The 118,123-nt window shown below is 38.3% G+C and overlaps 1 long non-coding RNA gene across 4 annotated transcripts; it reads right to left on the minus strand.

The window, feature by feature from the left end:
- Nucleotides 1–44,503: 44,503 nt before the first annotated feature.
- Nucleotides 44,504–102,882, minus strand: LOC149236644 (uncharacterized). Of its 4 annotated transcripts, XR_016246235.1 has the most exons (19): nt 102,616–102,882; nt 86,854–86,943; nt 86,664–86,744; nt 86,356–86,470; nt 86,176–86,259; nt 86,025–86,066; nt 85,811–85,887; nt 85,461–85,546; nt 85,213–85,303; nt 85,039–85,118; nt 67,950–68,171; nt 67,512–67,813; nt 67,152–67,393; nt 66,763–66,972; nt 66,575–66,661; nt 65,528–65,660; nt 64,488–64,902; nt 45,371–45,647; nt 44,504–45,262 (listed from the first exon to the last, which is right to left on the minus strand). It is a non-coding gene; the product is annotated as an uncharacterized LOC149236644 (long non-coding RNA). The 4 variants fall into 4 exon arrangements; XR_016246237.1 differs by lacking the exon at nt 86,176–86,259; XR_016246236.1 differs by lacking the exon at nt 86,176–86,259 and having other exon boundaries at nt 86,580–86,744.
- Between the last annotated feature and the right edge of the window lie 15,241 nt (nt 102,883–118,123).

Here is a 118,123-nt window from a genome sequence, read left to right on the forward strand (position 1 = left end):
AGATTACTTACAAATTTTATTTGGCCTGATATTCCAAATTGATGACCCTTACAATTTACCAAAGGTTTACAGCCTTGGTTGTTCCAAACCAGCTCTCTCTACTCCTCTCCTATTCTCAATCCTATTTATACAATTTTAAAAATAATCTAATTTAATGCTTTATCCCTTCAATTCCTCAACAAAACCTTAAATCTCTCAACATCCCTAAAAGATAGATTCTCATCCCTAAAACTTAGAAACTAATTCCCACTTAGGCTCCCTCATTAATTCTAAATAATCTAGAAACTAATTTCTCTCAAACAATTAATTAATCACTCAAAATAATATTAATATTTACCTGGAATTTTAATATTTCTTCAAAACATGAAACCCCCTAGCTTAGGTAAAATACAAGGTGTTTTTCGGAGATGATGCTCCTGCATCAATATACAAGTAGATACTAAATATTTATGAGACATTTATTGATAAATAAATTCAAATATTTTTTAAAAATGATGATTATGGTTAATATTTATAATAAAAACAAGATAATCACATTAATCTTTAGTGAAAGGTTGAATATACATAAATAAATATTTAATACTGCAACATTTATTAGGAAATATTATTAAATATTTGTTTATTGATAAATATTTTTTAAGATGATCAAGTATCACATCCACTTGCCAGAGATTGAGCTTTCAAAATCTTACTTGAAGTTGAATTTGTCATAGTAAGTAGCGCCACTTAGCCCATATTTTTTTGTTAAAGTCTAGCGACTACTTAGATGCCACTTGGCACACACCCCTTGGCTAATATCTAGCCAATGCGAACGTAGTTATGTAGATGGGAAAACCTACAATGTATACTTTCCATAATAAGAAACATTGATATAATTACCAAGATTTGAAGGGTTTGAATTTAGGACAAAGATGTTTGGTGATTAAAATGATCACATAAATAGTATGTAAATAGAGTTGTGCAAACTTTCGAGATATATTTATTTATATCAAATTTATTTGGTATTTACAATGCCTTATGGACAAATTTCTACAAACGTTGTTGATTACAAGGAAGAGGTGATATTTCGCCAAAATTTCCATTTAATGTATTTAGAAATGTGATATTTGTAAATCAATAAACTTAACTTGACATTATATGCATTTGATTAAATATCGACCTCTTATGCTATTATTTATACAGTTATTACCCTACACTCATTCACCTTGGTAAGGACTCCACTAAAACATAGCCTTGTTTAAATTAATCAAAGAATTAGTTTTATTTGTGAAAATATGTTTTAAATCTGGTTGCTAATAAGATCTTTCGAATATTAAATCAAAATATATGTAATATTAGAATAACTTTTCAAAATTAGCTAGAGGAATGTTGATGTATACTATTAATGTCAAAACTATTTGAATAGTTTTCTCAAAGAAAAGCATGTTGAAAACTATTTAAATAGTTATCTCAAAGAAACAAGAAAAGCATATTAGTTTTTAGTGAAAATCATTAGCTCTTTGAATTGAAAGGATGAATATACAAGCAAATACTAAATATCTAATGAGAAATTTATTAATAAATGTTATTAGATATTTTTTTTAAAGATGATGATTATGAATAATATTTATAATAAAAGCAAGAAAATACATTAAAAAGGTAAATTGAGTTGATGACATCATCTTTTCCCAATATTATTAAATATTTGTATATTAATAAATATTTTTTAAAATGATTGGGTCAGTGATCGAAAATTGACCCTTGAGGACATGCCACTTGGGAAAGATTAGTCCATTGAAATCTAACCCGAGGTTAAGCCATCACATTGAGGCGCACATCCATTGACTGAAGTTTGGCGATTGCACACACTCGTTTGTTGATGTCTAACAAAAGAAAACATGGTCATGTAGATGGGAAAACTTGCAATGTATACTTACAATAATAATAAAAACCTTAATAACATTGATATTAAGGTTTGAAGAATTTGAATCAATGACAAAGATGTTTGGTGATTAAAATTATCAAATAAACAATATATAAATAGAGTTGTGCAAATTTTGGAAATATATTTATTATATTAAATTTATTTGATATATAAAAATGTATTGTAGACATATTTCTACAAACCTTATGATTACAAGGAAGAAATGATATTTCATTGAACTTTTCATTTAACTTATTTAGAAATGTATGTGATATTTTTAAATCAATAAACTAAATTTAACTTCATATGCATTTGATTAACTATGGACTTTTCAGCTATTATTTGTATGGTTAATAACTTACACCCATCCACTTTGGTAAAGGTTCTATTATAAATAGCCTTGTTTAAATTAATCAAAATATTTCTTTTAATAGGTTTTAAATTTTATTACTTGGTATTAATTAAGATCTTTCTACTATTAAATCAAAATATATTTAAATTAAATAACTTTTCAAAATTAGTAAGAGGAATGTTAATATGTATTATAAATGTTGAAAATTATCATTAACTGAGGTAAAAAGTTAAAAAGGTAAATTGAATTGATGATATCATCGTTTTTTTAGAGTGAAAGGTAAATAATTCAAAAGGGGAAGCTTATATATTAAATATTATAGTCGTATAGGCTTAACCCTTTTGAACAAAGTAAGTCGTATAGTGTTTTATAAGTCATGAAATTGGATTTAAATGAATTTTGAGCCTAAAACCATGAAATTATGTAATTAAAAAATTGCATGTATATAATGTTTTGATAGTTGTTATATATATGTGCGCGACTGGAAAACGAACCGGAACAAACTCCTTTATTTCAATTACTGTGATGCCGGCGCCTTCTATCATTTCTGGTCATGGTTCAGGGTAAGAATATTTGTAGGCGCCCGCTGTTAAGTGGTTGCTTTAGAGACCCGCCATAATTGAGCAGGATGAATAAATTACCACGAAAAAAAGGATAACTTTATAATATTACAGTTATACTACTAGAATTACTCTATATTTACGGATCCATGCAGCGCCCGTAAATTGCATCTACCAAATAACTGAAGCGCAACGATGAAATGAACCTGACGATATATCCCACATGACAACCACCGTTAGATTAACCAAATTTTATAATGCCGGTATGTTAGAAATTCGAGAATCATAAAATGTCGTTTTGCACAATTATGGCGGGGCGCCACTTGTCAAAATCAACGGCCAAAAATGTGAGAGCGACTAGCAGAAATCTAGTTGACCAGATGTGGTGCTGCAAAGGCGCCATGTGGCGGAGTTATAGGGCGTCCCTCTTGGCAGCGATCTTATGGGCCAGATCGGAGGGACGTGATTCTGCCACGTGGCAGCTATCTATTGGTCATATCCGAGGGACAAGAGGGTGCCACTTGGCAGGTATCTATGGGCCGGAACCGATAGACAACACCCACTTGGGAGCGATTTATGGGCCAGATCGGAGAGACGAGATATCGCCACTTGGAAGCGATCTATGGGCCAGGTCGGAGGGACGAGAGGCCGCCACTTGATAGCTATCTATGGGTCAGATCTGACGGACAGGACGCTACCACTTGGCAGCGATCTATTGGGTAGATCGGGCGGACAAGAGGCCGCCACTTGGCAGCTATCTATTGGTTAGATCTGATGGACACGACACCACCACTTGGCAACTATCTATGGGCCAGATCGGACGGACAAAAGGCCAACACTTGGCAGCTATCTATGGGCCAGATCTGACGGATGAGAGGCCGCCACTTGCCAGTGATCTATGGGCCAGATCAGAGGGACGGGAGAGCACCACTTGGCAGCGATCTGAGGGCCAGATCGAAGGGACGGGAAGCAACCACTTGGCAGTGATCTACGGGCCAAATCGAAGGGACGGGAAGCAGCCACTTAGCAGCGATCTATGGGCCAGATCTGGGTGACGAGAGGCAACCACGGTCATTTAGAAGGAAGTCTAACTATGTCTGTTTGATTGGGTTGGTTGAGTTAGCTAGGGAGAATAGCTCTTGTGGATCTACTGCAGAACGCTGATGCATTAATGGCTAAATCTACGATCTACGGGCTGGATCAGAGGGACGAAACGCAGCCACTCGGTAGTGATCTGAGGGCCAGATCGAAGGGACGGGAGGCAGCCACTTGGCAGCGATCTACGGGCCAGATCTGGGTGACGAGAGGCAGCCACTTGGCAGCGATCTACGGGCCCGATTGGAGGGATGAAATGCAGCCACTTGGCAGCAATCTAAGGGCCAAATCGGATGGACAGGAGACCGCCACTTGGCAGCGATTTATGGGCTAGATCGGAGAGACGAGATATCACCACTTGGAAGCGATCTATGGGCCAGATCGGAGGGACCTGATTCTGCCACTTGGCAGCTATCTATTGGTCTTATCCGAGGGACACGAGGGCGTCACTTGGCAGGTATCTATGGGCCAGAACCGACGGACGAGAGACCGCCACTTGGCAGCGATTTTATGGGCCAGATCGAGAGACGAGATATCGCCACTTGGAAGCGATCTATGGGCCAGATCGGAGGGACGAGAGGCCGCCACGTGGCAGAGATATGAGTGCCAGATCAATGGACATAATTCTCCCACATGGCAGATATCTGCAGTCTGATCTGACGGACGTCGTTCTGCCACGTGGCGGAGATCTAACGGTCTAATGAGAGGGACGTGATGCAGCCTCCTGGCAGTGATCTGGCGGTCTGATCTGAGGGATGTGATTCTGCCACGTGGCTAAATCTGAGTCTGATCAGAAAGACGGATTCGTCCATGCGACAACAATCTGACGGTTTCATCTGACACACTCGAAGCTGCCACGTGGCAGCGATGTGATGGTCTGATCTGACGGACACAAGAGCCTCACTTGGTAGCGATCTGAGGGTCTGATCTGAGGGACAGGAGGGCGACACTTGGTAGCGATCTCCGGGTCTGATCCGAGGGACAGGAGAGCGACACTTGGCAGCGATCTCAAGGTTTGATCCGACGGACATTATACTGCCACGTGGCAGCGATCTCAAGGTCTGGTCCGATGGACACTGTACTGCCACCTGGCAGCGATCTGAGAGCCAGATCCGACGGAGGTTATACTGCCACCTAGCGGCGATAGGATGGCCAGATCCGACGGACATGAGGCTGCCACGTGGCGGCGAACTAAGGGCCAGACCCAACGGAGTTGGTGGTGCCACGTGGCAGCGATGTGATGGTCTGATCTGATGACATTATACTGCAACGTGGCAACGATTTGAGAGCCAGATTCGATGGATGTTGTACTGCCACGTGGCGGAGATATGAGGGCCAGATCCGACGGAGATGATACCGCCACCTGGCGGCTACATGATGGCCAGATCCAACGGACATGAGGCTGCCACGTGGCGGCGAAAATGAGGGCCAGATCTTACGGACATGATGCTGCCATTTGGCAGTGATCTAAGGGGCCAGATCTAACGGGCGAGAGGTTGCCACTTGGAAGTTATTTATGTGCCAGATCTGAGGAACAGGGAGTCGACACTTGGCAGCGATCTAAGAGTTTAATCGGATGGACCTGATCCTGCAACATGGTAGACATCCGAGGGCCAGATCCGACGGACATGGTACTGCCACGTGGCAGCGATCGGTGGGCCAGATCCGACGGACCTGATCCTGCTACGTGGCAGTGATCTGAGGGCCAGATCTGACAAACTTTGTGATGCCACTCGGCATAAATCTGACGGACATGATTCTGCCACCTGGCATAGTTCTGAGGGCCAGATATGACTGACGTCATTCTGCAACGTGGCAGTGATCTGAGTACCAGATCCAGCGGACGTGATGCTACCAGATCTGAGGGGCGGGAGGTCACCAGTTCGCAACGTTCCGACGGGTGAGCGTTCGCCACTTGGCATCAATTTGAGGGCCAGAGCAAACTGACAATCAGACTGTACTGCAGCTAGCGCGAAACTTGGAAGGAGCACGGCTGGATCCCTCATCTCATCTGAGGGTCGCCACATGGCATAGAATTTATAGCCGTATCCCACGTCTGAGATTCTGGCCAGATCCGGAGTCTGCAGTGCACCGCAGAACCGGAGGCTGCAAATGCAACGTTGGGCAGAGATCGGACTGGTAGATCCGGAGTCTGTAGTGCGTCACTTGGTAGCTGACAGCCAGATTGCCGGCGGATCATCCCCGACATTTGAATATTCGCCATGGCTGACTTCATTGCATATATGTACCTTGATTTGTTTATAGTTTGATACTAAGAGAAGTATGTACTTCAGTATGTAGTTCAGTTGCTTTCCCCAATCTTAAAAATTCTTTTGGTATCTTTTGATAATTAAATTAAATTATATATCATATTCTTATTCACATATACCATGCTTCTTTGGAAAGTTTTTTGATATTTTGAATAAATTATGTATCATACTGATATCTATTTTAATTTTATATCATACTCTTAATATCTATTTATAGTTTGTTTTTCATCAATTTTCATATCTACTTATAGTTTGTTTTTCATCAATTTTTCACAAGTGTCTTTTTAAGCTACTTATATTTCTCATCAATCTTCCACAATTCTAGAATAGTTCTCAACTAATCTAACAAATTCTAAAATAGTCCTCTCTTAATCTGTTTTTAATCAATTTTTCACAAGTATCTTTTTAAGCTACTTATATTTCTCATCAATCTTTCGCAATTCTAAAATAGTTCTCTTAATCTAACAAATTCTAAAATAGTCCTCTCTTAATCTTTATCTTTATGATATGTTTCTCATCAATTTTCCATAAATCTTATAAAATAATCCAATATCTTTTTTCACAAATTACTTTCTTCCACAAATTCCAAAATAGTCCTCTATCAAAATTTTGAAGCAAGAAAAAGGTTTCCACTCTGTTTTGATTTATACAGGTCTATTTGATTAGAGTTTGTTTTTCCGTCCATCTTTCACAAAATTTAATCAATATGTGTGGACTTTATTTAATCAATATGTGTGAACTTTTATAATAAATTTAAAGGGTTTTATTAGCAATTGGATATCTATCCAAGGCATTCAGAGTGCAATATTAAGTATATAGTGTAATAATTTCTACAAACCTTAAATATCTTTTCATATACATATACATATACATATTCATCATTTATCTTCTCATGCATATTCTTATTTATCTATCATATTTATTCACCCTTTGATGGAAAGGAAGAACTTAATTAGGATTTTATTATGCATATTTGTATATATCTATCATATTCATTTACCATTTGATAGAAAGGAAGAACTTAATTAGGATTTTATTTGGATGGCTTGGACCTCCAAATTCAGGTATATTAATCATCATTTGATAGAAATCAAAGAACAATCATAGGATCTCAATTCATTTCTCTAAATAGTGGTAATTCTATCAAAGAACAATTACAAAATCTCAATTTATTTCTCTAAATATTAGGAATGGGAATTCTATCGAAGAGCAATCATAGAACCTCAATTTATTTCTCTAAATATTGGGAATTTTGTCCAGAACCTCGCGGAATTCTGTCTAGGAACTTAAAATTCTTTTGTCATGGAGATTGTCCAAGAGAAATTATAGAGCAACCTCAAAATTATGAAGCGGCTTGCTTCAGAGGTTGCCGATTGTGATTGCCTTAAAAAATGGCTTCAATTTTGCCAATCACCTAATCTGTCCTAACTCCATTTCCATTCCATTGGAAAATGAATAGATACAAATGTCCTGAACTCCATGAACAAATGAATAGAAACATAAATAATGATATAAATGCAATTCCAGCGGCAATACTAGCATGGTTATTGATAATAATTTTTTTGCCAATCACCTAATCTGTCGTAACTCTATTTCCATTGACAAATGAATAGATACAGATGTCCTGAACTCCATGAACAAAAACAGAAATAATGATATAAATGCAATTCTAGCAGCCATACTGGCATGCTTATTGATAATACATTAATTGATATTGTATTGTTGTAGATATGGATAATGAAATTTTTATTACTTGTCCAGTAAGACCTATTTTGCTCATTTGCTATTTCTAACCAAAGTTTCCATTGTTCCCATTATTGTGACAAACATCAGAACACTGCACACAAGCTATTTAGAGGGAAGGTCAAGTTGTTCCACAATACTCTGTCCTCATTCTGAAACACGCAATAAATTCACAAGTCAGGATACAAAATTGCAATTAGGAAAGTACATTGATTAAACAAAAAAAACATTCTAGATACAAATATGGGTACAAAAACTAACTATGTCACGTTCTTTTCAAGTAAAAACATTCATCGCATGTTCCAACCACAACCATTCAAATCGAAGTTCTGGGCTATGTTCCTTGGAGGTTGACAGACCAGAATGTATAATCAAATCTCTCTGTACTACAATATCATCATCCAAAATCAATAAAGGATTTTATACTACAATATCATCATCCAAAATCAAAAAAGAATTTTGTCCTACAATATCATCATCCAGTTCTTTTTGAGGTTGATAGACCAGAGTGTAGTCAAATCTCTCTGTACTACATTATCATCATCCAAAATAAAATAAAAAAGGTATCCATCATCAATATTATTAGGTTTTCGAAAAGATATTAAAACAGGTATTCATCATCAATATCATCCTCCAGTTCTTTTTAAGTAAAAAGATTCATCCCATATACCCAACCACAAGCATTCGGATCGAAGTTCTGGGCTACATGAGGATTAGGAAAGTCCAGATATTTGTCAAAGCGATGGAAACTCTCACCGCCACTTCACCATTTAAATTTCGAGATATTTTGTCAAAGTGATGGAAACTCTCACCACCACTTCACCATTTAAATTTCCTTAGAGGTTGACAGACTGGAGTGTAGTCAAATCCCTATGTACTACAATATCATCCTCCAAAATCCAAAAAAAAAAAATTGTACTACAATATCATCATCCAAAAAGAGGATAAATAAAAGTGAAAATAATTTAACATAGATAATTATTTTGAGTTTCGATACTGCAAATTGGAAGCGTGCTGCTAAATTAGTTAGAGGATCTAGCTTAAAATAATATTCCTTCACACAGATTGGAAGCCTACTGCCAAATTAGTTGGATGATCTCCTTAAAATAATATTCCTTCGCTGCTACAAATTGGAAGTTTGTTGCCAAATTAGTTGGCTGATCTACTTTAAAATAATATTCCTTATTCCTTCATTGGATTCAAGACAAGACAATAATCTTTGTGTGGAGGGTTTTCTAAAAACTACATCTTCATAGCCCCAAAATTCAATCCATCCATTAGAAGATGAAAAACGTGCTTTTCAGGTTCCTGAAAGAAACAAAGGAATACGCTTAATGAGAACCAGAAAAACGACAGATTACCAAAATAAAACAGTGTGACACTGAAATCAGGTTCATACCTTGGCATTCAGTATGGCTGAATTAATCACGACAAAGGTAGCTAGCACATTGTTAGAAAATTATCACTATCATAATGATAGACACTGGGGTCATCCAACTTCTCCTTGTTAGGATATTGAAGCTTTTCAGGTGCAAGCATGTCGTAATAAATTGTCAACCGCATTGACATAGTACATGCCTTTGGAACAGTCTTTGCTGCCGAGTGCCAACTAACTTGAAAATGTGCTTTGCATTTTTAGTTTCTTACCTGTTCATCTCCAGATTGAAGCATGGCTTGCAACTTTTTGGTTGAAATGGTGTAATTGCTCTTTTCTCTGGTTGTGGGCAGAAGCAGTAGAAATAAAGTTTCGATACTTCAAATTGGAAGCATGCTGCCAAATTAGTTCGATGATCTACCTTAAAATAATATTCCTTCACTGCGTGTAATTTCTCTTTTCTTTGGTTGTGGACAGAAGCAGTAAAAATAAAGTTTCGATACTTCAAATTGGAAGCCTGCTGCCAAATTAGTTCGATGATTTACCTTAAAATAATATTCCTTCACTGCGTGTAATTTCTCTTTTCTATGGTTATGGACAGAAAAGTAAAAATAAACTTTCGATACTTCAAATTAGAAGCCTGCTACAGAATTAGTTTGATGATCTTCCTTAAAATAATATTCCTTCACTGCTACAGATTTTAAATATGAAGCCTCCTTAAAATAGTATTCCTTGACTGCTACAGATTTTTTAAATGTGAAGCCTGCTGCCAAATTAGTTGGACGATGTACTTTAAAATGATATTCCTTCATTTCTATAGATTCAAGCTGCCAAAGAACTAGACAATAGGAAGAATTTAGCCATTTGAAATCATCCACTGTAACTTTTCCTGGAGGGTTTTCTAAAAACCACATCTTCATAGCCCCAAAATTCAATCTATTCGTTAGAAGATGAAAATATGCTTTTCAGGTTCATGAAAGAAACAAAGGAATATGCTGAATGAGAACAAAAAAAAATGACTAATTACCAAAATAAAACAGTGACACTGAAATCAGGTTCATACCTTGGCATTCAGTATGGTTGAATTAATCACGACAGAGCTAGCTAGCACATTGTCAACAAATAATGCATAATGATAGACGTTGGGTCCTCCAACTTCTCCTTATTAGGAAATTCAAGCTTTCATGTGCAAGCATGTCGTAATCAATAGTGAACCGCATTGACATAGTAATGTCCTTTGGAACAATCTTTGCTACCCAGTGCCAACTGACTTAAAAACGTGTTACGGGTTCATCTCCAAATTGAAGCATGGCTCGAATCTTTTTGGTTACAAAGGTACAACCATGTAATAGTTCTCAAGATTTTCAAGTGCAAGCATGTCGTAATTAGTAGTCAACTGCATTGACATAGTAATTCCCTTTGGAACAGTCTTTGCTAACCAGTACCAACTGACTTAAAAACTTGTTACTCGTTCATCTCCAGATTGAACCATGGCTCACAGCTTTTTGGTTACAATGGTACAACCATGTAATAGTTCTCTTCTCTAGCTGTGAACAGAGGCAATGAAAATAATTTAACATAGATAATTACTATTTTGAGTTTGGATGCTTCAAATTGGAAGCTTGCTGCGAAATTAGTTAGATGATCTACCTTATACTAATATTCCTTCACTGCTACCGATTGGAAGCCTGCTGCCAAATTAGTTGGATGATCTAATTTATAATAATATTCCTTCATTACTACAGATTCAAGCTGCCAAAGAACCGGACAATAGGAAGAATTTAGCCACTTGAAATCGACTATAGCTTTGCCTGGAGGGTTTTCTAAAAACCACTTCATAGCCCCAAAATTCAATCTATCCGTTCGAAGATGAAAAACATTATTTTCAGGTTCCTGAAATAAATAAAGGAATATGTTGAATGAGAATTAAAAAAAAATGACTGATTACCAAAATAAAATAGTGACACTGAAATTAGGTCCATACCTTGGCATTCAGTATGGTTGAAATTTGAATTAATCACGACAGAGGTAGCTAGCACATTGTCAAAAAATAATGCATAATGATAAACGTTGGGGTCCTCCAACTTCTCCTTGTTAGGAAATTCAAGCTTTTCAGGTGCAAGCATGTCGTAATCAATTGTCAACCGCATTGACAGAGTACATGCCCTTTAGAACAGTCTTTGCTACCCAGTGCCAACTGACTTAAAAAGGTGTTCTGCCTTTTTAGTGTTCTTACATGTTCATCTCAAGATTGAAGCATGGCTCACAACTTTTTGGTTACAATGGTACAACCATGTAATTGTTCTCCTTTGGTTGTGGATAGAAGCCGACCCATTGACTTGATTTTTTCTAGGGCACTGAAAGTGGGGAAAATTTTCCTTTATCCTCAATATTTAAAACTTGATAACTTGATGCCCCAAAGATGCATAAATATATATATATATATATATATAAACTTCTCTTGTATATTAGACTTTAGTAGGTGTATAATTCTATAATTACCTGTGATGTATGTCGGAATCTAGACTAGCTTTACCCAATACACGTTGGCTTTCTTTCGTATGCAGCATCAAGTAATTGTATATATCAAGTCGATTCCTAGATCGCACAATGCTTGCATACAGTCTTCCCATAATAACTTGATCTCGAATCAATTTTATAGTGGAGTCTGATTTATCGCTCTCAAATTGACGTCTCCAAATACTGTATTTGTGTAGCATTGATGGACCTACCAATTTAGATCTCATAATAACTGTTGCATTTTCAAGGTTTATCGTTTCTTTGCCATCTTGTTGGAGCACCTCTGACGACCGCTTTTCCCTTCTTCGTTGTCTCAATTTCTCCCTTCTTCATTGTCTCAATTGCTTCGACAGAACGAACTAAAAACTTAAAACAACATCTATAACAAAGTTCATTGTACTCAAATTCAAACTAGCTCAATGAACTCAACCCTGCAATTTCCAAAGTTCAAATAGCTCAAAGATCCACACTTGCACTTTTGGGTACACCCTATAAGTACCATATGTAAAAAAACGGTGATCAGTTTTTAATCCTTGTTAATATGGATTCATCACCATATAAAATATTTGATAGAGAAACAACAGGGAAAAAACTTAGCCTCCATTGAATTTTTGTTGGACTTTCTTCAATTTGTGAGTAATCTGCACTCACAAGTCATTATCAATTAAGGCCCTACTCACACACCATACAATAAGAGTTGATGTTTGACAACTTTATAAAATAAACGACTCTCAGTCCAATACAAGTAAGAACTTCAAAATGGTGAACCAAACTTACCAATAAGAACATTTGCCGTAACACCTTTGTCTTTAGCTCCTCCGAAGACTCCTTTCAAGCTTGTCACCAGCGTTTCAGTATTTGAAGCATTACCCTGCTAAAGTGATTTCAATCTAACGTCCCTGGAATTTTTCTCGATTCCTCAAAGGAGATACCAATTTTTATTCAAAGCTAATTTGTATTGAAAGATTAGCTTGTTAATCACTCTTTGTTTTTTGTCTCTGCCACTGGAAAATGTCTATAGCAAATGCCTACAAGCAGAATATTGCTTCTCTCAACATTAGTCTAGATACACATTGGAACAGAGGCTCCTTTCAACAATACTAGAAGGAACAACAAACAAATAGAGCGCAAAATCACATGACTCGGCCTTGACGACGACTTGTCTCGAAAATGAATATTAACTGCTACCTAACCATATTGACAAGTTGATTCAAGGCGGGAAAAGAGGGGAAGAGGTGTGTTAAGGCACCCACTTCCTATTTGGAATTTTCAAAACATTCCTAATGTAAGCCCTGGAGGAAATAATGGAAAATGGATGTCGTGGTTGTGCAGTGTACTGGATGTCGTGTTAAGGCAGTGTACATGAAAGGATTTAAAGGAGAACAATTTAAGCCATGTACTGTATAATTCATTTGAAATGGATAACTGTTACAGCTTGTGAACTTCACAAGTGATGCTTTGCAAAATAGTCTGTTACAAAGCACTTGGAAATTCTTACAAATTGTTCGAATTACATAGCATTATCCAAGAACTTGTAAAAAAGAGGATGGACTTCAACTATACCACAAGCTCTGGCAATCATTGATGTATGGCAACTTGAGCCATTTAGGATTACAAAGCACTTGGAAATTCTTACAAACTGTTCAAATTACATAGCATTATCCAAATACCTGTAAAAAAGAGGATGGACTTCAACTATACCACAAGTTCTGGCAATCATTGATGTATGACAACTTGAGCCATTTTGCTTCCTAAATAAGTATAGACATCCTAGTACTGGATGAATTCATTAGGGTTAGCGGTAGGCTCCAATGCCCAACCTTCCTGCATTAGTTGAAGGTGGCTCACTTTATCAGGATCAAGAGCAGCTCCAAAGGAGAATATAGTTCAAAGGAAATCATATATTTCTGTAAGAGTCTTAATCAGGAGTCTGGAATTAAGAGTCACTTTATTGGGATCAAGAGTAGCTCCAAAGGAGAATATACCTCAAAGGAAATCATATTTCTATAAGAGTCTTAATCAGGAGCCTAGGATTAAGAGTGGGATTAAGAGGGAGCTGATAGTCCCATACAATCCCGAAAAAAAATGGAGTTGCAAAATGAAAGAATTGATCTATCAAAAAAAGTGTAAAATGTTACATGATCAAGATTTTGCCAAAATTTCTGTGGGGCGAAAAGTAACAATCGAAGTCCTCACATATCACTAGACAACATGACTCCTGAAGAAGTATTCACTAGGAAGAAACCAAGCATGGACCATCTCTGAATATTTGGTTGTCTTGCCTATACTCACATATGGAAGTATAAGAGAAAGAAGTTGGATCCTACAAGGATGAAGGGAACATTTGTTGGCTATAGTAATACTTAAAAGGCATATATGATCTATATGAAGAACATGGAATAGACGTTAGCCTATATAGAGCAGTCCTTGGGATTTGAAGTCAAAGATAGATAAACTTATGTTTGTAGGTTAAAGAAGGCATTTTATGGCCTTAAGCAAGCACCAAGGGCATGGTATGCAAGGATGGATGCATACCTACAAAGATTGGGCTTCTCGAAGAGTTCTGCTGATCTGAATCTCTATATCAAGATTGTGAAGGATGAGCCTGTAATCATTCTTCTATATGTGGATGATCTTCTCATGACAGGTGTGGAAGGTCGTATCCAAGAATGCAAGAAACAACTAGCAGCAAAATTTGACATGAAGGATCTAGGGATGATGCACTATTATTTGGGACTCAATGTTTAGCAGGGACCTGATGAGATTTATCTAGGTCAAGGAAACTATGTGATCAAGATGCTTAAGAGGTTTGACATGATGGCTTGCAAACCTATGACAACTCCCATGATCACAAACTTGAAGAGGCTAAGAAGTTCCAAGTCAAGCACTGTGGATCCAACTAGGTATAGACAATTGATTAGCCCACTAATGTACCTAGTGAATACTCGACCAAACATATGTTTTGCAGTGAATGTTCTCAGTCAATTCCAAGTAGAACCCAAGCATGATCATTGGATAGCAGCCAAGCATATACCAAGATATCTGCAAGAAACAATCCACTGTTGCCTAAAGTATGACAAGAGGAATGATGTCCACTTGATTGGATATACAAATTCCGACTAGGAAGACAAGAGGAACGATGTTCTCTTGATTGGATATACAAATTCCGACTAGGAAGACAGTGAGCAAGATGGAAGAAGCACTACTGGAGGATGGTCTCCTAGATGAGAAGAAAGCAAGAATCGATTGCTTTGAGTAGTGTTAAGGCTAAATATATTGCATCCTATGAAGCAAAGAAGTGGTTGTTGGGAATCACGATTGTCGTTATACCAAAACCTGCAAGTGTTAGTCTTATCACATCGCCCGAGATAAGGATCCACAGGAGGCAGTTAGTCATGTCATGAAACACACAGGGAGCATTGGTTTATCCAATGTCCAACAATCTCCCCCCCAACGTGGACCGAGTGTGTATCAAACTCGTGACATACGCTTGGATACCACTTGTTAGGAATCAAAATTGTTGTTATACCAAAACCTGCAAGTGTTAGTCAACGATCGCATCACCAGAGATAAGGATCCACAAGAGGCGATTAGTCCATGTCGTGAACACACGGGGAGCGTTGGTTTATCTGATGTCCAACAATCCTCCCCCCCCAATGTGGGTCGAGTGTGTATTGAACTTGTGACCTATGCTTCGATACCATTTGTTGGGAATCACGATTGTCGTTATACCTAAACTTGCAGGTGTTAGTCAACGATCGCATCGCCAGAGATAAGGATCCACAAGAGGCGGTTAGTCCATGTTACGACACACAAGGAGCGTTGCTTTATCTAATGTCCAACAATGGTCTGGTTGAGGAAGTTGTTTTCCGATTTGTTTGAAGGACCAATGGATCCTATAGTGATACATTATGACAACACCAGTTGTATAAGGTTGTCTAAAGACCCAGTGTTTCATGGAAAGACAAAGCACATAAATAACAAGTATCACTACATTCAAAAGTTGGTGCAGGATGGAGTGTTGCAACTACGGTATATCTCCACTGATGAACAGGTAGTTGGTAGCTTGACAAAATCTATTCCTAACAAGAAGCTTATGTATTTGAGAGACAAGCTTGGACTGGTTGATATATCCTCCCAAGTTGAGAGGGAGAGATAGACATATCATTCTTGTCTTCTCTTTGGGAAGAAATAATAGAGGATTGGGTAAGCATCTGACATCTAATACTCTTTGAGGATGAGGTAGGGAATCCAAGATAAGAGTAGTCGTAGGGGACCAATATTCTTTAAGGGTTGGGAATCCAAGATAAGAGTAGTCGTAGGGGACCAATATTCTTTAAGGGTTGGGAATCCACGATAAGAATAGCCCTGGAAGGACATACCCTGTGAACACTTGGGTGGGGTATACTTCCAAACTTCCAAACTCCTTTCCATACTTCCAAACCGAGGAAGTAGTGTTGGGTGTGGAACCTGAATAATGCCATCCATTTTTCGCCGTCAGGGAGGTCCATGGGGGCTTGTAAAATATTGTAATTTTGTATTCAATCTGATATGTTCATTAGGTGGATGATCTAATGGTAGAAGTTATGTTTAATTAAGGGTTTTTTTCCGTAGGAGGCAACCCCTCGCTATATATGAAGGAATTGTATTGCGGATGTGTACATGTGTATTCTGAGCGAGAAAGAGTGAGGAGACTGTGTGAGAGTGAAGAGGAAATTACAATGAATCTGTTGTAGGTTGTATCTCTTCATTTTACTAGATAATATAACGGAAGGACTGGTTGTTTCTTCATGTACATAGCCCAAATTGGGTGAACTACGTATATTTGTGCGTCTCTTGTTTTATGTGTTTTATGTGTTTTCTGTGTTTGTGTTTATGCAATATTTTATGTGTTCCATTTCTTTGTTACATATAATTTTCTAACAACTTGTATCAGAGTTGAAGGTCTATTTGGTTGATAAACCCGCAGGAGAGAAGGGTTCCTGGTTCGAGTGGGAGCAATGGTGGAAGATGGTAGGTTTTGGTTGATGTATCATAAATATTTGTACCTAGCATTGAGCGGAAAGAAAAAAAAATTCGTCGAATATGATAGACACAAAATGGGAGATTTCTTCAGAAAGGCACTTGGAACAATACGAATCTGCCTAGCGGCATCAATAGCCTTTAATATTTCAAAGGAAATGATAACATAGGGCTTAATGATGGCATTATCCAAACTATATGAAAATCCCTCGACCTCAAACAAGTTATTTCTTATGAAGCGTTTATTTAATATGAAGATGTCAGAAGGTGGGTTTGTTGTTGATAATTTAAATGAATTTAATACGGTTACTAGTCTGTTAAGTTCTGTAGGGGTAAATTTTGATGATGAAATTAAGGATCTGTTAATTTTGTGCTCATTACTAGAAATCTGGAATGGTTTAATTATGGCCATTAGTAACTTTATCTTTGGATCTAGTACTTTAAAGTTTGATGATGTTGTTGGTGCCATCCTTAGCAAGTAAATGCGATAGAAAAGCTCTGGTGAGACATCAGGGAATGCTTTGAGTATAGAGATTAGGGGAAGAAAAATGGAAAGAGGAAAGAGCCCAGGATATCATAGTAATTCAAGGAAAGGCAGATCCAAGTCTAGATCATGGATAGTGTGCTAGAAATGTGGGAAGAAAGGACACTTGAAGAAAGACTGTAAGTCTCGGAAGGAAAAAGAAGGAGACGCGCAGTAAGAAAACAATCATGAAGTGAATGTGACAGGTGATGCGTTACAAGATTCTTTCATTCTTTCATTATAAAATATTATTGATGCCTGGGTGGTAGATTCAGGATCTTCATTCCATGCCACACCTGATAGGAAACATTTTCATGATTATGTTCAAGGAGATTTTGGATAGGTTCGTTTGGCTGATGATAAACCCTATAAAATCATTGGAATGCCGGTAGAGTTTTCATAAAATATCATAATGGAAATCAATGGCTATTGAAAGAGGAAATGAATGTTCTAGATCTGAAGAAAAATCTGATTTCAAAAGGGCAGTTGGGAGGTGAAGGTTGTCTAATTAATTTTACAGATAAAACCTGGAAGGTCACTAAAGGAACCCTAGTAATAGCAAAAGGGAAAAAAGGTTGGTACATTGTATTTATACAATGATATTTCTAATTTTGTTAATGCTTTAACCTCCATGGGAGAAGATACAACATTGTGGCATCATAGGCTCAGGCAAATGAGTGAGAAAGGGATGCAGATTCTTCACTCAAGAAATTTGTTGCCATGTTTGAAGCATGTTGATTTGGATTTCCGTGCGAATTATGTTTACGGAAAACAAAAGAGAGTCAGATTTCTCAGAGTTGGGAAAGAAAAGAAGAGTGAAAAATTAGAGCTTGTGCATACAGATGTACGGGGACCTACTCAGGTATCATATCTCGGTGGCTTTTGCTATTATGTTACTTTTATTGATGATGCAACCAAGAAAACTTGGATTTATTGTATTAGAAATATATCTGATGTATTTGATACTTTCAAGAAATGGAAATATTTGGTTGAGTATGAGACATGAAAGAAGTTGAAGTGTCTCACGTCAGACAATGGAGGTGAATATTGCAGCAAACAATTTTATAAGTAATGTTCAGAGCATGGAATTCATAGAGAGAAGACAGTTCTAGGAACACCATAGGAAAATTTTGTGTCAGAAAGGATGAACAGGACAATCATGGAACGTGCAAGGTGCATGAGATTGCATGCAGAATTGCCTTTACAATTTTGGGCAGATTTTGTAGATATTATTGTTTATCTAATAAACTGAGGGCCTTCAAGTTCCTTGGATGGTGGTATTCCAGAGGCATGGATAGGTAAAGAGGTAAACTACTCTTTTTTAAAGACTTTCGATTGGGAAGCCTTTATCCACATTAAAAAAGAAAATAGAACAAAGCTTGAGGAAAAATCAAAGAAATGTACCTTTATTGGATATGGTGTTAATGGTTTTGGTTATCGCTTATATGATTATGGAAATCACAAAATAATTAGGAGTAGAGATGTCATATTCATTGAAAGGATCTTGTATAAGGACCAGATGCATGAAAAGAAACAAGAAAAAGAAAACGGAGAATATACAGTGCTCGATGAGATCACATAAAAAGTAAAGGTGTCTGGAAATCATAATGATCAACATCCACAACAACAACAGCAACCACAACAGCAACAGGCACCTCAAACACTTGAAAGTGGTGTTATAAAATCTACCAGGATAAGTAGACCCCCTAAACGATATTGTCCTTCATTATATTATGTATTGTTGACTGATTCTAGTGAACCAGAATGTTATGAAGAGGCAACGCAGGTAGAAACCAGGAAGAAGTGGGAGCTAGCCATGAAAGAAGTGGACTCCTTGGTACATAACCAGACTTTGTACTTAGTCAGGTTGCCTGCAAGTAATACAATATTGTAGAATAAATGGGTTTGCAGGCTGAAGGAAGAAGATGGAGGTAGAAAAAGGTATAAATCTATACTTGTGGTGAAGGGGTTTACTCAGAAGAAAGGTATAGACTTTGATGAAATATTTTCTCATGTTGTTAAAATGACTTCAATCAGAACTATTTTAAGTCCAGTAGCAGCAAAATATTTGCATATAGAGAGCAGTTAGATGTAAAGACGACCTTTCTCCATGGGGATTTTGAGGAAGAGATCTATATGCAACAACCACAAGGATATGAGTTCAAAGGGAAGGAAAAACTAATGTGCAGGTTGAAGAAGAGTTTGTATGGCCTAAAACAGGATCCAAGACAGTGGTATCTAAAATTTGACTGGTTTATGTCTGAACAAGGTTATACTAGATGTCACTTTGATCATTGTGTTTATCTCAAAAGGAAAAATGATGGCATCTATATTATATTGTTATTGTATGTAGATGACATGCTTTTTGCAGGGTCTAACATGCTGGAAATAAATGTGCTCAAAGGAAAATTGGCAAATTCATTTGCAATGAAGGATTTGGGTGCTGCAAAACAAATCCTTGGTATGAAAATAACTAGAGACAGGAAAATCGCAAATTAACATTGTCTCAAACTAAGTACACAGAAAAGGTGTTGGAAAGATTTAATATGCACAATGAAAAACCAGTTAGTACACCTTTGGCTAGTCATTTCAAACTAAGTAAGATGTGTCCCAAGACCTAGGAAGAGATGGAATATATGTCTAAAGTTCCATATGCATCAGTATTTGGAAGCTTAATGTATGAAATGGTTTGCACAAGGCCTGATATTGCACATGCAGTGGGAGTTGTAAGTGGGTACATGAAAAATCCAGAAAAATAACATTGGATGACAATGAAGTGGATTCTCAGGTATTTGAGAGGTACCAAAGATCAAAAATTATGCTTTGGTGGTTCAAACATTACTTTACAGGGATATGTTGATGCGGATATGGAAGGTGATAGAGATAATAGGAGGAGCACCACAAGGTATGTGTTTACTGTAGGTTGAACAATTGTCATATGGGTTTCAAATATGTAGTGTTATTGCACTTTCGGCCATGGAAGAAGAGTATGTCGCTGCTACAGAGGCTAGTAAAGAAATGATTTGGTTACAAAGGTTTATGGATGAATTGGGTAAGAAGTGGGAGATGGGAAAGTTATATAGTGGCAGCCAGAGTGCCATTTGTCTTGTAAAGAACTCAACATTTCATTCCAAGACTAAACATATACATCTCAAGTACCATTTCATACGGTCAGTGTTGGAATATGGACAGTTGAAGCTGGAAAAAATACACATTAGCAAGAATCCTGTAAATATGTTAACAAAAGTTGTAACCAAGGAGAAACTGAGATTCTGGTCAATTTCAATGTGTCTTCAAGTATGATGATGAAGATGAGAAACATCCAGGTCCAAAGTAGAAGCATTGTCCAACAAATGAAGTAGCGGTGGAGTTGCAATAATTAATCTCCAAGTGGGAGATTATTGGGTGTGGAGCCTAATTATCTTCTTTATTCATAGGTATTGTCGTGTTGGACCCCAGTTCCTAATGGGGCAGAAATTCCGCCCATTTAATCACTGTCAGGGGGTTCTAGGGGGTTTCCTTGTAAGATATTGTAATTTCATAGTCAGTCCGAGTCATTCATTAGGCGAATGATATGATGGTAGAAGTTATGTTTAATTAAGGGGTTTTTTTTCCTAGAAGGAAACCCCTCGCTATATATGAGGGAATTGTATTGCGGCTATGTATATTTTTATTTTGAGCGAAAAAGAGAGAGGAAACTGTGTGAGAGTGAAGAGAAAATTACAGTGGACGTAGCCCAAATTGGGTGAACCACGTATATATGTGTCTCTCTCTTGTTTTATGTGCTTTCTATGTTTGTGTTTCTGCAATATTTTATGCGTTCCATTGCTCTGTAATATATAATTTTCTAACAAGTAGTGCATGAGTCCCATGTCTTTCATTTCAAATTATCTTGCAAGGTCCTCTTTACGAGATCTGATCAACTTCTCATCACCAGTTAAAATTAAAGCATCAACATATAAGACAATAATCAATCATTTACCTTCTACCACAATATGATAAAGGTTTCCCTATGCTTCAATTTTGGTGAAGCCCAACCTGGTGAGATAGTTGTTGACCCTGGTCTACCAAGCATGGGGTGCTTGCTTGAGTCCATACAACACTCACTTGATCTGCACACATGTGACTCTCGACCAAAGGTCTCAAAACCTTATGGTTGCTCAATGTACACCTCCTCCTCAATAAATCCATTGATGAATGTTGTCTTTACACCCATCTAGTGGATCTTCCACCCCATATGTGCATCCAGTGCTAGAATTGATCTAATGGATGAGTACCTTGCTATTGGACCAAAGGTATCCTCATAGTCAATTCCCTCAACTTGAGAGAATCCCTTTTCCACAAATCTGGCCCTGTACTTCTCTATGCTTATGTATGTTGCATGCTTTACCTTGAAGATCCATCTCGAACCCACCACTTATTTATCTGTTGGTCTTGGGACCACTTCCCAAACATTTCTTTTGACAATGGAATCATATTCCTCTACCATTGCATCAACCCATACAGGATTCTCTACTGCTTCCTCGAAATAGGATGGCTCAATCTCTACAAGCTTAGTCATCAGAGCCATGTAGTCAATGTACCAATCAGGTGACCCCTGCACTGTGAAGTGGGTGCTCCCACATTCTCTCTAACATCATGCAATAATATCTCATCTTCCCTGGTTATTTTCCTTCCTTATCTATATGTTTCTACTTGAGTGGTTGTCTCCACTCTCTGCTCCTCAACTTTTGGTTGCTCCACAACTTCCTGAGGTTCTTATTTTGGACCCAAAATCTCTTAATATGGTTGCAATTGAAGCTCCCTCTCAAGAGAACGTCTCATTTCCTTCTCCTCATCAAATTTTACATCCCTTCGTACAGTTTCCATTTCGAGGGATGGAAAGTACACACGGTAGTTGTGAGGAGTTTCTGTGTACCCCACAAATACCCCCAACTTTATTATCGAATCTTGCTTCTTCCTTGATCCTTTGGAGACATGGTAGTAAACTGATGCTCCAAAAATCCTGAACTGCAACACATCTAGCTTCCTTCCCGAGAAATATTCCTCCGGTGTACTCATGCCAAGAATCCAATGACGACTCTTGTTCTACAAATGGACCATGTTGTTTCATGCTTTAGCCCATAATTGCAGAGGTAGGCCTTGGTCATGCAACATCACCCTTGCTTCTCCTACAGTACTACAGTTCTTCCTCTCAACCACCCCATTATGTTATGGGTTATGGGATGTTGTCAAACCCCATTGAATTCCTTCCTTTGAACACAAATTTTTAAACTCATTCAACACGTACTCACCTCCATTGTCGCTCCTAAGAGCCTTCACCTTCTTGTCACTTTCCTTCTCAACCAATTCCTTGAATTCAACAAACTTGGAGAATGTCTCATATTTATTCTGCATGAAGAATATCCAGCACTTCTGTGAGAAATCATCTACAAAGATAACATGATATTTGTGCCTGATAGTGAAGGCTATCGAGAAAGGTCCACAGACATCAAAGTGGATGCTTTCAAGGATTTCATGTGCATTGTTTTCCCAATCATGGAAAGTGGCTTTTGTGTACTTCTCCCTTAACTAGATTCTGCTTTGGATTGGAATATCTTCCCTTTTCCCTTCTTTTCCTTTCCAGCCAAGGCACAATTTTCTTCATCTTCACATTTGGATGAAGTCTCATCTCTGGTATTCTGTCTTATTTCCTCATGTACCAAATTGGACCATAGGGGTTCCCAATTTGGTAGTTTCTCCCTCCCATTCACCAAATATTGGTAGTTGTGCTAGCACTTGGGAGGGCCTATAAGGGCTAGGCTTACCAGATCATCTTCTACAATAGTAACACCAACACTACCAAATTCATCATGACATTGTGTGAACCTGCTTAGGTACTATGGAATGGTGTCGTTCTTCTGCATCTTGATATTTCAAAGTTTATCCTTGAGTGCCAACTTCTTGTGGTCACTATTGTTCTGGAACAAATCTGTCATTGCTTGCCACATTACATACATAGTCTCTTTCTCGTGGATATTTGAGACAATATGATCTCATACTCCCTTCAATATGATTCTCATCGTCTTGGCTACAAACTTCTTCCATTCTGCTAGAGTCTGAGTCTCAGTTGTTGTTGGTTTCAGGATGTCATTATCAACAAATTCCTTCAACCCATTATCTTCCAACACTACCTCCATGCAGTCCTTCCAAGCAACATAATTTGAGCTTCCCTCAAGGGCATACTCGAGTCTTAGTCCATAGAAATCCATCCTTCTAGCTTTGAAGAATTGATCCTACAAATTTGATCCTCCTGCAATAACAACTTCAAAATTTCTGCTCTACTATGAATCTTGCTCTGATACCATGTAGAAATTATTGTGTAGATCTGAAATTTCTCATGAAATTTACTAAAACACAAGACTCAAATCTACTCTACTCATCTGCAAAATTAAATTCACGATCGAGAACACAAATCATAAACATGTAAGAATAATTATCACACATACACAAATATTTATCTAGCGGAAAGCAATTGCTCAAAACCCCTTCCTATATGTACTGCATTAATCAAAGAATAGATATGAAATACATATGCTACTCAAGCATGAGCACAACTTTCAAGTGTATAGTCTATCCCTCTACATGTCTGAATAACTCTGGCCAACACTTAGCCAATTTTCAAGCCCTCCAAGCTCATATTTACTTGTGTTGTTCCTTGAGTAATTAAGCCCCTATTTATTAGGAAATCCCCTCAATTGGATTTTGCAATTCCTTTAGGCTCATCCTCTGACTGCATGCACCACTTGTACACTTCAAAATAGTCTAGAAATGATAGTACAATGCCTTGGAATCTCCATCTCAATTAGGTAAATTGAATTCTCTGCATGCATCAATTATTTCGGGTTGATTGATTAGTTACTTGGTTGATCATTGAGCATGACTGAAGTCATACTACGCAACTTGACCTTCCACTAGTTCCTCCAATAGTTAGAACTAGTTTAACTGACCATAACTCACTTTAATTGAAATAGATTGCTACAAATTAGAAATCAATCATATTGAACTGAACTCAAGTTTCCCCAACTTGAATTAACCGAATTAACTGAGTGACAAGTGCCATGTCACCTCAGTTAACTACCTCCAAGATTTATGTTGATGTCAAAATTTGAATTTTCTCTAGTTTAACCAAGGTAAAGTCAAACTGAGATTTTGTTGTTGCATTTTCAACATAGTCAACCATATACAGAAAGAAACTAGAAGCCAAAAGTATGGAAATCGCAAAAATTAAGCAATCGGGACCATCTACCCTTGTGAGGGAAACCAGACTTCCTCTTGAGAAGTTTGTCAACACAAAAAGAATTAAAGCATAAAATTAAAATGAGGGAAAAATCCCTAGAGTGGCCTAAAGCATATGAGAGGCTTGAGCAATACGAAGGACTACTTACTGGATTTATCCACATCATGCTTGAGCTCTAATGAGTCTTCCCAAACCACGGGCATTAGACGATAGTAATCATCGTGTCCAACAAAGGTTTCTTGATTGGTGAAGGATGCATAGTCATCTTATTGTGTGTTTCTAACTCATGGTGCTTAGTTAGCTGAGGGGTCTAGGTGGCTTGTGGCACAGATTTGGTGGGGAGATCTCCATGGAAAATTGATGCATAATTGGCTAAGAATGGGTGACGCTTCCTTGGCCTCTGGTCTTTTCATCCTTGCAACCTGATGCTCCAGGATCCGTTGGGGTGCTTTCCATTGTTTTGCATTACTCTTGAGGCCTGAAGGAGGAGCAGCACTCAATGCTTTGAGTGTGTTCATGATGGGTTGTGAGAAGATGAGTTGGTGGAGGATGAAGTGTTATGGAGTTGGAGGTCTAGGGTACTCACAATGCCTTGCAAGGAAACGAACGCATGTCAAAGGTGAAAATTAAAATCCCACACACATAACTCCTACAAAACAGTGGAATATTCCTGGTCATGAAGGAGGAGACCTAGAATATTGTGATGAGCCTATGCACTGTCAATAGTGATGCACATCTCTTTGGATTCCATGTCTACTACTCGGTAGTAGTAACAACTGGGGATATTCTCATTGAATTGCTTTATTCCCTGACTATACCAAGGGGGGAGAGGTGGTTGGCCTCTGCCTTTGCAACCCTTGCAAGGCCTTCCATGTTCCTTTACCATTGTTGCTACAAAGGAATGTTGTGACCAATTATTTTGATTTCTGCTACCTTCGACTATTAACAACTGGCACTTCTATCAGTTGATATCCCTACTACTAGTGCCCTTAACATTCTTTGTGTGTGAGCCATAATCCAATAATATTATGAGTATACAACGGCCTGAAGGGAAATAAATGCTTGGACGAGAGGGTTCCATCGTAGTGTACGCTGGAGTGATAGATAGGCCAGGGGGGGAGCCTAAGGTGTTTTCATTCCCTTGGATTGAATGGAACGAGTACGTAGACCATTAAGGTTGTAAATGCTTCCCTCTGCTGACGTGACACCTAGATATGGGGCAAATGTTGATGTGTACTAAACATGAATGTTCAAAATTATTTCAACAGTTTTTTTTAAGAAATAAGAAAAGCACAAACCTTTAGTGAAAATCATCCTCTCTTTAAATTGAAAGGATGAATATACACATGTATACTAAATATTTAATGATAATTTATTAATAAATGCTATTATATATATATTTTTAAAGATGATGATTATGGTTAATATTTATAGTAGAAACAAGAAAAAAACATTAGCCTTAAGTGAGGATGAATATACATATATAAATATTGAATAATGCAACATTTATTAAGAAACATTATTAAATATTGGTTTATTAATAAATATTGTTTTAAGAAGATTGAGTGGTGCATCCACTTGGTAGAGATCAGGCAATCGAAATTTGGACCGAGGTTGAAGTCATCACATTAAGCAACACCACTTGGTTCACATCCATTGGTTGAAATATGGCAATTGATTAGCTGCCACTTGGCACACACATGTTGGATGATGTTTGGCCAATGCACACATAGTGATGTCAATGGGAAAATCAGAAATGTATACTTGCCAAAATCAAAAACATTGATATTACCAAGGTTTGAAGGGTTTGAATTTATGACAAAGATGTTTGGTGATTTAAATTATCACATAAACCGTCTGTAAAGAGAGTTGTGCAAACTTTTGAGATATATCTATTTATATCAAATATATTTGGTATTTAAAAATGTCTTTTAGATAAATTTCTACAATCCTTATTGATTACAAGAAAGAGATGATATTTTATTAAAATTTTCACTTAATATATTTGGAAATGTGATGTTTTTAAATCAATAAACTTAACTTAACTTTATATTTTTAACTACTAACCTTTCATGCTATTATTTATATGGTTATTAACCTACACCCATCCACCTTGGTAAGGACTCCACTGTAACATAGATTTGTTTAAATTAATCCAAAAATTGTTTTTATTTTTGAGAATATGTTTTAAATCTCATTGCTATATAGTTAGTGCTTGGTATTGATGAAGATCTTTTGAATATTAAATCAAAGTATATTTAATATTAGAATAAATTTTCAAATTCAACAAGAGAAATGTTGATGTGTACTATGAATGTTGAAAACTATTTCAACAATTTTCAAATAACAAGAAAAGCAGATTAACCTTCAAGGAAAATAATCCTCTCTTTAAATTGAAAGGATGAATATACAAGCAGATACTAAATATTTAATGAGACATTTATTAATAAAGGTTATTAAATATTTGTAAAGGTGATGATTATGGTTAGTATTTATAATAGAAACTAGAAAAACACATTAATCTTTAGTGAAAAAGGTAAATTGAGTCATGATATCATCCTTTCCTTAAAGTGAATGGTTGAATATACATAAATAAGTATTAAATAATGCAACGGCTATTAATAAATATTGGCAAAGATCGGTCGGTTGAAATTTGACCCCTAAGGTCGTGTCACTTCATAGAGATCGATCGATCAAAATCTGGCCTAAGGTTGATGTCGTCACTCTGAGCAATGCCACTTAGGGCACATCCATTCGTCGAAGTCTGGCCACTAACTAGCTGCCACTTGGCACACACTCGTTGGTTGATGTCTGGCAATGCAAATGTAGTGACTTAAATGGGAAATCATGCAATGTATACTTGCCATAATCATAAACATTGATATTATCAACGTTTGAAGGATTTAAAGTTATGAGAAATATGTTTGGTGAATAAAATTATCACATAAATAGTATGTAAATTTAGAGTTGTGCAAATTTTTGAGATATATTTAGTTATAACAAATCTATTTGGTATTTAAAAATGTTTTATAGAAAGATTTCTACAAACCTTATTGATTACAAGGAATAGACAATCTTTCACTAAATTTTTATTTATTGTATTTAGAAATGCGATATTTTTAAAACAATAAACTATACTTAACTTCAGATACATGTCATTAACTACCAACCTTTCATGCTATTCTTATATGGTTTATTAACATACACCCATCCACCTTGGTAAAGACTCCAACATAACTTAACCTTGTTAAAATTAATCAAAGCATAGTTTTTATTTGTGAAAATATGTTTTAAATCTCATTGTTGCATAGTTAGTACTTGGTCAGATGAATGTATGTTTTATTGTTACATAGTTAGTACTTAATATGTTTTAAATCTCATTGTTATATGTAATTTAGTCTCATTGTTACATGTATTTAATGTCATTGTTTTATGTATTTAATATTAAAATAACTTTTCAAAATCAATAAGATGAATGTTGATGTGTACTATAAATGTTGAAAAATATTTCAACAATTTTCTAAAGGAACATGAAAAGCACATTAACTTTTAGTGGAAAAAGTAAATTGAGTTGATGACATCCTCCTTTCCTTAAAATGAAAAGTTGAAAATACTTAAATAAATATTGAATAATACAACATTTTTTAATAATATTTTTTAAGATCATGATTATGATTAATATTTATAATATGTAATTTTATATTAAAAAAAAATTGTTATTTTATTTTAAAAATAATTAATTGTATATATTTTTTAACTAGAGGATTCTACGTAAATAAATATGGAATAATACAACATTTATTAATAAATATTTTTTAAGACTATGCTTATGATTAATATTTATAATATGAATTTTTATATAAAATATTTTTATTTTATTTTAAAAATAATTAAATGTATATATAATTTTTCTTTCTTCTTTTTAATGAGAGGATTTTACAAATAACTTGTGTGATATAAAGTCGATTTCACTATAACTCCTAGTGCAACTATTGTAACTATTAAGTGCTTATGTATGCTTCTTTGGCAGACATAAGTGGATCACAAGGATTTGAATTTTGAACTTTTTTATACATAACACTTCATTTTTAAACCAATCAAGCTACCAAGACTAAATGTATATAAATATTATTGTTATGTGTTTATTAAATTTAAATATGCATTTTGTTATAATCATAATTGTAATTATTAAAAAAAAATCACAACTATACATTTTACATCAAAATAATAATACAAAAATAAAAAATAAAAAATTATGATTGTTACAACTTTTAAATAATTTGAAGTTTAGCCAAATTCTTACAACTTTATAAATAACTATAATGAGAGACACAAACAAGAAACAACAATATACACTTATGGTTTGAAACCTATCTAAATCTTGCATGGCCTCAAGTTATAAGTACAAAACCATATGATTTGTGAAATATTCTTTTAAGAAAATTTAGCCCATAGGGAAAAATAAAAGACAAAATAAGTAGTATAGTGTTTTATAAGTCATGAAATTGGATTTAAATGATTTTTAAGTCTAGAGCCATGAAATTATGTGATTGAAAAAATTATGTTTTATATATGTTAAGCGTTGATATTTGAATGAAAATAAATGACCATCTCTATAATTAATTGAGTTGTTTATTATTTTTAATAAAATGTATATTTAAACTGGTTCTAGGGACAATAATGTGTGCCTTTCACCCTTGTAAACCCAATACTGAATTGGTATGCATACTAGAAATATTTAAAGGTCGCCCACTAGTAAATGGTTGCTTTAAACAACCCGCCATAATGGAGCAGGTTGAATAATTACCGGGACAAGAAAAAAGGATAACTTAATAATATAGCGGTTATATGAGTAGTATTTTATGGGTGTTTACTCTCTAGATTGGTTATATCTTTTCATAGGGCATATTACTCACCTGATAGTTGCACAACGTCTAATAAAGGTTTCATGGCTTCTCATCTTCCAACCATTCCAAGTTTTAGAACCTCCAAAGCAGGAGATACAAGTAGATCAAAAATATGAATTAAAGATAGAGAGAAAGAAAGCCGAGGGAGCGAGTGAAGGTAGAAGTTGGGATGGTGGTCTGTGAATCGCATTATATGGCATGACATTATGCCAAATTCATGGGGCTTTCGCTCGCGTATAGACCGCACCATTTACACAATGGTACATCAAACTCTTGTATATATATATAGTGTCAGTAAATTGCATTAAGTGATAAGTTAATAGATAGTAACTTGAGCACAACATGAAATTTACATGAGGAAATATCCCACATGACAACCATCGCTCACTTACCAACCCTTTATAAATCTAGCGGGTCAGAATTTTGACAGTTGTAAAATGTCGCTGGAAAAATCAAACGGAAAATTGCAGAGCCACTTGGTAGCCATCCATTGGCTGAAATATGGCCATTGAGGACATGCCACTTGGCAGAAAATCATTGGCTGAAATATGGCCATTGAGGATGTGCCACTTGGCACAAATCTGTTGGTTGAAATTGGGCCACGAAGGAAATGTCGCTTGGCGCTCATCTGTTGGCTAAAGTCTAGCCACTGAGGAGCGCCACTTGGCAAATAATCGTTGGGTGACTCTCAGCCACTAAGGAGGCACCACTTGGTAGATAGTCGTTGGTTGAATGTCTGCCACTAAGGACGTTGCCTGATTTTTATTGGAAAAAACTCTGACAAGATGTTGCAAAACATATTAGATCTTGCATTGCCTATGCCATCGCCAAGACAACCATTAGGAAGCAAGGTATGTGCACTCCTCTGCCTACTCCTAATGAGCCTTGGGAATCCATCTCCATGGACTATATGTCTGGCCTTCATTTTATCAAGCATGGTAACGACTATGTATTTCCGGTCATTGATAGATTTTCTAAGATGGCTATATTGACTGCTTGTAAGAAGAGTATCATAGCAAAAGACACTTCTGCATTGTTCTTCGAACGAGTGTGGGTACATTTTGGGATTCCATAGAATGTTATATCAGTTTGACATAGCAGGTACCTGAGTGCATTCTGGTCAAGCCTCTAGTCATTATTGGACACTAAGATCAGCAAGTCAACTCTATTCCATCCTTAGAATGATGGCTAAATAGAGGGTATCAATAGGATGATATTGCACATACTACACATGTACAACTCCAAGAATCCATGATCATGGGTGTAGAAATTTTGAATAATATGACACATATTCACAGAGATTATCCTGATCATACAATTATAAGCGGAACATGTATAATACATAATCTCCTCTACGTTGATCATCAATTTACAGAATCAGAAACATTCACAGGCACACATAGAAGCATCAATCAAACTCATAAACACAGTATGTATCCCGGGGAAAGCATCTCGCTAAAAACCCCACACTATCTGTATATTATATTGATTGAGAACATGTAACATTACAAAGTACAATGCTTATCACAAGCAATCCAGTACCAGCTCCACCTGTTACACACAATACAGCTCAGATCTGATCTCCAAATCTACCCCGCTGCTTGCCTGCCTCCACAGCTCAATACCTGCTCAAGAACTGATGAGAATGGCTTCCCAAACTCGTATTTCACCTCAAAATAATCACTCACACTTTGTTGGACGTGAGCAAAGGCTACAATACTGGGCAAACACGTGAGCAAACTCATTGGCATACTCAATCCCTTGATTGTGCAAGATCTGGTGCACAACTATAGTCACAACTGATAGCAATCTGATTCTCTAACACCTGTCCCTGCTAAACTGAACATGCACTGACATGCAACTGAGTTAACTAATGTATTCTATAGTTGTATTATGAGTTAATAACTTGTGAATTAAGTAATAACTAATTCACCCAGCTCATCTCTAGTCTATTGATCAGTTAGACTAAATACAACCAGTTTAACAAAGCTAAACTGAACACAACTCCATCAACTGCACCTCCAGTCCACTAAACTCAACTCACTTGAGTTCTAACTGAAGTCCTGCATGCAAATATTAGTCATCCCATAGGTAACCACGTATTTCCCTCTGGGATCTGCATGTACCACATCCGTAGCTCATCCTGAAGTGCTCCAAGAGAATAAGATCAAGTTTATAGTCCAAATATTATTATGAGACAATAATATTTGACTTTTCTATTTTTGACAGCCAGTCAAAAAATAGACTTTGATCACTCACACTTTGATCAAAAATAGAAGTCCATCTATTTTTCCCAACTTGACCAATCATCCATAAACAGCAACCTGCAATCCATAGACATGATCCATATGTCTAAAAATAGACATAGTCTAAAAATAGATTTGCGCCAAAAATATCCTGCGGGCCCACTTAGTGAAGGCAACTCTTTTCACTAAGCTCCATCATCTTGTTGCACTCTCAACAAGCATTTCTTGTTGCACACTTTTCAACAATGGGATGAGAGTCTTCCCTATGTGCAACACCTCTATAACGGAGCTCTCCATAGCTCAACTATCAAGTGGCCCTGTGATTTCAACCATTGTGTTGCATTGATGTTGTAATGGCTGTTGCGACCACATAGGCAAAATTTGTGTATGTTCAGTGCGAAGCCAATAAAGCCACCACGTTTTTTGAATGCATTCAGCACATTTGTCAACAAGTTCATGATATCCTAGATAAATCTAATGCCAGGTACAAACAAGTTCATGATCAACATCATATGCTACATAAGTTTCAAGTAGGAAACAAAGTTTGGTTGCATTTGTAGAATGAATGTCTTACCGGAGCCCATCAAAAGCTTCAACCACTCTAACATGGGCCTTACACCATCACCAAGGTTGTGGGTGACAATGCTTTCGAGCTAAGTATTCCCCCATTCCCTGGCTTGCACCCGGTATTCAATATGGACTCTCTTCAACCATAGTTTCCACCATTTTTGAACATATCAGACATTGCTAAGAAGGTAACCCCAACAGAGCTCAAACCAGATTGTAATGAACAGGCCTCAACTGATCAGATCATGGACACACAATCTAATAACACTCTCCAACTGTATCGAGTTGTCAAAGCTTACCAGCTCCTGCACCAAGGAAAGTGGTTCACCAAGGACCAAGTTCAGCAGAAGTTTCCCCATCTCATGGAGGCGCTCAACATAATGGGGACCATTGCTTCCTAAGAGGGGAGGACTGATCCAGGTGCATATTGGTGGCCACCTTCCTATTATGTTTGAACCCCCAACACTTTTTCCTTTCATTTTATTAATTTCCAGCATAATTTCTTATTTCAGCAGTTTTATATTTCTGGTAGTTTTCGGGTCCTAAACTTCTAGAGAAGTTTTGAGGCCCTAAACGACATTTTTTTGAGGAACGGGTGAATCGGAGGTAAATATCCCTGTTGTTTGCAATCAAAGTTGTATCCCCCTTAAAACAATGATATATTAAATTTTAATTATAAAAAGTAAAATTATTTTTAAATAATCTAAAAATAATCAAAAAAATAGTTTTAATATTTTATCAATATAAATTAAAAAAATTATCATAAAAAATTATTTTAGTGTTCTTTAGATAGGAACTTGTATCCTAGAAGCTTGTCTGACAAGTGGTTACTAGTAAACTTTTCACATGTAGCTACTAGTAAACTTATGGGGCTTTACTGCCTACCTTCCTCTCCTAAATTGGATCACAATAGGGGGATTTGAATCTTGGATCTCTCAATTTTGACAAGTAGCTACTAGTAAACAGCTAAAATGTAGCTACTAGTAAACTTATGGGAATTTGGGATCTCTCAATTTGCACATTAATTCGATCACCAATTGAACTACCCCTAAAACAACAATATATTAAATTTTAATTATAAAAAGTAAAATTCTTTAAAAAACAATCTAAAAATAATCAAAAATTTAATTTTAATATTTTATCAATATAAATTAGAAAAAACTATCATAAAATTTTATTTTCTTGTTCTCCATATAGTAACTCATATCCCACTGTAAACTTATGGGGCTCTACGACCTATCTTCCTCTCCTAAACTTCCTCTCCTAAATCTGGTCACAACTAGGGGATTTGAACCTTGGATCTCTTAGTTTTCAGAGATTTCACATTAATTAGATCACCAATTGAAATGCCCCCTAAAACAACAATATATTAAATTTTAATCATAAAAAATAAAATTCTTTTAAAAAATAATCAAAACTTTAAATTTAAAAAATAATCAAAATTTCAATTTTACTATTTTATCAATATAAATTAGAAAAAATTATCAAAAATATATAAATTACTATGATAATTCTCAACCCTAAAAAATATTTTATTATTCTCAAACCTTTGAAATTTACAGCAAATAACAGAGACATGCATAAGGAAAGGACAACAATAAACAAACTCCAATGGTATCAGAGCATGATCTTGGACCACTATGGGGAAGCTAGCAAGATCATAAAGATGTAGGCATGCATGCATAGTGATGGGTGAAAGTATGGACATTCCAATGACACAAGAACGATGGAGTACACAGAGGCTTAGGGAGGAAATCAATAGAAACAATGAGAAACTAATAGAATTAAAAAAAATTGTGGGCCCAGTCGTGTAGTAGTACGGGAATAAACCCAGACTAGCAGATGAGAGGTAATCAAAAAAATGAAGAGGTAGAATTGAAAGTAGTGAAATAAATCACATACTAACAGATGAGTGCCACTTGGCAGATGAGCTATCATCAGATGAGCTATCATTCAATAGCTTATCGGTCGTACGCCATTGAAGAGTACTTTTCTGCTGGAAACCATAAACGCAAGTTCGATTCCTGGGGGAAGAATCAAGCAAGGAGGTTTACCTGCTTGTCCGCACCGGGCAAGGTGCGAAGCCGCTTGCTTGACCAAAGCCCCGTAAGGAATCGATAAGTACTTCGGCAAGGAACGTAGTGCTTGCTTGACGTTAGGAAAGCAAGGTCCCGGAGGGGCTTGCGCTTCCTAGTGCAAGGAACTGACTGAACCTAAACTACCACATGCTCATATATAACTAACTACCACCATGCCCAGGGAAGAGGATAAAAGTAAGGACCCGGAGGGGCTTGCGCTTCCTAGTGCAAGGACCCGACAGGGGGCTCGACTGATAAGGAGAGGAATTTCTTACTTGTCCCGCACCGGGCAAGGTAAGGTGCTGTTTGAGGATGGCATGCTCGTAAGTAATATGCTAGGGTAAGCATTCCATGGAATTTGAACGCTCTGCCAATCCTGGACGAGCCATCAAATATAAACACGTTGTTTGCTATTTTCAAAACGCTCCTGACTGCCAGCATTTCAATGCATTCATCACACAGGGATTGCCGGAACTCAGCAAAATTGGGGTATCAGGGAGCCTGCGGGTCGGCCTGCTCAGACGATTTAGGACAGCAATTGGGCTGCCATGGCTGCAAGCAGCTCCCGCTATATTCGAAGGATGAATTTGGAAATAATAAAATGACTGGGGTGACTCCGAGTTTGGACAGAAGATAATGACAGAGCGTGAGCAAAAGATCGCAGAAAGCAAGAGAGGCAATTTTTGAGACACTTGCTCAGGATTTTCCGGACGAAGAGCATAATTGCATCTGTATTCCACTTTGTCCATTGGGTGCGACTGGCGAGGCATTGATTTCATTGGGTGCAGAGGAACACATATTCTCCCAAAGAAAAACATGGCATCAAATTGGGATCGAGTGAAATCTCCACATTCTCCATGTTTGCAAAAACAAGATAAAAAGATTTCATGGGTATTTGACAAGAACCAAATTATTATCCACCTTACCCATGGCTCAATCTCAATCAACATTAGTTACCTTTGACATTAAATTATACACTTAAATGTAAATATATAACCATAAGGAAAATGTAATCCCCGGACTCGTTTGAAACAGAAAATAATATGAAAATTTTACCATTCCTGTATTTAGTATTAGTTGCCAAGCAAACAATAATGGAGGCCTGCCTTACCTATCCATAGCTGAGAATTGGCACATAGGCAGATAAATTGCCGGGATGGAATCTGTCTTTTTGTTCGTTGTTTGTTTGGCATGAAACAAACAACAAACAGAAAAAATTAAGGTGAACGAAAATATTTCACATTGAATTTAAACGGTGATAGTGGTGGTGATGGATTTTTAATTGTTTATTATGTAAAGTTTGGGTTGGAATTTTCTGTTTAATGGGGAAACTAATTTAAATCTGGATTTCTCCACAGGTTTGATCCAGCTTAGAGAGACTTTTTGAGATAGCTTAATTTATTTTGTCTGGAGAGATAGTTCTTAGATGTTTTTCTTTTTATTTTATTTTTATAGGAGTTGGATTTGAAATCCAATAAAAATTAAATCCCACCTGCATTAATTAATTTTTATTTCATAAATATATATAATTTATTAAATAAATTAAATAAATATTTTTAAATATTTATAATTTTGATAAAATTTTATTATTTATAATTTAATAATCATTAATTATAATTTATAAATAAATTATAATTAAAAATAAATATATTTTATGTAAATGTGTTTTTGATAATAAAATGCGTAAAAAAAAGTTATTATAAAAAATGGTTATTATAAAATCTTTAAATATACAAAAACATATAATAAAATCAATTCTTAACTAAAATCTTGTTAATATTGTTAATAATACATGTGATTGTATAAATGTAGCATGAAAATATAATTTCACAACATGACTCTTTCCACACAAACCATTGAACATAAATATAAAAACCAATTTATGTTTAGTGAATAGTTTATACATTGTAAAAAGAGTTAATACAATTGGACATTTATTATGTATGAGGTAATTTGGATGATGGATAGTCACAATAAATAACCAACTTGTAATGGAGCTTTAAATTTAAACCATTAAAGTTTAATTATATTTATATTTTCACATAATATATAATATTCTATTAATATTTATATGTTTAAGCAATATATAATATTTTATTATTTTTTTACAAAATATATGCAATATTATATTTATATGGATATTTTTGCACCATAGTGTTACTTTATAATTTTATTATTATCATTCATCAATGTAAATTATTAATATAAATTTGCAGAGCCGCCCAACCATAGTTCGACACTTGGCACATACTCGTTGGCTAAAACCTGGCCACGGAGGATGTGACACTTGGCAGATACCCATTGGATAAAATTGGGCCATTGAGGACATGCCACTTGGCACAGGGCCATTGGCTGAAACAAGGCCATCCAAGGCATGCTAATTGACACATATCCATTGGATGAAATGGGGCCACTAATTGGCGGTTGCGAGGCGCCATTTGGTACACATCTCGCAGCTGAAATCAAGTGGCTGCAAGCGCAAAGAGGAGATACAACGATGAGTGCCCTATCGGGGAAGTTGAGAAGTAGTGCCCTAGCGGGGGAGATGACTAGCAATCAAAGGAAATGACGCAAAAGAAACGCTAAGCCAGCCACGAAACAATACCTCTAGGTAGGTATGAGTAGCGATCCTATGGCACATGTTTGGCTCATTGTGATGAGGGTCGAGTAGTAGGAGTGGAGTGGAGTCTCAACTCTTTTAAAATCGTAAATTTTTGGTATGTCTAGTTTACTCATTGTTGGATATTAGTCTTGGTGTTGGCCATTTGGTACACATCTCGCGGCTAAAATCAAGGGAATGCAGGGGCGGAGAGGAGATCCACCAATGAGTGCATTATCGGGGACGCTGAGAACCAGTGCCCTAGCAGGGGAGATGACTAGCAATCAAAGGAAATGACGCAAAAGCAACATTGCCACACTGTTATCACTCGACCTACCAACGACTGTTATCGCTAACCTCACTGTTATTTTCGCAACCTCACAAGCTACGGGAACTATTGAAATGAAACTCTTAAATAAACTATGTCGGTTGGTTGGGACCACGAAAAATGAGCCAAACGAGAAGAAACAATGTGTCTCGCTAGGTTGTGACTGAATGAATGCCCAGTTGGTTCACTGATTGATGACGTTGTTGGAGCTACAAATCATCTTCGTCATTGCCCCTCATTCATTCGTTCATTCCAGGTCAAATTTGAAGTATTCAAAAGAAAGTCAACATGGGGCCTTCAAAGGTCTAGCATTCAAGTTATACAAAGTGAATTCAATGCGTGGGCAGAGCATTCCAATCTTTGTTGTTTCGGGAGATGATTGTACATTGTTGGCCAAAGATTAAATTTGCATTTTAAAAATACTTACATAATAAAACTTGTTATAATATCTTATACATAAGTGTGATAAGAAAGGAGAGAGTTATGAAACATGATATAATATTCTCTTTGAGTTATTATTATAATAAATTGATCGTAAAGAATGTAATATAAGTTATTATCATACAATATTAAACAATATGGATATTAAATACCATTTTAAAAAAATGTTATAAAAGTTTGATTGATATGACAATTTGAAAATAGTATTTAAGGTTTCAAAAAGAAAAACAAATGAACTTAATTTCCACCTCTGCGGACTCCCATACTATATATGCTTTGATGGGAAGTTCTCCCTTGGTTAAATGAATGAAAAAGGAAATACTACACACACTCTCTTGAGGAGGTTGAAGATTCTTAGTACCACAGATAAGAAGGGAATGAACCTAATTGCCATCTCTGCAAGCTCCTACACTATGTATGCTTTTATAGGAAGTTCTCCCTTGGTTAAATGGGTGAAAAAGGAAATACTACACACATTCTCTTGAGGAGGTTGAAGATTCCTAGCAACAAGAACAAATGTGAGTCCAATCCTATTTGCAAAAACAACAAAATAATTCATGGATGCAACCCACCAAATGAAAGTTCATTAATGCATCATAAATGATTGCACATTTGAAAATGAATCAATAGAATGGACATAGCTCATTGCATGCTCTTTGGAACAATTCTGCAAACTGAGAATCCACTTTATTTTTATTTTTGAAAAATATCACGCCCATATCTATTTATATTTTAAAAATATCACACCTTTATATATATATATATATATATATATATATATATATATATATATATATATATTACTTTGGTTTGTTTTCATCAATTTAAAATACTTTGATTTGCCTTCAACAAAAGTTTAGTTATCTAATTAAAGTACTTTGCTTTGTTGTCATTAAAACTTTGTTTAATGGTTAACCAAAATAAAGTACATAGTTTGATACTAAGATAACCATATACTTCAGTTTGTTTATAGTTTGATACTAAGAGAACTATATAATTCGGTTTGTTTTATTCAATCTTCTACATATACCATGTTTTCCTAAATTATTATTTTGAATTTTTTTTATAATTTGAATAAATTATGCATAATACTCTTACTCAAATATATCATGTGTTCCTTAAAATGATTTTTTTATCATACTCGTATTCAAATATATCATATTTTCTTATTCTTTTTTTTTCTAAGTAAGGTCTACTTCTATATTAAGAAAAAGGAAAATATGTACATGGTTTACATCAGCCGAGGGGGCCGTGGCCAGCCCTCTAACTATAACACCTGAAACATACTATCTATCCACTGCGACCGAATTACAAAAATTTGTCCATTTGAGGACCCTGGACAACAGACTTTTTGAGGACCCTGGACAACAGACAAACTACAAATTTTGTGAGTCCCATTGACTCTAACCCGTGACACATTTACTGGATTGACAAAAAACAAGATGCCATGAGGAGGCTGAGAAGTATTACTGACAATGCCCAAAAAGCCAATCGACAAAGACATGGATCATATGAGCCAGAACCTTGAAGTGAGCTTCCGAGGAGACTTTAGGAAGGGTGGCTGGGCGACGCCGGAGGCGAGTCAAGCCATATAACCATTTCCTCGTCAAGTTGAAGCTGCGCATCCCGATCAGGTTGAATTGAGTCACGACCACCAGCTCTGTCCTGAGGGCAATTAAACGGAGGCAGAACTTCCTGCACGGACTCGGCTTGGGCCAAATTTTCCTGGAGCGGAGCGTGCTGAGGCTGAAGAATTTGCTCCTCAGCAGCGAGATGACAGGGCATGCGATAAACTCTGCCTTCCATGTCCCCGAGAAGAATATCACTACTCTGAATGCTTGCAGAGACAGGGGAAGACGAGGAGTGATCTTCAGGAGTCGCCTCTGAGAGATAAACCGAAAAATTAACAATTACATCAGATTGCATGAGCCTTCCAGGAATTCTGAGGCGGAATATCTGGTATGAGTCCTGCATCACTAGAAACTCCTGCTCAGAGCTGGAGGAAGAGGGTGGCATAGCAGCCATTGGAGCGACAGGATGCGGCTCCGCCCTTTCATTTTCAATTCGAATGCCAGATCTGCCACCTCGACGAGGTACCCATCTGCTGCGCCTCATAATCCCTAACTCAAGGGCTCTGAAGCTCTTCTCCAACACCCTGCAGCAAGCCTCCGGAGAAATCTCAATCCCAATACCAACCTCGAAGGGCAAATGCTGGTCCTGGCAAATCTGGGCCATCCAACTAAATAGCAAATTCACCGTATGCATCTCTGACTGAGTACAAGGATCCCTCATCCCTGCGCATTTCAAGACCTGAGGCGGCTTGCTTGGCTTGAATGCGCCGTCCTCACCACACTGCAACCGATTAATGGTTTCTGCCATGGGAATTAATTGTAATCCTTCCTTCCTTACCGTGAAATACAGACCCGTCCCCTCAGATCTCGTCACAGGTGTTGAGACGAGTGCCTATCTTAATGGCACGTTAGATCACCCGCATCCGGTATATCATATTTTCTTATTCAAATATACCATTTTTTTTAATATTTCACATATACCATATTCTCCTTGAAAGTTTTTTGATATTTTGAATTTTTCTTTAAAAGTTTTTTTGATATTTTGTTTTTTGATATTTTCAATAAATTATGTATCATGTTCGTATCTACTTATATAATTTTGTATCATACTTTTATTTACTTATTTATATATACCATGCTTTTTTTATAATTTTGTATCATACTTTTATCTACTTATTTTTATATATCATGCTTTTTTATCCTTGAAATTTTTTTTAATACTCTTATTCACATATACCATGCTTTCCTTAAAATATTTTTTCCTTTAAAATATTAAAAAATATTTTGAATAAATTAAGTATCATACTGGTATTCTACTTATTCATATATACCATGCTTTTTTATCCTTAAAAGAATTTTTTAATATTTTTTAATACTCTTATTCACATATACCATGCTTTCCTTAAAATATATTTTGATATTTTGAATAAATTAGGTATCATACTCTTATCTACTTATAGTTTGTTTTTATCATTCTTTCACAAATGTCTTTTTAAACTACTTATAGTTACTTATATTTCTCATCAATCTTCTAGCTTATAGTTTGCTTTCATCATTCTTTGACAAGTGTCCTTTTAAATTATTTATAATTACTTATATTTCTCATCAATCTTCCACAAATTCTAGAATAAGCCTCTTAATTTAATTTAAATTCTAGAATAGTCCTCTTAATTTTTATGATATGTTTCTCATCAATATTCCACAAAATCTAAATTCTAAATTAGTCCTCTTAATGTTTCTCATCAATCTTCCACAAAATCTAAATCCTAGAATAGTTCTCTTAATCTCTTAAATCTAAATTCTAGAATAGCCATTTTTTTTATGATATGCTTCTCATCAATCTTCCACAAAATCTAAATTCTAAATTAGTCCTCTTAATTTTTATGATATGTTTCTCATCAATCTTCCACAAAATCTAAATTCTAGAATAGTCCTCTCTTAATCTCTTAATTTTTATGATATGTTTCTCATCAATCTTTCACCAAATCTAAATTCTAAATTAGTCATCTTATTTTTTATGATATGTTTGTCATCAATCTTCCACAAAATCTAAATTCTAGAATAGTCCCCTCTTAATCTCTTAAATCTAAATTCTAGAATAGTCCTCTCTTAATCTCTTAATTTTTATGATATGTTTCTCATCAATCTTTCACCAAATCTAAATTCTAAATTAGTCATCTTATTTTTTATGATATGTTTCTTATCAATCTTCCACAAAATCTAAATTCTAGAATAGTCCTCTTTTTAATCTCTTAAATCTAAATTCTAGAATAGTTTTCTATTAATCTTAATTTATTAATTTATTTTTATGATAAATTTCTCATCAATCTTTCACAAATCTTATCTTATGTGATTCTTATGATCTATCTTATTTTATGTGATTCTTAATAAAATGTTTCTCATCAATCTTTCACAAATCTTATCTTATGATGTAATTCTTATAATATGTTTCTCATCAATCTTCCACAATATATTTTGATTTATAGTTCCATTTTCTATTTTCTTACCGTTTATTTTTACACCAAATTTAATTAATACACATCTAATCTTTTATAAAAAAATTAAATCATACATGCGAACTATTAAAATAAAAATAAATAGGAGTTTTAATTCATACATACCAACTATTAAAATAAAAATAAATAGGGTTTGAATTCATACATACGAACTATTAAAATAAAAATAAATAGGGTTTTAGGGTTTCAATGTAATAAATTTTTACCAACTTTAAATATCCTCTCTTCACTTGGTTTTGCCGCTAAGGGGAGGCATTTCCATTAAGGTGAAGACCCTTGTGAGAATACAAGTGTACATAGATAAGGCATTTCCATTAAGGTGAAAACCCTTGTGAGAAAACAAGTGTACATAGGTAAGGCATTTCCATTAAGGTGAAGACCCTTGTGTCATTTTGATGGAAAAGACTTTTTATAACCAATTTAATTCATACATCTTCTCATATTCATAAAAATATTCATAATTTATCCTCATATTCATACATTTATCATTTTTATTTTTCAATTTTTTCATAATTTATCCTCTATGCATATTCATTTATCATTTATGCATATTCATTTATCATTTTCATTTATTATTTAGATGGAAAGAAAGAACTTACTTAACAATTTATCTCTATCTATCCAAAGCAGTGAAAGAAAACCTTAGTCGATTTTGATAGAAAAGATTTTTTATAACCAATGTAATTCATACATCCTCTCATATTCGTACATATATTCATAATTTATCCTCTGAATATTCATTTATCATTTTTATCCTCTATGCATATTCATTTATCACGAACTTAATTAACATTTTATCAGGATCCATGTAATTCATACATCCTTTCATATTCATACACATTATTCATACATCCTTTCATATTCATACACATTCATAATTTATCCTCTATCAATATTCATTTATCATTTTTATCCTCCATGTATATTCATTTATCACGAACTTAATTAACATTTATCCTCTCATATTTATACACATTCATAATTTATCCTCGATTTATCATTTTTCTTCTATGCATATTCATTTATCACGAACTTTATTAACATTTTATTGGGATCTATGCAAAGTAGTCAAGGAAGAACTTAATTCATTAATTCATTTATCATTTTCATGGAAAGGAAGAACTTAATTAACATTTGATGGAAAAGAACTTAATTAGCATTTTATGTGGATCTATGCAAAGCAGTCCAGGAAGAACTCAAGGAAAAACTTAATTAACATTTTATGTGGATCTATGCAAAGCAGTCTAAGGAAGAACTTAATGAAAAACTTAATTAACATTTTATGTGGATCTATGCAAAGCAGTCTAAGGAAAAACTTAATTAGCATTTTATCGGGATCTATGCAAAGCAGTCATCTCAATCTATGCAAAGCAGTCAGTGTAATAACAAATGACATTTTGAAAAGAAAAAGAAACTTTCAGAGATATTCATATTCATTATTTATAGAAAAGACAAATGCAAAGCAGTAAGTGTAATAAAAAATAACATCTGGAAAAAAAACTCGGGGATATTCATATTCATTATTTATAGAAAGGACAAATTCAGGCATATTATTTGATAAAAATAAAATAAAAAATCATAAAATCTCAATTTATTATATAACAGCCACAAAATTATGAAGCAGCTTTAGAGGTTACCGATTGTGAATGCCTTCCAGAATTAAAAAGAAAAATTGCTTCAATCCTAAATCCTAGTTCCATTTCCATTGACAAAGGGATAGAAACGGAAATAATGATATAAATGCAATTTCAGCGTTCAATTAATTGATATTGTATTGTAGATATCTCATCCTGAACTCCATGGATGAATCAAAATCAATAGAAACGAAAATAATCATATAAATGCAATTCCAGCGATCAATTGATTGATAATTGATATTGTATTGTTGTAGATATGTCAGGATACAAAATTGCAATTAGGAAAGCTCATTAAAATGAGATTTTTTTAATTAAAAAACATTCCATATCACACCAATGAGATACAAAGATTGGTACAGTACTAACTCACTTTGCGACTTGTGGTAAATCCTGGTTAGTTATATCAGATTCTTAGTTTTCGTTTTTTTAAGAAAAACATTCATCCACATACCCAACCACAAGAATTCGGATCGAAGTTCTGGGCTATGTGAGGATTAGAAAAGTCCAGATATTTGTCGAAGCGATGGAAACTCTCGCCACCACTGCACCATTTAAATTTCCTTGCACCATTTAAATTTCCTTGGAAGTTGACAGACCAAAGTGCAGCCAAATCTCAAATCTCTTTGTAATACCATATCATCATCCAAAATCCAAAAAGAAGAAATTGTACTACAATATCATCATCCAAAAAGAGTATCTTGTCCATCCAAAAAAGGATCTTGTCTTTGTAATACCATATCATCATCCAAAATCCAAAAAGAAGAAATTGTACTACAATATCATCATCCAAAAAGAGTATCTTGTCCATCCAAAAAAGATCTTGTCCAGCTTAAGGTAAACTTGAGGTAAATACAAGTGAAAATAATTTAACGGAGAATTATTTTGAGTTCTGATACCTCAAATTGCAATCCAATTTGGATGATCTATTTTTAAATAATAATATTCCAATAATATTCCTTCACGGCTACAGATTTGAAGCCTGCGGTCAAATTAGTTGCATGATCTACCTTAAAATAATATTCCTTCACGGCTACATATTGGAAGCCTGCAAGCCTGCTGCCAAATTAGTTGGATGATCTACCTTAAAATAATATTCTTTCACGGCTACAGATTGGAAGCATAGATGATTTGCCTTAAAATAATAATCCTTCACTGCTATAGATTGGAAGCCTGCTGCCAACTAGGATGATCTACTTTAAAATAATATTCCTTCATTGCTACAGATTCAAGCTGCCAAAGAACTAGACAATAGGAAGAATTTAGGCATTTGAAATCATATTCTTTCACGGCTACAGATTGGAAGCATGGATGATTTGCCTTAAAATAATAATCCTTCGCTGCTATAGATTGGAAGCCTGCTGCCAACTAAGATGATCTACTTTAAAATAATATTCCTTCATTGCTACAGATTCAAGCCGCCAAAGAACTGGACAATATGAAGAAGAAATCATCGACTGTAGCTTTGCCAAAATTCTTCAATCTATTTGTCAAAATTCTTCAATCTATTTGTTAGAGATGAAAAACATGAGGAACAGTATTCCTTCATTGCTGCAGATTCAAGCTGCCAAAGCACTGGACAATAGATTCAAACTGCCAAAGCACTGGACAATTGGAAGAATGTAGCCATTTGAAATCATGCCTGGAGGGTTTTCTAAAAACCACATCTTCATGGTCCCAAAATTCGTTTTCTAAAAACGACATCTTCATGGCCCCAAAATCATTCAATCTATCTGTTAGAAGATGAAAAACATGAGGAATATGTTGAAAACTAATTGATATAAATTATATATCAATGGAAAACAAAAAATGCAACAAGTTACTACAATCGAAAGAAATACCTATTAGACCAATAGATGGCTGTTACATGGAGGATTCTTTTTGCCAATCCAGCTCCAACTAAACTATACATGGTTTTATTGTCATAAGCTTCATTGAAAGCCCAAAACTGTAATACCTTTTGCAAACGAGATTGGTTTGCATCATTTTGAGGATTGCGATAGATCTTCGCAAGCATGGATCCCAACAGAGGTAACACCGTACGAGCCTCAAGGTGATAAAGGAGATAAAGCAAGAACCTCGTTGTCTAGCTCCTTTGGATTGATGCGGTGCAAATCACTGGCGAAATAGAACACAGTTAATGTTAATATTGGAACTGTGCTTTATCATAAACAGAATAGAGCCATATACAGACCACCAAGTATTAATCTGAAGCAAAGCAAAATAGAGCAAAATACAAACCCCCAAGTGTTATTCCAACGCCAAGCTAAATAGTCAGTGCACCTATTAATGCACGTCAGCCTAACCATCATATCCTATTAATAAGGAAAACAACATCTTTGGCAAACACCCAAAATTTTGCAGCAATTTCGAAGTGCAGCCATCCCCCTTCTTCAGTATATATCATCGATAGTCAAGCCAACGATTTATTGGTTCACTCGTGTGCCACCCAAAATTTTGCAGCAATTTCGAAGTGCAGCCATCCCCCTTCTTCAGTATATATCATCGATAGTCAAGCCAACGATTTATTGGTTCACTCGTGAGATTGATCAAGATGTAACATGTTGTGACAACAATATAAAGAAGGGAGGCTTGCACAAGTGGTCACTGGAAGCTGTCATAGGTCCACCATGGTAAATAAATGTGGTCACTTGACCTCAATCCAACATGATCGAGGGGAAGGACCATGCACTTTCATGATATGAAGGTTATAGTAACCCCAAGAGAAGGATCAGAAGCAGGCTGTTCCCCCTACCATTATTAAATCACATTGTGGTGTAGGGGAGCCGGATGGAAGATCACATTACCATTATTAAATCACATTGTGGTGTAGGGGAGCCGGATGGAAGAATCGTAGCAAGTGCATGTGGATAAGGTGTTGAGAACGGGGATAAGCAATAACTTCGCTCTTATCATGCATTTGTTGGTTTGGTTGCCTGCTTTAATCTCCTCGTTGTATCTCCTCGTTGTCTAGTTAAACTCTATTAAGTTTTAGTTGGTTTGTGTTGCTACGTTTTTGCTCATAGATATCGATGTTAATGCCAGCGTCCAGGGTAACAAGAACCTTATAAACAAGGAGGCTTGCACGAGTGGCTTCCAAAAGTGGTCACCCGTCATTGTATAATAGGGAAAATATGTGTGGGAACACCACACCAAACTAGCATGACGGAACAAGGTTAACGAGCATGCACCCTCATGATATATGATATGACAAGGATAGAACTTAACCCCAAGAGAAGGATCTGAAACAAATTGTTTCACCCTCTGCCAGAAATGAAGGCTAGAAATCACATTATTGAATACGGTAGCAGGATAGAAGAATCATACCCAGTGCAAGTAAATAAGGTGTTAGAATAGAGATAAAGCTATGGCTTCAATCTTCTAAAATATTTGTTTCTTTTGAGGCTCACTTTCATCTCCTCCCTATCTACTTAGAGGCCCTCTCTGGTTTTAGGCTTTAGTTGGTTTACGTTACCCAGTGTCTCTCAGGCTTAGTTGGTTTACGTTACCTAGTGACTCCAAACATCAAACCAGCTATGGCCTACCCTAATAGGCCTCCCTTAGCTTCATCGGAACCAGTGAGGTTAAGCCAGCTATCTACTTAGAGGCCCTCTCTGGTTTTAGGCTTTAGTTGGTTTACGTTACCCAGTGTCTCTCGGGCTTAGTTGGTTTACGTTACCTAGTGACTCCAAACATCAAACCAGCTATGGCCTACCCTAATAGGCCTCCCTTAGCTTCATCGGAACCAGTGAGGTTAAGCCAGCTAGTTCTAGGCTATGGCCTACCCTAATAGGCCTCCCTTAGCCTTCACGGTTGCTACAGCAACACTAACCAGCCTCCTTTTCAACTCAGCCTGCCTTATTAGCTGTGGCCTGCATCAACCTGAGTCTTCAGCCTCCTTTTCAACTCGGCCTGCCTTATCAGCTGTGGCCTGCATCAACCTCAGTCTTGGCCTCCTTCCTAAACACTCAGCCCTTCCTGCGGCCTTCTTTCACAGTTTTTAGCCCTCGGTTCTAGGTCTGCGGCCCTCTTCTTGCTGTCCAGGCCAAGAACAAAGCATGGCTCTCTTGATCAGACTTTGGCCTGCCTCAGATATGATATATCAGCCCTCAAACTAGGAAAGCATAATTACGGCAGAAATGCGCAATTACATATATAATTCATAACAGACCGGACACACATATCTCATTCATGATTGGATCATTCAGGAAATCGTCATTACATATCTCATTCATTCACCGTAATTACATATATAATGAATGAATGGCCGCATTTTCGGCATTTGAAGGGATTTCTCGCTCATCCATCATATGGTGAGGGTGGATCGGTCCGCCTGATCTAGATAGAACAAACCTCGAATCACTTGCTCCCACTGTGGCCTACTCCTTCACTAACCAAAACACAAACTCGGCCTTCTCCTATGCTTGTTGCTTCTTCTCTAGGGCTACCTATGGCTCCTTTGCTTGCCTGGGCCAAGTCCTTCTAGCTTCCTCTCTTACAAGTGAAATCCTTCTCACTTGTGATACTAAGCCTCTCCATTGGCTTATATTTATATTTTTCCCATAGGTGACTTACGAGCCCTCTTTGTCCTTCAAGAGATCCCACTTCACCACTCAACAACAAATTAGAATATAAAATTACTTTTCATGGGTTCCAAGCCCATTCCTTTGGGTCAAAACCCCAAACTTTGGGTGTCTTTCCCACAAGCATTATTTTTGTGGGTTTTCTCTACTTAGAAATACCTTCCAAGCTACCCAAACTTCAACACTCTTATTGTGGGTTTTCTCTACTCAAAAATACCTTCCAAGCTACCCAAATTTCAACACTCCCTCTTAGTGAGGAAAGTGTTTCCACCACTAGCTAGAAGTGGCCTTGCCTTTGAATCTAATCCGTAACCACGTTCTTCTAGAAGACCAAAATCTTCGAAGATACCATACTCCTAGAAATCTCCAACTCCATGACTTTTCCTTGCATGGCCATGACTTTCCTTATATGTGCCACGTCTTCTCTTTGCATGATCACATACTCCTAGAAATCTCCAACTCCATGACTTTTCCTTGCATGGCCATGACTTTCCTTACATGTGCCACGTCTTCTCTTTGCATGATCATGACTTTCCTTACATGGTTCATGACTATCCTTGCATGTACCATGACTTTCCTTGCATGCACCATGACTATCCTTGCATGGTCTACGACTTTCCTTTGCACGTACCACAATTGTCCTTGCATGGTTCGTGACTTTCCTTGCATGACCTAGAAGACTCTACTCTCTTGCTTGAACTTGAAGGTTAGACTTCCACTGGGTGGCCAACTCTCCTTTGTCGTCTCCCTCTGAAGCCAAACTCCCTTTGAGCCTACACAATCGTCCCTTGGCACACATTGCTTTCCCTCCCAGGAAGTGTTGCAACTGAACTTGTGTCCTTTCAAGGTCAATCCTGAGCTACAATTGAACACTAGGCCTAGTCTACTCTAGGTCAACGCAACTCAACTTTGCAAGTGTCCTCATCATCATGGGTCAAACACCTGATATGCACATGGCTCTATTGTTGGATGTGCAACTTTGCAACCCAATGAAGAAATCATCTTGCCATCCACATGAATCTATCTCGTCCAAGCCAAAGCACATGAATTGTCTCAACATACTTTGACAAGTCAACAGAAGTCCATCACCAGCAACCTGCCACACAACATATTGTTGTGCACCGAGTACTCCACCAATCCACCAACCTGCCACACAACAGTATGTTGTGCACCGAGTACTCCACCAATCCACCAACCTGCCACACAACATACTGTTGTCACCGAGTACTCCACCAATCCACCAACCTGCCACACAACAGTATGTTGTGCACCGAGTACTCCACCAATCCAGCAACCTGCCACACAACATACTGTTGTGCACCGAGTACTCCACCAGAACTTGTTGAATTTCCACGACACTCAAGAATCTTGTTTAGGTCTTAAAATATCTAACACAAACACACTCAAATGCACAACACTTATACTTTGTAGAGCGGAATATACAACATCAATGAATCAACTAGTGCACATGAAATTTTTAACTTTTTCAAACCCACTACTTGTCATATTACAATCTAGAATGCAACAGTATTAGGGCTCTCATAAAGGATCATGGCCCTTACATACGGCCCTAATACAAGGATACAACTAGGGCTTGGTGTCGGTCACTTTGACACCCAATTTACACTGAAAAAGAAAACACTTGACCTACTTGCTAATGGAGGCCACGCTCAGCCCTATTATTCCACATGTCCTGAGCACATTTGGCAGGTCCTCTTGCCTCCCAATTGTTGATCACTCCATCCAGCCACTATCAATGAATGCAACCCCTTTTGTGTCATTGAACTTTGGCTCATGGATTTGGCCACTAGTAGCTCTACTGCTCCATTAGGATGACTGCTCATTGGATCTTCTGGAACTGCCCTTACTTCACTAAAGTTTGTCCATCTACAACTTCTGAACTAGGGCTCATAGATCTGCCTCCTAACAGCGCATTGACTCCTTTCATGAACGTGTACTTGAGGTCTGCATCCTGCACTGTTTCCTACACTATATCCTGCACTGTTCACAACTTCGTTTGTGAACAGTGCTCACTCTTCCAAATTTGCCCACTTGTCAACCTTCTTGTCACCTTAGAGTGTTGATCCTAGGACCTACACATCTCTGCCCTATATTTGTGACAAATTGGCCTCTTCTGTCACTGTTTAGGGCCAATAAACTGCCCACACACAATCACTCCTTGATTGATCTAGGGCTACAAATACTTTTCCTTCAATTCTGCAATTTGTTCCTCAAATTGCATAGATCGACTATTGCTCATGATTTATGAGCAGGCTTCCATAAATCCTTATTTCCACTCAATCCATCAACCCTCTTCTTTGTTCCTTCTCCTCTGCTTTAGTTCACCCTTAAAATGTTTCGACCTCACAAAGGACAAGCACATACACAAGACTTTTGTATACACCAGCGACCCTGATCTTAGGAATACACCAGCAAAACTAGCTTCTCCTTTAGGGTCTCAGCCCTTCCCTCCAAATCTAAACTAAGGCTTCACAAACTCAAACTACTTGATAGAGAAACATGGTTGTGACATCACTGGAATAGACCCAATCTAAGACCTGCAAATTTTTTCCTAAACTCTTTAGGACAACCCTCCATCACTTGGCATTGGATCAATCACGGGAGCCAAATCAACGATACCTTTCCTAAGACGCCTTGTTGTACCATCTTAGAGTCATTGTGTTATGCATTTCTCTGATTTTTCCAGCCTCTTTTAGGGCACCTATTCCAGCTACAGGTGTGCCCCAAACTTGGCCTCTAATACTGTTTGTACCAGTGCCAAAACCCCTCTCACAAACCCCTTTTATCTTTGTGTTGATGTCTTTACTTGTGCAACCCTACTCCTGCATTAGATCAGCTATCTCGGCCTTCTCTGCAGCCAAATCTATGAGGATTTTGTACCAACATATGTAAAGATCTACACTTCCAATTTCGACCTACAAATCTCCTAACTCGTTCAAATCAGATCTTGGAAGAAGAACTCCAACCTTGGCCTCCTTCAGCTTCCAACTGACTCTTTGGTTTGCGGCTCTTCAGACTTGGCCCCCTCCTCATCATCGAATGCCCTTGATGTACAAACTCAGCGTTACTTGCAGCGCATGCTTAGCCTTCAACTTGGCCTTTCCTTAGACTACATCTCTCCTAGCCTCATGATCAAATGAGCTCCTCCCACTTGATTCTCTAGCCTTCCCTTAGGCCTCTGTAAATAGCTCTTCCTTAGGCCTCTTAAGAGCCCTCTAGGTCTTGGGGTTTTGTCCACTTAGACCTTGGGAAATATTAATTTTCCTTTTAATTTCTTTTTAGATTTTAAACCTCCCCCTCTACTTGGGTTCTTTGCCCACAAAGCCTTTTGTGACCAAACTTCTCACAAACCCAACTCCTAGGCTTGTGGAGTACCTCCCAAGCTACACAATTCAACAGAATTCCCATCCTGCCTCGTCACCAAACTAGTCAAGACCACATCTCCATGTTATTTGTTGAACCTTTTGTTCCATGTCTAGCCAACTCACTTGGCAACACTGCTGCTTTTTGCAAGTCTCACAACTCCCTCCTAGAGCTGACACTTGTGCACACTTTGATCTAGCTGCCCTTCAAAGTAGCTCTCATACCATGTTGGAATTTCCATGCACCCTAGGTCTGGTCTATGCCCTAGCTAGGAACACAAACACACTAGTAGCTCCCAACATTAAACGACTTTTCACAACAGAATATAATAGTAAACATATCAATAACAATACACAATATTTATGGCCCAAAGCACATTCCTTATGAGTCTTTTAATAAGAAAACCTTAGGGCTCATGTACCAAGAATCATGACCCTTTACAAACCCCGGTGTAAAGCTAATATACACAGTCAATCCTTTGACCAATCCAACTAGGGTTGAGGCCTAGTCCATCAGACTCTCATTTGCCCAACAAATAAATACAATCAGTTGTCCTTCGCCTACAAAAATACAACCAGCAAGAACTTGACTCGCCTTGGCTTGTTCCTTTAGCCCACAGTCATCATACAAGCCTTGTTGTACCTTTTTCCAGCCCTAACAATCCTTCGGTAAGCCTCCAACCTCTATCAACTCTCCTTTGTTGCTTAAGCCAAACCTAAACCTGCTGTGAGTGCCCTTCTTCAACAACGGCTTGTTCCTTTAGGCCTTAGCCTTGCCCTAACTAGGTTGCAGCCAGCTCTAACACCACTTGTAGCCTTCCACAACAACCATGGCCTCCTTTGTTTTGTCCTAAGCCTACACCACTTGTAGCCTTCCACAACAGCCATGGCCTCCTTTGTTTTGTCCCAAGCCTAAGGTTCTAAGCTGCAACCCTACCCTAAAAGACCTCCCTTAGCCCTCACTGTTGCTACAACAACACTAACCAGCTTCCTTTTCAACTTGGCCTACCCTTATTAGTTATGGTCTGCATCAACCTCAGTCTCGGCCTCCTTCCTAGACACTCGGCGCTTCCTTCAACCTTTTCTCAGTCTTTAGCCCTCAGTTCTAGGTCTACAACGCTCTTCTTTCTATCCAGACCAACAACAAAACTCGACTCTCTTGATCAGACTTTGGCCCTCCTTAGATTTGTTATACCAACCCTCAAACTAGGGCACGATCCTCCTAATCTAGCTAGAACAAACTTCAAATCACTTGCTCCAACTACGGCCTACTCCTTTACTAACCAGAACACAAACTCGGCCTCCTTTTATGCTTGTTACTTCTTCTCTAGGGTTGCTTACAACTCCTTTGCTTGCCTAGGCTAAGTCCTTCTAGCGTCCTCTCTTACAAGTGAAGTCCTCCTCACTTGTGATACTAAGTCTCTCCATTGGCTTATATTTATACTCTTTCCATAGGTGACTTAGGAGCCCTCTTTGTCATTCTAGAGACCACACTTCACCACTCAACAACAAAAATTAAAATATAAAATTACTTTCCATGGGTTCTAAGCCCATTCCTTTGGTCAAAATCCCAAACTTTGGGTGTCTTGCCCACAAGCTTTCTTTTTGTGGGTTCTCTCCACTCAAAACCTTTCGAGCTTACCCAAATTTCAACGCTCCCTCTTAGTGAGGAAGGAATTTCGACCACTGCATAGAAGTGGCCCTACCGCTAAATCTAATATGCAACCACGTCCTTCTTCTAGAAGACCTGGATCTTCGAAGATACCATACTCCTAGAAATCTCCATCTTCATGACTTTTCCTTGCATGTGCCACGACTTCTCTTTGCATGATCATGAATTTCCTTGCATAATTCATGACTATCCTTGCATGTACCATGATTTTCCTTGTGTGCACCATGACCGTCTTTGCATGGTCTATGACTTTCCTTGCATGTAGCACAATTGTCCTTACATGGGTCATGACTTTCCTTGCATAACCTGGAAGACTCCACTCTCTCGCTTGAATCTTAAGGTTAGACTTCCACTGGGCGGCTGACTCTCCTTTGCAGTCTCCCTCTGAAACCAGACTCCCTCCGAGCCTACACAAATTCCCCTTGGCTCACTTTGCTTTCCCTCCCAGAAAGTGTTGCCACTGAACTTGTGTCCCTTCAAGGTCAATTCCGAGTTGTGGTTGAACACTATGCCTAGTCTACTTTAGACCACTGCAACTCAACTCTACGAGTGTCTTCATCCTCCTGCGTCAAACACCTCATATGCACATGGCTCCACTATTCGATGTGCAACTCTACAACCCAATGAAGAAATTATCTCGCCATCCACACGAAGCTATCTCGTCCAAGCCATAGCACTGCTTACCAAGGCACTTGAACTATCTCAACATACTTTGACATATCAGCGACCTGCCACACAACATACTACTGTACATCGAGTTCTCCACCGATCCACGAGACTTGGCATCTTGCCTCATCACCAAAGTAGTAAATACCACATCTCCATGTTCTCTATTGAACCTTTTGTTCCATGTCTAGCTAACTCACTTGGCAACATTGTTGCTTTCTGCAACAGTCTCACAGCGCCCTCCTAGAGCTAACACCTGTGCACACTCTAATCTAGTTGCCCTTCAAAGTAGCTCTAATACCATGTTGGAATTTCCACGCACCCTAAGGTTTGGTCTATGCCCTAACTAGGAACACAAACACACTAGAAGTGCCCAACAATAGCAACTTTGCATAGCAGAATATAATAGCAAACAGATCAATGATAGTACATGATATTTATAGCCCAAAACGCGTTCATTATTAATCCTTCAATAAGAAAACATTAGAGCTCCCATACCAGGGATCATGGCCCTTTGACAAACCCCAATAAAAAGCTAATATACACAGTCAACCCTTTGACCAATCTAACTAGGGTTGAGGCTTAGTCCATCCCAACAAATAAATACAATCAATTGTCCTTCGCCTACAAAAATACAAGCAGTAAGAACTTGAGTCACCTACAGTTGTTCCTTTAACACATAGTCATCATAAAAGCCTTGTTGTACCTTTCTATCAGCCCTACCAGTCCTTTGGTAGGCCTCCAACCTCTGTCAGCCCTATCCAGATCTCTGTCAGCTCTATCCAGACTTCTGTCAACTCTCATTTCCTGTTCTAGACAACCCTAAACCTACTACAAGTGCCCTTCTTCAACAACGGCTCGTTCCTTTAGGCTTCGGCCTTTCCCTAACCAAGTTGCAACTAGTTCTAACACCACTTGCATCCTTCTACAACAACCTTGGCCTCCTTTGTTTTGTTCTCGACTTAGGGTTCTAGGTTGCAACCTTTCCTAACAAGCCTCCCTTAACCCTCACTGCTGCCACAACAACACTAACTAGCCTCCTTTTCAACTTGTCCTGCCCTTATTTGCTACGACCTGCATCAACCTTAGTCTCAGCCTCATTCCTAGACACTCGCCCCTTCATGTAGCCTTCTTTCGCAATCTTCAGCCCTTGGTTCTAGGTTTGCGTCCCTCTTCTTGCTATCCATACCAACAACAAAACTCGACTCTCTTGATCAGACTTCGGCCCTCCTCAGATTTACTATACAGGCACTCAAACTAGGGCTTGATCCTCCTTATCTAGCTAGAACAAACCTCTGATCACTTGCTCCAGCTGCGGCCTACTCCTTTACTAACCATAACACAAACTCGGCCTCCTATGCTTGTTGTTGCTTCTCTAGGGTTGCTTGCCTAGGCTAAGTCCTTCTAGCCTCCTCTCTTACAAGTGAAGTCCTCCTCACTTGTGATACTAAACCTATCCATTGGCTTATATTTATAATTTTCCCCTAGGTGACTTAGGAACCCTCTTTGTCCTTCAAGAGAACCCACTTCACCACTCAACAACAAATTAGAATATAAAATTACCTTCCATGGGTTCCAAGCACATTCCTTTGGATCAAAACCCCAAACTTTGGGTGTCTTGCCCACAAGCTCTTTTTTTGTCCATCCCTTTGGATCAAAACCCCAAACTTTGGGTGTCTTGCCCACAAGCTCTCTTTTTGTGTGTTTTCTCCACTCGGAAAGGTTTTTTTTTGTGAGTTTTCTCCACTCAGAAATACCTTTCGAGCAACCCAAGGGGTTATGACAGGATATGAAGCAAAGATGACTAAAAATGTGGGAGAAGCTAGGCACTCGTGGTGGAAGGCAACTTAGAAGATAGATGACCCTTATCTAGATCTTCCTAAATTCCGGTTTGGAAACTTGCTAAAGATTTGGAACTACAATGTCATTTGGGATGTTAATGGCCGCAATATGTGTTACTAACCTTAAACATAGCATTGTTTCTCTTGGAGCATGAAAATGAATTATGTTGGACGAGGAATGTCACTATAGGGGTTATGACCGCAAAGTTAGGATATGAAGCGAAGATGAGTGAAAATGTGGCAAAAGCTAGCCACTGGTTGTGGAAGGCAGAAGATAGAAAGCCCTTATCTAGACTTTCCTATGGATGACATTGACAAATAAAATTATGATGTGAGATAATGATTAAAAATGAAGTTGGAATGGAAGTCGAGTGTGCTTCTGTAAAAATGACATTGTATTATGAGACCCTATACCACCTCTTTCTTCAATGTTATTTGGCAGAGGTTGTTTAAAAAGAGGTGCTCCAACCCTTCAAAGTACAAGGTCAGTGGTCTCAATCTACATTTTTGGAGAGAATTGAAGATTGAATAGTGGATGAAGCTACATCTTTCATAAGGGAGAGTTTATGTCGAGTGTGGTCTCAATCTACATTTTTGGAGAGAATTGAAGATTGAATAGTGGATGAAGCTACATCTTTCATAAGGGAGAGTTTATGTCGAGTGTGGTCTACATTTATTTTTGGAGAGAATTGAAGATTGAATAGTGGATGAAGCTACATCTTTCATAAGGGAGAGTTTATGTCGAGTGTGGTCTACATTTTTGGAGAGAATTGAAGATTGAATAGTGGATGAACACATCTTTCATAAGGGAGAGTTTATGTTGAGTGTGGTCTCAGTCTACATTTTTGGAGAGAATTGAATATTGAAAAGTGGATGAAGCTACATCTTTCATAAGGGAGAGTTGATGTCAAGTGTGCTTCTGTAAAAATGACAATGAATTATGAGACCATATACCACCTCTTTCTTCAATGTTATTTTGCAAAGGTTATTTAAAAAGAGGTGCTCCAACCCTTCAAAGTAGTAAAAATGACAATGAATTATGAGACCATATACCACCTCTTTCTTCAATGTTATTTTGCAAAGGTTATTTAAAAAGAGGTGCTCCAACCCTTCAAAGTACAAGGTCAGTGGTCTCAATCTACATTTTTGGAAAGAATTGAAGATTGAATAGTGGATGAAGCTACATATTTCATAAGGGAGAGTTTATGACATCCAGGGTATTTGGTTGAACTCGAAATAAGACTATTTTTTATGATAAAGTAGATGGTATTGAACGCCTCACCCCCAGTCAAAATTTCCTTTAAGGGAAGGAAGAAATGCATCTTTCATAAGGGAGAGTTTATGATATCTAGGGTATTTGGTTGAACTCGAAATAAGACTATTTTTTATGAGAAAGTGGATGGTATTGAACGTCTCACCCCAGGTCAAAATTTCCTTATGGGAAGGAAGAAATCCCTGAAAACGTAGGAGGAATCTCCAAGTGCCCAAAATAGATCTTACCAACCCATGAGGTTATCTTGACAAAGTCTGCCAAGGTACTGCAGTACAAGCGAGTGCAGATTGAAAGCTCTTTGTTTTCTCAAGAATACGTGTTCTCTCTAAAATATGGAGCATGTTAGTTTCTGTAGCATCGGATGTGTTCTAGTCACGAAACTTGGTGGAGAGGCTAGAATACATGAGATCTCCATAACCCATAAATCATTTCTGAAAATGAGATGGCTTAATCAGATTATTAACTTACTTTTTAATGTTTCCTAAGTCCTAGCCTTAGGAAAAATGGTTAATTAATCTGAATTAATTAAGTCAAGGTCAAAGTCTGCCAAGGTACTGCAGTACAAGCGAGTGCAGATTGAAAGCTCTTTGTTTTCTCAAGAATACGTGTTCTCTCTAAAATATGGAGCATGTTAGTTTCTGTAGCATCGGATGTGTTTTAGTCACGAAACTTGGTGGAGAGGCTAGAATACATGAGATCTCCATAACCCATAAATCATTTCTGAAAATGAGATGGCTTAATCATATTATTAACTTACTTTTTAATGTTTCCTAAGTCCTAGCCTTAGGAAAAATGGTTAATTAATATGAATTAATTAATTCAAGGTGAGAATTCTCTAGAAACTCACGCAGATCGATCCAGAAATGATCTAAGTCATTGATTAAGATATAATCTTGGTCGTTGGAGTCCCAACAGGAAGATATAAGAAGGGATCCATGTGGTGATGGAGAGGAGACACTTGAGCAGTAGTTCCTAATGCAGATCGAGCTAGCAGTGGTAGAGTTCAAGCCAGAGAAGGACGCAGTGTCAGTGAGGGGCAGGGACACTGATCCAGAGGAAGATTTCCAGATCCGGAGAGGCAGTAGCAAGAGGTCGAGTTATCTAGGAACGTGTGAGTGTGTAGGAACGCACGTGCAGGAACGCGCGAGTGCAGGAAGCAAGAGTGCAAGGGTTGCTTAGGGAATGTCTTTTCTAGATTTTCTTGTTGTGGATTGCCAATTTTCAGCATCCAGATTATACTCAGAATTTCATTGTTGCATAATAATAAAAACCCTCACTATTGCACCGGTTTTCCCACATTCGGTTTTCCCCAGGGACATTGTCCAAAAATAACTATGTAAAATTTATGTGTGCGCTAGATTTTCTCAGTTTCCAACGCTATTTTCTTTCGCAGTTTATTTGTGAAATCAGTGTGAATTATTTGGTATTTGCCATAGATGACAACAGATAAATTGTTAAATAAATTAACAATTAGAAAGATAATTTTCAGTTGCTATGATAGATGAAATTTTCACATGGTATCAGAGTGTGAGTGATCAGTCGAGAAGCTCAAAAGCGAAGGAGGTAATTTCGTTGTTCAGTGGGAGCAATAGGCCGAAATTCTCAGAAGTTGCGCAATACCTAGGCAGGCAGGCCAAATTACTGGGGCTAGAGTTCGATTTTCAGTTGTAGGTTTGCAGAAAAGTTGAGTTACCCAGGATAGTGATTCCAGCAATCAGAGGGAGCAGCAACAGCTCAAATTTTCACTTACTGGGGCTAGGGTTCGATTTTCAGTTGCAGGTTTGCAGAAAAGTTGAGTTGCCCGGGATAGTGATTCCAGCGATCAGAGGGAGCAGCAACAGCTCAGATTTTCACTGAGCAAATTTCTGCTAGGATACAAAGGGTTTTGCAACAGTTTGCAGTTGCAAAATCAGCATCAGGTGGAAGAGAAAAGCACACACAGCAGAGGTAAGATTTCTCTTAGGGAACTTCAAGTTTCAGAAGATTGATTTTCCCAGTTACAGATTGGCAGTAGCTGTGAGCAGATATTCTCACTCCAGAAGGAAGTGCGAGTCGCAGATTCAACAACCAAGCAAAGGAAGAGAGATATTTCCAAATCCAGCCTCTAGTTTTGAGTTTCCAGATTTTGTAGCTCTGCAGGGATGGTCATACGAGATTGCCAAAGGAGGCTGCACAACCAAAATGCAGATATGGGGAGCAGATCGACTTCCAGTTGTCGGAGGCAGGCAGATGCCAGAGGAAGTGCAAGTTGCAAAGAAAGGAAGGGTCCCAGCCAGGGACTAGGCTTGAAAGGAGATATTGGGGCACCAGATCCAGGAGGAGTATAAGACTCCAGTGTGCCATAATGGGCAGGGTCCAACGCAGTTGCAACAAGGATAAGGAGATCAGTGAGATCAATTCTGGATTGTTGCAGTGGGACCATCACCTTTGCTACAGAAGCCCACAATATCATAGTAGCAAGTTCAGTGTCAGCAAATGCAATCTGTCATTAGACAGTTGCAAATCTAGTCGCAGTCAGTACCTGGAAGACAGTTGCAGAGCTAGATGCAGTGACAAAGGCAGTGTGAATTGCCTAGTTGCAGTATGTAGGTGCAGTTCCAGCCATAAGGTTCACAGTGTAGAACTTCGCAGTCCAGTTTCTAGTGCGAGTTGCCAAGACGGAGCAGGGAGATGGAGACTCATAGGGAGTCTAGTTTCAGAAGGAGAAACCCTATGGAAGCTAGTACTTCAGGATCTGGGGAGATCAAACTTATTATTGCAATAGTTGCAACAGCAGTGTGGAAGCAGCAGCAGAGCAGTAGCAGCAACAATATGAATAGATCAATTTTTTCCATGATGGAAGCCATATCTCCAGGAGTGAGGTGGGGCGACATCAATGTTTTTAAAACCGGACCGGTCCACCTAATGAACTGGTTTACCAACTGGAACCAGTCTAACCGGCACTGGTTTGGTCTAAACGAACCGGTTTTAGAAAAATACATTAAATAATTAATTTTTAATGAAAAAAACTATTTTTAAGATTTAAAACCATGATTCCAAGCCAATAGAAACAAAATATGCAAAGATTGCTCATTTATATACCATGTAAAGGTGAATATATCAAAATTGCACCGAGCGCAATACATATCATCGACAAAATGCATAAGAAATGAGGCTCTAAATGGCCTCTAGAGTGCAAAAACAAAGCCTACAAACTATGGGGCCAGTGGCCTACTACAAGACTCAAGTCTACATATATGATAATAGTGATCAACATTATCACTTGAAACTTCTCATGAGTCATCATGATCAAACTCAGTTGGTTGAGTCTCGACTCCCAAACTTTACAATCACAAACTTCTCTATTGGTTCAGTGACTTGAGTCTCAAACTTCTGAAGGTATTCCGCCCTAATATGCCCTATTATTTCATTTGGTGCTCCACATGGCTTTACATGGCCTCCTATCCCAGCCAAGTGTTGCTTGAACCTGTTAATACCCCCTCCTTCAATGGATTTTTGACAATATTTGCAGATCATTTTGCCATCAATCATATCACAATGAGCCCATGCAATATATTTGCCTTTTGGAGGCATGATGACTACTACTTAGCTTAATCTCTATTGTTCCACTACTCCAGCAAAAACTCAACACCCTCTAAGATCCCAAGCAAACTCACAAACACTCCAAATGAGAAGTGTGAGACAAATGAGAGGGAGAAGGGCCTCTTAAAGGCTTGGAGAGGGTGTTTTTGGAGGGAAAGGACCCTTACTTTCCCTCCAAAAACCCTAAACCACCTTGGATAAGCTGTTGTGTGGGTCCTCCACGAGCATGGCAGGTAACCGGCCAGTTTGACCACAAACTGGCCGGTTAGGACCGGTTAGGGCCCATTTCTCGCCATCCATCCTCCTAAACTGAGTTTTTGCTCTGGTTCCAACTGGTGGGCCTGCTAACCGGCCGGTTTTTAAAACTATGGGCAACATGGAGTTGTAGTCTAGAACTGCAAAGATTGGGCAGTATCCATGAGGTGTCCTCCTCATGGATCATTACCTTGCTAAGAGGGCCCACAGTATTCAGTAGCAAGATGGATCAGTGTCAGTGATGAAGCCAGATTCCTAGTGACAGTTGCAGACTAATGGCAGTCAGATTCTGAGGAGCGCAGTGCAGTGCTGACAATAGAGCAGGTGTCTCAGTGCAGAGTTGGCAACATCATAGATTCTTCAGTGACAGTGCAGAGGCTAGTAGTAGTCATGACTCGGAAGACAGATGTATCATACTAAACACAGTTGATTCAGTATTTTGGATGCTTCTCAGTTACAGTAGTTGCAGTTGCAACAACAACAAATGAGAGGAAGTTGCAGTGCAGATGCAGGGTTGGCAGCTGTATGGCAGTGTCAACAGCTGCACAGATGCAACATCCATTGCGCAGTAGTTGGTGTGCAATATGGCCAGACATCAGCAGTGTGACAAGAGATGGTACAGAGACAGGGTGTTGTGGCAAGATGTGCAACACTAGAACACAGTCCTCACTAAGAGGGAGTGTTAGTTTTTGTAGCATTGGATGTGTTCTAGTCACGAAACTTGGTTGAGAGGCTAGAATACATGAAATCTCCATAACCCAGAAATCGTTTCTGGAAATTCCACCTAAAGATGGCTTAACTAGATTATTAAACTACTTTTAATGTTTCATGAGTCTAAACTTAGGAAAACTAGTTAATTAATCATTATTAATTAAGTCAAGTTGACAATTCTCTAAAAACTCACACCACATCGATCCATAAATGATCTAAGCCATCGTTTAAGATTTAATCTTAGCCATTGGAGTCCCAACAGGATGATATAAGAAGGGATCGATGAGGTGATGGAGAGGAGACACTTGAGCAACGGTTGCTTGTGCAAATCGAGCTAGCAACAGTAGAGTTCGAGCCAGAGAGGGATGCAGTGTTAATGAGGGGCAGGGACAGTGATCCGAAAGAAGATTTCCAAATTTGGGAAGGCAACAGCAAGAGGCTGAGTTATTCCTAGGGATGCGAGTACAGGAACGCGAGTGCAGGCAGTGCGAGTGTCGGGGTTGCTTAGGGAATATCTTTGCCAGATTTTCTTGTTGTGGATTGTCAATTTTTGGCATCCAGAATTTCACTGTTGCATAATAATAAAAACCCTCACTGTTGCACCAATTTCCCCACATTGGGTTTTCCGAGGACATTTGTCCAAAAATAAATGTGTAAAATTTGTGCGCTAGATTTTCTTTGTGTCCAACACTATTTTCATCCACAGTTTATTTGTGAAAATCAGTGTGAACTATTTGGTATTTGCCATAGCCATCACAGACAACAGATAAATTGTTAAATAAATTAACAATTAAAAAAAGAATTTCCAGTTGCGGTGATAAATGAAATTTTCATAGAGCAAGGATCAGAATGAATAACTAAAACAAAATTTTATGCTTTATGGCTTTTGTTAACTAAAACAAAATTTTATGCTTTATGGCTTTTGTTAAAAGCAGTAGCAAACCATAAGGAGTGAAAAGGCTTCAGATACTTGGAGACTCCAAAATTATTTTAGAGTGGGGTAAGTAGCAGACATAACCTTCAAAATTTGTGTCCAAGTCCCACCATGAGCAGAATTCATTTTTTGAAAAGTAATTTGAATGAAATCTTTATTCGTATATATAGGGAATTCAGCCAAAATGTTGATATTTTATGAAAAGGCTTCACTTGGAACTCCAAAATTATTTTAGAGTGGGGTAAGTGGCAGACATAACCTTCAAAATTTGTGTCCAAGTCCCACCATGAGTAGAATTCATTGTTTGAAAAGTAATTTGAATGAAATCCTCATTCGTATATATAGGGAATTCAGCCAAAATGTTGATATTTTATCAAAAGAGAATTCAATGTTTGAAAAGTAATCTGGATGAAATGTTCATTCGTATATATAAGGAATTCAGCCAAAAGGTTGATATTTTATCTAAAGAGGCTATCTCAATTCAAGAAGGAACATTTATCAAACAAGAGATAAAGGACAACATTCCCTTGCCTTGCTAGGGATACATAAAATTCTCTTTTGATGTTCTCTTAGGTTTAGTTTGCTTAAGGTCATTCAAGGATGAAAACTAGAATGTTTTTATGTTAGATCTATTTGGAGTAGTCGAAAGTTAAGCAATAATTCTTTTTTGATGTTCTCTTAGGTTTAGTTTGCTTAAGGTCATTCAAGGATGAAAACTAGAATGTTTTTATGTTAGCTCTATTTGGAGTAGTCAAAAGTTAAGCAATAGCATGGTCAAAAATTGGGTTTTAAAAGGGTAAGATTGTTTTGAATGGAGTAGTTGAGTGATACATAAAATTCTCTTTTGATGTTCTCTTAGGTTTAGTTTGCTTAAGGTCATTCAAGGATGAGAACTAGAATGTTTTTATGTTAGATCTATTTGGAGTAGTCGAAAGTTAAGCAATAATTCTCTTTTGATGTTCTCTTAGGTTTAGTTTGCTTATGGTCATTCAAGGATGAAAACTAGAATGTTTTTATGTTAGCTCTATTTGGAGTAGTCGAAAGTTAAGCAATAGCATGGTCGAAAATTGCGTTTTAAAAGGGTAAGATTGTTTTGAATGGGGTAGTTGAGTGGAACATAGGTGAATAGCTAGTCGAAGTACAGAAAATTCTCTTTTGATGTTATTTTATGTTTAGGCTGCTTAAGGTCATTCAAGGATGAAAACTAGAATATGCTTAAGTTCATTCAAGGATGAAAACTAGAATATTATTGTATCAGCTCAATTTGGACTAGTCAGTAGTTAAGCAATGGTGTGGTTGAAAATTTGGTTTAAAAAGGGTGAGATTGTAAATTCTCCTAATGGGGGTAATTGAGTGGAACATGGGATGAAAAGCTAGTCTAAGTGTATTTGATTTCTTCTCTGAAATATTAATAAAATTATTTATTTGCAGAAAGGTGGTTAAAAATTTTGGTTTAAAAAGGGTGAGATTGTAAAATCTCTTTATGGGGGTAATTGAGTGGAACATGGGACGAAAAGCTAGTCGAAGTGTATTTGATTTCTTCTCTGAAATATTAATAAAATTATTTATTTGCAGAAAGGAAATGATTTTTTTGCAGAAAGGATAAGAAAAGAAATAGGGTTAGAAATTTTAGTTTAATCATCCATATCGACGAACTCTACTCAATTCTAGGCAATTTTTGTTAATGCATAGAGATTCCAATTATTATCTTTTACCCACATTGCCTCTAAATTTAAACAAACACACATGATATAATATATTGGTATAGACAGTGACAGTCAGTAGATGAGGAGACAAAAATACTTTTTTTTGGGATTTTTGACAGGATGATCGACAGAACAGCATTTTTTTGGACTGTTTTGGGCTGAAAGTTTTGATCTTTCTCAGCCCAGTTTTTTAACCTTATTATGTTATGATGCTATATGTATTGAAATGCTTAAATGCATATACTTATATAACTTTTTATATATCTGTTCGAGAAAATAATTATCAAACAATTAAAATGACATGGAACCATAAAATCATGTAACAGAAAATGAGTAAATTCTCCGTACATACCTCCTTCACCTTCGGTGTGTTTTTAGCACTAAACCCAAAATCTGGGTAGTTAAGGCCCACCTCCTTCACCTTCTCCTTCGCCTTCTGTGTGCTTTTAGCACTAAACCCAAAATATAGGTAGTTAAGGCCCACCTTAGTTTTGTCACCAACGGAACCCAAAACAAAAACTATTCCCAAAGATAAGAAAAAATTTCAGAAAAAATAAATAAATAAATACTAAACCACAAATTAGCATGGCCATGCTCACAAATACAAAAAGACACCAAGAAACAATAAAAAGAACACCAATGGTAAAAAATACGAACAACAGTAACAAAAAACAACAAAAATAACAAAAAGAAAATGAACAAATAGAAATAACAGATAGACCCTGCTCTTCAACCCTAAAAAGGGTCCATCGCCAACCAAGATCACCCTGCACATCAAAATAGATAAAGTATTAAATAGAGACTAAAATATTTGATAAGAGATCTTAGATATATACAATCTTATGCAAGTACATCCTACGCCAACAATAAAAACCATAAATCGTAAGAGAGAACCATTATATTTTAAACCAAGATTATTTCATAGCAGATCATAAATTTATTTTGCACAAAAATATAGCTCACCTTTGCCACTTCCTATGTAAATAACAAAAATAAGAACCATTATATTTTAAACAAAGATTATTTCATAGCAGATCATAAATTGTTTTTGCACAAAATTATAGCTCACCTTTGCCACATCCTATGCAAACAACAAAAATCATAAGAGGAAGCAGAACGATTATATTTTTCTATGCAAACAACAAAAATCATAAGAGGAAGCAGAACGATTATATTTTTCCTATTTAAACAACAAAAATCAGAACCATTATATTTTAAACAAAGATTATTTCATAGCATATCATAAATTGTTTTTGCACAAAAATATAGCTCACCTTTGCCACATCCTATGCAAACAACAAAAATTATAAGAGGAAGCAGAACGATTATATTTTAAATGGAAAATATTTTATAGCAGACCATAAATTGATTTTGGACGAAAATATAACTCACCTTTGCCTCTACCTCTACATAATAGATTTTAGCAGTGAACCACCACATAATATTGAAATTTACCAAACACACATGCAACGATGTATACACTTCTGCTTTTGCCCTCACCCACTTAATGGCTCTGCATTAAACCCTATATCCACAAAATATGACTCATTAGGACAAGCCTTAATTTCAACAACCATTCGATTCAGCAAAATCAAAGCATATAACATTAAATAGATACCACCAGCCTAGATCCATCTTAACTCCGGATCTGCAGATCTACCAAGCGCTGAGAGGGATAGATCCATCTTAACTCCGGATCTACGAATCTACCAAGCGCTGAGAGGGATCAAATCTCTTGTTCACTCTAAAAGAGGTTTGCATCTCAAGAAATAAATTTGATCCCTCTTGGCGCTGGGTAGATCCAGAGTTGTGCTTAGTAGATTTGAAGTTAAGATGGATCTAGACTGGTTTAATTTCCTCCTTTAAATAGATTATATTCCATATGAATTGCATGGGTTCTCATAAACCCAGAGCTCAAAAACCACGGGTAACTTGACGAGTCAAGTTACCGTTATTATTTTAGTTTAAAATTATTTCTATTTTAACATAGGTTTTTTTAATTTATTTTAAAAAAGTAAAAATGTTTAACATAGGTTTATTTTTATTTTTATTTGGCTGAGTAAAAATGTTTACAAGATATTACATTATGTTACAACATCTCTACCATATTAGGTTGGAGAGCGCCTTTCGACGCAAAAATATATAATGAGAAGTCTTAAAAACGCCAAAAATATCACGAGAAATATCCAAAAAAACAAATATCATGAGAAATATCCAAAAATCTTATCCAAAATCAAGGAAAATCAATATCACGAGAAATATCCAAAAAACAAATATCATGAGAAATATCCAAAAATCTTATCCAAAATCAAGGAAAATCTATTGCGAAGGCTAAAAATCACAAATCCTAAAAAGAAAAGGAGGTAGAAGCATTTTATTTGAATCGAAGAATATTTATTCGCATAACATACATTGGTTTTGAAGCAAAACAGAACTCACCATTTTCCTTTACGTCTACTCACTAGCCCACATCTCTCTCACACAAAGAGATTTCAATGGTTTCATCAGCAATCCACCTTCCTTTACCTGCAATACATTTCCTTAAAAATTTAAGGAAGCAAATGATATAATAATGTAACAACGAATGAGTTAAGTTCAACTAACATGAAACCATGCATGCAACATACCTCCTACTCCTTATCCTTCTCGCTCATTGTACCTGTAAAATATGCTTCATTCCTAAACCCACAATATGAGTCCTTGTCAATAAATGTAGAACTCGCCCTCGACCTGAACTTTGCTGCATTGCCCCATATCCCTCTCAAACAAGGATATTTGAGCAATGCCATCAATGTTTTTCCATCTACCTTTACCACCCTATTGCACTAATAAGATGTCTTCACCGCATAAACCCAACAAAAATGAAAACAAAAAAAAAAAATATTAAATAAAGATTAGAAAATAATATGAGAAATATTAAAAAAAACTAAAAGATATTATGAGAAATTCTAAACAAAAAACTTTTGAATAATAATATGTAAAAGTACATCATATGTAGAGATCAAAGTTCACAAACCAGGTATAGTTAAGAAGGGAGGAGAACCATTGTATTTAAACAAATACAATGGAGGATTTCATGGACGAACACACATGGTGCAAGTAAATACAATGGAGGATTTCATGGACGAACACGGACGGGCCTTGCACCAGAGCATAACTCATCCTCTGCCTTTGCATTTGCTTTAGAGCGCCATATCTTTCTCAGACAAAAATATTCAGTGCTTTCATCAACGCTCCACCTCCCTTTACCTGCAATCACTGTAAATTTAAACAAACACAAAAAATATAGTTATGATATAACAAACATGTAACAAACAGGTAAATTTTGTAACCATAACATTATGTTGTAACAAACAGTTAAATTCCCCATACATACTTTGTCCGCCGTTTTTCCCTTCTTCGTTGTCTCAATTGCTGAGATAGAACAGAGACTTTAAAACTAGCTCAATGAACTCAACCCTGCAATGTCCAAATCCCAAATAGCTCGAAGATCCACACTTGCACTTTTGGGTACACCCTTTAAGTATCATTTCCATATTCAAAAAATGGTGATCAGTTTTAAATTCTTGTTAATATGGATTCATTTCTACCATGTAACAAATGTGATAGAAAAACAGCAGGGGAAAAAAGGTACTCTCCGTTGAATTTTTGCTGGACTTTCTTCAATCTGTGAACGATCTGCATTCACATGTAATTCTCACTTATGGCCCAGCTCATACACCATACAATAAGAGTTGATGTTTGACAAATTTATAGAATAAATGAATCCCGGTCCAATACAAGTAAGAACTTCAAAATGGTGAATCAAACTTACAAGCAAGAACATATTCGCCTCAACATCTTTGTGTTCAGCTCCTCCTCCTACTCCTTTCAAGCCTGTCACCAGTGTTTCATTATTTGAAGCATTACCCTGCTGAAGTGACTTCAATCTAACATCCTTGGAATTTCATCCTTAAAATTTTGCTTGAGATCCTCAAAGGAGATGCCAATTTGTCTTGGAGGATTAGCTTGTTGAGCACTCTTTTGTTCTTCATCTCTGCTATTGGCAAATGCCCACAGACAAAATATTGCTTCTGTCAGCATCAATCCCTCACACAAGTGCTAAGGTGCTAATTTGCTAGATAAGCATTGGAACAAAGGATTCTTTCCACAATACTACAATTTCCCAAAATATCCAAATGCCAAAATCCTATCAGTCACTCAAAAAATCACCGAGAGATTTAAAGGAAACCAAAAAAAAAAAAAATCAAAGCAAAACCACATGGAGAGTCTCGACAATGACTTGGCAACTCCAAAATGGAGAGTCTTCTCCGTGACTTGGCTTAAAAACTGGGAAGCCAGGGTACATAATTCACTGAAACATGCAAACTTCTTGACCAAAATCGAGTCTGGCCAATTTTGGTTCAAACAATGTTTTGATTCCAATAGCTAGTTCAGAAAACAAAGTTGTAAAAAGTCATGATTTTCTGGAATAACGTTCAGAAAAACTTATGAAAACAGCGTCCCAGAGAGCTAGAGATATAGAATCTTTATCTTTAAAAATCTATAGGGGAAATACCAACTGCATGAATATTAACTGCTACCCAACCATATTGACAAGTTGAATCAAGGTGGGAAAAGAGGGGAAGAGGGGTGTTAAGGCACCCACTTCCTATTTGGAATTTTCAAAACATTCCTAATGTAACCCCTGGACGAAACAATGGACAATGGATGTCGTGGTTGTGCAGTGTACTTAATAGCTGAAAGGGTTGGAGTCTAGACTCTATACAGATACATGAAAGGGCTTAATGAGGAACAATTTAAGAAATTTACTGTATAATGCCATCTGAAATGAATAATTGTTACAGTTTTGTGAACTTCACAAGTGATGCTTTGCGAAATAGTCTGTTGCAAAGCACTTGGAAATTCTTACAAACTGTTCGAATTACATAGCATTATCAAGTACCTGTAGAAAAGAGGATGGACTTCAATTATCCCACATAAGCTATGGCAATCATTGATGTATGACAGCTTAAGCCATTTTGCTTATGTATAGATATCCTAGTACTGGTTGACTTCATTCAGGTTAGCCATAGCTCCACTGCCCAACCTTCCTGCATTAGTTAATCCTGGATCATTTTATCGGGATCAAGAGTAGCTCCAATGCCCATCTTTGTTGAATCTCTGGCACTCATTGATATATTATAGCTTAATATGCTTTTCTTTGTAATATGTATGAAGTATAACTTCATAATAGTCGCAAACTTCACTAGCATCAATATTAAGCTCCAATGCTAACCTTCCCGCATTAGTCGATCTTGGATTCCGTATGGATTTGTCCCAGTTTCTACATCACAATTTGCATATTAGGAAAAGGGGAGTGGAATACAATCACGCCTATATGACTTGTTTGGCTCCCTTTCATCATCTTGTTGTGTGGCTTTCTAAAGGTTTAACTTTGAAAAACTTTGTAGCCCTTGCAAGCATATATAAAAGTAGAGGAATCACTAAAGGATATCCGGATTCCGGAGGACTCAAAAGGGGAAATGCCACCCTCTTCCTATTTGCATTCAACAAAACATTCTTATTATAATCCCACTGGGAAAAAATGGATATGATGCTAACACCGGATAGATGTGGTGGTTGAGTCCGCCACTAAGATGTCATTCAATTAATTTGAAGTGTGTACTCAACGCCAAAGATTTGTGTTGTTGTAACAATAATACAGGCTGGCTCCCTTTCATCGTCTTGTTGTTGGCTCTCTAAATGTTGAACTTCGGAAAACTTTGTAACTCTTCCGGGCAAATATAAAAGTAGAGGTATTACTATAGGATATCCAGAGGACTCCAAAAGGGTATGCCACCCGCTTCCTATTTGCATTCAGGAAAACATTCTTGTTATAATCCCTAGTGGCAAAATGGATATGAATGCTAACAAGGGATAGATGCGGCCATTGAGCAGTCCACTGATCAGTTAGGTGGATTAGTAGGCATTGATAAATGGAAACATTGAGAAATTGATGAATACCGCATACAAGGATACCACATTGGCCGCAAAGGACTAAGATGTCATTCAATTGATCTGAAGTGTGTACTCAACACCAAAGATTTGTGTTGTTGTAACAATCATCTTGTTGCCTGGCAGTCCACTTATCAGTTAGGTGGATTAGTAGGCATTGATAAATGGAAACATTGAGAAATTGATGAATACCGCATACAAGGATACCACATTGGCCGCAAAGGACTAAGATGTCATTCAATTGATCTGAAGTGTGTACTCAACACCAAAGATTTGTGTTGTTGTAACAATCATCTTGTTGCCTGGCACAAGAAGGGATTAACTTTGCAAAACTTTGGAAGAGTAACTTTGTAACTCTTCCAAGCATATATAAAAGTAGAGGAATCAGAAGTGGGTATGACACCCGCTTCTTATTTGCATTCAACAAAACATTCTTATTATAATTCCTAGTGGAAAACATGGTTATGAATGCTAACAGGGGATAGATGTGGCAGTTCAGCAGTCCATTGAACAGCTAGATGGGTCAGAGTAGGCATTGATAAAGGGAAACACTAAGAAATTGTTGAATACCGCATACAAGGATACCGCATTGGCTGCAAAGGACTGAGATGTCATTCAAGTGATCTGAATTATGTACTCAACACCAAAGATTTCTGTTGTTGTAACTTGTAACAGCCCTTCCATCATCTTGCTTCCTGGCTCTCTAAAGATTTAACTTTGAAAAACTTTGTAACTCTTCCAGGCATATATGAAAGTAGAGGAATCACAGTATCACTATAGGATATCCAAAGGGCTCAAATGGGAATAAGCCACCCACTTCCTATTTGAATTCAGGAAAACATTCCTATTATAAGCCCTAGTGGAAAAAATGGATATGAGTGCTACATGGGATAGATATGGTGATTGAGTAGTCCATTGAGCAGCTAGATGAGTCAGAATAGGCACTGATAAATGAAAACAGTGAGAAATTGATAAATACCACATACAGGGATACGACTTTGGCTGCATAGGGATAAGATGTTATTCAATTGACTTGAACTGTGTACTCAACACCAAAGATTTGTGTTGTTGTTACTGCACTTTGCTGATGACTAGGAGTTTCTTTGTGAAACTAAGAACCATTGAGGAGGTTCCTGCGTATATGATTATGAAATTTATGAACGAGGCAAACTTACATGTACAATTATACACAAATGGAAACCAAATAAGGCAACAAGCTGCTACAGTCAAAAGAAGTAACTATTCTACCAATAGATTTGTGCTACAAAAACTTGAGTTGTCATTGAACTATGTATTCAACACCAAAAAAATTTGCTTTGTGTATTAAAAAGGTTTTTAAGTAAAAGCTTCTCGAATTCCCAAACCAGAGGCAAGCTTAGTGTACAATTGTATATCAATGGAAAACAAAAAATGCTACAAGTTGCTGCAATCAAAAGAAGTACCTATTACACCAATAGATGGCTGTTACGCAGAGGATTCTTTTTGCCAATCCAGCTCCAGCTAAACTATACATAGTTTCATTGTCCTAAACTTCCTGGAAATCCCAAAACTGTAATATCTTTTGCAAACGAGATTGGTTTGCAACTTTTTTAGGATTGTGGTAGATCTTCTCAAACATGGATCCCAACAGAGATACAAGCCTCAAAGTGATAAAGGAGATAAAGCAAGAGCCTCACTGTCTAGTTCCTTTGGATTGATGCGAAGGAGCAAACCACTGGCGAAATAGAACAGTTAAAGTTAATAATGAAACTGTGCTTTATCATGAACATAATAGAGCTATATACAGACCCCCAAGTATTTATCTGAAGCAAAGCAAAATAGAACAAAATACAAACCCCCAAGTGCTAATCCAAAGCAAAGCTAAATATTCAGTCCACCTATTAATGCATGTCACCCTAACCATCAAATCCTATTAATAAGGAAAACAACATCATTGGCAAACACCCAAAAATTTGCAGCAATTTTGAAGTGCAGCCATCCCTCTTCAGAATATATCATGGATAGACAAGCCAACGATGCATTGGTTCACTCATGAGGTTGATCAAAAGGCCATCCCTTCTTCAGAATATATCATGAATAGAAAAGCCAATGAGGCATTAGTTCACTCATGAGTTTGATCAAGAGTAACAGGTCCCATCCCTGCTATGTTCTGCCCTGGTCGAATGGCATGTGTTTTAGGAGATCGTAGCAAGTGCATGTGGATAAGGTGTTGAGAATGGAGATAAAGCAATAACTTCACTATTTAGCTGGTTTGTGTTGCTACGCTTTTGTTCATAAATATCGATGTTAATGCCAACCTCCAGGGGCAACGAGAACTTCATAAACAAGGAGGCTTGCACAAGTGGCTGCTAGAAGTGGTCACCCGTCATTGGAATAGTATAGCAAATATGTGGAGGAACTCCACTCCAAACTAGCATGACCGAACAAGGTTAACAAACATGCACCCTCATGATATGACAAGGATGGTTTCTGGAACTTAACCCCAAGAGAAGGATATGAAACAAAGTGTTTCACCCTTTGCCGAAAATGAAGGCTAGAACTCACATTATTGCATGGGGTAGCAGGATGGAAGAATCATACACAGTGCAAGTAAATGAGGCGTTGGAATGGAAATAGTTGGAATGGAAATAAAGCTATGGCTTCAATCTTCTAAACATTTCTTTCTTTTGAGGCTCCCTTGCATCTCCTTCTTATCTACTTAGAGGCACTCTCTGGTTTTAGGCTTTAGTTGGTTTACTTACCCAGTGTCTCTCAGGCTTAGTTACAAAACAAGCACCTACTTAGAATCATTAACTTCAATGCTGTAAAGTGTAGGCATTGCATTTGCCATCCTCCCTACCCAAGGGGGGTTGTTAGCTCTATGTGTAAGATGTTTGTTCACCCTGAATAGCTAAAAGACTGGACTCAAATTGTTTTCAACCATTTAGTGCATTTCTTTGTTATTTGAATGCTTTATTAGCCTACATTCTTGATTTAAGCTCCCTATGGCACCTAGACTATAACAAGGTAAAGGAGCATTTGGGAGGATGAGAAGAATGACAAAAGGTAGTTGATCGCTACAATATGCACATTCAGGCCCGAATAAAGTAAGTAATGTTGAAGTCTAACCCTATCCAAAACCTCTGCATACTAGTAACTAGAGTGGGAATGCACTCTTTCCCAACCTTTCATGAAGGCCAAATTTTTCTACTCATTGCTATATTGCCTTGCTAGAGCAAGTCAATGTCAGTCATGCATTCCTCCATCAATGAGGCACTTTATAATATAGTGATGAAAGGAGTCCGTGGTGCTTTTGGCTCCTTCATGCAAGATGTAGAGGTGAAATTTGACACAAAGAATTGTATCCAAGGGCTTAAGAAGAATTTAGACAACATGAAATCCATGGAGCAGGTTATGGAGTTGAAAGGCCAAATATGTCACTCCAAGGGCTAAAGAAGAATTTAGGTAACATAAAATCCATGGAGCAGGTTGTATACATTATGAAGTTGAAAGGCCAAATTTGTCACTCCGGAGAAAATGTGGGACTGAATAACACAAGTGATAAGCCCACAACATCCCGTGGCATGAAGAACTTAGTGCCCCTCCCAATCACAAATGAAGACCAAGCTTGAAAATTATCCCAGTCTAGTTGATGCTCTTGTAACCTGGGTTGAATCTTAAGTCTATAACTGGATAATTGAACGTTTGAAGTTTGCTAACTTTACAGTTTTGATAAATGGGTCACCTTCTAAAATTTTTATGTCTTCCCAGGGCCTCAAGCAAGGCTTCCCCTTGTCACCTTTTCTGTTTCTTTTTGTTGCAATAGCCCTAAGCAAATAGATTCTAGAGCCAAGGAGGGTTGGGCAATTCAATGGAATCAATTTAGCAGGTACAGTTGTTTTCTTGTTTCTTTTAGTTGCAATAGCCCTAAGCAGATTGACTATAGAGGTAAAGAGCGTTGGGCAATTCAATGGAATCAGTTTAGCAGGCAGAGTTGTAACTCATTTGTTGTTCGTGGATGACATTCTCCTCTTTGGAGAGGTACCTTGTGAGAATTGAATTGTCTTGAGATCATCTTGGAAACCTTTTGCAAGACTACGGGAATGGAAGTTGAATGGGATAAGTGAAAACTTGAAGGAGAGGTTAGGCCAGCTAGTTCCAATGAAGCTTGAGCTTCTTAGTAAAGAAAGTATCTCGGGGATAACTTAAAACCTAATAATTTCGGTTATGGCTAGTTGGGAAGACTGAAGGACGAATCAATAGTTGGTGTCATCATTGAGTATTGAGGGGAGGGGGAAGGTTGATTATTGTTAAGTTGGTTCTTGAGAGCACACTTGTTTACTGGTTATCTATAGAGAATGTCCCAAAATCAATCTTGGAAAATGTTAGAAATAAGTGATCAAGCTTCCTATGGTCAAGTAGGAAGGAAATGGAGGGTTTTCTCCTTCCCAAGTGGGCAAGGATTGCAAATAAAAAAGGAAAAGGTGGCTGAAGGTTAAAAAACTTGCAACTGTTTGGACAAGCTTTGGCTGCAAAGAATCTTTGAAGGTGTTTGTTTAAACAGGGTCTTTGAGGGAAGGTAACGAGGGTCAAGTATTTGGAAAACAGGGCTCCGAAGTAGTGTATTAGGCTTGAGCCTAAATATTCAAAAGGTGCCTCTAACATGTGGAGAGGTTTATTCAAAGCTTTTGAAATCTTAAATCCATGGGTTGTTTGAAAAGTTAGTAATAGATCCATCATCCAATGTGAAGGTGGGAGGACTCGTGGATCAGATGTCAAAGGAACTTTTTTCTTTTAGATCCCCTAAGGAGGCAGCTTCACAATAGGAGGGAAACTTCTTTTCAAGATGGTTCAAGGGCTGGAATGCCTAGTACATGAATTCAGGTTTGGATATTTGCGGAAGATTTGGAACTACAACGTCATTTGGGATGTGAATGGTCCCAATATGTGTCATTGACCTTAAACATAGCACTTTTCTCTAATGGAGCAAGAAAATGAATCATGTTGGACGAGGAATGTCACTATAGGGGTAATGACAACAAAGTTAGGATATGAATGGAGCAAGAAAATGACTCATGTTGGACGAGGAATGTCACTATGGGGGTAATGACAACAAAGTTAGGCTATGAAGAGAAGATGAGTGAAAATGTGGCAGAAGCTAGGCACTAGTGGTGGAAGGCAACTTAGAAGATAGATGGCCTTTACGTTTAGAAACTTGCTAAAGATTTGAAACTACATCAAGACACTACAATTGTAGTCACTCACTACACAATAATATTATATATGAGATCAAAATTGCAAGCATACCCTCTGAACATCATCTCTTTTGCAATGTGCTCTATTCTGCTAAAAAAAAAAGGGACTAAATAAGGTTAAAATACACACACGGTTAGTAATGATAAGCTTATTTCAAAACTAATAATTATTCATAATAGGAAACACACCTCCCCAAGAGATTTTCTTTGTTCGTGCTCATCAAAACAAGTCATCTATGTTGATTTGGGGTAGCTAAAAAAAAGGAGGGACTAAACAAGGTTAAAATATACACACAGTTAGTATTGATAAGCTTATTTCAAAACTAATAACTATTCATAATAGGAAACACACCTCCCCAAGAGTTGTTTTTGTTTGTGCTAATCAAAACAAGTCATCTATGTTGATTTGGGGTAGCATTTGGGGTAGCGTCGGATGTGCTCTAGGCCTCAAATTTTGAGGGGAGGCTTCGGCACATGTATTCCAAAGAACCCAGAAAACGTTTTGGGAAATTCCACCTGGAGACAATTTTATTAAAATAATTAATATTTTTTAATGGGATCCTAAGTCTAAACTTAGAAATTAAAAATATTAATGGGTATTAATCTAATTGTGGGTGTAACTTCTAAAAAAAGACAAGAATCAAGCTAAAATAATCTTAGCCATTGATTAACTTTTAATCTGGGCCATTGAATGTCAACGAGAAGATTATTTAAGGAAGCTTGAGGGTCATTTAGAAAATACAACGAGAGATCAAGAGATCGAATTTCTAAAGTGAGAAGTTATCCGGAGGAAATTTTGATTGAGTAGATTTCTTGCAATTGAGGGGCAGAGATAACATCCAGAGAGAGAGATTTTCTCATAGCCGGAGAATCATCAGCAGAGAGAGGCAGAGAGTGATCCAGCAGCTCTCACGCAGGCATTGATGCAGGGCCACGCAGAGGTAGCGCAGAGGGTGAGAGAGAGTTTGAAATTTTTGCAGCAAAGTCAGTTTCAGAAGCCAGGTGCCGAGGTGTGAGACCGAGAGGCTGAGAGCAGTGACTGCGAGCAATAAATTGATCCGTTGGTTGGGTGACACAATGCCTAGAGGGGCTGACGCAGGGATTGCGTGAGGACTGCACAGAGGCAGTGCAAGGCCTACCAGAGGCACCTCATCTAGTGTCACGGAGACAGTTGCAGTGGCTAGGAGCGCCAAAGACTGAACAACGCAGAGCAGAGTTGGCAGCAGTGCAGATGGCACAAAGCAGAGGTCAGCAGCAGCGCAGTGGATTCATAGGGTCAATGCAAAGACTAGCAACAGTCAGGCTCCAGCATTCATGTGGTATCATACTGAACACAGTTAGTTCAGTAATTTTGGATGTTTTTTCGTTGCTGATAGAGTAGCAGTAACAGTTTGCAGTGCAGTGGCAGTTGGCAGTATCAATGCTAGCAGCAGCACAGATGCAACACTTGAGAGGGAGTTGTAGTACGGATGCAGTGTTAACAATGGCAGTGTCAACAGCGATACAGTTGCAGCAGCAGCGCAATAGTTGGTGGACAACATGTCAGACATCAACAGCGCAAAGGACGATGCTTCAAAGTCAAAGCAGTATGCAACAGCGTATATTGCTAGAGCACATTCCTCGCTAAGTGAGAGTGTTTATTTGGTGTAGCATCGGATGTGCTCTAAGCCTCAAATTTTGCAAGGAGATTTGGGCACATGCATTCCAAAGAACCCAAAAAGCATTTTGGGAAATTCCACCCAGAGACAATTTTATTTAAAAAAACTAATATTTTTAATGGGACCCTAAGTCTAAACTAAAGAAATTAAAAATATTAATGGGTATTAATCTAATTGTGGGTGTAACTTCTAGAAGAAGACGAGGATCAAGCTAAAATAATCTTAGCCATTGATTAGCTTTTAATCTAGGTCGTTGAATGTTAACGAGAAGATTATTTAAGGAAGCTTGAGGGTCATTTGGAAAATACACCGAGAGATCAAGAGATTGAATTTCTAAAGTGAGAAGTTCTCAGGAGGAAATTTTGATCGAGTAGATTTCTTGCAGTTGAGGGGTAGAGATAGCATCCGGAGAGAGATTTTCTCAGTCAGAGAATCATTAGCATCATAAGTAGAGAGAGGCAGAGAGTGATCCACCATCTCTCACGTAGAGGCTGACGCAGGGCCACGCAAAGGCAGCGCAAAGGGTGAGAGATAGTCCGAAATTTTTGTAGCAAAGTCTGTTTCAGAAGTCGAGCAAGGGTGTGAGACCGAGAGGCTAAGAGCAATGACTGCAGGCAACAAATCGATCAGCTGGCTAGGTGACGTAGTGCCTATAGGGGTTGACGCAGGGAATGCATGAGTACTGCGCAGAGGCAGCACAAGCCCTGTTAGAAGCACCTCATCTAGTGTTTGGATCAACTGGAATTTTTCTCAGTGATTGTGTGAGGTAATATCACAAATCTTTCTGCCAGTATTTCTCTCTATAATTGAACAACCCGTGAGGTATTCAGAGATGTATTCAAAATTTGCTACTACTTAATAATAATAAACCCTCAGATCTGTTGCACCAGTTTTCCCGCATTGGGTTTTTCCAAGGACATTTGTCCAAAAATAATGGTGCTATTATGTTGTATTTTCTTTCTTGCTCAGTCTCTTGTTTCCACATATAAATTAATTAAGTGAACACTGCAGTGTATGTATTTCAATATTTGTCGTAGGAAACTGCAAATAACTTGTTCGTGTAAATCTAACAAGTAGGAGAAATATCATTAGTTATTGCAGTAGGAATTCCGTTTTAGGATTTTTCAGAATCTACAGATACAAAATAATATTAAATAAGATATTAACAAAGTTGAATGCAACAATTAATCGTAATAAGAAACACACCTTGCTTGTTATATAAGAGGGGGGGGGGGGGGTGGGGTTCCATTTTGTATTTCATGTGTGGAACGCAATAATTAATTCTAATAAAAAACACACCTTATTTGTTATATAAAATTGGAGTCTATTTTGTATTTCATGTAATAAAAAACACACCTTGTGTTAAAATTGGCAACTAGGGCCAAACTCCATATGGGTCATCTTATTTACGGTAGTTGATATTTTTCTTGGATTCCTCACATCGAGAGGTATAGGATTGATCTAAAGATCATCCGATTCTGACATGTATTCATGGAGATATCAATTTATTGGTGTTATGGGACAATTCGTCAAGGTCGGCCAGCAACCAAATTGCCCCCACTTGTGCTCAATGTTTTAGTATAAAAAGAGGTGGCTTGCTAGTCATTTGGACACACACTCTTCTTGTGATCTTTTCCTCTCCACTTGTCTTTGGGTTTTGGTGGGAGGAGAGATCCTAAGTATATACGTTGCCCTAGAAGCTACCATGGGAAAGAAGGATCTACGTTGCTCTAAAGAAGATGCCCTAGCCCCTAAAGTTGGCATGGAGATAAAGGCTTAACGCAATCAGGAAGATGGGCTTCTAATGTTGTTCTAACGCTACCCTAATGAATCCCTAGCGTTGCCCTAATAAAGAAGCCTTAATGATGCCCTAACAAGAAGACCTAGCCGCAGCCAAGTAGAAGGTTTCTATTCCTAGCAAGCTGCAGTCCTAATGGGAGGACTACAGTATTACCCTAGCCGCAGTAAATCACAAGATTTGGCTGCAGTCCTAGGGGATCTCTAGAGCTACAATACGCTGCCTGAATGGTTCCTAATCTACAGTCTCAAGTCTGCCCTAGCCGCAGTAAAAAGAGAAGGTTGTAGTCACCAAAATAGAGGACTATAGCAGTTGTCCATTTGTGCTTCTAACCACAGTCAATGTAGGGCTAGTCTCAGCCCTCAAGGAGGTCATCATGGCTGCAGTTGGAGATGACCCTATCAGCCAAATGATGAAGGAGACGTTGTAAGGAAAGTCAGCTATCATATCACATTCTGGAGGATATGTCCTTATGCCACTTTGTGGTAGGTGACAGCATAGCTCATTTACGAGCATTGAAGAAGGGAGACCGTAGCCTTGGGATGGATGTTGCAGCTGATGTGTGAAGTTTGGTAGGACTTCATTGATGCCCTAACCAGTCAATGACCACATTGTGAAGGTTGTCTGAATTGTTGTTTGAGTCCAACAATGCAGCAAACAACAACATGATATGATATGATGTGACAACATTGTAATAAGGTGCAGCATGATGATGGGCATAGTGATGAAGTGTATCATAGCATGATGAGTGCAACACAATGATGATGAATGTTGCAATGAGGTGCAGCAGTATGATGTATTGCAGCAGCAGAATTGTGATATACTGCAATATGCATTGAGTGCATAAAGAGTACAACATAGTGCAGCATGAAGGATGCAACAGAATGTTGATGAAGTACAACATGATGGGCATAGCATGATGATTGGGCGCAACTAAGTGATGAGAGCAGCATAGTTATGAAGAGCAGCTCAGTGATTGGGTGCAGCACAGTGGCGGGTGCAACATGATGATGAGGTGCAGCACAGTGTTGCATGGTGATAGAGTCACCTTGGAGGAGAGTTGAAGCAGTATGTCTTCACCTGAGTTCAGATCAGCTACCTCATGTGCCATCTTCTTAGAGAAGATCTCTGCTCTTATTTAGATAAGTCAAAATGTTGACTTCTAATGTATATGTACTATCTCTCTCTACTGAACTATTAAAGGACATAAGAAGAATTGATCAAGAGTTTCTCCACATTGAGGTTTGTCCCTAGCTGGCACCACATCTTGTGTCCCCTTGTCTTGGCTTGTTTTTTGCGATTTATGTTTATGTTCTATCTGCATTTTACTATCATGCTAAATGTGATTGCTAATCTGGAATTGATATTGAGCTAATATGGAAAATTGATGTAAATTTTCTCTCAGCATAGAACATACCTAAAATTAACATGGTATCAGAGTTGAGGTGAAGAGAAAGCCCAAGAAAGAGTGAAAGACCAATCACCGAAGACAGTTGGAAAGGACAAAAAGGCTCAATGGGTTCCTCATCCCTCTTCAAATTCACCAAGGGTGAAGTCGAAGCAGAGAATATTATCCGAGTAGTGTAGCGGAAGCATCTGATGGCCTACCTAAAGATCACTTCAATGGGAAGTCTGAATCTAAGGGTAGAAGGACATATGCCTTGCTTGCAATAAGTTCGACCATTATGCGAAGGAGTGTCTGAATGGTAGGGACACATCACTTGATGATGATAACAATCATTCCAGGGACATCTTCAATGATCGAAGGAATGACAGGTAACACAAGTCATCAAGGAAATGGCCGACTCCTCAAAGAATGCAAGGAACTCCAGGCATGAAGAATCAAATGTTGTTTCTGATAAGCTAAAGAAGTATTATCTTATATTGGCCCTCTCCACTACTCCTCCAGACTCTTTCGGAATCTGGCTTATTGATAGTAGTGCTTCAAGGCACTTCATCAGATAGAAGGAAGCTCTCTCGAATTTGATAGATAAGGAGACAATCGTGGAGATTTTTCTTGGAGATAATGCCACCCATCCCGGAAAGGGTGTAGGGAATGTTACACCTGAATTGAATGAGGGTAACACGATTCATTTAAAAGAAGTTCTTTATGTACCTGATCTCAAGAAGAACCCGGTGTCCATTTCGGCAATGGAAGTCAAAGGTTTCAAGGTGGCATTCATCGATGGAAAGGTACATGTTTGAAAATAGAATTTTTAAGATGCTTTTACTCATGGGTTCAGGAATTGGCAATTTGTATCAAGTTGCAGGAAGTCCATTGGGGACCATGTTGTGTGACACATCTCTTCAATGGCACCGGAGGTTTGCCCATCTTCATTATAACTTATAAGGCCCTACCCGATGTGAGTCAGATGGTAAAAGGGATGCTTGAATTCAAGAAGAGCATGTAGGTACATGTACGAGATGTACCGAAGGAAATATTACAAGGGGACCATTCCACTCATGTAATAACAAGACCTCAGATGTGGAACAACCTGAGGGGTTTGAGATTCATGATTGGGAATCTCAAGTATGCAGGTGGAAGAAAGCTCTCTATGTTTTAGAGCAAACACCCCGGGCTTGATATGAGAAGATTGATAGCTAGCTGATGAAGTTGAGATTCACTAGGAGTGAAGCCGATCCAAACCAGTGCTTGAAAGTTGTGGATGATAGACCTCTTATACTGGCACCTTATGAGGACGACCTCTTTCTGACAGGTGCAGACCCTCTCATTTGCAAAAGTAAGAGGGAATTGGATTCTGGATTTGGAATAGTGAACTACAAGCCCGTGACTACCTCGATGGAGCTTAACATTCAGAAGTTATGTGGTAGTGATGCCGAACCTGATTTGGGAAATGCCTCTGAGTTTCATAAACTCATTCGCATTGATGTTCTTGGTGAACTTCGTTCCAAATATATGTTTTGCAGTTAGCATGTTGGGCTCATATATGGTTGAGCCTCATTGGATTGGCGCAGAGAATCATTTGAGATATCTTCACGGCACAATCTCTCATGGATTGAGATACGCTGCTGGAAATGTGAAGTTGCATGATTATTCTAATGTTGATTAGGTAGGCAATGTGGAGGATCGCAAGAACACTTCTAGGTGTTGGTTCTCTTTGGGTTCTGCTTCGATATCCTGGATGAGCAGGAAGCAGAAGTCGGTTGCTTTGAGCACCGCTGAGTCCGAGTACATAGCTGCGAGTATAGCCTCGTGTGACGTTGTCTGGTTGTGGAAGCTCTTCAGTGAGTTGTTTGGACACGTGTTGGATACCATCGTGATTTTCTGTGACAACCAGAGGGGGATTCGATTGTTAAGGAATCCCATGTTCTATGATCGCTCCAAGCATATAGACATCAAGTACCACTTTATCTGGGATATGGTACATCGAGGAGCAAGAAGGCTCCATCGCATTGGGACTGATGTGCAGGTCGCCGATATTCTGTCGAAGCCCTTGGGAAAGGTCAAATTCTTGACTTTCTAAGAATGACTAGGAGTTGTGGAGAGGCTCTCTCCTACGGGTCCTGTATGATATGGACATTGAGCTCTAGGAGTTCCGAGGGGCTTGGGGTTACATTTGGAGCGATGAGCAACCATAGTGTGAGTGGTTTAGCCTTCCCCTAGTGGTCTGCTATGTAGGCAGGATGAGTGGTTCATCCTTCTCCTATCGAGACACAGTCATAGGGTGAGTGGTTCAGCCTTCCCCTAATGATTTGTGGTGTACAGGGTGAGTGGTTAAACCTTCCCCTAGGATACCCCTGGAAACATGTAAGTAGGATGAGTGGTTCATCCTTCTCCTGCTGAGACATCCTACCCATGCAGTCTGGGACTCATGGACAGTACCTCTCATCTGGCCAATGACTAGGCAAATGAGGATAGGGACCATAGTAGTACCAATGGATGCATCGTGTTACTACCGTACTCCCTATGCTAGGATGATATTGATCTGGGACCAATTGGAACTGACTTCGGGTCAGTAAGAGTGATATAACTCACTCTCTTTTTGGAACTGATTTCGGATTAGTAAGAGTGGTATGACACACTCTCTTTATTGGAACTGACTTCGGGTCAGTAAAAGTGGTATGAGACACTCTTTTATATGGGACTGACTTTGGGTCAGTAGAGGATGGTATGATACATTCTCGATCACTTCTTCTTCTTAGTTCAGCAGAGTAGAGCAGTGCAGGGCACTGATGGCAGAGATAGTACAACCTGGCAAATGGATTAGGAGATGGAGTTCTCCCTAGTTGAGAGGGAGTGTTAAAATTGGCAACTAGGGCCAAACTCCATATGGGTCATCTTATTTATGGCAGTGATATTTTTCTTAGATTCCTCGCATCGAGAGGTGTAGGATTGATCTAAAGATCATCTGATTCCGACATGTATTCTTGGAGATATGAATTTATTTGTGTTATGGGACAATTCGTCAAGGTCGGCCAGCAACCGAATTGCCCTCACTTGTGCTCAATGTTTTAGTATAAAAAGAGGTGGCTTGCTAGTCATTTGGACACACACTCTTCTTGTGATCTCTTCCTCTCCACTTGTCTTTGGGTTTTGGTGGGAGGAGAGATCCTAAGAATATAAGCTGCCCTAGAAGCTGCCATGGGAAAGAAGGATCTATGCTGCCCTAAAGAAGATGCCCTAGCCCCTAACGATGGCATGGAAATAAAGGCTTAACGCAGTCATGAAGATGGGCTTCTAATGTTGTTCTAGCATTTCCCTAATGAAGCCCTAGTGTTGCCCTAATAAAGAAGCCTTAACGTTGCCCTAACAGGAAGACCTAGCCGCAGTCAAGTAGAAGGTTTATATGCCCAACAAGCCACAGTCCTAATGGGAGGACTACAGTCTTACCCTAGCCGCAGTAAATCACAAGATTTGGCCGCAGTCCTAGGGGATCTCTAGAGCTACAATACGCTGTCTGAATGGTTCCTAATCTACAGTCTCAATTTTTCCCTAGCCGTAGTAAAAAGAGAAGGTTACGGTCACCAAAGAAGAGGACTATAGCAGTTGTCCATTTGTGCTTCTAACTGCAGTCAAAGGAGGGCTAGTCTCAGCCCTCAAGGAGGTCATCATGGCTGCAGTTGGAGACGACCCTATCAGCCAAATGATGAAGGAGATGATGTAAGGAAAGTCAACTATCATATCACATTCTGGAGGATATGTCCTTATGCCACTTTGTTGTAGGTGATAGCGTGGCTCATTTAGGAGTGTTGAAGAAGGGTGGTCGTAGCCTTGGGAGGGATGTTGCAGCTGATGTGTGAAGGTTGGTAGGACTTCATTGATGCCCTAACCAGTCCATGACCACATTGTGAAGGCTGTCTAAATTGTTGTTTAAGTCCAGCGATGCAGCAAACAGCAGCATGATATGATATGATGTGACAACATTGTAATAAGGTGCAGCATGATGATGAATGTTGTAGCTTGATGATGAATGTTGCAGCATGTTGATGGGCATAGTGATGAAGTGTATCATAGCATGATGAGTGCAGCACAAATGTAACAAAGTGCAGCACAGTGATGATGAATGTTGCAATGAGGTGCAGCAGTAGAATTGTGATATACTGCAGTATGCATTGAGTGCAAAAGGGGTACAACATAGTGTAGCATGAAGGATGCAGCAGAATGTTGATGAAGTACAACATGATGGGCACAGCATGATGATTGGGTGCAGCTCAGTGATGAAGAGCAGCTCAATCATTGGGTGCAGCACAGTGACAAGTGCAGCATGATGATGAGGTGCAGCACAGTGCTGCATGGTGATGGAGTCACCTTGGAGGATCAGTGGAAGCAGTATGCCTTCCCCTGAGTTTAGATCAGCGACCTCATGTGCCATCTTCTTAGAGAAGATCTTTGCTCTTATTTAGATAAGTCAAAATGTTGACTTCTAATGTATATGTACTATCTCTCTCTCTGCTGAACTATTGAAGAACATAAGAAGAATTGATCAAGGGTGTCTAATATTATAGCAGTGCCAATCATGAACGATAAGCCATGCCATGATTTTTGTTGGTTGTACAATTGTAGTTGTTCACTATATAAATAAAATCAATATAGTTGATTATGGAGCAAGAAAGCATATCAATCTAAACATACCATTTGACGTATATGTCAAACTGCTAATTGAGTGGTATTACCCGAGAACCATGCTAGAAGGAGAAAATATCTAGCAAACGAATAATAATAACACTATTTTGTTGGAAAACAACATGACTCACCCATTTTCTGCACTGCATCTACCTTGCCTAAGGTATCTTCTCCACTCAACCCTCCCAGAGACAACAATTGTAGTCACTCACTGTACAAAGTAATATATATGATATTAGAAATAAATCACGAGTGCTTAAATAACAAAACAAATATACTGAGCAATGAATTAATCATCCACAAACCTGCCCTCCCTTGGCTAATATTATAGCAGTGGCAATCATGAACGATAAGCCATGCCATGAATTTTGTTGGTTGTACAATTGTAGTCGTTCACTATATAAATAAAATCAACATAGTTGATTATGAGAGCATAGATAAAACATATAATAAATTGAATAGAGAGCATAGATAAAACATATAATAAATTGAATAGCAAACGAATTAGCAAAAGATACTTTTAAGTGCATTGCATATAGGTATGTTAACTCACCTTCATTTCTAGAAAATAACTTCCATTTTCTTTGCTTGCTTCCTTGATTTCCTTTTCCACACTCAAAAAAGGAAACCAAGACCAAACTACAAAAAAAGAGAAAATAAAAAATAAATAAAAATAAAAAATAAAAAAACGAGTACAACAAAAAGCATGGCCATGATCAAACTCGAAAACAAAGCATGCATATAGGAACAAAGAAAAAATTGCAAACAACCCCTTTGCACATCATCTCTCCTGCAATGTGCTTTCCACTGGAAAAAATGCAGGTTGAATAAGGTTAAAATACACACAATTAATAATAGTAAACATATTTCAAAACCAATAATTATTCAAAATAGGAAACCCACCTCGCCTAGAGTTTGTTTTATAATGGTGGACATTATCTTTTGCATTCCACTTGCTCGTGCTCATTAGAACAAGCCACCTGCAACAGATACAAAATAAGATATTAGAATCATTATATAAGTTAAACTAGAGAGTTGAATGCAATAAATAATTGTAATAAAAAACACTTTTTTTGAGATTGTTATATAAAAGGGGAGAGTCTATTTTGTATTTCACATATTCATGCTCTCTGGAACAAGCCATCTCAGCCATCTCCACCTACAGCAGATACAAAATAAGATATCAGAATCATTCTATAAGTTATACTAAAGAGTTGAATGCAATAATTAATCGTAATAAAAAAACACACCTTTCTTTTCTTACACACCTTTCTTTGAAATTGTTATATAAAAGGGGAGAGTCCATTTTGTATCACATATTCATGCTCTATAGAACAAGCCATCTCAGCCATCTCCACCAACAGCAGATAAAAAATAAGATATTATAATCATTCTATAAGTTATACTAAAGAGTTGATTGCAATAATTAATTGTAATAAAAAACACACCTTTCTTTGAAATTGTTATATAAATGGGGAGAGTCCATTTTGTATCACATATCATGCTCTCTAGAACCAGCCATCTCAGCCATCTCCACCTACAGCACATCTCATCCATCTCCACCTACAGCAGATACAAAATAAAATATTAGAATCATTCTATAAGTTATACTAGAGAGTTGAATGCGATACTTAATCGTAATAAAAAAACTCGCCTTTTTTTTCTTACACACCTTTCTTTGAGATTGTTGTATAAAAGGGGAGAGTCCATTGTGTATCACATTTTCATGCTCTCTGGAACAAGCCATCTCACACACCTTTCTTTGAAATTGTTATTTAAAAGGGGAGAGTCCATTTTGTATCACATATTCATGCTCTCTAGAACAAGCCATCTCCACCTACAGATGGTACAAAATAAGATATCAGAATCATTCTATAAGTTATACTAGAGAGTTGAATGCGATAATTAATTGTAATAAAAAAACACGCCTTTTTTTTCTTACACACCTTTCTTTGAGATTGTTATATAAAAGGGGAGAGTCCATCTTGTATCACATATTCATGCTCTCTGGAACAAGCCATCTCAGCTATCTCCACCTACAGCAGATACAAAATAAGATCTTAGAATCATTTTATAAGTTATATTAGAGATTTGAATGCGATAACACACCTTTTTTTCTTACAAACGTTTCTTTGAGATTGTTATATGAAAGGGGGGAGTCCATTTTATATCACATATTCATGCTCTCTAGAACAAGCCATATCCAATAGATACACAATAAAATATTTAGATTAGATACACAATAAAATATTAGATTTCTAATAAAAGTTGAACTAGATGTTGATTTGGGGTAGCATCGGATGTGATCTAGCCATGAAAATTGGTGGAGAGGCTAAAGCACATGAGATCTCCAAGACCCAGAAATGGTTTGGGCAGATTTTAACCGGTTTGGGAGATATTAAAATAATTAATATATTTAGTGGAGTTCCTAATTCTAAACTTAGGAAAAATAAAATATTATTGAGTATTAATATAAAACTGAGTTAGAAGGTTTCAAAAATCATGGATCAAGCCAAATCTAACCTTAGCCGTTGACTAGAGATTTAATTTCGGTCGTTGAAGGACCAACAGGAAAAGAATAAGAAGAGGCTTGAGGGTCAGTTGGAGAACAAATTGAGGGAGACCAGTCAGTTCGATTTCTGGAGCGGGGTTAGCTGAGAAATTCGAACTAGTGGTCTGGAGAGTAGCAAGAGGCAACAAGTACGGAACAGAGAGTCGGGAACAGCACCAGGGGAACAACGCAGAGGTTGGAGAGGCAGACGCAGAGCCTCTCAAGCAGACACAAAGGCTGCAGACTGTGCAATCACTGGAGGGCTTGCGTGGGTGACGCAGAGAGGCAGGGGCTGACACAGAGGGTCTGGGAGCTACACAAAGGTCAGCCAGGCTAACGCTGAGACTGGGGGAAGTGCTGAAGAATTTTCTCTCTATTGGGTAAGCTAGTTTGGCACCCAGTTGTACTGAAGAATTGTTGAATAATAAAATCCTCCCTTGCTACACCGGTTTTCCCACATTGGGTTTTTCCGAGGACTGATTGTCCAAAATATTTGTGTCAATGTGTTAAATCTTGTGCATGTGTTTGTTTCTGTATTATGATGTGATATCTGCAGCAAAATTTGTTTTAATGTTTACTGAAGGATTTTCATAAATAACTTATCGGGAAATAAGTAGGCAAAATAAATAAGTTGTTGCAGTGATAGAATTTTCACATGGTACCAGAGCAAGTAATCAGAGACAAGAAGGGAAAATCAATTATGGGTCGAGACCATGATGTAGAGGCATCTACATCGGGAGACTCGCATAGATTTTCAGAAAATTGCACAAGAGAACGTGATTTCGATTTCTCTATGTTGGCTTCCAGGCTAAAAGAAGAAGTGGCTTGTGTGACTAGCTCTGCATCATCAGAGGTATGGTATATAGACAGTGGGGCCTCTTGGCATATGACGGGAATCCGGGAATGTTTCTCAGATTATCGGGAGGAGAAGATGAACTTTCAGATCACCATGGGGAACAAGGAAAAATGTACTCCAGTAGGGAGGGGTACCATAGTTTTTCAAACAGAAACGGGAGAGCAGTTCCGTGCTACCAATGTGCTGCATGTACCAGGATTGGGGATGAACTTACTTTCCGTGTCGCAACTTCAAGGCAAAGGCTATGACGTTTTCTTGATCAAGGAGAAAGTTTATGTCAAACACCCGAGCTGGAAAAAGAAAGTGTAGGTCGGGATCAAAAGTAATAGGTTCTACAAACTACAACTAGAATCACCAATGGCACTAATAGGCAATCATGGAGACAAGGATTTGAATGAACTATGGCACAGAAGAATGGGACATTTGCACCATGGGGCTCTGAGAATTCTCAAGAGCACTGTAACAGGAGTTCCGGATCTTAGTACGGAACGAGATGATGTATGCAGAGGATGTGCTCTAGGAAAGTATGCCAAGGCAACATTTCCTAGAAGTAAAAACAGGGCCAAGAGTGTACTAGGATTGATACACTCAAATATCTGCAGACCCATGTCCACTAAAGCTCTTAGTGGTGTCGAGTACTTCCTTACCTTCATTGATGAACACTCAAGGAAAACTTGGATTTATTTTCTGAAAACCAAGGACGAGGTTTTCTATCGATTCAAAGAGTTCAAGGCTCTGGTGGAGAATCTAATTGGGAAGAAACTAAAAGTTTTGCGCTCAGATAATGGTGGAGAGTATGTCAATAAGAACTTCACTGATTTTTGCGCTAAGGAGGGCATTAGAAGAGAGTGGACAACTCCTTACAATCCGGAGCAGAATGGAGTAGCAAAGAGAAAGAACAGGACTATTGTAGAAGCAACTAGGGCCATGATGTATGATCAGGATATGCCAAAATTCCAATGGGCAGAAGCATGCAACACAGCAGTCTATGTTCAGAATAGAACTCCTCATCGGGCATTAGGAAAGATTACTCCAGAGAAAGTCTTCACAGGGAAGACGCCTGAAGTTAGTCATTTCAGGATATTTTGGAAGCTTAGCATATTGTCACATACCCGAGGAAAAGAGGAAGAAGCTGGATAAAATTGCAGAGAAAAGATATCTAGTGGGATATAGCGAAAACGCTAAGGCATACAGAATCTCTCTTCCAAGGAGCAGGAATGTAGTAGTTCGACAAGATGTGAAGTTCATGGAAGACAGGGCTTTCAGAAAATCTCAAGAAATGCCACCCGAGGAGTAGTGAAAAGAAGAACCGTTGGTCAAACCTCTTCAACCAATGGAAGAAAATAATTCTTCCTCGAGTCAGGAAGAATCACAAGATGAGGAGGAGCTAACAGAAGCACCTGTTGGCAGAGGAAGAACGAGCAGGGAACTTCGTCAGATTCTACGAGATGCAGAGGACTTCATCGATGCGCCAAGGAACAATAAGAGGGAGCGAAAACAACGAGATAGATATCAAGCATTAGTAGCTCAGGATGGGGAGCCTGCCAGTTTTCAGGAGGCAGCTCAACATCAGGTTTAGCGGGATGCGATGGTAGAGGAGTACAACTCCATAATGGTGAACGATGTCTGGGAGGTAGTGCCAAGGCCTCAAGACAGATCAGTGGTAGGTTCGAGATGGATCTACAAGATTAAATACGCTGCAGACAATAGTGTTGAGAAATACAAAGCTAGGTTTGTGGATAAGGGGTATGCTCAGAAGGAAGGAATTGACTACGAAAAGACCTTCACCCGATAGCCAAGTATACATCTATTAGAACCGTGATATCTCTTGCAGCACAGATGGGGTGGGAGATTCATCAGATGGATGTCAAAACGGCATTTCTAAATGGTGTGATAGAAGAAGAGGTATACATTGAGCAACCAGAGGGCTTTGAGACACATGAGAAGAAGTCTCATGTATGCAGATTGAAGAAAGCCTTGTATGGGCTGAACTAGACACCTAGAGCGTGGTATGGGTGAATCGATGGCTACTTGCAGAAAATGGGATTTGTCAAGAGTGACGCAGATCCAAATCTCTACTATTTGGTTGTAGAGAATGAGCCTCTAATCTTGGTATTATATGTCGATGATCTCTTCCTGACAAGATCATCCAGGCTCATAGGGGACTGCAAGAAGAATCTAGCCATAGAGTTCGACATGAAGGATTTGGGACGAATGCATTATTTCCTAGGGTTGGAAGTTTGGCAGCAAAAGGGGGATATCTTCCTTGGGCAAGGGAGATATGCTACAATAATCCTGAAGAGATTCAGGATGGAGGATAGTTGACCCATGGCAACTCCAATGATAACCAACAAGAAGAAGATTGATGCATCAGAAGACAAAGATGTTGATCCCACCTTATACAGGCAGCTCATAGGGTCCCTGATGTATCTGGTCTGTTGTCGCACAGATTGTCACGACAACGCTTAGACCAGGGGCTGTCACTCTGATCCCCGATCTCTCCGTTTAAGCCTGTCTCCCGCGGCTAAGGGGGGTAGACCCTATGGGAAAATGAATGACCAACTGTGAAACAGTTGGGTTGGGAGACACGAGGAAATAAGCACTAAAATGATTTTACTAAGTAAATAGACCAGTGCCTTATAGAGTTGATGACTGAATAATTAAATGAACCATGTAAAACAAACATTTATCATCAAATAGCCCGAGCAATGCAAGATATCCAGTAAATTCACAATGCCTTAATAGTGATCCAGCGATTAAAACTCAATAACAATATTCCAGCGATTAAAAAATTTCGAAAGATAAAGTGCTTTTAAATAACCACGTAATTTTAAACCTAACCAGATATCCATTCATGATCATTCAAGCATGTTAAATCATTAATTCCACATCAAAAATTTAGCCTCAGCAGAGGAGATAAGAAGTGATAAATCCCTGAGCTAATACTGAATCTGGCAAAAATTTCCAGAATATTTTTTATATTTTTTTAAACAAAAATTAAAACTAAATGAAACTTAAAAATCTAAATAAATCTACACTTTTAAAAGAAAAGAAAATCTCCCATTGTCAAAGATAACCACTTTGCAGAATAGGTCGATTCAAATGGAAAGAGCACAAACGCAAAACTTCCAACCTCGAAATAATAATAACAGAAATAACAATTTGCAAAAGAAGGGTCAGTCTAGTGAGCAAAGACCTCCTAATCCGATAACTAATTTGGTTGATAATGCTCCTCCTTACTGTCGGGTTTGCGATGCTCTTCATGAAGAGGCCACTTGTCCCATCGTTAGAAGAATTTTAGATAATGGAATGTTTGGAACAGGTGATCAAATAAATGTAGTATGTAGCAAGTTTCCTTTGTCTATGGATGATTGGATAGAGGTCAAGGAAAAGAGTCATGACATTATGAATTCTTCATCAGCGTTTAGTATAAATAACCTTGAAAATGAATATGACATTTTGGCTAGGTTATATGGTGAAAAACCCTCTCCCGAGCAAATCTTGGAAATTGCTAGAGATAAGGGTTTGACCTATCAGAGAAGGGATAAAGATCAAAGCGGGAATCAAATTCCCCCTCGAACTTTTAACCCTAGATTAGATGTCGATTTGGGAAGTTGGTTTAACAATGCAAAAATCTGGGTTCCTGTCTCCAAGATTGCTAAAATCCCTTCCCAAAGAGACAAGTTACTAAAAGCTATTCAAGGTCCTCAAGTAAATACTTCTCAACAGAAGACTCGGGAAGTTGACTATCATGATGCTCCCATATATTTGCAAAGCTTAGATGCTGATAACAAAGATCACTAGCCTTTCTTTATCACCTTGTTAGTTATTTGATATAAATTGAATAATTGCATGTTGGATTCTGGTGCGTCATCTTGTGTAATGACTAAAAGGGTCATGGAACAGCTTAACTTAAGAGTTTCTAGACCCTACTATAACATATGCGCCATGGATTCTAAGAAAATCGAAGTGCATGGTTTAATCAAAGATTTGCAAGTTCATCTATCAGTTTACCCAGACATCATGATTGTCATGGATATTTTTGTTGTGGATGTGCCTGATGCCTGGGGTATGCTGTTATCCAGAAAGTGGGCCTCTGATCTAGGAGGAAGTATTCAAATGAATTGGTCATATGCTATGATTCCTTCTCCTAGGGGTGATGGTTTTGTAAGATTAAATAGGGAGCCCGAAAGAAAATTTCATGTCGAAAATCCTAAGAGACCTCACAACGAGATAATCAAAGAGCAATCTGACATTGGGAACTATGCCATCATGTCTAATTTCATAATTCCTCCCAATGACAAGATTAAGGATCTCAAGGATAAAGTTTGGTATATGTACTTCGATGGTGCATCGTCTAGGCATGGTAAAGGTGCTGGAATAGTGCTTAAATCTCCCCTTGATCACATTTTTAAGTTTGCCTATCGATTAGAATTTGAAGCAACCAACAATGTCACTGAATATGAGGCTATATTGTTGGGGTTTGAATTGGCAAAATCTTTGAAGGTTAAGTTGCTTAGCATTAGGGGGGATTCTGATTTAGTTATCATGCAGCTTAAAAATAAATTCACATGAAAAAATCAAAGACTAAGGAATTATCGAAATGTTGTGTGGGATACTATGGAGCACTTTGATGCTCTTGACCTCAAAGCTATCCCAAGAAAGAAAAATAGTTTGGCAGATGAACTTGTCGTCGCGGCTACTACTTTCCAGTTATCTGATGAGCTAATTAATGATAAGATCAAAATGGAAGTAATATTTAGACCATCTGTTCCAGATAACTCAGAGCATTGGCAGGTCTTCAATGATGAAAAACAGGTCATCCGTTTTCTTAATAGTCTGGATGAGTTTGAAGATTTCCGGATAGATTCTCAGGAGGACGGATCTTTAAATTATGAGCATATCATAAATCCTACTCCCAGAAATGTGGTTGCCTTAGAGCAACATTTTGATTGGCATGATGCCACGAAGTTGAGAGAAGAAAATAAGATGGACCCAGGCGAATATCTCGAGATAAACATTGGTACTTTTGAAAACCCAAAGATTGTTAAAATTGGTAGAGGTACTAGTGTGGAGGAAAGAAAAAAGTTAACTGATTTACTTTGCGAATATCAAGATGTTTTAGCTTTTTCTTATGATGAATTAAAGGGCTCTAGGGAAGATGTCATGGAACATACTATCCCCTTAAAAGATGAAAATGCTAAACCCTTTCGCCAGAAACTTAGGCAAATTAATCCTAAATTAGCCCCGTTAGTTCAGAAAGAACTTGCGAAAATGCTTGCAGCAAGAATTATCGCTCAAACAAGGCATTCAACATGGTGTTCAAATCTGGTGATTGTTGGGAAAAAGAATGGTACGATAAGGCTTTGTGTCGATTTTCGAAACCTTAATCTAGCATGCAAGAAAGATAATTACCCTTTGCCAAACATGGAGACTTTGTTGCAAAGAGTAACCGGTTCTGGAATGATGTCGTTGCTAGATGGTTTTCTGAGTACAATCAGGTATGGGTCAAAAAGGAAGATCGTCATAAAACCACATTCACCACACCATGGGGAACCTTTGAATACATAAGAATGTCGTTTGGGTTAAAAAACGTTGGGGCTACATTCCAAAGGGCTATGGATTATGCTTTCAAAGGGTTGATCGGGAAATTTATTGAAATTTACCAAGATGATCTTACTGTTTTCTCTAAAGATGGTATCAGTCATGTAAATCATCTTAGGCAGGTTTTCGATAGATGTAGAGAATACGGAATTTCTTTGAATCCAGCTAAGTCTGTTTTTGGAGTAACAGAGGGGAAATTACTTGGCGATATCATTTCTAAGGAAGGAATCAAGATTGATCCTGAAAGAATTGAAGCAATCCAAAAGATTCCTCTCCCTCATAATCTTGAATCCCTTCAGTCTTTCGTTGGAAAGATAGCTTTTATTAGAAGGTTTATTCCAAATTATGCAGAAATAGCTAAGCCTATTCAAAGTCTTCTAAAGAAAGATGCAAAATTTGTTTGGCAAGAAGACAGCAAAAAGGATTTCCAAGAAATGAAATGTGCTATTGCAAGAGCTCCTGTCTTAGCTAGTCCCGATTATTCCAAGGATTTCATGATTTTTTCTTTCGCTTCCGAAGATACCAGTGCTGGTGTCTTGCTACAAAATAATAAAGATGTTCACGAGCAGCCTATTGCTTTCATGAGTAAGGCACTTCAAAATTCCGAATTGAAGTACAATACAATGGAAAAGCAGGCTTATGCCTTGGTCAAGTCTCTTAAGCACTTCAAAACTTATGTGGGTTATTCTAAAATCATTGCTTTCGTCCCACATTCTGCTGTTAAAGATATATTAACTCAAACCGATTGCTTAGGGACTCGTGCTAGGTGGGTTACTAAAATACAAGAATATGATTTAGAGATCAGACCCACCAAGCTAGTCAAAGGCCAAGGTTTGGCTCAAATGTTGATTGAAGGTAACAAAAAGACTCTTGGTTTGTTTTGTCTTAGCGATCTATCTTCGTCGGAGTTGCAAAGATTAGGAGAGCATGAGTGGTACAAGGACATAATTTATTACTTGATGAATCTTGCATGTCCTAACCATTTAGTCGCTCATAAGAGAAGGGCTCTTAGACTAAAAGCCACTAAGTATTGCCTTATGAAGGATGGCCTTGGGTGCAGAAATCCTGGGGGCATAGTGCTTAGGTGTGTTGATGACGTTGAGTCCAAGAAATTAATCTCTAAGTTTCATTCAGGATTTTGTGGTGGTCATTATGCTGCTAAAACTACCACCCACAAAATCCTGAGAGTTGGCTATTATTGGCCTTCAATTTTTCCTGATGTGCACAAGTTTGTTAGAGCTTGTCAAGCTTGTCAACTATTCACTGGGAAACAGAAGCTTGCTGCCCTGCCCCTACAACCTGTCATTGTAGAGGCACCTTTTCAGCATTGGGGTCTAGACATCATAGGGAAGTTCCATGAAAATTCTAGCAATGGCTACTCTTGGATTTTGACTGCTACGGATTATTTCACTAAATGGGTTGAAGCCATTCCTGCTAAGAATGCCACTGAAAAGGTTATTATGGATTTCATTGAAAATAATATCATTACTAGATTTGGTGTCCCTGCTAAAATTACTACTGACAATGCTAAAGCTTTTAGTTCTTCAGAGTTTTCATCTTTTTGTTTCAAATATGGCATTGTCTTATCTCATTCGTCAAATTAATATCCTCAAGGTAATGGTCTGGCTGAATCAAGTAACAAGAATCTCATAACCATTATCAAGAAGATAGTAGGAGATAATAAGAGATCATGGGATAGCAAAATCAAGTATGCTTTATGGGCAGATAGAATCACTAAGAAGAAAGCTACTGGTAAATCTCCCTTTGAATTAGTTTATGGCTTGGATGTGACTTTACCTGTGCACCTAAAATTGCCAGCTTATCAGCTCCTACAGAATTTTTCTACTAATAAAGATGTTGTTCAGAATAGAATAGATCAGATTGTAGAGTTAGATGAAGCTCGTAGGACAGCTTTTGATGCTATATGTAAAAATCAATCTAACATTAAGAAAAGCTTTGATAAATTCTCTCGATCTAGATCTTTGCAGGTGGGAGATATGGTACTTCTTTGGGATCGCAAGAATGAGAAACCAGGAAAACATAAGAAGTTTGGCAGTTTGTGGCTAAGATCGTACATCATTCGAGACATAGCTAGATCAAACTCATTCCACTTGAGCAGATTGGATGGTGAACCACTTGATCTACCAACGAATGGCCAAATGCTCAAGTTGTTCTTCAAAGATGATATCTGATGCCATGGGGCATCCTTTGTATTGTATTTCTATCCTTACTCCTTGTCATTTCAGCATTTCATTTCTATTTTAGGATTAGATTTACTTTTCATGTTACTAGATAGTTAATAAATGAAGAGCTTTTATCTTTCCTGTGCTTAATGTTATATGATGATTTTTGGATGGACGCTACTTATTTTTTATTGTGTGTTGCGTGGATGCAGATTCTGGATTCTCACATTCCTACAGTGCAGCAATGTGTCCCCAAGTAGAGCCAGATGTTGACCACTACCGGTCAACTACCCATAGCAGTACACCCCCTTTTCTTCGCAAAAAAGGGGTAGCGCTTGATCGACGCATCCGCGCCATTCGACAGTCATTGTCGACTTGATCATATTATGTTGTAAACCCAGTCTGCATGTGTAAATTGTAAATAATCTTAGCATATATGAGTCATGTATGTAAATTGCCTAGGTGGACCTAATTTTCTAGTGATAATCTACGTTCCGGAAGGTTTTTTGTCTCACCGATCCATGATCGGCAGAGTTTTCCTTCAGCCTAACCCCAAAGCCGGAATGAATTTTGTCATTAGAATCTTAGAGGAATCCTAGTGTGTTGATATGCTAGATTATTGTTGGTCGTAGAACTGGGTGGTCTATGAGGGTCTATGTCAAATGGGTTTTCCTCTTTGAGATGTAAAATTGTTAAAGTCATGATGTAAAGTGTCTTGAGGGTTAGGAAGTGTTTTAAATCTCCTCATAAGTCCTAAGTCCTAGGTCCTAAGGAATTTTTTTCAAAGGCTAAGTTCGAGGATCCATTTAAAAAAAAAAAATTGAAAGATAAAAAAAATAATAATAATAAAATAAAAATAATAATAATAAAAAAAATAAAAAATAAAAACTTAAAAATAATAAAATAATAATATTTTGAGTAAATAAATGCAGAATTTCAATTTTTTAATGCATTAAAAATTCGACGGATGAGATTAAGAGATATCTTGATCCTCATCGACGGTCGAGATAAGTTTGACATGGATCACTCAAACTAGCTGTTGGGGATTTTTCCTTTAAATAGGGTGCTAGGGGTCATTTGAGATCAGATTCGATCTGTGAGTCTTGTGCTAAAGAAAGCTCTCTTGTAGTCATTTTTTTTGTGCAATAAAGAAGACTTTGGGGTTAAAAATCCTGCTGGTGTTACTCTTCTGAAAATGTTGTAAGATTGTTTTATTTTTCTGCATATTTTATTTTCAGCCATTGAGGATAGCTTAATGAAGATTGATCTAGGCACAGGTATCTTGTCTGATCTTTGGGGTTTGAATGATAGTTTAGATTCTGAAAAATAGTGCCAGGTATCTCCATTTGATCTGAGTTTTACTATTGTTTTCTCCCTCTATGTTAATGGTTGATTTTAAGCTGTGTAGGAAATCCTTTTTTTCAGATTACCGGGCGTTAGGGGAAGTTCTAGGCTAAACCAGCCAACTCCCGGATTGTGTTTTCTGAAAGAGCCTAGCCCGTGCTTGATCCCGGGCTTATCATTTGAAATTTTTTATGAATGCGTGCAGGGTTTTCTGAAGCACCTCACATTAAGTTTGAAATTCTGAAAATGTAACTGTGGATTATTGACAAATCTGGCTGCTAAAGAGCCTTAGATCTGTAAATACTGTAAATTTTTAGCTAGGTTTAGGGTTTTCAGTTCCGTTTCTTGCACATTATTTTTGGGTTTTCGGTTTTGTCATTGCAGGTTGCAGGTACAGGCTTTAAGAGATTTTCAGGGTTTCATCAGGCAGTTTGGAGCAAGAAAGATTTAAATTTCTGATCAGGCTTCTGGACTGCAGGTTTGCAAACTGCGTTTTCATTTTTCATTGCTGCCTGGGGTTTTACTGCTACAGAAAAATTTCGAATTTTTTTTTAAGGGATCGTAGTTTTTGCTGCTACCCTGCACACGCAACTCTCTTGTTTACACGGCCTCCTTCCATTTTCCGCCTCAGCCTCCTTTCTGTTCATATATAGCCCTCCTTATACCTCTGCGTCTCCATTTAGGCTGCCTTACATCGGCTCCTCTCTCCATCATCGGGCCTACATGTTCATTCCTCAAAACTCACGTTCTTCCTGCGTCTGTCCAGCTTCCTCATTGAATCTACTAAACCTGCATGCTGAGAAAATCATGTGCTCATCCCATCTGCAAACATTTGAATTTCTTCTTTCCTTCCGCCGTCAAAATCCGTGGGCCTACACTGGATTAACGCAGAAACCATTGAGGCTTTACGTGGGTAACGATTCAGGCTTTTTTTTGAAGAGCTGGTTAAAGTTTTCAGACCCTCGCTGCTGCGTCCTCATTCACCGTGGCCCTCACGCATACATTTTTTCTCTGCGGTCATCTCAGCAACGCTGCTACACGCAATATTCCCAAACGTTGTCGCTCTTTCCCTCGTTCCTGCTGAGCCAGCTGTGGAGCTTTCTTCCTCCCGTGCGTGGTTCAATCCGTCGGCGCTGTTTTCCTGTGCACAAGCCTGCAGCCGCATAACCAGTTCGAATTTTTTATGAGTCGTAAGTTTTGGGTTCAGAAGTTTAGCGTTAATTCTCTTGCCGCTTTAGTTTAAGTCACGTTTTTTGCTTACTTAGATTTCAATTTAAATTTTCACGTTCTAGGATTTGATAAAGTTCAGAAAGGAAAAGTCGATAATCGATTTTATTTTATGGTTTTGTTTTATTTTAGAATTTCATTAGAGTTTTGAATTAGTATTATTTCTTAAATAGATTTAAAGCTTTCATTTATTTTTATAGTTTAGTCTTTAGATTAGATTTTATTTAAAGTTTTGTTTTATTTTATTTAAAAAATAATAATAATAATAATAATTTTTTTAGAACTTTATTTAAGTTTTGAGTTTATTTCATTTAGTCTTAGATTCGGTTAAATTTTATTTTCATTTTTTTTAGTTTTAAGTTTGAAGCTTTATAAAAAAAAGAAAAAAAAATTAATTTTAAAATCATAAAAGGAGTTTCTTTTCTTTTAAAGTGTAGATTTAGATTTTTAAGTTTCATCTAGTTTTAATTTTTGTTTTAAATTTTTGTCTGAAAAATATAAAAATATTTTGGAAATTTTTTTTTTCAGATTCAGTCTTGGCTCAGGGATTTACCACATTTTATCTTTTCTGCTGAGATTAAAATTTTGATGTGGAATTAATGTTTAACATTTTTATGTGGTTTAGCATGCTTGAATGATTATGAATGTGATATCTGGTTAGCATTTAAAATTACGTGGTTGTGTATCGAACTTTATCTTTCGAAGTTTTGAATTGCTGGAGTATCATTTAAGCATTTTCTCGCATTTAATAAAAATTAATCTTTGTTTGAGTTATTTGATGATAAATGATTACTCTACATGGTTTATATTTCTACATCATCTGATAATTAATCGTTTAAACATTAACTCCACACGGCACTAGTCTGTTAACTCAATAAAATCAATTTAGTACTGGTTTCCTTTCATGTCTCCCAAACCAACTGATTCACAGTTGGTCATCCTTTTCCTATAGGGTCTACCCCCCTTAGCCGTGGGAGACAGGCTTAAATGGAGAGATCGGGGATCAGGGTGACAGCCCCTGGTCTGAACGTTGTCGTGACAATCTGTGCGACAACATGGTCAATACCAGACCAGACATTTGCTACGCTGTCAATACCCTCAGTCAGTTCATGGTGGAGCCAAAGAGGGCACATTGGGCCGCAGCCAAACATGTTCTCAGGTATTTATAGGGAACAATCGATTATGGACTCTTGTACACCAGGGGTAAGGATATCAGATTGAGTGGGTTTACTAATGCAGATTGGGCAGGAAGTTCAGTGGATCGGAAAAGTACCTCTGGGTATTGTTTCAACATTGGATCAGGAATGACCTCCTGGTGCAGTAGGAAACAAAAATCTGTGGCTCTGAGCTCAGCTGAGGCAGAATATATGGTCGCAAGAATAGCTTCGTGAGAGGCCATATGGCTTAGAAAACAGTTGGTGAACCTATTCAAAAGAAATATGGAGGTGACCAGGATCATGTGTGATAATCAGAGTTGCATCAAGCTCTCTGAAAATCCAGTGTTTCACGATCGATCAAAGCATATTGATATCCGGTGTCACTTTGTTAGAGATTGTGTCCAACGAGGAGATGTACAGTTGAGCTACTCTTCCAGGAGAACAGGTGGCAGACATCCTTACCAAGGCCCTTGGAAAAACCAAGTTTGATTATTTCAGGGAGAAGATGGGGATGATAAAGAATCCATTTCAGTAGCAGAAATGGGTATGATGTTGCAGTGCAGTAGCAGTCAGCAGTAGCACGATGCAACATGATGAGTTTTGCAGATGCAATGTTGGGAAGAAGGACCAGCAGCAGCACGGATGTAGAGGGAGTTGTAGTGCAGATGCAGTGTTGGGAAGATGGACCAGCAACAGCGCAAATGCAAAGGGAGCTGCAGTACAGATGTAGCAATGGCAGTGATAGAGCCATGGGCAGCGGTACAGGATGCAGCAGTACAGAGGATGTTGGGCAGGGAGACCTAGCATCAGCACAGGGACTGGTGCCAAATAATCAGGGTTATGCTTAGTGTGGAGTATTACTAGAGCAGAGTCCTCGCTAATAGGGAGTGTTGATTTGGGGTAGCATCGGATGTGCTCTAGCCATGAAAAATGGTGGAGAGGCTAAAGCACATGAGATCTCCAAGACCCAAAAATGGTTTGGGCAGATTCTAACGGTTTGGGAGATATTAAAATAATTAATATTTTAATGGAGTTCCTAAGTCTAAACTTAGGAAAAATAAAATATTGATGGGTATTAATATAAAACCGGGTTAGAAGGTTCCAAAAGTCATGGATCAAGCCAAATCTAATCTTAGTTGTTGATTAGAGATTTAATCTCGGTCATTGAAGGACCAACAAGAAAAGTATAAGAAGAGGCTTGAAGGTCAGTTAGAGAACACACTGAGGGAGACCAGTCAGTTCGATTTCTGGAGCAGGGTTAGCTGAGAAATTCGAACTAGTGGTCTGGAGAGCAGCGGGAGGCAGCAAGTACGGAATAGAGTCAGGAACAGCGCAAAGCTTGGAGAGGTAGACACAGAGCCTCTCAAGCAGACACAGAGGCTGCAGACTGTGCAGTCACTGGAGGGCCTGCGTGGGTGACGCAAAGAGGCCCAATGCTAACGCAGAGGGTCTGGGAGCTACGCAGAGGTCAGCCAAGCTGACGCTGAGACTGGGGGAAGTGCTGAAGAATTTTCTCTTTGTTGGGTAAGCCAGTTTGGCACCCAGTTGTACTGAAGAATTGCTGAATAATAAAATCCTCCCTTACTACACCGGTTTTCCCACATTGGGTTTTTCCGGGGACTGATTGTCCAAAATATTTGTGTCGATGTGTTAAATTTTGTGCACGTGTTTGTTTCTGTATTATGATGTCATATTTGCAGCAACATTTATTTTAATGTTTACTGAAGGATTTTCATAAATAACTTATCGAGAAATAAGTAGGCAAAATAAATCAGTCGTTGCAGTGACAAAATTTTCACACTAGAGAGTTTGAAGGCATGAACTTGTTATGAAACTTAGTTTGAGTCCATTTATATTCCATGCTATATCTCAAAAAAATATAAATTCATCCCATCTCCAATAGATACACAATAAAATATTAGATTTCTAATAAAAGTTAAACTAGAGAGTTTGAAACTTTGAAAGCATGAACTTGTTACGAAACTTAGTTTGAGTCCATTTATATTCCATGCTATATCTCAAAAAAATATAAATTTTCTAAACTCGTTGTACTTCTCCTAGGAATAATAAAAGCATTGCTTTCATAAGAAGTATATTGTTTTCATAAGAGGTATTTTCTTTTAGAAAATGAATCTAAGCATATCTAAACATATTGAACACTGAAAATCCTAGAGTCCACAAGGTGATAGTGTTGTATGTTAGCACAACAGTTGATTGGTTAAAGGGTCGGCATGTTTGCTTGCTCAACTTTACCCACCTCCTCTATAGGGCGGGTTGTGTGGGAGTGTGTGTGTGATGTGCAGCGAGAAAACATAACATGTTCAACTTTACCCACCTCCTCTATAGGGCACACATTGTGTGGGAGTGTGTGTATGATGTGCAACGAGAAAACATAACATGTTCAACTTTACCCACCTCCTCTATAGGGCACACAGTGTGTGGGAGTGTGTGATGTGGAGCAAGAAAACATACAAATTTATAGATACCATTTGATGTATATGTCAAACAACTAATTGAGTATTATGTGGGAGTGTGGGAGTGTGTGTGAGATGTGGAGCAAGAAAACATAACATGCTCAACTTTATCCACCTCCTCTATAGGGCACACATTGTGTGGGAGTGTGTGTGTGATGTGGAGCAAGAAAACATACAAATTTAAAGATACCATTTGATGTATATGTCAAACAACTAATTGAGTAGTACTGCCCAAGAACTATACTAGAAGGAGAAATAGTTATGCAAACAAATAATAATAATCATACTTTGCTGAAAAACCACATGACTCACCCATTCTTTATGTTGCATTTGTATTGCCTGAGGTATCTTCTCCACTCGACCATCCCAGACTACAACTATTGTCACTCGCTAAACAAAGTAATATTATATATAAGATCACGTATAAACCACAAGAGAAATTGAATAACAAATATACAAGGCGATAAATTTATCATACACATACCTGCTTTCCCTTGACCCATTAAGGGATCATACTACCCTAAAGCCATAAATATGAGACCACATATAAAACATATAATAAATTGAATAGAAAGCAAATGGAGTCACATACCTTCCACATCCTCTTCTCTAGGGCATGTTTCCTTCATTTCCTCTTCCACACCCAACAAAGCAAACCAAGACCAAACTACAAAAAAACATGAAAAAAAAACAAAACAACGAAAAAATAGTACAACACACCCAACAAACAAAACCAAGACCAAACTACAAAATACGAGCGAAAAATTAAAAAAAAAAGAAAAAGAATACAACAGAAAGCATGGCCATGCTCGAACTCAACAAAACAAAACATGTAGACAAAAATAAAGAAAAAATTGCAAACATCCCCTCTGTTCATCATCTCTCCTGCAATGTGCTCTCCTTCATGCTCTCTCGAACAAGCCATCAACATGCTCTCTGGAACAAGCCATCTACAATAGATACACAATAAAATATTAGATTTCTAATAAAAATTAATCATAAAAAGAAACACACATTTCTTTGAAATTATTATATTAAAGGGAAGAGTCCACTTTGTATTTCACATATTCATGCTCTCTCGAATAAGCCATCTATATGCTCTCCTTCATGCTCTCTCGAACAAGCCATCTACAATAGATACACAATAAAATATTAGATTTCTAATCAAAATTAATCATAAAAAGAAACATACATTTCTTTGAAATTATTATATAAAAGGGAAGAGTCCATTTTGTATTTCACATATTCATGCTCTCTCGAACAAGCCATCTATATGCTCTCTGGAACAAGCCATCTACAATAGATACACAATAAAATATCAGATTTCTAATCAAAGTTAAACCATAGAGTTTAAAAGCATGAACTTGTTATGCAACTTAGTCTCAGTCGATTTATATTCCATGCTATATAACCAAAAGAAAAACAAACAAAAAAATTCTAAACTAGAGGTACTTCTACTAGGAATAATAGAATCTAGGCATATATAAACATATTGAACACCCAAAATCCTACGATCCACAATGCAATAGTGTTGACACTATTGTATCTTATCAGGATGGTTGATTAGTTGAAGGGTCAACAGGGCACGTTGTGTGGGGGTGTGTGTGCGATGTGGAGCAAAAAAACACACATTTAAAGATACAATTTGATGTATATGTCAAACCACTCATTGAGTAGTACTACCCTAGAACCATGCTAGAAGGACAAATACTCATGCAAACAAAGAATAATAATGCTATTATGCTATAAAACCACATGACTCACCAATTTATCATCCAAAACACAACTATAGTCACCCACTGCACAAAGTAATATTGTATATCAGATCATGAATAAACCACGAGAGAAATTAAATAACAAATATACAAAGCAATAAATTAATCATACACATACTTACTTGCCATTGACCCATTAACAAGATCATACTACCCTGAAAGCATTACAAACTGATAAATTGTTGCGCAAACAACAAATATTTCAGTGGATTAAAGCACAATATTATTATGTAGGAAAAAAATATGGCTCACCGACCATCTGTGTTGCGTTTGTAGAATGTCTAGGGCATATTCATCTGTGCTACGTTTGTAGAATGTCTGTCATATTCACCACTTGACATTCATAGACTATACAACTATAGTCACTTAGTACACAAAGTAGATCAATATAGATGAGTATGAGGCCACATACAAAACATATAATAAATTAAATAGCAAGCAAATGAAGTCACAAAGTCACGAATTAGAAGAAGATAATTTTGAGTGAAGTGCATTGCTTATAATTAAGGTGATTCACCTTCATTTATGAATGATTACTTCCATCTCATCCCTTTCATTTTCTCTCCTTGTTGCCTTCCTTTCCTTTCCTTTTGCACACCTAAAGGACAAAACCAAACACAAACTAAAAAAATGAGAAAGAAATGAAAAACAAAGAAAAATGAGCACAACACAAAACATTGCCATGCTCAAATTCAACAAAAACAAAACATGTAAACAACAACAAACTCGGCCTAAAGATCACTCAAATCGCAGAAGGAGAAGTGTGTTTGAATTAAAGCCCGCACATGCAAATTGTCAAGGTCAACTTCAACATCATGTAGACTCATGAAACCCAAACGACATGTCTATTCACCCTCATCGATTCATATAAATACAAGAGACCTTCATCCTCATTTGGCATCATCTCAACACACACAATCTTCTCTCCTCTAATTGGTTCGTACAGCTCACTGGGCATATCTTTTCTCTCACACATGTGGCAAGAAGGACGAATTTCAGCACAAATTACAGGGACGAAAATTTCATACTTTTGTTGTAGGTTTGACAAGCATTGACTATGCACTTTGACCAATAGTTTGACTGCGATTTTTGGATAAAAATTTTGGTTTTGGAAGGCCGCATTGATTGGCACAAGAACTGAGGAATTCTAGGCACATTGATCGAGGTTGACCACAGACTTTAAGTTTAGAATTTGACCGAGTTTGACCGTTGATTTAGTGATTGTTTTGGCTGACTTTGACCCTCATTCAAGGCCGCATTTGACTACCTTTGACCAAACTGTTGAAGAGTTGTTTTGACCATGGAAAGTTGACTAGTTGAGGCACATACTGTTGTTGTTCACTGTTGTTGACTAGGACAGATTTACACTTGAGTCGACTCTTGTTGACTCTCTCTCTTTTGTCTCTGATTTGGATCGCTGATTTGGATAGTTGAACGGATATTGGATATTGAAATTGATATTGGATGATGTACTCTCTCTCTGTTGAACATTTGAAGACAATCTAATAAGAAGAAGATTTGCAAGGGTTTTCCCCATAGTGGGTTTTGCCCTGGTCATTGACCAAATTTTGGCGTCTCTTGTCTCTTGGTTGTTTTTCATTGTGCATTTGTTTAATTGTTCTATCTACTATTGCTCTACTGTCATTGGATAATTTGAAGAAGTGAAATTGTTAAATTGGATGCTATTGGATATTGTTGAAGTGATAGTTGCAGCATAGAACAAAGTGATGAAAATTAACATGGTATCATAGTTGAGGCGAAGACAAGCCCAAAAGACATAGACCAAGAGCATCCACCTTCTAAGTAACTGATTAAAAGGGGAAAATCTTTTGGTAAAAATGTCTACCTCTTATTTCAAGGATAATGAAAAGCTAGCTAACTCATCTGGCTTTGCAGCATGGAAGACCAAAATCAACGTCACCTTAGATGAGTATGATGTCTTGGAGTATGTGGAAGGAAAGATCTCACCACCACCAGAAAATGCTTCTCAAGCTATCAAGTCCAAGTATAAGAAAGGTGAGATTAAAGCTAAGAAAATCATTATTGATTCCTTAAGAGATCATTTACTTGTCTATATTTCATCCTTGAAGACTTCCAAAGAAATGTACAATAAGATTGTTGGCATGTATGAGGTAAACAATTTGAGTCATATAATGGAATTGAAAAATCAACTCAAGGAGTCTAAGTTGCATAAGGGAGAAACTGTACAATCCTTCTTCACAAGAATCACTGGGATCAGGGACAAACTCGAGACTGCTCAAGAAATCATACCTGATAGGGAATTGGTGATGATTGCCCTTAATAGCCTTCCTTCATCATGGGATATGTTCATTACTTCTATCAGAAACAAGGAAAAGATCCCTTCTTTTGATGAGCTACTTGCTCTATGCAATCAAGAGGAAAGATTAATGATATCTAGAGGAAAAATTCAAAGGCCAAATGAAGGAGACCCCACTGCTTTCACGGGTCAATGGAAGAAGAAGAACGTAAAGAAAGGAAAGGGAAAGCCATTCAAATCAAGAAGACCTCCTCAACCCAATCAAGATTCCAAGGACTCGAGAAGACGAAATAGAGATGTTGAATGCTACAATTGTCATCAAAAGGGTCATTATGCTCAAGATTGTCCCGAAAAGAGAGATGCTCCAAAAGGAAATTCTTCAAGGTCCTACAACAATAACCGTGGCTTCAACAACAATAGGTCATATGAAGGAAGAGGCAATAGAAGAAGGAATGAAAGAAGAGTCTCCCCCGATGATCGTGAAGATAGCTTTCATCCTCCAAAGAGGTCAAAGAACTCTAGGTATGAAGGCAATGCTACTAATCAATCTGAATATATTCTTATTTCTACTTTATCAAGTTCATCTCCTCCGGATTCTTGGCACAGTTGGCTGGTTGATAGTGGAGCCTCTCACCATTTTTCTGGATATAAGGTGGTTCTCTCTAATTTGGTAGAGAGGGAAACCAATCTGAACATTATTCTTGGTGACAATACCACTCATCCCGTAAAGGGCTTTGGGTCTGTCAAATTTCATTTGAACTCTGGGAAATCTGTCTTGCTTCATGATGTATTATATATGTCGGGATTGAAGAAGAATTTGGTTTCGATATCTACTCCGAAGGATAAAGGAATGAGGGTTGCATTCATTAAAGGAAAAGTACTTACATGGTCTGTTGAATCCTACATGAGAAATGCCTTCACATTGAGATCTAGGGTTGAAGGACTCTATAGAGTCATTGGAAGACCTCTTCTAGCTATGGTCCATAATACAAATCTTCAAAGCGAGCTGTGGCACCAAAGGTTGGCCCATCTACACTATGATGCACTTCCAAAATTGAAGAAGTTGGTCTCTGGAATCCCTGATGTTCAAGCTCAACAAAATGGAGTATGCCCTGGGTGTGCAAGTGGAAAGAAGACAAGGGGACCATTCCCCTCCAACCAAAACAAGACGAAAGACATCCTTCATCTTATTCTTTCTGATATATGTGGTCCAATGCCCGTGCATTCACTTGGGGGTCATCTTTATTACATCACCTTCATCGACGATTTCTCGATGAAGACATGGATATACTATTTGAAGCACAAGGATGAGGCATTCGAACTATTCAAGGAGTTCAAAGCTTTTGTTGAAAATCATACAGGAAAGAAAATAAAGAGCTTCAATTTTGACATCGGCGAGGAATACATATCAAATGAATTTATAGACTTTCGCAAGAATGAAGGAATTAAGAAGGAGACCAATGTGCCCTACACCCCCGAGCAAAAATGGAGTGGCTGAGAGAAAGAACAGGTCCATTATAGAAGTTTCCCGAGCCATGCTCCATGATCAAAAGATGCCAAAGTTTCTTTGGGCTGAAGCAACAAACACAACGACATATGTTCAAAACAGATTTCCCCATCAAGCTTTGGACAATGAAACTCCAGAGGGAGTATTCACGGGTGTCAAGCCTGATATTGTTCATCTCCGGATTTTTCGCTGCCCCATATACTTCCATGTTCCGAAGGACAAAAGAAACAAGCTAGAAGCTATAGGAAGGAAAGGTATGTTTGTTGGATATAGTGAAGATTCTAAAGCATTTAGAATATATATTTCTAGGTAAAGGAAGGTTGACATTAGCAGGGATGTAACATTCGATAAAGATGTTTCCCTTAGAAAAGCAAAGGACCTCCCTTCGCCTCCTACTCTTGAAGAGAAAAGTGATGATATGGATATCCTAGAAGGTCCTTCTTTGCCTAAATCCAAGAAGGACATCGTTGATGACCCTATGGAGCCTATGGACCCTTTGGATCCTCCTCCAAGTGATCCTCCTACCAGGAAAAGACCACTTTGGCTCAAAGACACACTACAGGATTCCAAGAAACATGTTGTTGCTCGTGGAACTTTCAGGGAAAGCAAGAAGCCATGCAGGTATCAAGCATATGTTGCAGCTATGAGCAATATGATTCAAGTTGAACCTAATACCTTTGAAGAAGTCGTGAAGGAACAAGTCTGGAAGGATGCAATGGCTGAAGAATATGAGTCTATTATGAAAAATGATGTATGGGATATTGTGTCGAGACCAAAGGGAAGATATGTGGTAACCTCCAAATGGCTCTATAAGATCAAGCATGGGGCTGATGGAAGTATTGAAAATAAAAGGCAAGGTTCGTAGCCTGTGGATTCTCTCAAAAAGAGGGAGAAGATTACGATGATATATTTGCTCATGTGGCCTGATATACAACCATCTGTTCGATAGTAGCCCTTGCTGCAAGTCAGGGATGGACGCTTCATCAAATGGATGTGAAGATCGCATTCTTACATGGTTCCCTGCAAAAATAAGTGTGCGTTGAACAACCTCCAGGATTTGAAGTTCATGACAAGAAGACTCATGTATGTCGATTGAGGAAAGCTCTCTATGGATTGAAGCAAGCCCCCTGTGCTTGGTATGCTCGTATTGACAGTTACTTGACAAAGCTATGATTCACAGGGAGCAATGCTGATCCAAAACAATCCAAGGTATGCCTCTCATTTTGGTATATATGTCGATGACTTATTCATGACAGGTGCAGACCCTCTCATTCTAGAATATAAAAGGAAGTTGGCTTCCGAATTCGAGATGAAAGACCTTGATTTGATGCACTATTTCCTAGGACTAGAAGTATGGCAAAAGTAGGGGGATATTTTCCTTTCACAAAGAAAAATATGTCGAGATTTCGCGTGGTTGAGTGCAAGTCCTTGCCTACACCTATGGAGATGAATTTCAAGAAGTTGTGTGGAGAATTTGTTGGACCAGACCTAGCAAACCCTTCTGATGTTCTCGTGAATACTCGCCCTGACATATGTTTTTGTTAAGTTTAGGTATGTTCTATGCTAGAGCAATTTATTTAAATTTTCACAGTTAGCAATCACATCAGCATTACGATAAACTGCAGATAGAACATAAATATAAAACGCAGAAGACAAGCCAAGACAAGAGGACACAAGATATGGCGCAAGCCAGGGACAAACCCCACAATGTGTGGGGAAACCCTTTGATCAAAACTTCTTTTATCTTCAAAGTTCAGCAGAGAAAGAGAGAGAGAGGGAGTACAGTTACAACAGAAGTCAACACTTTGACTTGTCTAGATCTAAGCATAGATCATCTTCTATAACGATGAGATCAGTTGAAGACATTCTGCTTCAACTGATCCTCCAAGGTGACTCCTTCACCTATCATCATTCTGCATCTCGTCCATTTGCTGCACCTGACTGTGTAGCACCATCATGTTGTATCATCATGCTGCTCATGATCACTGTGCTGTCTGCACATCATGTTGTCCATGACCTCATACATCATGCTGCCCATGTGTTGTGCTACTGCATGATTCTATCATGCTGCCCATTCATTATGTAGTGTTGCTTCCAGAAATTATTGAGTTGTTCTCAATCATCATGGATCTGCACCTCAATGACTGTAATGTTGCTCTCATTATACAGCATCACATTGCTACCCCAAAACAACAAGAATGACAGATCTGGTCTTTTCATTGTAATATACTCCTTGTGGAGATTCATATCTTCTTTGCTGTTTGTGCATCATCACGCGGCAACACTATAATACTATCATCAGCCTTAGCTGCTTGCTATGGCTTGCAGCCTAGCAAAGCATCTAGGCTATAGATGTAGTCTCAAACTACACAATCAAGTTGTCATCTGCAGTAATGTGAAAGCTGTGCATGTATATATTGACTGCGTGTATATATATTACCTGAGTGACTTCGAGTTGCTGAGTGACTGCGTGCATATATATATCCATTGAGCTGCATATCCACCTATATATTACAACGTTCCATATATTACAACGTTATATATTACAGCGTACCATATATTACAGCGTTCCATACCACTCTTCCACCTATATCCACCTATATATTACAGCATACCATATATTACAGTGTTCCATACCAGTCAGATTATCATTATACAGCGTACCATATATTACAGCATTCCATACCAGTCAGATTATACAGCGTACCATATATTACAACGTTCCATTCCAGTCAGATTATACAGCGTACCATATATTACAGCATTCCATACCAGTCAGATTATACAGCGTACCATATATTACAGCGTTCCATTCCAGTCAGATTATACAGCGTATAAATCATGAACAGCATAATATGTCCAGCGTATAACATGAACCATGAACAGCGTTAAGATTGCTAGGGTTTACTGCGGCTAGATCTATATTACATGACTGTGTTCCTTTGCTTCATCACTGCGTATAGAATGACTGCATTCCTTTGCTTCATCACTGCGTATAGACTGCGTTCCTTTGCTTCATCACTGCGGTGCTTTTATATGACAACGAAACAGATACGTTGGATGCCTTGTGGAATGACTGTCTCCATAACCTATTAGCGTATGACTTGTCTCCATGACCAGCGTTTTACCATGACTGCGATGTACTGCGGCTAGGGCATTTTCATAAGGCCAACATATCACTCTTGGTGTATCACTCCTTCTCCAAAAACCCAAGACGTGGAGAGGAGGAGATCACTCAAGAATATATGTTTTAAATGACATAAAATCCTCATCTATTTATACTGAAAATGCAGAGGTTGAATAGACACGTTGGCTGGGCTTCTAGAGCCTACATAAGAGCTGGTCGGCTTGACTATAATTACATAAACAAAATAAATTCATATCTCCATAAATACTTATCGGAATCGGATGATCTTTGGATCAATCCTACACCTCTCGACGAGAGGGATCCAATAAAAATATCAGCTGCCATAAATAAGCCGACCCACATGGAGTTTGGCCCTAGTTGCCAATTTAACAGTTTTGCAGTTAACACCTTGAGCCAGTTTATGACCGAGCCTCACCATGTACATTGCGTCACTGCCAAGCATGTATTGAGATATCTACATGCAACTATTAACAATAACCTTGGACTGAGATATGTCGCTAGAGACATAGACTACATGGATATACAAATACAGATTGGGTTGGAAATGTTGTAGACAGGAAGAGTACTTTCAAATGTTGTTTTAGTCTGGGATCCGCCATGATATCATGGATGAGCAAGAAGCAGAAATCCATAGCCCTTCGCACAGTTGACGTCGAGAATATTGCAACTAGCTGTTGATTTGGGGTAGCATCGGATGTGCTCTAGCCACGAAAATTGGTGGAGAGGCTAAGGCACATGAGATCTCCAATACCCAGAAAGGGTTTGGGTAAATGCTAAACAGTTTGGGAGATATTAAAATATTTAATATTTTTAATGGAGTCCCCAAGTCTAAACTTAGGGAAAAATAAAATATTAATGTGTATTAATATAAAATTGTGTTAAAATGGTCCAAAAGACATGGATCAAGCCAGATCTAATCTTAACCATTGATTAGGGACTTAATCTCGGTCGTTGATTTGTCAACGAGAAAAGTATAAGAGGAGGCTTGAGGGTCACTTGGAGAACACACAAGATTGATCAGTGATTCTATCTAGAGCGGGGTTTGCTAAGAGAGATAGAATTAGTGATCAGTTGCAGCGAGGGGCAGTGAGTACGAGGCAGAGAGGCAGGGACAGTGCCGAGAGACCAGCGCAGAAGCAGAGAGAGGCAGACGCAGAGCCAGAGGGAGCCACGCAGAGGCAGCAGAGACTGCGCAGAGCCAGAAGGGCCTGCGTCATCCACGCAGAGGCTGCAGGAGTGACGCAGAGAGCCAGAGAGGCTATGCAGAGCCTCAGTAGGTTGACGTAGAGGGTTTCAGGCTGATGCAGAGGCCAGCAGGGCTAACGTTGAGCTTTGTGCTGGAGAGGGATTTCGTGGAGCAGGCTTTCCGAATACCTGTTTCCGAAGAGAGGTATTGCTGCCAGATTTTTTATCTCTATCGAATTAGCCAGTTTGGCACCCAGTGTACTCAGAAAAGAACCGCTTAATAATAAAACCCTCAAATAGCTGCACCGGTTTTCCCACATTGGGTTTTTCCGGAGACATTAGTCCAAAAATAACAGTGTCATTTGTGTGCTTGTTTTTGTTTCCTTCAGTTGATGATCTATAATGTGTTGAACATGCACTTCTATTTATTTTCAGTATTCACATGGTAAATAAATTGTTAATTAACGAAACAACTAGGTAGGAATAAATCAATAAAGTGCATGGAGGGTTTCTAACTGGTAGACTTAGAAACTTCAACATGGTATCAGAGCCAAGTTGCAGATCACAGGAGAACTGAGGACATCAACAGAGCAAAGCAGAAGCGACGAAAACAGTTGTCCCGAGTGATAGACGTTGTTCCTATCAGCAAAGCAGCAAGGAAGGGGTGACGTAGTACGTGCGTCATCAAGTTCGAGCCAAGAAGAGGTTGCGCAGAGGCTGAAGGAGGCAAAGACAGGCTCACGCAGAGGCCAAGAGGGTTGACGCAGTTGGCTAAGGGAGCTAGTTTGTCGGTGTCGAGACTGCGCAGAGCCTAGGAGCTCTCACCTTTAGGTTGCTGGGGTTTAAGAGGCTGTGGGTAAGTTGCAGAGTGGCGCTAGTGGGGTACTGTAGTCAGAATAGTACCTAACAGGGCAAGGCCAAGGAGGAGGGAGTTGCTACCGAGGGTTTTTAGCCGAGAAATCTGGATCAATGATGCAGTTGCACAGACGATCAGAGTCGGGGGCATCTTCACATTGGCAAAAGGGTTTCCAGGAAGGAAATCAAGGCTCAGAGGGAGTCACATTGAGAACTTCCAGGAGGGAAGTAGAAGAGCAGCATGGCACTACACAGAGTAAGAGACCAGGACAGACTGGACGGAGCCTCAAACTTCGCAATCTGGAAGGCCAGAATCTTATCCGTACTTGACAGAAATCATGTCAAGCACTTCGCCTTGAGGACAATAGTGATCCCAGTTGACCCAGCTGATAACAACAAGTACGAGGAGGCAATGGCGAGGGCCAAGAGCATCATCCTTGACGAGGTCAAGGACCATGTAGTACCACACATTACCGAGAAGGAAACGACAAATGAGATGTGGGAGGCCCTAAAGAAATTGTACCAGCATACTTCTGTGCAGAGAAGGATGTTACTAGAAAATCAGTTGAGATCATACCAGATGAAGAAGGGAGAACCGATCGACACCTTCTTTGGTCGACTGAATGAGATCCGGGATTAGCTGACTTCCATACGGGCCACGCCGGATCAAGAATTGATGGTGAGAACAACCTTGAACGTAGTCTCAGAAGACTGGGAGGTATTTGTCCAGAGTATACTTAGCAGAGCGGCCCTTCCACATTGGGAGGAAATGTGGGTATCCAAGAAGAGATCAGAAGGCTAAGCAAGGCGGGAAGCAGCGGCAAGGGGATCAGAGTCAAGGAGGAGGAGGAGGAGGAGGACGTTGCCCTAGCATCTAAGGGAAAGCAAGAGAAACGGAAGAAGAAGGACCTCTCCAAGATCAAATGCTTCCATTGTGGGGAGCTGGGTCATTATGCGACCCAGTGTCCAAGGAAGAAGAACAAGGGAGAGGCCTCTGAGACCAAGGCAGTGCCAGCAAGGGCAGAGAAGGAAGTGGAGACAGACAATGACTGTGCCATGAGTGCACACATGCCACTTGAGCGGAAGTGGGGAGACATCGAGCTATAGTCAGACGGACTACAGGCGATGAGGGGCAAGATTCTCGAGGTACCCAGCCTCTTGGATTAGACCATGCTACGGGAGCCCCGAAGAGGAGTAGCAGCACTGGCAGATGTGGGTAGAGACGAATGCGGATGAAGCAGCAGAGAGAGCTATAGTGCAGAATTCCCAAGACAGCGCAAGGCTAGCAGGCTGCAATAGTGCGAGAGGCACGGGAGTGTTGCACCAGTGCAGGATGGCACAGAGAGGTGTGCAACAGTGCAAGATGCAGGGAGTTGTTGCAGCAGTGCAGAGGTCAGAGAGGGAGCACTTGTCAGCGGCAGAGGGAGCTTCAACATCAGGAGTACTCTAGCCTGACAAAGAAGTCATAGTTGGGAGATCAATTACTTACATCTCAGTAACTGAGTTGCAGTGCAATAGTTAGCAGTGGTAGTGCTATGGGCAGCACGATGCAGCATGATGAGAGGAGATGCAGTGCAGACGCAACAGTGGCAGTGGCAGGGCCATGGGCAGCAGCACGGATGCAGAGGGAGCTATCGTACAGATGCAGCAATGGCAGTGGCAGAGCTATGGGCAGCAAGCCTAGCATCAGCACAGGGACCGATGCTAGATGATCAGGGTGATACTCAGTGAGGAGTATTACTAGAGCACAGTCTTCGCTAAGAGGGAGTGTTGATTTGGGGTAGCATCAGATGTGCTCTAGCCACGAAAATTGGTGGAGAGGCTAAGGCACACGAGATCTCCAATACCCAGAAAGGGTTTGGGCAAATTCTAAACAGTTTGGGAGATATTAAAATAATTAATATTTTTAATGGAGTCCCTAAGTCTAAACTTAGGGAAAATAAAATATTAATGTGTATTAATATAAAACTGTTTTAGAATGGTCCAAAAGACATGGATCAAGCCAGATCTAATCTTAGCCGTTGATTAGGGACTTAATCTCAGTCGTTGATTTGTCAACGAGAAAAGTATAAGAGGAGGCTTGAGGGTCACTTGGAGAACACACAAGATTGATCAGTCATTCTATTCTCTAGAGCGTGGTTTGCTGAGAGAGATAGAATTAGTGATCAATTGCAGCAAGGGGCAGTGAGTACGAGGCAAAGAAGCAGGGATAGTGCCGAGAGACCAGCGCAAAAGCAGAGAGATGCAGACGCAGAGCCAGAGGGAGCCACGCAGAGGCAGCAGAGACTGCGCAGAACCAGAAGGGCCTGCGTCATCCACGCAGAGGCTGCAAGAGTGACACAGAGAGCCAGAGAGGCTGTGCAGAGCCTCAGTAGGCTGACGTAGAGGGTTTCAGGCTAACGCAAAGGCCAGCAGGGCTGACGCTAAGCTTCAAATTGTGCTGGAGAGGGATTTCGTGGAGCAAGCTTTCCGAATACCTGTTTCCGAAGAGAGGTATTGCTGCCAGATTTTTTCTCTGTCGGGTTAGCCAGTTTGGCACCAATGTACTCAGAAAAGAACTGCTTAATAATAAAACCCTCAGATAGCTGCACCGGTTTTCCCGCATTGGGTTTTTCCAGGGACATTAGTCCAAAAATAACAGTGTCATTTGTGTGCTTGTTTTTGTTTCCTTCAGTTGATGATTTGTAATGTGTTGAGCATGCACTTGTATTTATTTTCAATATTTACATGGTAAATAACTTGTTAATTAACAAAACAAGTAGGTAGGAATAAATCAGTAAAGTGCATGGAGGATTTCTAACTGGTAGACTTAGAAACTTCAACACTATCCTTGTGAGTTGTGAGGCAGTTTGGTTGAGGAAGCTCTTTTCAAAGCTATTTGAGCAGGTTCTGGACACGACAGTTATCTATTGCGAGAAAAAGATTGGGATTCGTTTGTCATTGAATCATGTTTTCCATGACAAGTCCAAGCACATCGAGGAGCCGACATTTCGACAAATGAGAAGATAGCCGACATCCTCACCAAGCCTTTACCGAAAGGGAAATTCTTGGTGTTTAGAGAGCAACTTGGACTAGTTGAGATGACCCTTTCAAATAAGGGTCTGAACTGATCAAGAACATTGAGCAGTGCTCTCCCCCCCTGATTGAGGTCCCAAGGTGTGGAATGGAGCTATAGGGCTCATGGGGATTAGAGACCTATGACCGATAGGATGTTGAGACGTGGGATCTCCCCTAGTCAGAGTATGCCCCAGTATAGGATGTTGAGACCTGCGATCTCCCCTAGTCAGAGTATGCCCTAGTATAGGATGTTGAGACCTGGGATCTCCCCTAGTCAAAGTATGCCCCCCCAGTCAGAGTATGCCCAGTTAGCGTCCTGCCCACTCTATGGGATAACCTCTCCCATCTGGCCAATGGGTTGAGGGACTTTGGATAGAGTGTGATCTCTACCGCTTACAGTAGGTGGATCTCGCCCAAGTTGGTGGATGCATGTGTTCTACCATCTGACTCTTTAAGGTTAAGATGGATGATCAAGGACAATAGGGTGATCCTTACGATGATCCCACCTATTGTCAGGTACTTTGGGATAGAGTGTGATCCCTACGCTTGGGGTAGGTTGGTCTCGCCCATTGTCTTTGGTTCCGATAGCTCCCCGATGATGATAATGATGATGATTTCTGGTGGTGGTAGAGTCTCCTCGATGGTGATAGAGGCAGGGTGGTAGCTAGAGCTCCTCTGCAACATTTCTTCTTCTTTAGATTTGAGAATTTTCAACATGAGATGAGCAGAGACAAGCAAAGATGGTACATGATGACAGGATGATCGATAAACAAACACAATCTTCTCTCTCCATCTCTGATTGGTTTGTACAGCTTACTGGGCATATCATTTCTCTCACACGTGTGGCAAGAAGGACGAATTTTAGGACCGAAAATTTCAGACTTTTGTTGTAGGTTTGACCAGGGTTGACCAACAGTTTGATTGCATTTTTTGGGTAAAATTTTCGGTTTTGGAAGGCCACATTGATTGGCACAGGAACCAAGGAATTATGGGCACATTGACTGAGGCTGACCACAAGGTTGACCGCAAACTTCAAGTGCAGAATTTGACCGAGTTTGACTGTTGATTTAGTGACTATTTTGGGCCGACTTTGACCCTCATTCAAGGTCGCGTTTGACTTCCTTTGATCGAACTAATGAAGAGATGTTGACCATGGAAAGTTGACTGGTTAGGGCACATACTGCTAGTGTTGACTACTGTTGACTAGGACAGATTTACACTTGAGTTGACTCTTGTTGACTCTCGTTGACTCTCTCTCTTTTGTCTCTGATTTGGATAGTTGATTGGATACTGGATAATGAAATTGATATTGCATGATGTTCTCTCTCTCTTTGTTGAACATTTGAAGACAATCTAATAAGAAGAAGATTTGCAAAGGTTTTCCCCATAGTGGGTTTTACCCTGGTCAATGACCAAATTTTGGTGTCTCTTGTCTCTTGGCTTTCATTGTGCATGTTAAGTTATGGTATGTTCTATGCTTATAACAATTTACTTCTTTTTCTTATTATATTCCACGGTTAGCAATCACATGTACATAAAGTAAAGTACAGATAGAACATTAAACGATCGACAGAAAACAAGCCAAGACAAGAGACATAAGATGTGGCGGCTAGCCAGGGACAAACCCCACAATGTATGGGGAAACCCTTTGATCAAATCTTCTTTTATCTTCAATAATTCAGCAGAGAGAAATAGTACAATAAATCTGATTCATATCAGTAGTAGCAAACCCTAGATCAGCAGCATCAGCATTAGCGGCTTCATTATCAAACTAGGGCAGACCATATCTCACAAACCGACCATCGGATTGACTTCATTCCACCACCAAAAGTTGTGGCTTTCAAAGGAGGTTCATATGAACCTACAACGCAGTTCAGATGAGGAGATCTTCTAGGCCACACAAGTCAATCTTTACTTCTGCAATTGCAGCTTCAGTTTCAGCAGTTTCCGGCGTCAAACTAGGGCAGTCGATATCTTGCAAACCGTTCGTAGGATTGACTTCATTCCACCACAAA

This window comes from Pinus tabuliformis, chromosome 8 (genome assembly GCF_031772625.1).
Source record: "Pinus tabuliformis cultivar Carrire ecotype Pingquan chromosome 8, CPIR1, whole genome shotgun sequence".
In the NCBI taxonomy this organism is placed as follows: Eukaryota; Viridiplantae; Streptophyta; class Pinopsida; order Pinales; family Pinaceae; genus Pinus; species Pinus tabuliformis.